Genomic DNA, 144,179 nt, shown 5'->3' on the forward strand with positions numbered 1-144,179 from the left:
AAAATAAAAAATAAAAAAATTTTTTTTTTTATTAAAAAAAAAAAAAGTAAAAATATATCTAGGAATTTCTCTGGAGCTGTTGCGGTCAGTGTCGGTTCGACTCAGTTTCAGATATCTCCTCGTTCCAGCTTACACTTCTCGATATCTACAGGCCTCTTCCAGTGTAATCAGTGTTTTCTACAGGGATTTTAATCTGTTGCACCAGTCCCTTCTGAAGCGGTTCCCTTTGTTTATTTGGCTTCTGTTTGCCGGTTTCTTAAGAGCCTCATTTCCGCCCTGACACAGGCGGGCGGAGGCGGACTCTTATTCAGTTAGCTAGTTCCGTCGCTCTGCGGGGAGGAGCTGGCGTTGCCGGGAGGGGCTGGCGCTGCTTTCTCGGTCTGCGCTGCTCAGAATCCCGGCCGCTCCAGCCCTCGGGTGATCCACAAAAGCGCGGAACAAAAGGCTGCGTCCGCTCTTGTGCCTTCCCCGTCAGAGCGGTCCAGGCAGCCAGGAGCTTGACCGGCGCACTCTCTCCGGGTGCGGTGCACCCTCTCCCACGGTCCCAATCTCCGTTTCCGCCGGCGCCAGTCGGGTGTGTGCGCCTTCTGCCCTCTGCCCCCAGCCCGTCCCCGCCCGCGCCGGTCGGGTGCCTGCGCGCTGTGTCTCGCCGCGACCTGCTCCCGCCTCCGGCGGGTCCGGGCCGGTCCGCAGTCTGCGAGCCCCTCTCCGGACTCTCTCGGTCCCCCCGTTCCGCGAACGGCCGGCAGCGAGTTCGGGCCGGTCAATTTTCTCTCTCTTCCCTGCTCTCCCACAGTTCAAGCCGGCAACTCACAAAAGCTCCCTCCGATTGTCCTCAGGGCACTCAGGCCCGGACCCTGCCCCAGGCAATGCCGCCTGCTCCTCTCCGTGCCGCCCCCACTTGCTGGTGGCGGATGCGGGTGTCTGGGGCACTTTTCTGCTGAGAGTTGCTTTTAGGCACGTAATCTGTGGGTTTTATTTATTGTTTCCCTCCCAGTCAGGTTGCCCTCCTAGATTCAAACACTTCCCCCAGGCCCGCCAGTGCGAGGGTTTCCCGGTGTCTGGAAACGTCCTCCAAAGACTCGCTTCCCAGGACGGATCTCCGTCCTTAGCTCTTTTGTCTCACTTTTTATCTTATATATTTTGTCCTACCTCCTTTCGAAGACAATGGGCTGTTTTTCTGGGCGCCTGATGACCTCAGCTAGCGATCAGAAGTTGTTTTGTGAAGTTTGCTCTGCGTTTAGATATTCTTTTGATGAATTTGTAGGAGAGAAAGTGGTCTCCCCGTCCTACTCCTCCGCCATCTTGGCTCCTCCCCCAAGTTTTTGATTTTTTGAAGGACACCTTTGTGCTAGATCACCTTATGATGATTTCCAGCTCTAAAAAGATCAAAACAAGACAAACAAATGTCACACGCTCCAAGAGAGTGACACCTGATGTTTCTCTTAAATTCTCCATCATTTATATCACTAGGTAGAGGCAACTTATTTTTTCTTAACACACATCCATTGGCCTTTAGATTAATATGACCGCATTGCTTCATTTCTGTCTCAGCTTTTTATTTTATTCTTTTAAGAATTTAAAATAATTATGAAGAGGTCCAGGGTTGGAAAGCAAGGGAACTTCCTCTGAGACTACATACACTGTGTAAGAAACTTATTTATTTATTGTTAATGTATTTTTTTTGCTGCACCAAGAGGCATGTGCATGGCATCTTAGTTCCTCAACCAGGGATCAGACCTGTGGACCATGCAGTGGAAGGGTAGAGTCTTAACCACTGGACCACCAAGGAAGTCCCAAGAAACTTTTTTTTTTTTTGTATTTCATTCAATCCTTTCAGTGAAATAGATCTTATCGTACTATTACCCGCATTTTAGAGATGACGTTACAGAGATGGAGCGAGGTTAGATAGCTTCTTTGAGAGCACACTGCTGGAAAGCTAGAGAGCAGAGAGTAGTTTTCGACTCTGGTCTCTGCTGTATAGAAAATGCTCTTTCTGCAGTATTGTGCTGCTGTACTGAATCATGAGCTTTTGGCCTGAAAGACATGAGTTCCAAAGTTGGTACGAGTACTTCAGAAAGCTGTTTGACATCCCTCTTAAATCCCAGGCTGGCCTTATGTTATGCAGGTAGGTGCTCTTCCGTGAGGGCTCTGTATTTTGTATGCTGAAATACAAGAATTTGGAACACCGGTCACTGAGGTATGCCTCCTCGTCATATGAAAATGCCTATTGCTCTAATTATCACATCTGAGACTTTTCCAAGTGGTAGGCTGTGAGCTTTTGCAAGTCATTGCAGGGAAGATGTTTTCTGAGCGGGCTCCCAGGGAGTGCAGTCATTAGCTCCTGTACCACACAAGGGTCTTTTGAAGCTCTCCTGCAGGAAACCGGAGAGTGGTTCAATGAGCAAATGCAAATAGCATTTGCTGCCAAACTATAGGATTCCTCGGGGGGATCTTGGGTGATAACAAAACAACTTTGAACTTCAGCGAAGTACATTGCGGAAGAAAGGCTGTTTATCACCCCACACTTTGGCTTGCTACAGCAGGGGAGGGTTTTGACTTTCCTCTTTCCTCCCCGTTAAGAAAATAATTGAGGCTAATTTCATTCTTCCACATAAACTACAGGGCTGTTTAGTTCTCTGTTTGAGTTCTGGGATGAAGGTAGTGGGAGGAAGTTCTGAGGCAGTAAACAAGACATTTTCTGGCTCTTCTTGGTGGGGCACATCAACAAAGGGCTTCTGCGATGAAACTGGAGAGCCGAGGAGGAAGATACTAACAAGCTGTACCCTGAAACGGCAGTTCAGATGAGTTTCAGGCCATTATTTCCGGGTTTCATGTGCAAGAGATGGCCTCTGATATAAGCATTCTTCTGTTTTAAAATTTAGTTTATTTGGCTTTGCCAGGTCTAAACTGCGGCACGAAGAATCCTCATCGCACCAGGCAGGAGACCGTTCCCCAGCTAGGGGTGGAACCCGGGCCCCCTTCATAGGGGCCGCAGGGTCTTTGCCACTGAACCACCAGAGAAACCCTGTTTAGGAGCTCTCAACAGTGACGCCCGAACATCAGGGTGTTTTTATGAAGAGGAAGACATCGCAGCCTCGAAAGATAACATAGGCTTGATCAGAAATGCAAGTGATGTGCAACTTTGTCACTTCCAGTTCTCAGTCATGTCACACCTAGGAGGGAGCATGTCTTGAAATTCCAGGAACAGCCGCAGCAGCTCTTTATTTACCTGCTTCTCGGGGGCTGTTGTGCTGGCCCTCAGAACAGACACCCGGTCCACACCTTCAGGGCAGGAACTTCGAGGTGAGAACCAGATATCATCAGAAGCCAGTCCATTCACTGAATGTTCCCTGGAAGGACCGATGAGGAAGCTGAAGCTCCAATACTTTGTGCACCTGATGCAATGAGCCAACTCATTGGAAAAGACCCTCATGCTAGGAAGGATTGAGGGCAGGAGGAGAGGGGATGATAGAGGATGAGATGGCTGGATGGCATCATTGACTCGGTGGGCATGAGTTCGAGCAAACTTCGAGAGATGGTGAAAGCCAGAGGAGCCTGGTGTGCTGCAGTCCATGGGGTCAAAAAGAGTCAGACACAAGTGAGCAACTGAACAACAACAGAAATGCAGAACCTTGGTCCTTACCCCAGACGGAATGCTTCAGAATCTGCTTGTTAACACGAGTCTCTGTATCTGACGAGCACCGAGCTGACTTCCTCTACTTGCTGGGTACCAGCACAGCTACCTTTAGAGTTTCCAGAATATTTTCTAAAATATGTGTTTCCTCTGTGTGTATGTGCTACTGCTCCTTACAACCATTATAAATACGCGGTGAGAAACCGTGAAACCTTCCAGCACAATTCACCGAATCCCTCCGAGGAAGGTCTCCACCTATATATCGTAAGTATCAAGGACAAGTCTCATTAAACATTGGCATCTCTCATAACTGCCCTGAGGAAATTCACTTCTAATAGCCGCGGACGAGGTAACACAGATTGAGTATCTGTCTCTGCAAAGCAAGACTGACAGGAGTTTCTTAGTTCTTCTCACACACTGCTTTAGGGGGGTTGGCAGGGCTCGCAGGAGATGGGGAGACTCAGGAGAACGTCTCCTGACACCGTCTCTAGAGGCGATTGCATTTCTTATTTCTATCTTTTTTATTGCAGTATAATTGCTTTGCAAAGTTGTGTTAGCTTCGACGGTACAGTGAAGTGAATCTGCCATAAATATGCATGCACCCCCTCTTGGACCTGCCTTCCACGTCCCCTATCCCATCCCTCAAGGTCATCACAGCGCCCCGACCTGAGCTCCCTGTGCTGTATGTCAGCACCCCCCTGGTTGTCTCTTTCATACCTGGCAGCGTATATTTGTCAATATCACCCTCTGATTCGTCCCACCCTCTCCTTCCCCTGCCCCCACGTCCACACGCCAGTTCTCTATGTCTCTGTGTCTCTTCCTGCTCTGCAAATAGGTTCATCTGTACCATTTTTCTAGATTTCACATGTAGGCATTAACATATGGTATTTGCGTTCCTTTTTCTGACTTACTTACCTCTGTATTGGAGAAGGAAATGGCAACCCACCCCAGTATCCTTGCCTAGAGAATCCTGTGGATAGAGGAGCCTGGTGGGTCCATAGGGTCGCACAGAGTCGGACACAACTGAAGCGACTTAGCATGCATGCATGCATACCTCTGTATGACAGACTCTAGGACTTAGAGGCGATTTTTAATATCAACAGCAAATACTCTCCAAGTTACACTGATAACTCCCCAGTGAGGCACCCGGGGCTGATGAGCCTGACAGGGTTTTGCACAAGAACAATGTGGGTCATGTTTTCGGACCCTGTAGGAAAGTACCCACACTGTCTTTGCAGAAGGCACTGGAAAGCAGGTGCCTGGGCTCTGCTGAATCTGTGAGCATCCAAAGGTCCTTTAGTCATGTCACCTGAGCCCAGGATCCCTCTCCTGGATCTGTGCCTCCCAGCTGGCAAGACTCAGAGAAGCCAGGAAACCCCTGCCCTGGCTTGATCAGTCTCCTTCCAGAAGACAAACACCACTGCCAACTGGAAGCAAGATTCATTAACCTCAGACCACAACCAACGAGGCCACGGTGACCTTGCGGCCAAGGGAACGGAACGTCCTCTGTTTACCTAATATTCCCCATGGCTTCAAGCTAATAAGCCATTCTTTACGGTCGGTCCTAAACCTTCACCAATGTTATCCTGATTTATACCGTGGTTCCCCAGCTTCCCTTTGAGGTGACTGTACTTTGGTGCTGTGTGAAGTGATCCATATCTCTGCTGTTTCTAATCCATTTGCAAAACCATTTATGAGCTGATTGGGGAGGAAAGGTGGTCTGTAAATGCCTGGCAATTATAATGATTGTGATGTTCGTGAGTGATGAAAAATAAGTAGGCATCCCAGCCAGGCAAATGCTTTTGTTTATTTTCTCAAACACTCTCAGACCAACCGATATTTCAAAAGGAGAGCTCCCCCTAGAAAGCTTGATGTCCTGTTTGCCAGGACTAATCAACATAGGAAACACACATTGGTCTAAAAGGGATGACAGTTATGTATTGATGAGCTTTGTTCGCTCTAAATTAGTAGTTATTTTGGTGTCTTTGGATGTGAGGTTTGGAGTGTACGTCACTGTTTAATTGCTAAGTCCTGTCCGACTCTTTGTGACCCCCTGGACTGTGACCTGCCAGGCTTCCCTGTCCATGGGATTTCCCAGGCAAGAATACTGGAGTGGGTTGTCACTTCCTTCTCCAGGGGATCTTCCCAATGCAGATTCAGGGATCAAACCTGCATCTCCTGCATTGCAGGTGGATTCTTTACCACTAAGCCAGCAGGCATCCCTCCCTGAAGACAACACACTGTTCTATTTAGATGTCCTGGAATCAAAGACCGCTGAACACTTGGCTCTTAAAGTTACAGTATTCGTATAGAGAACAATTATAGTATTATAGGTGTCTGAAAGGATTTTTGCTTCATTTCTGAAATATCACTCTTCTGCTATTCACTTTGCAGCCATGGGTCAAGACAGGCTGGAGCAGAAGCCTTGAAAGCAGATAGGAAACCAGTGCAGTGGCCTTTTGTGATTGCCGGTAATTTCGCTAATTGTTAACTGCTTCTGAGGCCGAAGTCTTCCTCTCTGTCTGTCTTTCCTTCTTCCCTGTGCATCTCCAGAGTCCATTTACTCTATTGTTTCCCTTCAAACGCAGTCTCACTCTCTTTGTGGGGGCGGGGGCATCTCAGTGGAGATGGAGGGAGGAGAAATGCCCTGGAGTCCTGGGGTCGCGCTGCTGAAGTCTCATCGGAGTAATTCAGAGAGGGGTCTGAAAACAGCGAGCAACTTTTCAAAGCCACAAGAGTGTGGGAGGACAGTTTAGTTTTCTCTGCCTGCAGCCTGTAACATATGACTTTTATTCCTACAACCACTTAGCCAAAAATATGCCTTGTTCAAAGGAATGAGTTTTTTAAGTTATATTTTTACCAGAGAATTTTATATTTGTGTGTGAATATTTCTCAAAATTTATAACCTGCCATAAATATATATATATATATATATATTTTTTTTTTTTTTTTTGCCTGTATACATTAAACCAGATTGCATATCCTCCTCACTGTGGCTTCTGGGGAAACTCTTTTTATTTTTATTTTAAAAGATGTATTCCTAAGGCTCTAGAGTACACACACACACACACACACACATAACATATACACATACACTACATACTGATATTTCTTAAATATTTTAGCTATAAGGCAAAATTCAACATTTGAGATTTTCGTTGTTATAGTATTTCAAATTTCCACAGAGTGTGTCAAACTTCCTCTTTTCAAGGAAACTGAAGTAAAATACAGAAAGCTGACAGCCAGAGGGAATATTTCTCCCCAGCCTGCAGCCTGGTTGCACTTAAGGAGGTCCTCTCTTTCTTCCCGTCTTCAACAATAAGGTATTGCATATCTCTTTCCTTTCTGTTTCAACAATTAAACTTATGCACAGCAATGTCCGTATCTTTCGCTGGTCCATTGCCCCCCAGATTGACTAGCATAAACGCACACCTGCTCATGTTCTGATCTATCCTGTTCATTGCGTCTGCAGCACTGCTCAGAGCAGCCTCTCATTTCAGCAAGGAAAGACACACGGGTGAATCTCCATAGACTGTGAGGTGAGAGACACGCTCTATAAGCAGTGCAGGGAGGTCAGTGTTTACAGAACACCTCTCAGGCTCAGGAGAGTCATGCCATGAGATGTCAGTGAGCTATTGCAATTTTTCAATGTTATTTTTATTATTTAAAAAATTAGCGCAAGTTCACGGGGGAAAAAAATCAAATGGTACAAAAGATATACAGCAAAATCTTACCCTCCCTGTCACCGTCAGTTCTTTTCCCCAGAAGAGAGTTCTTATATTTTTTTAATGTGTCTTTCCAGTGCTAGTCCATGATTGGCAGGCATATGTAGGTATTACTGTTGAGTATGAGCGTATTTTCCCTTTTCTTAAAAAAAACATTTTGACCCTACTGCCCAGCATGTGGGATCTCAGTCCCCTGACCAGAGACCTAAGGACTTCCCAGGTGGCTTAGTGGGTAAAGAATCCGCCTGCAATGCAAGAAATGCAGGCAGCCGCTAGTTCGATCCCTGGGTCAGGAAGATCCCCTGGAGGAGGGCATGGCAACCCACTCCAGTATTCTTGCCTGGAGGATCCCATGAGCAGAGGAGCTTGGTGAGCTACAGTGCATAGTGTCTCAAAGAGTCGGACACGACTGAAGCGACTTAGCACAAACACACAGAAATGTGGACTGTACCTCCGGCATGTGAAGCACGGAGTCTTAACCACTGGACTGCCAGGGAAGTTCCCTCCCGTGTTTTAAACCTAAGGGTAGCACACAGTATACATTTTTCTGAGCATCACTTTGCTTACTCAATGATGTCTTGGGTGTTGCTTTATGTTCAAATATAGAACCACCTCGTCATTTCTGATGTCTATACCATCCTCGTGGTTTCCTTAACCAACTGCATCAGGTAGGGTTTGAAGAGAGGAGCAGGGCCATCGTAAGTGATCTAGAAGAATTGGACCTGGAGGTCAGTTAGGCAGCCTGTGAAGTCTGTGGACTCCACCAGTGGTACTGGATCTGAAGTCAGGGGGGTTGGCAAGACCAAGGTTCAAGAGTGCACCAAGAACAATCTGGAAGCCGTGAAGATAAAGTGAAGCCATGTCTTTCTCTCACCACCTCCGTTGCTCACCATTCAGGGGAACTGGAGCTAAGCTGGCGCCCCTTACCACAGAGCCAAGCTTGCCCTTGGCTGGGGTGCGCTGAACCTGCGGAGGGTAAAGCGGCGGATCTGCAGGGGCTGCGCTGGGCCTGCTGTGACTCCTGTGAGTGGCCCGCACCCGCACGTGGCATGCAGGCCACCCGCACGCAGCCGCCTGCACACGCCCAGAGCCGCTCTTCCGCTCTGCTCGCCCCGCACGTCTCTCTTGGTGAGCCCTGATCCAGAAGCTTTGCGAGGAAGGGACTGGGAAAATTCATTCCAGCTTATCCGGGCTCTGGTGTCAAAGGTCGACAGTAGCCCCACCCTGATGGAAACTGAGGTTGTTTTTCACCTGTGAGTTTGTAAGTGATGTTGTCATGAATAGCTCTACATGCTAAGTCACTTCAGTCATGCTGAATCTTTGCGACCCTATACACGGTAGCCCGCCAGGCTCCTCTGCCCATGGGATTCTCCAGGCAAGAATACTGGAGTGGGTTGCCATTCCCTTCTAAAGGGGATCTTGTATCTTTGTTCAGTCGCATAAGTACACCTAGAAAATTAATTTCTGAAAGTGGAATGGCTGGCCCAGAGGATGTGAGCACTTTTTAATTTTATTGCATACTGTTAAATTTCACTCCAAAGAGGTTGTACCAATTTATATTCCTGTCAATGAAGTATTCGAGTTCTGATTTCCCAATACCCTAGTCAGAGGAATGTATTATCCTACTTTTTGATCTTTTTCATTTCGATGGATTAAAAAAAAATTTCATTGTGATTTTATTTTTTTTTTTTTTTTTTCATTGTGATTTTAATTTGTACTTCTTTTTACTTGGTGTATAGTTGAGCATCTTTAAATAATACTAAATACATTTGTTTTTTCTCTCCTATTGACTACAGTTAGCCATTTTTCTATTGGGTTCATTTTCTCTTTTATAACACTGATTTATGAGAGCTCATTTTAGATATTTAAAAATGTCTTTATTGTTTATATGGCAAGCATGTTCTCCAATTTGCCTTTTGTATTTCCCATTTTGTTTATGCAAACATGTACTTTTATGATACTACACTTATCTGGCTGTAATTATGTGGAGTTTTGAGTTTCCTGCTCTTAGAATGCATTGTTATCTTTGTTTGTTTTTCACAAAAATTCTGAAAGATAGGTCTGAAAAAATATGACTCCTACTCTACCAATAATGAACCTGAGGCCGATAGAAGTTAAGTAAATGACATAAAGCCATATATTAATAGCAAGTCAGTGAATCCATCTGGGTCCCCAGGGGAAGCATGTACTGTGTTCAGTCGCTCAGTCATGTCTAACTCTTTTGTGTCGGGACTGTAGCCCCCTGGACTGTGTCCACCAGGCTCCTCTATCCATGGGCTTCTCCAGGCAAGAATACTAGAGTGGGTTGCTGTTTCCTTCTCCAGGGGATCTTCCTGACCCAGGGATCAAATGCGTGTCTCCTTGACAGGTGGATTCTTTACGGCTGAGTCACGTGGGAAGACTAAAGAAAGCATACAGCAGAGTCACATTTGGTATTTGAGGGATACTTAATAAAGGGATTATTTTCAAAGGTATAAAGAAAGTTTTGTGCCAACAAGATCACAAGGAGTAGTGTAGTTCAGCAAGACCATAACAGTGGATAGAACCACGATTGCTTTAGGACAGAAAAACGAAGAGAGGAAGTGGGTGCTGGAACCTGGGGGGATGGAGATGTTGAGGGGACGTGGGCCATCAAGAGGAGATGCCCTCTTCAGTAAAAGGATGCAGCTAGACCACGGGCAGCCTCACCACTCTGTGAGGATCTGGAGGGATGAATAATACCTTTACCGTTTTTTCATGCCTCCCACAGACCCCCTAGCTGATAACACTCAACGAAAGCTAAGGGCACAGATGCTATTAATATCTGGGATTCAGTTAAAAAGATAATATTTTAACTTATCCTTATGACTTCTAAGGAAATAAAGATGACCTGACCCTTCAGGGTTGTGATGGAGGAAGAGGTGATCAATGAAATTCATTGGGCAAACATAAATATCTCTATTAGGTGCCATCATATGTAAAGAAGAAACCAAGAGCTCAACTAAAGGTAAAATCAATTGCCTGTTGGATCACTAGATGCAAAGGCATTCATATATTCAAGTCAGTGAGATGTACAATTTTTAATGACAGTCACTAGAATTGTGACATATTCACTAGAATTGTGATATATTCTTCCTACCCAAATCATTTCATTGGAGAGAAAGTTGCTTATTATTAACTTCCATTATATAAGAGGGACATAGAAAACTGGTTATTCAAAAGTAAGTTCTGAAGCTTATTCCAAGTTAACAAAAATGAAGATGCAAAAATCAGGTGCTAGGGTATGAGCATGACCTAGGCGGAAAAGGAGGCTGAATGAGATAATCCAGCCATACCAAATGAACTTCAGTTTCTGAAAATGTCACTTCTCTCTAGCTCTGGGACTTGGTTCTTGGATAAATCTGTGCAAGGAGAATCAAAAAGCAGGAAGACATTTTAGGATACTGTTGAATTTGTCCAATGAAAGATGAAATCCTGAACCAGAAGCAAAAGAAACAAAATGAGGTAGATTTCAGGGTCATTAGAAAGAAATAGTGTCCAGGACTTCAAAACTAAGGGGAGATTTAAAAGGAAGAGTGATTTTATCTGAAATTTTAGACTTTCATGTTGGTGAAAAACAGCCCAATGAACTGTTTTCAGGCATCCTGAGAGTGTCCGAAGGAGCTGAAGGGAAGAAAGATGAGTTTAGCTTATAGACTCTTAAGCTGAGATAGCGGTGGACTGCTCTGGTAGAAGTAGCCTTCAGGCAGATGGAAATCTAAAGCTGGGACTTTGGTTATGAAAGATATAGATATATGAAGACACGTTCTCTCCATAGAACTGACAGTTATAATTCTGATAGTGAGATAAGTGAGACCTGATATTACAGAGGGAAGGGAAGGGCTGAGGATGGAAACTCAAGGAAAGTCACTCACTGGAAAAACCTGTCAATATACCTCCCTAAGTGGTTGGTACTAAGCCAAACTTTAGAAAAATTTACATTTGTAAATGGAGCATAAAGAAGAGGATCCAGCAGACACATTAGAGAAAAAATAGAGATACAATGTGATATCACTGAAACAGGGGGACTGTTGTATCTGAAGATGTTCATCAATTTCATATAAGTTATCAAATCTGTGAACATAGAGATGTTCTTAATATCCCTTTATTATCCTGTTTAATAAAAAGCAGAGACATCATTTTGCCAACAAAGGTCTGTATAATAAAAGCTATGGTATTTTCAGTAGTCATGTGTGGATGTGAGAGTTAGACCTTAAAGAAGGCTGAGCACTGAAGAACTGATGCTTTTGAGCTATGGTGCTGTAGAAGACTTTTGAGAGTCCCTTGGAGTGCAAGGAGATCTAATCAGTCTATCCTAAAGGAAATCAGTCTTGAAATATTCATTGGAAGGACTGATGCTAAAGCTGAAGTTCCAGTACTTTGGCATCTGATGTGAAGAGCCAACTTATTGGAAAAGACCCTGGTGCTGGGAAAGATTGAGGGCAGGAGGAGAAGGGACGAAGAGGATGGGATGGTTGGATGGCATCACCGACTCGGTGGACATGAGTTTCTCAAAGCACTGTCCCACTAGCACCATGGCAAGATCTAGGGTGCTCCCTGGGTGCCAGGCACTTCACGCTTGCCCCATTCAGATCTCATCTCATCTCGTTACAGTAAGTATAGTCATCTTTACCCTAAATAAAGGAGCTTGCCCAAGGACTAGGAATTGAATCCATGTTCTACTTTCTCTGGAGCATCAGATTCTTTTGTCTGTTTGCTTTCCTGTAGAGTAGGTGTAATAACTACGCTCCCATTTTGCAAAGTGCATGGCCAGACATTTTACCTCTGAACCCCATCTCTTGCTTCTTTTCAAAGTATCTCAATCCCTTATATTCCTTGATCTTCATAACAAACAGCATTGAACCTCCCTTGGTCATCACATCCCCTCAAGCATCTGTTCTTTCTCTCCACAACCAAAAGTGTCAAAAGAGCTGTTATGCTTTCTGTTTCCACTTCTTTCCTAATCTCTATCTTAGCCAGAGACTTCGCTTTGCTTTCACCAAATTATTTGCCACCAATGACCTTTTCTTTTTTATTTTTTTAATTTCAATGGTCGATCTTCAGCTCAATGGTCGATCTTCACTGTTCTTCTTGTTCGACTTCCCAGAAACCTTAAACACAATGGAGCTTTCTTTCCTAATCAATACCCTCCTTTTCCTTGATGCCGTGGCACAGCTGTTGCCTTTGGCTCTCCTATCTGGTTTCTCCCCTCTGACCATCTCAGGAGGGTAGTCAGGTCCTCATGTCTTTCCTGTTTATACCTGTTGGCTGGGTGACCTCATCAGCTCTTATGGTGCCAGTCACCATCAATGCCCAGTAATCAGGAGCCCACACACCTAACCTGCAATGCTTTTCTGAGCTTCCAGAAAAGAAGAGACCAGCAGACTGCAAGCTGCCAATGTCTTCTTGAATGCCTCCTCTGGACAAAGTGGAATCCATCGCTTCTCCCTAAGATCATTTCTCCCTTGATGTCTTTTGTATACATTTATAATGAGCATGGGAGAGAGTGACTTACATCTCTGTTTTATTGTGTTTTTTTTTTTTCTGAAGGATAATATCAACTTTAAGATTTTAATCTGGCAATCATAATTTATTAATCAGCAAGTTGATGAAGTAACAAAAATATTTATTGAGCTGGAACCTCATTCTTCTGGTGACTACTTCATGGTTAATAATAATAATAATTAACATGCTACTTGACATTCTAAAAACTTTCTAGGATCTGAACTTTCCTTATAATCACATCTGATCAGAAAACCCAGGGCAAACTTGTTCTGAAGACATCTCAGGATTACTTTAGATTTGGAAAACACAAGCTGCCTAGAGTTGCTGGCAATGGCTTTCTATCATATTCATAAAGGAATTTCTACTTGATGGTGTGTGTGTGCTAAGTCGCTTCAGGCGTGTCCGACTCTGTGCAACCCTATAGGCTGCCAGGTTTCTCTGTCCATGGGATTCTCCAAGCAAGAGTATGGAATGGATTGGCATGCCCTCCTCCAGGGAATCTTCCTGACCCAGGGATCGAATCTGTCTCTTATGTATACCTGCACTGGCATATGTATACTTGAGGGCAACACCCTTAAAACACGTTCTGTAATTTAGAGAGTTGAGTGTGAGAAGGGATAAATGTTGAAATGAATCTCTCAGAACTTCATCTTTCTTTTCTACATGAGTAGATTTTTAATATAATTGTTCTTTTTTGTAGAGAGATTGATCATTTCCAAATTTTTATGTATTCAAACCTCTTAGGCTCTGATATCTGATGGTAACTGTGTTGGTAAGTGGGCATAACTTATCAACTTTAATTTAAAGTTAATAAGATGCTTTGCATTGTTATGCCCGATGTCCGAATCCCTGAGCGGGAAGAGAGAAGGCCTCCAAGACAATGCAACTCGCAGGAAGGGAAGTTTATTACTGACTCGAGCCAGGACTCTCCGCCCGCAACCAACGCAGTGGTGCAGGTCAGAGAGCCCCGAGCCCAAGCTGTTACACAAATTTATAGGGTGAGAAGCGGATTGGTTACACGTTTGCAAAGCAATTTCATTGGTCAATACTTTCACATGGGCGGGACTTTCCTGGGGGTTTCCGCCCTGTTCCTAATTTCCTAATTGGCAAACAGGGGTCAGTGTTAAGTGAAAGCTAATTGGTCCTAATTGGAAAACAGTGGTACCAAGTAGGAAGGTCTACTCCTAATCTAAGCTGTGTTACTTCTGCTCGCCTCACAGCATGACAATGGCTCTGGATATAATTGGAGGGGGCAGATTCTCTAGGCTGAGTATACTTAGAAATATCCCGTGTTAGAAAATACATCTGAAATGTTTTCAGTGAAAGCTTGTTTTCTTTTCTCATTTAAAAAATGAACACTGTAGGACAACGTACATTTACTCAATGCATCTACCTACTAGAGTGGTTGATTATATTGATTTTTTTTCCCTACAAATTTCAATCAAAATCATATGTATTTTAAAAGTAGTGCTTCATAGTTCTGGCAGTGTTCTTAGAATCCAAAATCTTCCTTTTATCTCCTTGACATGTGTCAGCTACAGCTATATTAAAACTCTACATTTTAATCTTTCCAAATTCAATTCTCTTGACGAATTCCTTCTTCCTTCATGCCTGGAGTTCTGACTTCAAAAGAAGCTTTTCATACCCAAGAGAGATAAATGCCAGGAGAATTGGAGTGAGGACTGGGTCAAATAACATTGGAACCCCTTTCTTCTTGTGTTTTGAGATGTGAAATGTGAACCCAAACTAAATGGTAAAGGAAACCTACCTCTTATTCTGTGCTCTGTATGTTCCCCGGGAAGAAATTGTGTCTCTCAAAAAAGAAGAGTTCATAAACTGTCTGACTTTGCTGTGATATCCAGTTCCTCCCAATATCCATCCTGTAGATGGGAAACTCTGTAGATTAAATACTGTCATCTATAACAGACTGCTGGCTACGTGCCGGGATGCTGTGTGAAGAATATAATCCGGAACTCTCGGTGTTTAGGTTGGGTATATACCTTCTGTGTCTGGGGCTACTGACTCTTAGAGGGACGTGACAAGGAAACCCATTAGTGCAAGCAGATGAGAAACCTTGGGGTCAGTCTATGTTCTTGGAAAGTGTGTGGATTCTACTGGTTAAAACCCGCTTTTTAGATGTGGGACACGGACAGCGCACCAACATGTGCCTAGACAAAAATGGACTTACACACATGGGAAAAATCCAAATTAAGAAAAAAAAAAGTCTGGTGATACATTTTTTTCTAACATCCTATAGTGGTTGAAATCTCAGTTTGCATCTTCAGAGGGAGACTTCAGGCGTCTCTGCATTGGAGGTGATCAGCTTTAAGGAAAAGGAATGTCACCCTCCTTAAGGGTTTAGAGAGTGAAAAATATTTCTTCAGATTCCTGTAATTATAGAAGCCTGCTGAGCAGCTGTTACCTAACCACAAGAAGGGCAAAATACAACAGGGTGAAGTGCAGTTGAAGTCAGCGAGAAGGGAGTACTCCAAGGAGAGTTTATAGATGGAATATCCTCTGATGCCTTGGATAGTCATGGAAATTTAAGTCTTGCTTTCATTGATCCTACCAATGAGGATGTCTTAGGGCAAAAATACAGAGCAGCTGTCCTGAAGTATTTAGCAAGGGGGATTTTACCTGGTTAGCCAGATGGGGGAACCAAACCCTTCTTGACCCCCCACCCCCCCGCCCCCTCCATGTAATGGAACTTCGAGAGCTTATACCAGCAGCCCAGGCTTAAGGGGCAACTGTCTCTGCAGTAGAATGAGATGCAACACATAAAATAGAACTTTCTGAGTTTAATTCCAGTAAAATGACAGTAAAATAGTGAATCATTATACTTATTGCCACAAATGAAGTGTGAGTAAACCTTCCATGCACAATTGAATTGCCTTTTTTTTTTTTTTTTTTGTGAGGGGAGTCAAGTACAAAATTCATGTAAAGCAGGCATCGTAATTCACCTCTATTATCCATAAGATAAAATTAAAGGTATTCAACTTGCCGAGCCCCTGCCTGTAGGTAGACAGGGTAGGTAAGGCAGGCTCTGAAGTCAGACAGGCCTCAACTCAAATTCTGCTCTTGAAATTAAGAAGCATTTGTAACCTTGAGTTTATTCACTAATAAAAAGGATAAACTACCAACCTCACCTTTTTTTACCCTTTGGCCCCCTCTAAGGATTACAAGTGCTGAACACGTGGCCAGGACAGTATTAAACACTCAAATAAATACGAGCTAGTATCACTGTTGTTTTTATCATCATTGGGATAACGTGGTCAGCAGTGAAGCGGAGTCTCACTGAAGCTGGGGTAGGCGCCCACCCATGTCCTGCAGGTTGAGGCAGCCGTGCAGGCTGAAGGTCAGGTCTCAGAGTGTTTCCTTGAGAGAGGAGACGAGAGGTCGATTGATTGTTCCCCAACACCCCACACATGTCCTGGGTCCACTGGCCGTGGCAGGCCTTTCTTTGTCGGCTTTCGTTTGTTTACTTGTTTCAGAGTTCTTCTGACCTTGAATGATTCCTAACAAGCTGGTGCTTCTCCGCCATCATGCTGGCTCTTGTATACAACTTCCTTGGCAGCCTTGGGATAGAGGTGATGGAGGTGATTATTGGGAGAACTTGAGAATTCCTTGGTTCTCGAACGCTGGCTAGGTTCACTAACACTGTACTCTAAACCCTATTAGCAACTATGGCTTCATGGGGAGATTACAATGAAAAAGAATTGACACCTTCTGTGTGGTGTGTATTTTAGAGTTTGCAAAGCACTTCCAGAGGCACATGAGTACAAGGAAATTTATGAGTGTTTGCTGTAAAGAGGATTGTTTTTCAAATGTTGTAAATGTGGTGATTATTTATACAATCACAATTATTTATCATCAGTTTAGGGGTATTTGCTGCAACTATAAAAAACAAAAGTTAGAAAACAGCTAACAGTTTTGAAGGTGTCTGCAATTGGACCCCCCATTTTTTTTTTTAATAACAAACTTGGACATTTTCCTAAAAGTAAAGCACTGGATTGCTTTTATCCAAATTTGTGTTCTTCAAGCATGCCAGTGCCTCTGACAATTAAATGTGACAGTTGTGGGTCACAGTGAAGGGTCTGGACTGTTTTCCCCTTTGTTTATTCCCAATGTAGGTTGTTCATAAACTTGCCTATGGTGTCAGTTTAGGGGCCAAAAGCGGCAGAAGTGTCATCTTCCCCATGACATGAGCTGCCCGGCCCTGGGGAGGGAGCTCTGGTTAACGAATGAAGATGTCAAGCTGTGTTCCACGACTGTCAACAGCTGCATATTTATCACGGCGCCATAGGCCCTCTCAGACTGAAAGATTTCACTGTTTATTCACAGCGAAGACACTTAATTAATGACTGGGCCTAATCGGGCTGTCTTATTATTTACAGGGATACCAGTGTGGCTTAGCTCAACTGATGTGCAAACAAAACAGCCTTGAGGAAGCTTTAATTAATAATTCTGAGCCAGGCCTTCCGAGAGGCCCCGTCATGGGCTCCCGGGTGATTTACAACATCTCCTTTGCCGTGTTCTCGTGTCCCCTGCATGCAGATGAGTGGCCACCCGGCAGATCTTCCTGTTTCCACTGCACTGGGCCTTGTTTATTACAGAAACGCTCTTATCTTTGCAGAGGACCTAATGGAGATGGATGCCTCCATGGGAAGACGATTCCTGTGTCTCTCGTGAATGTGTTGCCATTCGGAAGCATTTCCGTGAGGTTATTGACACTGGCTCTGCTAAAAGATTCATATAGTAAATAAAAAAATTAGGTTTAATTTTGTTCATTTGGAAAATCAGAGCAAAACCGGATATGACAAGACAAGGTCACCTGTGCTCAGCGTTGACCAGGCGAGGCTGGATGCAAGAAAATCAGTTAGAAGCCTTCAAAACCCATCGGTCAGAGGATTCCTTACCTGGGTATAAGATAGGGTCTGAGCATTGGAAATAGAACAGGGAGATTACCTTTGAGATATTTCTGGAAGTAGAATCGAGAGATTCGACATGGGACTGGATGTGGGGGTGAAGGAGAGAGTAAGACCTTGACGGAGAGGACGTGTTCTCATGGCTGCGTGTGCATACCAAGTTGCCTCAGTCATGTCCGACTCTTTGTGACCCCATGGACTGTTGTCTGCCAGACTCCTGTGTCCATGGGATTCTCCGGGCAAGAACATTGGAGTGGTTTGCCATGCCCTCCTCCAGGGGATCTTCCCAACCCAGGGACTGAACCGATTTTCATGGTTACTCAAAAATCATTTCCAACTTTTTTCTCCTGTAATTTTAAAAAATACTGCTTGATTGTCTTTTTGCATCTGGTGTGGCCAACGGCAGTTTGGTATCAAACAGGCTTCTGTTCTTTTAGAAGTATGTGTACGTACAAACATACGTATATATGAATCCGTTTATATGTATCTATTTATCTATATGTATCTCAAGTCAGTTCAGTTCAGTCACTCAGTTGTGTCCGACTCTCTGTGACCCCATGGACTGCAGCACGCCAGACTTTCCTATCCATCATCAACTCCTGGAGCTTGCTCAAACTCATGTGCATCAGTATCTATCATCTATTTATCACTTTTCCTCTGGATAGACTTAGAGTTTTTAAATCATTGTTGCTCTCAAATTTTACTGTGACATCCAAATGTGAGCTTTCCTTATTTATCCTGTTTGGAACTTGAGAAGTCTTAAAATCTGAAATTTTAATTTTGATTCTTGATCTGCTTCTTTCCTCTATTGCCGCTCCTTCTCAAGCCCCTCTTATCTTGATTCAGCAAGTCTATCTCATCCCCCGTGTGTCTTCGCTTCCCCTGTGGTGTCTATCTGTGCTGTCCCACTGCTCGGGGGCAGTTCTCCTCCTGAATTTCCAGCCCTCTGTCTCACTCCTGGTTCTGTCCATCTACTGTTTCCCCCATCCACGTGCTCTCTATCTGAATTATTACACTTTCTCATGCCAAGTATTTTCCCATGTGGTCTCTTATTTCTGCTTTATAGTATCCTCGTCTTCCCTAATGCCTTTGGGTATATTAATGATCTTATTTTAAATTCTTGGTGTGATGCCTGGCGTCCTCTCTGCTGTCTTTTACAGTGATTGCAAGAAGTCAGGTTTCATCTTCCAAATTCCACTCTTCTAGATGGAATTCCATCCAAGGAATTCCAAATTCACTTGTGCAAGGAGACTCTACTTCAGAACTGGAGAATTCATTTGCCTCAAATTCTGCTTTTATTTCTCCCGGCCTCAGAGACACACCCTCCCCATGACTGAGATAACTTTCTTTGCAGAGTTGTTTTTGACTGTTGTGTCGAAAACTATTGAGATCAACTAGTCTCTTTATATCAGAAGGGAGGGTATACAAGGGGTTGGAGTTTCTTCACAAAGTCCTGAAAGACCCCCAACTTTCTGACCCATTATTGACACCTTACAATAGCTCAATTGGTGAAGAATCCGCCATCAATGCAGGAGACCCTGGACTGATTCCTGGGTTGGGAAAGTTCCCTGGAGAAGGGATAGGCTACCTGCTCCAATATTCTGGGGGCTTCCCTTGTGACTCAGCTGGTAAAGAATTTGCCTGCAATGTGGGAGTCCTGGGTTCAGTCCCTGGTTTGGGAAGATCCCCTGGAGAAGGGAAAGGCTGCCCCCTCCAGTACTCTGGCCTGGAGAATTCTGTACAGTCCACAGGGTCCCAAAGAGTCGGACACAACTGAGCCACTTTCACTTTCAGTTTCTTTACCTATTTGAAGCATTTAAATATTTCCCTTTAAAAAAAAAATCTGTGAATATTCTATCAGGAAGACATGAAAAAGAGAGACAAATAAGTGCCATTTTTAACTGAAATCCCCAAATTCCACTTCAAATGAATTTTTCAAGTGTTTGGATGGACTTCTGGTTTTGAGCCCAGTTAATATACCTGCTTGCATTAAATGACAAATACACAGTTTTAAAATATAAATATATGAAAAATTATATAAAGCATGTGAACATTTTTGAGCTGATGTTTGCTTTCTCTGTGGGATACATGCGAATATATGCTGTGCTGGGCTTAGTCGTTCAATCCTGTCCGACTCTTGTGTGACCGTGTGGTCTGTAGCCTGCCAGGCTCCTCTGTCCATGGGGGTTCTCCAGGCAAGAATACTGGAGTGGGTTGTCATGCCCTCCTCCAGGGGAACTTCCTAACCCAGGGATCAAACCTAGGTCTCCTGCATTGCAGGCAGATTCTTTCACTGTCTGAGCCCCCAGGGAAGCCCAAGAATACTGGGGTGGTAGCCCATCCCTTCTCCAGCAGATCTTCCCAACCCAGGAATCAAACTGGGGTCTCCTGCATTGCAGATGGAGTCTTTACTAGCTGAGCTACCAGCAAAGCCCACGTGCAAATATACTTCTGGCTAAAGTTTGAAAATCGTCAGTGTTAGTTGCTAATTAGGTTGTGAGGCAACTCTCTGAAGATCTGCTAAGCCTTTATATTTGTTATTATTTGTTGAACACAGCTCATTGTGAGGAGCTGTGGCTCAGAATTGTTGTGATTTTGGCACTTAATCTCATCGTCTACTCTCAAAAAGTAATCATTAAGTGTTTAATATCATGTCCAAATGTATACAAAGAATTAAGCTTTTGGTTCACACTTTCTAGTAGCTTATGATTTTCAGGAAATTTTGACAGTGATACAGAAGCTGTAGTAAGGAAGTTGCAGCTCTTATTTAAGTGATGCAGTCTAGATTCTGGAATACTCACATATTAATATGCAAGATGTAAGCATTTGCAGTCATTAACACAAATATCCAGGGTACATTTCAGACCATTGGACAGTTTCTAAGTGTCTTAAACAGTTTTAGAATCTACGGTTCTATTACACAGTTATTCTATCTTATTTTCTAAAAAAAAAAGTTTCCTAGAATTATTGCACCCAAGTGTTTCTGAAATTTAGGATAATTGGCATTAAGGTGGGCAGAATGATGCCACTTCAACCTGGCAAAGCTTTGATTGCGAATTGCTAAAAAATCCTGCCATCTTCAGCTTTGGAGGCTCTATCCTTTCATTCTTTGTAGATTACAGGAAATTTGAAAACTTACTTTTTCCACTAGTCTTTGAGAAATTCTCTAGAGTGATACATTTTTCTCCTTTTAAGATGTGGTTCACAAACTTTTCCCTTTGAAATCTGAAACTCAAGGTAGTTTTTAAAAGTATAAGGTAAATGCACCTGAGTCATTTGCATCTAAACCAGATTTCTCTGTGCACAGCTGAGCCACTTAGAATCCCCCTGTGTCTCCCTACTCTCTGGGCTCCGGCAGTCTGGTGGCTAAACATGCCATGTTCTTTTCCTGAGCTTTCATATGTCTAGTTCCTGCTGATGAAAATAATTTCTCATTCCCCTTTAACATCCAGACACTTTTCCTCCAGGTTTCAACCTAGTTGTCCCTTCCTCTAGAACTCACCTCAAGGGACTCCCTTCCCAGCAGGTGGGACCACATGGGATTCTTACTCTTGAATTTCCATCTTTCCTGATAAGCTCTCTGCTCTGTAAGAAAACCCACTGAGTCTTATCTTCCTTGCCACCTATAACCCAATCCAGTGCCTGACACATAGAAGGAATTTAACAAATATACGTATTAGATGTGAAATGCCATTTGCTCAATCTAAAACTCCAGGGAAATAGTATGCCATGACTTCAATATTTAAGTTCACTGTGAGAAACTGAGGCTTTTCTTTCTTCATCCCCCTTTTCTTTGCTTTCCTCTCCTTTCAAGATAGTCATATTTGGTTCGCTATTAATAGGCAGTGAATTTACCTAGTCCTGAAACTATGTGCCTAATGGGTTAGGCCAGAAGCTTTGTAGGGAGTGAATTCTAGAATTTGGTTATCCTATGAAGTCTGTTCTCTTCAAAACTATTTCCCTGGAGTTTCAGATTTAGCAAATCCCATTTCATATTCAACAAGTATATTTGATAAATTTTATTCAAACTCACTGTGGATCTCCTCTGCATAGGTGATGCTGGCTACTGAGCAAGTGAATATGTGCTAAAAAAAAAAAAAGTATGAAAAAAATCTGCTTCTGCCTAAAACTGGCAAGTGATCCTTCTCTTCACATCCTACTAGACCAAGGACATCTCATAGTGACCCCTGATTTCAAAGAAATGGTTAAGTTTAACTGTTCCACATATCCAAGGAAGCAAGAAAAGCTGGGAAGAGTGGTGAGCACCAATGAAGTCTCACCAGTAGAAACAGATATGTCCAGGCAGTGGAAACCAGTACAGCCCAGTTCAAGTGGCCTGCTATGGATCAATGCCATCCATTGTGAGACCTACCCGGGGGGAAAAAGTCTTCAAATTTCAAAGAGAAAAGTGTATCTCAGAGTGATGAAATACAGTATCTAAAAACTGTTTGCATTCCTTAATTGAAAAGTGTTCAAATTGGAGAGAGCCAAAGGCCAAATTCTTTAACCACCTAAAGCATACCTGGTGTTGGGCAAAAAGTCTGTTTGGGTAGAAAATAGCCTACAAAGTATTTTACAACATTTGAGGCATGTAGCAATCTTGTTTTTAAAATCACAGGTGCCTGTGTTTCAATATTCATTGAAAGTTGAAATCATTCACATCTATTTTATTGGTTCTGCAACTTATGTTTTAGTTTCATACCAACACTTGAGCTGAATTTCCAAGTGTATTAATAATTTAATAAATGGAATGCATGCAATTTAGTTTGGGCTTTCCTGGTAGCTCAGATGGTAGAGAATCTGCCTGTAATGTGGGAGACCTGAGTTTGATCCCTGGGTTGGGAAGATCCCCTGGAGGAGGGCATGGCAACCCACTCCATTGTTCTTGCCTGAAGGATCCCATGGACAGAAGAGCCTGATGGGCTACAGTCCACGGGGTCACAGAGTCAGACATGACTGAGCAACTAACATACATACACACATGCTATTCAGTTTATTGAAACTCATATTTGAAACATGCACATTTATTCTAAGTTCTAAAATTTTGAGCATGACACATGTATTGTATATGCTCATTTTACACAATTTGTTGCTGCGTCTTGGTGAGTGTGGACTGGAGCCCACTGTCCAGTTGTCCTGGCACCCGCAGGAGAGAGACTGCATGTCCCTGCATTTGTTTGAAGACTGAAATACAAAGATGGAATGTAAGGATGAGTTTGGGGCTATAGGCTTTCTAACAGTTACATGATGACAAGAACTTCAAATATATCCCCAGATAAATATCTGGGAAAACTGTAAACCGATCCTTATAAAAATTGAGCTTATTGGCCAGTACAAGTTGATGTATTAGTGGTCTTCAGGGTGTTAAATTATAACATATAGCATTTTCTTGGTATATATTGCTTTTATTTTTTCCATTTTTGAAAACAATCACTTTGTAAGACTGTCACCTTTGTAAAACTCTTTAAGTACTTGTATGAAAATGCTGGGTTTGAAGATCACTGACCATTTTCCTACTTGCAGTTTACACATAAGGAAACTGAGGCTGTGAATATTCAGAAACACGCCTTTGAATAGAGAATTTAGAGTTCTGTTGTCCTGGTTTCTGGGCCAGTTTTTTTTCTGGACCACACATATGCCTGCAGATGTGTATGAATGTAAATTTCCCTGTATGTGTGCATGCATATAGTCTGTACACGTGCATGTGTGCAAATATGTCTGTGCATGCACACATGTGCACATAGATTTGCAGGCATGACTCTGGGCATACCTCTCTGCCTGTGTGTGTGTGCATGCATGCACACACGTATAAAGGCAGATATGAATTCAGATCCGTGCATTTACGGATTTACAGCTCCTTTACAGAAAACCATGTGCAGGCAGAAATACGTTACATATTTTGGTTTGTTGTAAGTAGTTTGACATTCTCTTAATAACCAAAATAATCTGACATTAAGCACATATGTTGGGTACATTTCTTGGGAAAGCCCGTATGCTATAATAGTTTGAAGACTTTCGCATATTCATACTAAAATGTGGATCTTTTGGGCTATAGAATGATTTCTAAAAATTCTTACATATTCGATAATATAATACGTTTATAAAGATGTCCACTCAGCAGAATTTTGCTCAGAATATTTTGTATATTAATTATTTTTATCACTGTGAAATAAATTTGTCTTTTTAATACATAATGTATACTCATTTAAAAAATATAGAAAGGCATAAAAAGAAAGGAGCATCCTTTGAGTTTTTGCCACCTTAAAGTAGATACCATTACTGTTTTGGCAAATATGTTCTCATGCCTCTCTCCATGGGTGCTTGCGTACATCTAATTTTACAGAAAGAGTATTGCATCATGGATGCTTCCTGACCCCTGCATCTTGCTTTTCCTTTTGCGGCTCCCTTCTTGGCTCACTCCCCCGCCCCTCCAGGGCCCCCATGTGAGCCCTTTGTCTTAGCTCCCCTTGCTTCTCACTCACATTCTCTTGTGCAAACGTGCAAATGCACATCTAGGGTGACAGTTGTTGCCTCGCCAAATCGGGGTGTGTTACATGACCTTCTCAGCATCTTAATTTTCTCTCTAAAAAATAACATCTTTAAAAAATTCCTCAGGTTAACTGATAGAGATTTGGTTGTATTCGTTTTAGTACCTGCATGATCTTTATGATATTTAGAATTGAGCACTTGTTTTGATTCCATGTATTTATTTAAAACTTATTCACTTGGCTGCCTTGGGTCTCAGCTGCAGCACTTGGGATCTTCCATGCAGGATCTTTTGTTACAGCCTGCAGATTCTCTAGTTGGGGTGTGTGGGCTTTGTTGCCACACAGCATGTGGGATCCCAGTTCCCCCCACTATGGGTGGAACCCACATTCTCTGCATTGCAAAGCAGATTCTAAACCACTGGACCACCAGGAAAGTCTCCCATTTATTTCTGCCAGTTATAGAGGCCTTGACCGGGGACCAATGCATTATTTCTTTTGGTTTTTAGGAGTCCTCTTACCTCATTCTGTACACCACTCTACTGGTGAATTAAAAGGACTGGATTATTAAGGAAAAAGGAGTAGCCCTCACAAGCAGGCCCAGTAGAGCTGCCTAACAGCAGATGTAGCTGGTTTGGAAAGCTATATTAATGTCTAAGTTATTGCATTTGTGACAATTCACCAAAGCTTTTCACATACTTCATATTTATTCTATTTCAGCTATCTGACCATTAATAATTTTTTAAATGAGAAGTTATATTTCCGGGTGAAACGTTAAAAGATGAACAAATTATACTGGTGACAGGTCATAAATGATAAATTAGTGCAAGGGAGCACCCTCAATTTAGCTACTAGGGGGTATACCCCCTATCATAAATCTGGCCGCAGCTCTGAATCTCTGCAGTGCACTGGATCAATGGCAGTAAAATAGTAACTTCTCTTTTTAGTGCCTTTGCAAATTCAAGGCCTGAGGCTAATGCTTTTGTGAGCATATAACTCCATTCCTCCTCGTATTTTAACTATAGCAGAGGAGATGGATCTTTGGTTTCTACCAATTAAGCACTTTCCTCTCGTCAATCCATTCCACCTCTTCCACTTTCAGTGTGAGAAAAGGAAAGTAGAACTCTTTTCCATAAAGAACTCGAGTAGACCCTCTTCCTTCAGGGGGATTGCTGTAGGGTGCCTTCATTTCTAGATGCCATGGAGACCCCACGTCTGGGCACAAGAATAGCAATTGTGACTCATTAGAACATTCCCAAAGAAACAGTTAAGCCTAGGGAATCTGGCAGGAACAAAGAGAAATTATTTCCCTCCTTTTTGTTACTGAACCTATGACAGCAACAGAAGCTATATTTATAGACACAGGTGATTTCCTTCTGTTGTCAGCTGCTTCTAAAACGTATGAGTGTTTCCCAAAATATATATCTTTTGCAAAGACTTGAAATTAACATTTATGAAAGAGACAAATTGCACATTGAGTGTCAAATCTACCAAACTATAAAATGCTTGAAAGGCAATTGCTCTTAGAAAGAAATAAAGCTTTTTTTTTTTTTTCTTTTTTACTGTGGGGGTGGTTTCTCAGGAATTTTAGAAATTGGGAGTAATTTTCCTAAGAAAAGGAATGCCTGAATTAAAATGAATGTGAACTGAACACGTAACAGTATAAAAGCAAGAGGGACCCTTTACCCTTCCCCATGCACACTCTCACTCCTGAAGTCCCCTTCTTCCCTCCCTCTAACCCTCGGGGGCAGATCAGGGTGAATTTAGGATGCCCATCCACATAGGAGTTTTCAAATTTCTTTTTGGAAATCCAAGTGATTCTCTAAAGAAAGGAAAAATAGGGCTCTAACTATAGCCTCTGTATACGCAAAATGGACATAAAAGACAAGTTGAGACAGAGATTGAAGAGTTGTTTTTTCCAAGGAGAGTTAGCTTAGAAGTTTCTTCCAACCTGGGACCTGTTAATTGACTGAGTCTGGGAGCCAGGAAACCTTCAGGTCTGAATTAAGAGGTCAAACAGAACAGGACAAATTGAAAGGAAATCAGGTGATGATGATGGCGACATGGAGTTTCACCTCTTTTTATGTGCTCCCTGCTGCAGTATGCCTTGTCTGACCCAGAGCTGGAGTTCCACATTCAGATGTCTGAAGCACTTAAGACTGTTCTCAGTATATTTCTGTAAGTCTACATTTGGTTGACTTTCTTTTTTTTTTGGCAATATTGTTCAAAAATGGCAAGCTTACCTAAAATTATTTTGTCATCAATAGCAAGTCAAAATGCCAACATGTAAACATTTGCTATGCTCCCTTTCATTCTGTCTTAGGAAAAATATTTTTGTTTGGCTGACTCATTAATCTATTGGGAATTTTAAAAGGAAAGCCTGAAAGATAGAGGATATATCTATTCTTTCTCCTCTTGCAAGTCTGAAAACAACTTTTAAAGGTCTAAGATATGCACTTACTTCCAGCAGTGTGATATGCACTGATTCCTTCACACATTCTTTATTCCCAAGGTGCCACAGGTAACTGTTTACACGTCTTCTCTGATACACTAAAGAAACCATTCTGCCTAAAGGACTCCTGAGGATGCTCCTCCATGGATGCCTCACTTGATCAGTGATGAGCTTGGGGAGAGAAGGAGTCAATATGGCTCCCATCGTGAGCACAGATGGCCTCGTTCAAGGCTGAACGTGCAACCCAACCAGCCAATCAAATCACACTGCTGTCCTGAAAAAGCCCTGGGGATTCTAACATGTTAGTCAAAAAAGTATGAGCAAGACAGTTAAAATGTGTGTCCTGCATTCCACTGTTCAGTTAGCCTTAACTGGGCAAGGGATTTCTTTTTTTTTTTTCTGTGTAATTACTAGTTTTTATTATGCATTTGTACTGCATCAATCATTCTGAAATATAATGGATAAAGCAAATGGATTTCATAGCTGTAGAGCATAAGTCATGTAAGCATATCCCCTTGGCTTAAACAAAATGGTAAAAATAACAGTGGGGTTTGGAAGCAGGAGAAGATGAATGATGAAATTTTAATCCGCTCCAACCCATCGTGTAACGCAGTACAAAAAAGCAATTCATCTACTTACCCATTTCCACACGGTTTATCTGCTAATACCTTGGTATTTAAGGAAGAGTATTAGATGAGATCAAAAGAGAGAGGGCAGAGATTACATTTTCTCCTCTTAGTATCGAGAAGCTCTTTGGGAGGTTTTCACAGATGTGGTGGTTCAAGCCAGGAGCAATTAGGAAGTTCGATAGAACAAGGCGTAGCCTTATAGTCGGGGAATGGCTGCATTTTCTCAAGCTGCCCATTTACTTGGCCGGGAGGTCTCGGCTTCTGTCCCTTCACTCACGCAGTGGAGTGATAGCGCCACTGCGTCCATGACGCCCCTCTGTCCAGCCCCAGTTATGCTGGGATGTGCAAACACACACACCAACATGTAGCACAAGTGTGTCCACATCACAATATTTTAAAACTGCAAAGCCTCCTATAAATGTAAGTGGCAACTGCATCCTGCCAAGAAAACTCCTTGGAAGCCATTTGTTTACTGTTTTGCTTTTTGTTTTTGAAATTTGTTTTCGTCCTGATGCGCCCACTCAGGAAGTAAGACACAGCGACAGCGCGTCATCTCCCGCATCAGGAGAGCCTCGGGCGCAGGCCCCGCCGACCCCAAACCCGGGAGGCTGCAGAGGAGAGGGGAGACGGCGTGTACAGTTTCATGGGCCGCAATTCGTTACATTGCTTACATGGCTTAGCATGGACCTGGAACATAAGCACTTAAAGGTAGCGGCTTGTAAACATTTCTACTACGGCTTTGATATAATACTTATAAGGGCAACAAGAAAAACCACTTAATTGAGCTTTCATTTTGATTTAATCCAGGATTTTAAACATCTTTTCTAAAGCTCATATAATTTATAGTCATAGCATTTCGATGAGGTAAATATTACCTCCTCTGTGTTTGAGAAACTGGGGCTTGGAGCAATAGTCCATCCACGGCCTGAATTCCAGAGTCAGGCAAGAGGCATGTTGGCTGGTCACTGTGACTGAGTGTGGGCACCTCCGAACAGGGTTCTCAGTGCTGAAGAATTGATGCTTCTGAACTGTGGTGTTGGAGAAGACTCTTGAGAGTCCCTTGGACTGCAAGGAGATCCAACCAGTCCATCCTAAAGGAAATCAGCCCTGACTATTCATTGGAAGGACTGATGCTGAAGCTGAAACTCCAGTACTTTGGCCACCTGATGTGAAGAACTGACTCACTGGAAAAGACCCTGATGCTGGGAAAGATTGAAGGCTAGAGGAGAAGGGGATGACAGAGGATGAGATGGTTGGATGATATCACCCACGTGATGGACATGAGTTTGAGCAAGCTATGGGATTTGGCGATGGACAGGGAAGCCTGGTGTGCTTCAGTCCATGGGGTCGCAGAGAGTCGGACACAACTGAGTGATTGAATTAACTGAACTGAATACTGTTCTCACCTGAATGATTCTACACATAATGTTCTTTAACCTGCTTGCCGTGGTCCCTGAGAAGTAGCCCCACCCACATTCCCCTCCCAGAGCATGCCAGATTCATGCCCCTGTTAAAATCTGCCAGCTTCAGTCTCAATAGGTAGAGACAGAAGACAGCCTTCATTCGCTCCTTTCACTGAACTTGTCACACATGGGGGATTTGGAAGGAACTTGGGAGAAGAGGCTGGGAAGGCTGACTGGGTTTTGGGGAAAGTATTTTGCTAGCAATTTGCAAAAGCCAGTCTTCCCAGATAGTTCAGTGGTCAAGAATCCACTTGCCAATACAGGAGACATGGATTCGATCCCTGGGTCGGGAAGATCTCCTGGAGGAGGTAATGGCAACCCACTCCAGTATTCTTGTCTGGAAAATGCCATGGACAGAGGAGCCTGGTGGGCTATAGCTCCTAGGCTCTCAAAGAATCAGACACGATTGAGTGACTCAGCACACATGCATTCACAGACAAATGTGCCCCTTTGACATCCTGTGCAATTAGGTCCTTATTTTACATGTTGAAGCGCATGTACATATGAAAATAATGACTAGAAAGGCTTATAGAAGGCGTAAGCTACCCTATCGGCTGTCAAGTTGGTAACTCTGACTTGAAGTACAAGTGAGTGAGCAGATATCGGCTAACTTTCCACTCTTTTTTCTGCATCTTTCTGCACAGGTGGGAAGTGATAAGCTCCTGTGTTGTTAGCAATGATGAACAGTGTAAATTTATGTGCATAATTAAGGCTAAATCTTGTATTAAGAAAGATTCCAATTATTTTTACAAGCACATATTTCGAATCTTCTACCCAAGTCCTGAAAACAAATCCAATTATCTGAATATAATTGTTAGACATTATTTGATAAACATGAGAGTATTGTCTATGACTGTGTGATTAAAAAAAAAGCAACCTTTATTTTCACTTGCTAAATTACAGATTTTCAGCCAAATGAATTCTTCTCCAGATCTTTCTGAAAAGACTTTAGAGAAACTGTCATATATTTATGTTAAAGGACCCCTGGAGATATGTCATTAGTATGGTCATGCATATATTCAAATTATATATTATGGAATCAAATCTGCTTGCACTGAGTTAATTTAAATGAATATGACAAGAACTTCTGGGAAAGATGTCAGCTAAATTATATGTTTACAGACTCCTCTGGCTCTCCTCCTCAACCCACAAAAATAATGTCCTCAGAAAGTAATACCAATAGCTAAGAATAGAGCAAGATTCCTCACTCAAACTGAAAATTTCAGAGCATACAATTTGGATGCAGTGGAAACTATTCTGGACACACAAGTGGTGACCGACCACAGCATGTTCTAAAGAGCCCCGCAGACCCCTGGCTAATTGGGGTGGTGGAGGGGGTCACTTGTGTGAAGGAATTCCCTTGTACATGTTGGCAGCATGTACTAGATGGGAGGAAAAAAAAATGAATGCAGTCAAATAGCATTTAGGACAAAAAAGGAAATTTAAGGACAGCCCCAAAGCAAAATTAGAGAGTTTTTCCTTCTAACTTATCTTCCCTGAGAAGATGGGAAAGGTCAGCAGTCAGTTGCCTTTTATTTCAAAGATGGCTGGAGAAAGACCCACCCAAACTTGTTTCACTATCATGAGCTTCCCATCATTTAAAAGGGGAACCCTTTGAAATGTGGGGGAGTTTCTGGAAGAAGCTGTCCCCCAACCTGGGAGCTGACCCATGGGGCAGAGCTTCTGATAATTCTGAGAAAAACCCCAAACCAAACCTCCCCCTGCCCCCAGATGTCTCCAGGCTCACAATATTTTCACAACCACTTTAGGCAACCACATAACTGGACAGAAAACACACAACGTCAATGTCTGGTCCCCCAGCAAGAGCTCAGAGGGAAACCCAAATGGTGTTTCATGAAAGGAGGAGGAGCTTTGTGAAGCTTATACTTACATTATATTTCATCAAATAGCACTAGAACTCCCCCATCAGAAGTGGGTGAATGCAATATAAAGCAAAACTAAATGGTATGGGGTAGGTTAGAACATCCTACACAGAAGAGAAATAAATCAAGAAAATCTACTAATGAAAGCTGAAGAAACACCTTTCCAAGGACACAGTAAAAACATTTATTTACAGTTCAGCTCAGTTCAGTCTGTCAGTCGTGTCTGACTCTTTGTGACCCCATGGACCGCAGCACACCAGGCCTCCCTGTCCATCACCAACTCCCAGAGTTTACTCAAACTCATGTCCCTGAGTCGGTGATGCCATCCAGCCATCTCGTCCTCTGTCGTCCACTTCTCCTCCCACCTTCAATGTTTCCCAGCATCAGGGTCTTTCCAATGAGATAGTTCTTCGCATCAGGTGGCCAAAGTATCGGAGTTTATTTACAACAGAGTCTTAAGGAAATCAGATGCCAGCAGAATAATATTTTTGAAAAGTCTGGTATAATTGAGTCAACATTGTACAGAAAATAGCATTATTATGGAACTAAAAATGAATTAGAAATGGTAAAACCATTTAGTGAAATAGTGAAACCAACAGAAAATTAGATTGGTAGAGGGGAGTTCTCATCACAAAAATCACACAAGGTACAAATAAATCAAGATGATTAGAAGCATATAAACAATAGAGATTTGAATACTGATGCTTCCAGTGATCAATAAGCAATTATCAAATCCAGTGATAAAGACACAAAGCTATTCCAACATATATTAGGGGAAAAAAAAAAACTCTTCCAAAATAAAGGGATATGAACATTTGGCAAAGGAAATTATCATGTTCCCCAGTAGTGTGATAAAATTCTTCAGTACCATGAAGACATGACCTGGTGAAGCTTTTGAACTTGAGGATTACAGAAAGAACCCCACAGACCATGAGAAAAAAAAAAAGTTACTTAAAAATGTAAAAAAAAAAAAAAGTCTGATCATAAACTTTTCAACCAATTTAAATATTAGAAAAGATGAGTAATATCTAAAAAATTTAAATGGAAAAAAGATGTAACCTTATTTCCTCCCATGAATAAACTGAGTCACAGTGATATTTTGAAAATTAAAAATGAATAGGTAATGATAGACCAGGCGGAAATAAACAAGCCGTTTTTGTGGAGTATCGCGTTTAAAAGCCCAGTCAGATGGGTGAGGCGAGAATGGGAGTGAGAACATGCGTGGAGCACAGAAAATGTTTCCTGGAAGGAGCTGATCACTCCTGCTGAGAGGACAGAGCCAGAGCAGCTCTTGCGGAGGGGATGGGGTTGGAGGCTCAGGACAGACCCTTCAGGTTCACAGCCAGGGGTGGAAGCAGTTCCCACTCTCCTTCTTGACTCACCTCTCAATTTCAGGCCCAGCCCAGACGGTCAGCTGGTCTGACTTGGATGGTCCCCTCCTTGGAAGGAAAGCTATGACAAACCTAGGTTGTGTATTAAAAAGCAGAGACATCACTGCCAGCAAAGGTCTGTCTGGTCAAGGCTATGGTTTTTCCAGTGGTCCTGTGTGGATGTGAGAGCTGGACCATAAAGAAAGCTGAGGGCCAGAGAACTGGTGCTTTTGAACTGTGGTGTTGGAGAAGACTCTTGAGAGTCCCTTGGACTGCAAGGAGATCCAACCAGTCCATCCTAGAGGAAATCAGTACTGAATAGTCATTGGAAGGACAGATGCTGAAGCTGAAACTCCAATACTTTGGCCACCTCATGCGAAGAGCTGACTCATTGGAGAAGACCCTGATGCTGGGAAAGACTGAAGGCAAAAGGAGAAGAGGGCGGCAAAGGATGAGATGGTTAGATAGCATCACCGACTCAACAGACATGAATTTGAGCAAACCCTGGGAGATAATGGAGGACAGAGGAGCCTGGAGTGCCGCAGTTCATGGGGTCACAAAGAGTTGGACACAACCTAGCATCTGAACAACAACAACAGCAACTCCTTGGCTAGGGACCTCTGATTGACATATTGGAGGGAGGTCAAGTGACCTGGAGGAAGTGAGAAAAAGGGAATTCAGGCTATCAAGGGACACCTGGTCCTGACCAGGTGTCTAGCACAGACTGCAGAGAGGTAAATCCCTAAATAATTATCAAACAAAGAAGCAAAGTGCCCTCAATTCCTGAGCACAATGAAATTCTGTCTCAGGATAAAAGGAACGTGCACCCCAATGTTCATCGCAGCACTGTTTATAATAGCCAGGACATGGAAGCAACCTAGATGCCCGTCAGCAGATGAATGGATAAGGAAGCTGTGGTACATATACACCATGGAATATTACTCAGCTGTTAAAAAGAATTCATTTGAATCAGTTCTAATGAGATGGATGAAACTGGAGCCCATTATACAGAGTGAAGTAAGCCAGAAAGATAAAGAACATTACAGCATACTAACACATATATATGGAATTTAGGAAGATGGTAACAATATGCAAAACAGAAAAAGAGACACAGAAGTACAGAACAGACTTTTGAACTCTGTGGGAGAAGGTGAGGGTGGGATGTTTCGAAAGAACAGCATGTATATTATCTATGGTGAAACAGATCACCATCCCAGGTGGGATGCATGAGACAAGTGCTCGGGCCTGGTGCACTGGGAAGACCCAGAGGAATCGGGTGGAGAGGGAGGTGGGAGCGGGGATCGGGATGGGGAATGCGTGTAACTCTATGGCTGATTCATGTCAATGTATGACAAAACCCACTGAAATGTTGTGAAGTAATTAGCCTCCAACTAATTAAAAAAAAAAAAAAGAAAAAAGAAAGAACAAAGAAAACAAGAACAAAAAGTAAACAGTACAAAATAAAGGAAATGCAACTGCAATAATAGATTATGTACAGAATAATTACAATATAAAATTATAAAGTGTCTGCATACCTGTACTTAGGGAAATGTAAGCAGGAAAGCAAGGTACTTTCTGGGATATTTTTTACTTTTAGTGATTTATCACTTTTAATGATGAAAGGAAAAAAGTGACCTAAAGGTAAAAATACAGTAAAATGAATATACTCATGCAAAATTTGATTCTTTAGGAGAAACAAAAGAAGAAAACAATAAGAAGTGATAAATGATAAAGTACTAGAGAAAACTGCTAATGTTGGAAGAGGGGCAATACAAGAATTTAAGCTAAAATTGGGGTAAAATGTAAAAGTTTTTCAGGAAATACATTATCCCCGTTGATTTTAGAAGCAAGAAAATCCAGGCTGCATCCAAGAAGTTAAAAACATTGTCAAGGAGCCTACATGTCAGAAAGATGAGCCAGGCTGAGATGCTTTCATAAGTGAATTTTGTTTCAAATCTCCAAATAATAAATATCTTCTATATAAGCTTTTGCAGAGAGAAAAATATATCTCTGTTATTTTTCAAATTTTATAAAATGCCTCATTCCAAACCTTTTGCAAGAAAGTATCCAAAAGAAAACTACAGATAATTTCATATATAATTTGAAATAAACCCCCTAATTTAATATATTTTTAAAATGTTCTGTAATGACCTAAATGGAAAGACATCTAAAAACAGCCGGGATATGTGTATACATGTAACTGATTCACTTTGCCATACAGCAGAAATGAATACAACATTGTAAAGCAACTATACTCCAATAAAAATTAATTTAAGAGAAACAAAAGGAGCTAATTGATTACATATAAATAATTTTAAAATTTGAACAGTTATAAAACTATGTGTCAAAGATAATATTTGCTTTTTAAAAAGTTGATAGGAAATTTAAAATCAAATATTAGTTACTCTAAGAAAGAATGGCTCTTTCCTGTTTATAATTGTATTAATAAAATTAACTTTAAAGGTCATGTTCACTCCAGTAAGTACTAAAGTAACAGTCACTAAAATTCTGTATTGACTCCATGTTTAAAAAATATGTGATACTTTTTAAAGTGATAGAAAGATAAATCAATGGTAACACATAATGAAAACTGTATAGCTTAATTGAAAGGCAGCGGGCAATTTTAAAGCACTAACAGCATTCCCATTAAAAGCAGGAATAAGGAAAGTAAACAAGGAAATTTGACAAAAGTATAGATTAAGAAGTGGCAATACAGGAAAATCGTAGGCTTCTTTTTCCTCTATAGGTTATGTGATTTTTTGATGCTGGAAAATAAGAAATCAACTGGCAAACTACCAGAGAGAGTAAGAGATTTCATTAAGATAAGGAGTTAGAATATTAACATAAAAACCAAGAAAATAGATGACTTTGCTCATCTGGTTGCTGAAAATTTAAAGCACTGGTAGAACCAAATATATCTGAAGGTTTAGAAGAATATGTATGAACACACATTATTGGAGAGAGTGGATGTTGGTACACTGTTCTGGAAAGACATTTAGCATCGTGGGTCAAAATTTAAAAGCGACTCATCACTTGACCTAGAAGTCAAATTTCCCCAAGAACAGTGCATGGGTATGCAGAAGTATCTGGGAATAGTTGTAACAATGTTGTTTACAGTAGCAAAAACATAAAAATATAGTAAAGAAAAGATGACATACATAGAAAATGGAACACACTATAACATCAAATCAGGGCATATAAAGCAAAAAGAACACCATGCAACATTAAAAATGGTGATGTAGCTATATGGTTATTAACTTGAAAAAGTATCTGACATGTATTGAAAAGCAAAGTGTGTTTAAGAACAGCATGAGTAGGACGACTCCTATTTTTGTACACTTGCTGTGTTACTCACGCACCAATTTATTCATCAGGCCTCTGTCTGGAAGATGTGAACAGCAAGAAGCAGTGCTTTCCTCTGAATTATGGGAATTCGGATGAATTTTCACTTCTTTTTATGTTGTATTTTTTAGACGATTTCCTTCTGAGCTTTCTCTCCTCCCTGATTCTCTTCCTTCTCTCCCATATGTTATTCCTCTTCTTCTACTAGTTTGTGTCAAATTTAGTAAGGGAAAAAAACTATATTCATGTTGGAAGACAATTATTAATGAATCAGACCATGGATTTCAAGGATATTCAAGATTTTTGCATGTGTGCTATGTCGCTTCAGTCATGTCTGACTCTTTGCAACCCCACGGACTGTAGCCCCCAAGCTCTTCTGCCCATCAAATTCTCCCGGCAAGAATACTGGAGGAGGTTGCCATGCCCCCCTCCAGGGGATCTTCCTGGCCCAGGGATCGAACCCTCATCTCTTATGTCTCCTGCATTGGTAGATGGGTTCTTTACCACCAGCGCCATCTGGTTTCAAATCCCTTTAAAATGTGTGTGTGGAGTTACACATGCCTATGTATCTGGAGTAGTATTTGAGTAAGTCAGCTACTAGCCAAGAGTTTCAAATCGATAAGAGACACACATTTGGAAGCCACATGATGTTTGAGGATTTAATTTCCAAAGATAATTACACTTCTGTCGTCCTCTATCCTACAACTTGTCTCTTTAATGATATTTTCAAATTGCACCATCAAGCCTGGATGACATATGATCACTGAGGGCAGTGAACTACATCCTATTATTCCCACAGCAGCAAGCTTTCTTATCATAACATTAAGAGTGAGAATTTAAAGTTTGGCAACCGGCCATGAGGTCTCTAACTCTTCATGTCAGCCCCATCCTTGAGAAAGTCCTGGGTGGTTGTGCGTTTCACACTCCTGCCTTTGGGCAAAAGGTCGGTCCAGACTCTTCACGTGAAAAGCCTTTTTGCTCTTTCCTGGTGGCCCAAGGAGTGGTTCTCACGCTTGAGAGTGCATCAGAATCTCAGGAGTGTCCTTAGAGCTCACACTGCCGGCTCCACCTTCAGTTTCTGCTGCAGGAAGTCTGGGGTGGGGTTCCGAGATTCTACATTTCTCATGAGTTCCCTAGAGGCTGGTCTGCTGGTCCAAGGACCACACTAGGAGAACCGGCAGTTGGTAACCAGACTTATTTACAAACTTCTGTTTCCCTTTTCATTGCAAACCTATAGATGATGCCCTTGAGGATATTTTTAAGAAGGGTGAGACAGCAAGTCTGAAATGTTTTCAAAAGGAGGCAACAAGAGTCCGTTTTGATTGTACTTTCACAGAGCTCTCAAAATGAGTGTGGTCATAAAGAGATTGATACTTAACTCATATCTAGGCAGGACTGGAACAAATCAGACAGATAGAGTAAAAGAAATTTGCTAGTCTAGATCTCTTGTCTTTATTCCCTTCCCAACTAGCTTTTGTGGGAATAGGTTTTTGTGGTGGGGTCCTTGGGTGCACCTTTGTAGGTACTTATTTTCCCTTTGAAGTGGGAGTAGTGATGTACACACTACTATACATAAAAACAGATAATCAACAAGGGCCTAATATACAGTGCAGTGAACTCTACTCAACATTTCTGTAATAATCTATATGGGAAAATAATCTGAAAAGAAATGGATATATGTATATGTGCAACTCGATCATTTTGCTGTATGATTTAAATTAACACAACGTTGTAAATCAACTATCCTCTAATATAAACTAAAAATTAAATTTAATTTAATAAAGGAATTCCTGATAGCCAGAAGGAGAGAAAAGACAGATATTTTTAAAGGAGTTGAGCTGAAGACCAATTTTTCTGGTGGGCTTCGAGGTTTGAAACAATATTATTTTAATATGTAAATGAAGAGAAGTCATTTCTGCAGGGGCTACTAATAAGCTCTATGTGGGAGACAGCCAAAATTATCTGACCTTTTATTCATGAAACTGTGGGTTTGCTAAATGAGCCTGGGCATTTGCAAAGCATGCTTGTTATGAGATGTTTCCTTCCCCAGGCTTCGTTTCTGATAGCAGTCCATTAAAAGGATTATACATTCTCATTAGCAGATATTAATGTTCCTTGTGAATGATGCTCCCAGTTAAAACAGCCAGCTTCCGAGTCCTGTTTACTTTGGCCACTTATTCTTATTTTCTTATCACGAAATTTCATTTTCATGTTTTCAAGGCCGTTAAGATTGTATTCCCATCTTCTGGAGATGTGAAAGTTGAAGAGGGGAAGATTTTGTTTCAAAACAAAAGAATATTTTTAGAAGACAGAGCGTGGTCTTATGTGTGAATGAGCTGGGGGAGGGAGGTGGTGAGTTCTGTATTTCTGGAGTTTTCCCAGCTGAGGTTCAAGAAGAACAGGGACACTGCTGCCGCAGAAAGAACTCCGTCGGCGGTGGTTTCTAGTGACGATTTCACGATTCACTGATCTTGTAGTTTCTGTCTCTGGGCATGTTCTTTTGATTGTTAATTAATCCCTGACATGAAAAAATAACAAACATTTAAAGCAGAAAATATTCATACTATTTTTCCACAAGGCTGAGCCCACGGCCACCCTCCTCTCCCTGGCCCCCTCGCTCACACTGTTTGCTGTTCTGGAAATATTGGCAGTGGCATATGGCCTGAAATAACTCCAGAGTCAAGAGAACAAGATTGAACTTTCAGTGCCCAAGATTTATGCATCAAAAATGTCTAGGTCCCAAAACATGTTTTATGAGAGTTAAAATGGAAGATATAGTCCCTCTGCCTCAGGTGGCAAACAGGCCATATGTCTGGGAGATTTACCTCCACCCAGGCGTCCCTGGTCCTCCACCAGCCTCTGAACTCAGAGGATCTCACCAGGAGGGCAGCTCACTCCAGCCCAGTCACAGTTACAACCATGCTTGTAATTACAGAGGGATTCCAGCCTAACCAAGTGCAAAAAAAAAAAAAAAATAGATGCAAGAAAAAGGAGCAAAGTGACACATGTTCATCACATAATTATTCAACAGTCGTACATCTTCTCAAGCAACAAAGATGGGAATTTATCTTAAAAGGACTGGCAGCTGAATACACGGGATCAATGTCAAGTAAGGTCCCAAGACCACCCTTCCGCCCCCAGACCAGCCTGCCTCATCCAATATTCATGGATTATGGTAGCTTTCAGATTCAGAAATTTCAGGGACTTCAATCTGGCTGCCACGTCCCAGTCCACTCCTGCTTTCTCTCTTCTCTTCAAAGCCTTTGCTTTTAGTCACTTTTGCTTTATGGTTCCCCAGCCCAGGCGTAGCTGTAATGATTAATCCATACGAGGCAGGGAGGCCTGGCGTCCATGGGGTTGCAGAGAGTCGGGCAACTGAACAACAACAGAGGCTGTTTGATGTTGACGGTGTAACGTAACTCGTTTTGTTAAACTGACCAAACCACGTGTATCTACAGGATGTGGGAAGGAAGCAGTTCACGTTCATGTCTAGGTTGTGAAGGTTTACTTTAGGGTCTCTGGGAGAGAAAGGGCCGAAGTAATAACCTAGTGCAAGAATTTCTGTAGGAAAGTCTTTCACAGGATACTATGTCTTTCATTTGAGCTGATTAATGACTGTGTGTGTGTGTGTGTGTGTGTGTGTGTGTGTGTGTGTGTGAGTGTGTCTGGACATCAACTGCTCTAGTACACAAGAACATTACCATTTGTCAGGCAAGCCACCTCTATATACTATTTTCAAATAAAGATGACCATTTTCAAAGGGTTCATTCTTTAGAAATTGCCATCTACTCTGGAAGTGAGTTTAAATCAATATCTTTGTTACCCGTTGCCAAAAGCAGATCCATATGGGGGTATCTCAAAGGGAGAATCTGGGCTATTTCTAAACACATTTGTTTTTCTATTATGACTATAAAGAAGTCCCTGATTCCAGCACACTCATTTAACTATTGGCTTCAAAAAACCACAAGTGATAGCTTCTCCGTTTCATTCTTCTGTCCTGCCTCCATTACTCAGTCTGAGGAAATATTTCCATTTCTGTTATAATTGCAAATCAATTAAGATGTTCTTGTGGTTGATTCAATCAATCAAAGTAGCAACTGTTTAAATAGAGTCCCTTCTGGGTGAATCTTTATTATGTTACTGGTTCAACAGATCTCGACCCTCTTAGGGGTATTAGAAAACTGATAACCACCTTTTCTTTCGAGAGTTATCCTCTAGCTGGGGAGACCAAATATAAACACACAGAAGCTAATTAAACACACTAGATTTAAAATAGAAATCTTCAATAAAACATGAGGCGTCACGTGGTGAATGATTAATATTTAACTGAATAGTGAGGCTGACTCTAAGCTTCAGCACCGGTGATCTGTCAGAGATAAATGTCACCTAGAGTCAATCGGAGGAGTCACAGTGGCCAGGCTGTGCCTACTTCCTTCAGCTACCTCACTTATCTTACCCCACATCAGGTACCTACTCAAAATATCAGGTTTAGTCATTGAATTCCACTGCTGGGGATGGAGCAAGGCCAGTCTCCGTATAAAGAGCTGATGTGTTCCGGTGTTCAGAAAGGAGTGCCTGAGTCATGATGGACCAGAGAGGAGGTAGGAAGGATGGATACCATGGATCTTCAACTCAATTTTTTTATTTTTATTTTTTATTTTTGGCCATGCTGGCCAAAATACTGTGTGAGGGCTTTCTCTAGTTGCAACGCATGGGCTTCTCTTCTCGTGGTTCACAGGCTTAGTTGCCCTGCCGCACGTAGGATCTCAGATCCTCAACCACAGATTAAACCCACGTCCCCTGTACTGGAAGGGGGATTCTCCACTGTTGGACTACCAGGGTTTTCCCTCAATTTTTCAAGGGTAGTTACCCTTGAAGGAGTGGAGTGGAGGCTGCAAGTTGAATATTAAGTTAGAGAAAAGAAAGTGCAAGTAGCCTTCAGGAAGCAGATGAGTTGTAAAGGACAGGCTACGTGGACAAGGAGTGGAAAAGGAAGGTATCAGCTTACTAAGTCAATGGCTTGGGCGGCATCTATCTGTACGTGACAGCTGATGTTTTAGAAATGAGTTAGATCAACATAGAAGAGAATCTGAAGAGAGAAGCTACGAGGTCTAACATTAGCTTGAGAGGAGGAGGAGAGAGAGAGGGATTTATATATTCAAGGATGAAGCCCTCATTGCTAAAAGAGGTCTCAGAGAGACTGAAAATTGGCAATGGTTTGGTCCAAATGCTACAAAGATCAATACTTTTCATTAGCAAAGTGCCTTGAAATTTGATTTGATCTTGTTTGCAGACAGTATTACGTATAAAGAGATATTTATGCTTCTAAGTTCAGGCACGGAACCTCGCATTAATCAAAGGTATTAGCTCATTTTAATTTTTCTTTGCTACATTTTTGCTTGAGCCAGTGAGACCATTTTGGGATATCTATCTATATAGAAATCTATATATTGAGAGAAGGTGAGAGAGATGTTGTTGGTCTTTTTTTTTAAAGGGTCCTTTTTGGCAATTAAGTGAAGGATGATTCCCTTAATATTCTGAGAGCAAACACAGCCATCATTATGAATCACTGTAGTTGATGAGTCTAATCCTTTTTCGTGCCATTAGAGCAGATGCTCACATCTGAATCCCCGCAGACAGATCGGTCTTCGTCATCTCCTCATACATATTCCAGCATCTGTACTGGATTTTTGATGGGCTGTACTGCGTGAGGTCACAGCACCACTTTTCTGAACTGGCAAAGCAGCTGCCCAGGAAATCAGAATAAAACAGTGAAGAAATTGCTGTTCTTTGCAAAATTGACAGTGACCTGTGAGTCTGAGGATTTGGGTGTGAACCGTGTCTACTTGTCTAATCTTGGCTTTCTGGAGAAGCTCCCTCCATAGAAGAGCTAGTTGAAATCTAAGACTGGTCTAAACTTTGCATACGGCACAGGTCTGTATGGGTGAAGCCCTGGTTTTTCCAGTAGTCATGCTCGGACATGAGTTGGACCATAAAGAAGCCTGAGTGCCCAAGAATTGATGCCTTCAAATTGTGGTGCTGGAGAAGACTCCTGAGAGTCCCTTGGACAACAAAGGGATCAAACCAGTCAATCCTAAAGGAAGACAACCTTGAATATTCATTGGAAGGACTGATGCTGGAAATGAAGCTGCAGTACTTTGGCCACCTGATGTGAAGAGCTGACTCACTGGAAAAGGCCCTGATGCTGGGAAAGATTGAAGGCAGGAGGAGAAGGGGGATGACAGAGGATGAGATGGTTGGGTGGCATTATCAACTCAATAGACATGAGTTTGAGTAAACTCCGGGAGATACTGGAGGACAGAGGGGTCTGGTGTGCAGCAGTTCATGGGGTCATGAAGAGTCAGACATGACTTAGCAACTGAAGAACAAAAACTCTGTCTATAGCCTTAAAGTAAAAGCGCGAGTGGTGCAAAGGGAAAACCCAGTCTTTCCGATGTAGGTCACTGAGAATGTCTGTATTTTGTGATTGGAAATCACAACACACACACATATATGTCACAAACATATATGCCTTGTTCCTGATTATAACATAACATGAGCTTTTGTGCCAAAAGGTGGATGAAACTACATTAGAAATTATTTGAATATTTGTATTTCTATGAAGACCCTGGTACTTCTATGAACCTGAATCGCTGAAGGGAAGGGAATTTCGCTGTTCTTGTTTTACCTGCCAGGCTTGGTGCTCGACAAAGGTCCCAGGGCTACTGGTAAGAGTTTGCCAGGACTCCTTCACAATGCATCGCAGGCCGGCTGGCTTACACAGCAGACATGGGCTCTAGCAGTCTGGACAACTGGTTCCTTCTGAGAGCTTTGAAAGACAGTCTGTCCCAGGTCTCTCCCCTTGATCCTGTGGGTTTGCTCGTGGTCTTTGACATTCTTTGGATTTTGCCCCTTCACTCAGATCTCTGCCTTTCTCTCCTAACACGTTGCTTTCCCCATGCACCCATCTGTGTCCACGTTTCTCTTTTTCATTGGAACACCACTATTGGAACAGGGGGCCCCTCTTAGCTAATTGTATCTGCAGTGACCGTATTTCCAAATAAGGTTTCATTCTGAGGTACTGGGGGTTAGAACTTCAGCATGTAAACCTGGAGAGATGCACAGTTCACTTCCTCTCCTCTAGCCTCCCCCAAATCCATGTTCTTCTCACACACAAAACACATTCCCCCCAATCCCAGCATCGCCCAGAGCTTGCAGAGATGGCTGTGTCATATCTCCCATTCCACAGACGATTTTGCAATCTGACCTCATCCTTTCCGCATTAAGAGGCAGACTCTTTTCACCTTCCTTGAGTCTAGGCTGCTCCTGGAATCTTTTCATGTCAACAGAACATGGTGGGAATGATGCTGTGAAATTCTGAGGCTGGGCCTTGCGAGTTCTGGAACTTCTGCCTTCCACTCTTGGAATGTCTTTCACTGAGGCCCAGCAGCCATGTTATGATGAAGCTCAAGCTGCCATGTGGAGAAACTCTGATGGAAAAGCCCTAGCCCCCAGCCTTTGCTGTACAGAGCCAGTGATCCGTACCCCTGTCAACCATGTGAAGACACTCTGGAAACTTCTGTCACCCCAGCACTTCATATGACACCAGTAAGACAGAATAGCTCTCTGGTCACACAAAGAATTATAACTTATGACAAACTGTTGTTTTAAGGTGCTTTGTTAAACCGCAATAGAAAAACTGAAACAGAGTATGGACTTCCCAGGTGGCGCTAGTGGTAAAGAACCTGCCTGCCAATGCAAGACGTGTAAGAGACCTGTGTCGGGAAGATCCCCTGGAGGAGGGCATGGCAACCCACTCCAGTATTCTCGCCTGGAGAATCCCATGGACAAGGAGCCTGGTGGGCTACAGTCCATAAGGTTGCAAAGAGTCGGATACAACTGAAGCAACCTAGCATGCAAACACAGTATTAGAAGTGGGATCCTTCAGTAGCAAAAACCTAAACCGGGGTAGTGTTGCCTTTGGTGAAGAGTAGGGAGAAGACTGCTACTGCAACTGGAAATGCATGGAGCAAGTTCTCATTCAAGCCTGGAAGAGTGGTGACCTGTGACTTGAAGTAGAATTACATTTGGCAAGCTCGTCCTTGTGGGAACACGAGATAGAATGTGAATCTGGTAAACTGGTGGATCTAGCATAGGAGATTTCCAGGCAGGATGTTGAAAGCACCATTGGGCTTCTTTTAGCTCTCAATCATAAATTGTGGAGAGAGGGATGGATTTGAAAAGAAACTGTTTGTTTTTTTTAAAGCAGAATTCAAAGGAAATATTCCAACTTTGGACTTGCTAAGTTGGAAAATAAAACTATTTCTCACCGCATGCCTCTTTACTGGGCAAACATTTCTCAAGGTAAAAGGTGACTCGGGCAAAGATCAAAGACAGATGTTGCCAGGAACACAAGGCCTGGGGTTAAAGTCAAGTCAGGGGTGTGGGAACACCATGCTTTGTTAAGATCTCAGAGTTTTAAGAGGTGCTTGTTATTCCTTCTACACTGGACAACATTTCTTCTAAGCATCTTTCTTTTTTAATTTTTTCTTTCATATTAAAATATAATTGATTGACAATATTGTGATAGTTTCAGGTGTATAGCAAAGTGATTCAGCTGTACATATACAAATATCTATTCTTTGTCAAATACTTCTCCCATTTAGACTGTTACAAAATATTGAGCAAAGTTTCCTGTGCTATACTTTGACTCTTTGTTGGTTTTTCATTTTAAATATAGCAGTGTATGCATGTCCATTCCAAACTCCCTAACTATCCTATTCTCCTAACCGTGTTTCTGTTTTGCAAATAAGTTCACTTGTATAATGTTTTTTTTTTAGATTCTAAATATAAATTATATCATATGATATTTCTCTTTGTATTACTCAAAATTCACTCAGTATGACAATTATGACAATCTCTAGGAAACTTTAAGGTGTTTTCTCATAACTCCTTAACTCAAAGCCCAAGTAGAGAGAAGCCTGTGTCAAACAAAAATGCGGGCATGGCGTCTGCCCAATGGACTGGATTAAAGGTTTTATATACTGGCATCCCACTGAACTGGGCTTTTCGGGTGGCTAGTGGTAAAGAACCTGCTAGCCAATGGAGCAGATGCAGGAGACGTGGGTTCGATCCCTGGGTCAGGAAGATCCCCTAGAGTAGGAAACGGCAACCGACTCCAGTATTCTTACCTGCGAAATTCCATGGACAGAGGAGCCTGGTGGGCTACAGTTCATGGGGTCTCAAAGTATCGGACATGACTGAGCACACCCCACCTTAATTTAGGAAGCTGCATCATTTTGTCCCCAAAGTACAAAACAGAAAGAAGATTCTTTTCCTTCCCAGGGTTCTGAGAGCAGGCAAAAGCTAATGTGTCATAAACACGGTCCATTTCTTATAGCAAAGGAAGGGAGAGTCAGGCGGATGAGCCCACAGTCCAAAGAGAGAAGCCGCATTCTGAGCAGGCCTCCTCCCCTTGAGAAGCTCTTTGCTGTTGATGTTCAGTCACTCAGTCATGTCTGACTCTTTGTGACCCCATGGACTTTGGCCAGCATGCCAGTCTTCCCCGTCCTTCATCATTTCCCAGAGCTCACTCAAACTCATATCTGTCGACTCGGTGATGCCATCCAACCACCTCCTCCTCTGTCATTCTCCTCTCCTGCTGCCGTCAATCTTTCCCAGCATCAGGGGCTTTTCTAATGAGTCGGTTCTTTGCATCAGGTGGCCAAAGTGAGAAGGTCCAGGTCTTCCTAGATGAGAACAAGACAGTGAGGACCTTCGTGGCTGGGTTTCACAATCGCTCTGTCTGTGCTTCCCATTTTCCCTCTTTGGTTTGGAGTGTTGACTGCAGACATTCTGTGCCTGTCTCTCCATGCATATTCTGTCTTGTCTGTGACTTGATTTTTTATTTTTTTTCAATTGAAGGATCTCTCAACCTGAGGAGCCTCATGGGAGGAGGCTTATCAATACCCGTGTCTGACTCAGAAGATTAGATTCTCACTTAGAAGATTAGATTCATATATGACTACTGTTATGATCTGAGAGTTGGACCATAAAGAAAGCAGAGGGCCAAAGAATTGATGCTTTTGAACTGTGGTGTTGGAGAAGACTCTTGAGAGTCCCTTGGACTGCAAGGAGATCCAACTAGTCCATCCTAAAGGAAATCAATCCTGAATGCTCATTGGAAGGACTGATGCTGAAGCTGAAGCTCCAAAACTTTGGCCACCTGATGTGAAGAACTGACTCACTGGAAAAGACCCTGATACTGGGAAAGATTGAAGGTGGGAGGAAAAGGGGACGACAGAGGATGAGATGGTAGGATGGCATCACTGACTCAATGGACATGAGTTTGAGCAAGCTCTGAGAGTTGGTGATGAACGCGGAAGCCTGGCATGCTGCAGTCCATGGGGTCACAAAGAGTCAGACATGGGACATAACTGAGCGACTGAACTGAACTGAGTTGTGTTACTGCCTGATGCCACAATGGGATGAGAGTTACGGGTTCTTCGGAGGAAAACATGTATTTTGCATCTCAGAGAATACAAGTAATTCTTGGCCAGAGGATGGTTTCAGTAGACTACAGGTGACTTCAAATTCTTACTATGCCTCTAATTGACACACAGGGTCTGTACTCCTCCTTTTGAATCTGACCTGGCCTTTTGCCTAAACTTGGCTAAGGCAGTGCTGTGGAAGGATGTGATATAACATCCGCAGCTGGGCCTGCATCTGAAGCTTCCTGCTTAGCTCCTCTTGAAACCCTCTCTGGGATCTGGCAGCTCTGTCAAGAGGCCCAAGCTGGCTGAGTCGAGACAGGAAGTTCCTGCTCTGAGCCTCCCCTCCAACGCGACACTTGGGGATGAAGCAGCCTGACTGCAACTCCGTGATCCCGGCCTGGGTCTCTCGGGGCAAAAGCAGTGCCAGGCAGAGCCCAGGAGTCTAAATTCTTTATTTACAGGCGCATGGACAGATGGAACGGTTGTCATTTTAAGCCACAAAGTTTTGGGAGTAGCTACCCAGCAGAAATAAATCATCCACCAGGAGCAGGCGGTATCCCGTAGCTTTGTTCATGCCTTGGTCCCTGTTCTTGGCCAGTGATCAAATTTTCTGAAATTTCAGCTACACTAAGCATGATTGAATGAGCATTTTAAATAGAGTTAATTAAAATAGAAGGACCATGTCTTACTGTAATTACACTTGAATTATTTGGCATACATTTATTGAATTATCAAAAGCTAATCGATTACCCCAATATTTCATCTTGGTTCTACTGAATCTATATTCTAAGCAGAATTATTAAGTGACTTCATTTAAGTACAATCGTATTTGATGAAAATAGACAGAATCAGTCTTGGGATGGTGTGTCCAGAGTGAAGAACTGAGCCTCATGTCATAGGAGCCCTCTGACCTTCATTGTCAGCATATCCTTTCATTTTTCGTTGTTTTTATTTATCATCTTCTGTTTTCATTTCCAGAACACAGTGTTACTGTGTACTGAGGATGAAAGTTTTGAAAAGAACTATGAAGTACAAAGAGAAAAAAAGGAACATTTTAAACAAAAACAAATCTAAAACCCCAAACTCTTTGAAATTTCAAATAGTTTTCCCTCATTTAAAATCCATAAGCCATAAATGAGGAGCCACCGGAGACAGTGGGATCTCATTGAGTGTTTTGCTGATCACAGGCTTGCTTTCTTTTTTCAAGTTGCCTGATTTTCATTTAGGGAGCTATGAGCTATACCCACAGTTATTACCAAAATTGATTTTGAGTCTGCACCTGAAGCATTATCCACTGCTTCTCTGAGGAAGATGAAGTATATATTTATCAAAATGTTCTGGCTGAATAAAAGCTAAGTAAAAGCTGGTAATAACAATGCCAGCATATGTATATTTTTAAGCAGAAGAACCATCCTTTCAGTTCAAACTGTCTTCCTTCCCTTCTCATCTGTAAGGAAAAGCCCTTCATAAGGTCCAGTCCTCCCATGGAGGGAACAGGTGCCGTGAGTAATAGATGTCTGAGAAGATTGTCTGAAAAGACAGGGACAGCTGTAAGGGACAATTGGCATGCTGTTGGAATTTCTCCAGATAATGACATTACACAGACTCCTAAAATGTCAGACATAAAATAATAAACAGGACTCTGCATGTGGCTGTTCTTTCTAAGCGAATAGAGCCATCTATGGATCAACTCTTTATTTCTCTGGATTCTGTCAGAACGATGCCCTTTAGTCAGCAGCTCTTTACTTCACAAAATACTGCACAGGTAAGCATTTCTTCCTCTCCACAGTATTAATTAAATTACATAAAACTGGCAGTGTTTAAATTCTGGCATCTGTATTGTCTCACTTAATTACACCCCTGGACTCCTTTCAAAATTCTTTCATTTGCTACAGGGACACCTATTGGCGAAAGGGGAAGAAATCAGATACAAGCAGCAGATGAGACTCGGGATTTCTGCCTGGCCCACTGCCTGCGCCCAGGAAGGCTCTCTGTCGGTCTGTCGGTCGGCAGCATTCCCAATCCCGTGATCTGCAGCAGAGGGAAAAAGTCACGATGATAGAGATTCATTGGAAATTAAGTAAATTTCATAAATAAGACACTTTTGAACATTCTCTCACCTTAAAAAAAATACATAAAGTGGAATGTGGCTTACCATGCCCAATTTCAGCGTTCTGTGTGTGCCAGATAAGAGCTTCCTTGAAGTGTGGGCATGGGAGAGGCATCAAGAAGCTTGCCACAAGCACCCTGCTCAGAAGATTGCTGTAAGCTCAGGTCAGCAGAGGTGACGCAGGCCCGGAAGGATCAGTCCTCTGGGCAGAGCACGTGGACAGAACGTCTTCATGACAGAAGAACCAGCTGCCCGGCTCAAGCTTCCAGATAGAGAGCTATGCGCTGTGTGCTCAGCTGTGTCCGACTCTTTGCGACCCCAGGGACTGTACATAGCCTGCCAGTCTGCTCTGTCCATGGGATTCTCCAGGCAAGAATACTGGAGTGGGTTGCCATTTCCTTCTCCAGGGGCTCTTCCCGACCCAGGGATCAAACCCACGTCCCCTACATCTCCTGCATCAGCAGGCGAGTTCTTTTACCACTGAGGCCTTGGGGAAGCCATGATAAAGAGCTAGTGCTAGTGCTAAGTCGCTTTCGGTTGTGTCCGACTCTTTGAGAGATTCTTTGCAAGCCCTCCAGGCTCCTCTGTCCATGGGATTCTCCAGGCAAGAATACTGGAGTGGGTTGCCATTTCCTTCTCCTGGGGATTTTCCCAATCCAGAGACTGAACCTGTGTCTCTAAAAGTCTCCTGCATTGGCAGGCAGGTTCTTTACCGCTAGCGCCACCTGGGAAGCCCCATGATAAAGAGCTGTTCCCAGTAAAAGGCAAAGGTAAGTGAAGCCCACAAGATTATTTTTAGTAAGTTCTTTCTCTCTCTCTCTCTCTCTCTCTTTTATCGATTTGTCAAAAGCCAAATTAATTTCTATTCTGGGTCTACTTATTTTACTTCTTAAAATATTTTCTTGTATGGCTACCATGTGAGCCAGAAATCTGACATCATCTTTAATCTGTGTCCTCATCCCCTGCGTGCAACCCCTGATTTCAGCATCTGCTGTCTTACATGTCTCTCCTCACTGCCTCCTCTGCAGTTTGGACAGTTACACTCAGTCGGGCTGGGTCTTTTCTAGATCAAAGGATCTTTTGGCTTTTCCCCTGCTCTCTGAACCTGCCCGATGATCTTTCCAACGTGTGACTCCTAGATGGTTACTCCTCAATAGCTCCAAATTGCCAACCACAATAAAATCCAAACTGCTTAGCATAGAAATTGAGACCCTACATGATCCGGACTTTGATTCCCTCATCAACCTCATTTCTCTCTCTATTAAATTGTTCACTGTTGTTGAACCACTGAAATGGGATCTATAGACTGAAGCTTGAAAAATGATACTTCTCTTCCACTGAGAAAACACAGTGCAAAATTGATTGGATTTTATGTTTTGTAGGAAAACATTGAAGGGAGAAAAATCTTAAATTTAATTAAAAAACGCTACTTGTTGTAATGGAAATTTGGTATTTTTTTAACTAAAACACATTTGGCAATTTAGAAAATACTGCTACTAAACAGCTAAAAAGTTTATCCATCTTCATTTCATTTGTTCAGTAAATATTTAATACATGTACGATATGAGTTTGGACAAATGTATGCATCATGTATATATCGTTGAAAGTGAAACTGAAAGTCACTCAGTCATGTCTGACTCTTTGTGATGCCATGGTCTATATAGTCCATGGAATTCTCCAGGCCAGAATAATGAAGTGGGTAGCCGTTCCCTTCTCCAGGGGTTCTTCCCAGCCCAGGGATCAAATCCAGGTATCCTGCATTGCAGGAGATTCTTTACCAGCTGAACCACCAGGGAAGCCCGTATATATCACTGGACATGTATGTATCACTAAGGTATCCTAGGGCTTCCCAGGTGGCTCAGTGGTAAGGAATCCACCTGCCAATGCAGGGGATGCACATTCAATCCCTGGGTCAGGAAGATACTCTGGAGAAGGAAATGGCAACCCTCTCCAGTGTTCTTTCCTTGGAAATCCCATGGACAGAGGAGCCTGGAGGGCTACAGTCCATGGGGTCAAAAGAGTAGGACATGACTTAGCAACTGAACAACAGAAACACAGTATAACATACAAGGCATCAGTCATTGGCTCATGAAGATGAGACACAGTGCCAGCCTTCCATGAGTTAACAGTTTAGTGAAGGACAAAAATAAGGAAAATAAAATGTATGTGATATAGCATAAGTGCTATGAGAGGCACGAGGCTTAAACATCTTGTCTTAGTTAGGTCTCTTTATATGGCAGGTAGTAAAAAACTCATCTGAACCAAAAAAGAAAGAAAGAGAGAAATTTATTGTCATACACAAAGGAAAATTCCGGCAGCAGTACACACTCAGTTACGGTTTGATCTCGGTGCTCCAGTGACATTACCAGACACTTCTTTCCTTCTCTCACCTCCAACGACACTTGCGTTGGTGTTCCCGTGCACTGATTATCCCTCTGTAGCAACGAATGTTGACATTAGAAACTGCAGACTTGAACTTTACCATTTAATCAACTCTACACAAACAAAAATAAAACTTCTTTCCTACAGTGGTCCCAGATGATTGTGAGTTCGTGGGACATATATCCACTATTGATCCAAACACGTGTCTAAGAGAACAACAGGAACTGATGGATCAATATTTCTTCTCAGTTAACATGAAGGCATTGGAAAAACTTCTGAAGTATGATATTGTGAAAATACATGTTAGCTTTGTGTTTTTCAATTAACTGAAACAAAAGAGTGTATCTTAAAAACGAGGGCAGGGGGATGGGAAAGTAATCCAAATACTTCATTTCTTTCCCTTGTATGGAAAATTTTCCTACTGTCATTCTAACAGAAGCCCTTATTTTCAGGTTCCTGACTTGCTAATGGTCAGAAATTTCCATAAACAAGTGCTGCTTTGGGGATCATGGCTGCATATCCAGGACTTTAGTATTCCTGATATTTGGGTTTGCTGCTGAAAGAACAGAGTTCAGCTCAGACATGTCTAAATAGAAACAAATACAGCACCCTAGTCTGAAAACGCCTATAAATGAAGCCTGGGCAAGTCATAACTTCTAAAGCAGGGGTCCCCAACCTCTGGGATCTAATGCTTGATGATCTGAGATGGTGCTGATTTAAAATATTAGAAATAACCTGCACAATAAATGAATCATCCTGAAATCATCCCCTTCAGTGTCCATGGAAAAACTGTCTTCCATAAAACTGGTCCCTCATACTAAAAAAGGTTCGGGACTGCTGTCTAAAGGGTACCCAAATTCCTAGTTGTTTTATAAAATTATCTGCTTCAGAATGTATTTTAGGGCTGGAACTTGTGATAGTTTATTTGCCTATAACTACTGAAAGTTTAACAATTCTGGCATGAAATCAGTGGGTGAGAAAAAATCCTTGAAATTAATTTATATGCATTCACTATTGGCGATGCATTTTACTGAGAGCCATATTAGTTGCAAGTTTAAAACATCACCGCTGTTATTAATCACCCCAAATAATTGCCCTTATAAAAATGCATTTTCAACACACAAACACTGAATATATTTCCTTCGATTGATCTGTGAAAGGGACACCCAGAAATGGCACAGCGGAGACACCAAGGGTGAGTTTCATAAAAGATTCATCTTTGGAGCGCATCTGAATCCCTAATTGTGCAGCTTCACTCCCTGCAGGTGATTATGACTAGGTTGAAACATTTACATTTATATTTGTTATCTGCAAGAGATAATTAGATATTTCCACCGCAAAATAACTTGCATTAATGGGCCATAACTTTCAATATGTAGCTTTAAACTGCACATTTAAATAATATAATATGTTTCCCTTAATTTTACTGTAATTGTCTCCATGTGGAAGCTTTATTTTTTTCTTTCAAAAACACAATTGGCTAAAACAACATATTAAATGTTTTTAGTTTATTACTTTGAAATTTTAGAATAGGTAACCTAGCTAACTTGTACAGAATTTTACTAAAGTACCAGCATGTCAAATGAAAGTGATGTTGAACTGAAACAAAACCTCTACAGCCTTGGCTGAAACAATAAGGTTTACATGTGGAATATACTTGTCTTTGGGGAGAGGTATGTAAGATATGGTGGAATTTTTTTTTTTTTTTGTCATTTCTGTGCATAATCCAAATATCTGTTAGCTTTAATTAGAAGCAAAGTTAGCCTTAATTATATACTTAAGCTTGTTCTCTGTCTAGGGTTTGGTCAACAACGCTTTCTTTGTTGAAAGGTCAGTTTGTAATTGTGTACTGAAAATTTTATCCATTCTTTCCTTCGATGACTCTATCAGCTCCAGTTCAATAGACTGAGATAGGTTCACAGGTCAAAAGAAAGCCCTAACAATCTCAGTTTAGAAGACGTATCTACCTGGAGTCGACTTACAGATGAGCTTGGCTCCATCAGATTAGTATCTCCAGTTTATAAGCACAAAATTGACTGCATGAAACATAAATAAGATGCTGTCAGCTAAGGAGAATCATTCAGTCTGAGTAATTCTTTAATTAGATATGGAAAGTGAGTGTCTCTGCACTCAACTTGCACCCCCTAAGTTGGCCTGATTTAATTACTATTCCTGTGTTTTTAAAATTGTGGGCGTGCTAAGTGGCTTCCCTGGTGGCTCAGAGGGTAAAGCGTCTGCCTGCAATGTGGGAGACCTGGGTTCCATCCCTGGGTCGGGAAGATCCTCTGGAGAAGGAAATGGCAACCCACTCCAGTACCCTTGCCTGGAAAATCCCATGGACGGAGGAGCCTGGTAGGCTACAGTCCCTGGGCTCGCAAAGAGTCGGACACGACTGAGCGACTTCACTTTCCTTTCTTTTAAGTCGCTTTCAGTCGTGTATGACTCTTTGTGACTCTATGGGCCACAGTCCACCAGGCTCCTCTGGCCGTGGAGTTCTCCAGGCAAGAATACTGGAGTGGGTTGCCATTTCCTTCTCCAGGGGATCTTCCTGACCCAGGGATCGAACCCACGTCTCTTATGTGCCCAAATTGACAGGCAGATCCTTTATCACTAGAGCTATCTGGGAAGCTAATTGCTGTTCTTATGCTTTTAAAATAGTAATATCAGAAACATAAAATGATTCCAAATTCTCATGAGTTTAGGTGGACAACAAAATATCCATGCAGGCAAAGGCCTTCAGAAACCTGTATAAAAATTCTTCAGGCTTTGGAGTTAGAAGTTATGACTTCAGTGGTTGCCGGGGGAAGGGATGAGGGGAAGGGGTAGTTGGGGAGTTTGGGATGGACGTGTATACACTGCTCTATTTAACGTGGATAACAAGCATGGTCCTGCTATGAGCACACGGAAGGCTGCTCAGTGTCAAGTGGCAGCCTGGATGGGAGGGGAGCCTGGGGGGGAGATGGATACCTGTGTATGTATGGCTGAGTCCTTTCACTGTCAACTGAAACTATCACAGCATTGCTAATTTGCTATACCTCAACAAAAAATAAAAAAAAGTTTAAAAATATTTAAAAAGAAGTTATGACTTCTAGTTAGTCTAAAAGGAAAAAGAAAAAAAAGCTCAATTTCTTTGCAAAGATTCAGCTTCTTACTGACAATTGTGTGGTGTTACTGGTGATATTAAGCAAATATTATAATTACTATGTATATATAAGAATAATATATGGAAATGTTTATATATTAACACTAAGAATGCAAAAAAAATGGTAATAACAAATGATCCCCACAAAGGGTCTTTAGAAAATGTTCAGAATAAGATGCTAATCACCCAAATCAGTAACTTTTCCGAGAGACATGTTCTGTGTAGCTTCTTTCCTAATTAGGCTTTTTTTCCTAAGTAATATAAACAGTCCCTGAGCAAATTTGTTTATGCTACTAATTAGTCACATCTGGAATAAAATGTTTGCAAAGAATCGACACACAGCTCTCTGAATCACGTGTATGATTTCTTTTTTCTTTTTGAAACTAATAGACCTGAAAAATGTGGTTTCACACTATAGCCTATGACATTCATGTTATTAACGCATAAATGTGTACCATTTAAAACTAGAGGCCATTTGTTTTCATATTCTAAAAAGCACCCAAATAAATATGCAACATCTAATAATACTTTTTGTTTTCTTTATTTTTCACACTCAAAAATACCTGCGAAGACCCAATCCAGGGTTAAGTAGTTTCTTCATCAATGTGAATACGAATCAGCCTTGAAGATGATTTTGTATCTGGAATTTCTGTGTCATCTGCATTTTAGACTGAACTAGAATAATGAATTGAATGTCATTTGTTGAATAATTGTGACTTTGGGCTCTTTCCTGCCGGCAGCACATGAGCAGCTATTGCAGGAGCATCATTATCAGATAAGAAGACCTCTGAAATGACCTGTCAGCTTCATTTTCACACGTTTCCCCCTCCATATACAAAAACCATAGTCAAGTGTTTGTAATTCAAATGTCTTTCAATTAGTCTAGTCCCATAGAATCATTCTTCAACTTAGAAGCCGAGGTCTGACACTTGAAATATAGGAAGTAAATTGAATTGCATTGCATTTGTCACAATGGACACCATGGCAACACTGCCTTTGCCACTAATACACCTTCCTAGCTTTGTGTGGGTTTTAATGTACTGACGTGAGAAGGGTGTGACCTCTAATGTGACCTTGACTAGGTAAGCCCTCAAAGGGCTTTTCCAGCATGTTGGCAGGCCAGGCAGAGTTCCAGGTACTGGTATACACAGGGCCCTCTCTTGGAGCTGTGTTCTTGTCTAATGATACAGATAGTAAAAAGTAAAAAAGGACCACATCTGTTGGTGAAAAAGTATTAATAATATGAAGAAAATAAAAAGAATGTGATAGACATTAGACAGTTTGAGGTTAATTTGGTTGAGAAATCGGGCCCTGGGAGGACCTCAGGAGGGGATTTCAAGAAGAGGGACATCCCTATTTTGTGTCCTGGGGGAGACACAAGCTGGGCAGTTTTCAGGAGGAGGACTGCTCCAAGTGACTGCTTCCCCAGGGAGGAAGGGGAGCTTGGAAGGACGTGAGGTCAGGAGAATGAGACTTGTCAGCCAACTGCACGAGTTTGGATTTCACAGAACACAGAACATGGATCTGCATGTTAACTTGTATTTTTCCACAAGTTCTCATGTGTGTTTAAGTTGTCTAGATTTTCTGTCAAATTATTTTAATGTCCCAAGGCGATAGTTCTCTGTGTATCTCTGAAGAATGCGGCAAAAAAATAAGTATTTCTCAATATTCTTGCTTTAACAAGAAGCTGTAACATATTAAATCATTCTAAATAGAGAAAACACAGAGATATATGAAATATAATGGTAAATATCTGTATGAATAATTGTTCAGTCTCTCAGTCAAGTTCGACTCTTTGTGACCCCATGGACTGCATCATACTAGGCTTCCCTGTCATTCACTATCTCCTGGAATTTGCTCAAACTCATGTCCATTGTGTCAATGATGCCATCCAATCGTCTCATCCTCTGTCATCACCTTCTTCTCTTGCCCTCAATATTTCTTTTATATTTCCCAGCATCAGAGTCAAAGTACTGGAGCTTCAGCTTCAGCATCAGTCCTTCCAATGAATATTCAGGGTTCATTTCCTTTAAGATTGACTGGTTTGATCTTCTTGTCGTCCATGGGACTCTTAAGAGTTTTCTTCAGCATCATAGTTCAAAAGCATCAGTTCTTTGCTGCTCAGCCTTCTTTATGGTCCAACTCTCACATCCATACATGACTACTGGAAAAACCATAGCTTTGACCAGATGGACCTTTGTTGGGAAAGTAATGTCTCTGCTTTTTAGTATGCTGTCTAGATTTGTCATATCTTTTCTTCCAAGGAGCAAGCATCTTTTAATTTTGTGGCTACATAACTAATATCTTCCTGGCTAATTAACATAATTAATTTCAATAAATTATTCTATTTTTAAGTGTTACTGGCTTGATAAGCAGAACACTCATCAAATAAATAAATGTCAGCTTCTACAGTTACAATATCAAGAGCTTAATGGTAGGGGATGTGGGGAAGCAGCAGTGAGATTTAGAGATCAAAGTCTTAAAACCTGAATTCAAAAAACCTATGAAAAGATGTTCAATCTCACTGGTAATCAGAGAAATCAATTATAACCACAGTGATAAAACATTTTGCACACATATTTGAAAAAGTTTAAAAGGAACTTTGGGAACTTTGACTCATTGCTCATGAGAATATATTTCTAAATAAGCATGCTGAAGAACAATGGGGCATGTCTAGCAAAGTTTAAGAAATGTACATCCTCTCATTGAGTTGCTCTACTCACAGCTACAAGAGTTGAACCTAGGGAGACAGTGGTAGCAAATGGGAAACAACATAAATATTCACCCACGGGAAGATGCAAAAAAGGATGCATTCCTGCCATGGAACATGATAGAGCATTGAGAATAACTGAACCAAGACCATGTATATCAATGTTAATAACTCATAAATGCAACATTAAGGGGATAAACAGGTTTAGAAGGATGTATTTGGTATGATACAAGTTATAGGAAGCTTTAAAATATGCAAAACAATATTGGATATTGCTCAGGAATATACAGAAGTGGGGGTAATGCAGGAAATAGTAACCATATTTGTTTGTCACAGAAAAGAATTATAAAATGACAATTTCTATTTTTTAACATTAACTTGTCAATTTGTCAATGACTATCAAATTGGTATTCTTTGTAAGTTCATGTTCAACAGAGACTAAAACCAGATTTGTTAATTTATCTTCATTAAGAGCTGATCAAATAATACTGTTAAACTTTAATTTCAAAAAGTTTCATTCATATAAATTGAGATGCAACAAAAGTTATTTAACATAATAAAGTTTGAAATTCACAAAACCTCCATTATATAATGAATCCCAGAAGTTAAAATACTGTCCGTGTCTTTATTTCTTCAGGTTTGATTCTTGCAGCTTTTCAATGTAGGAAAAAAAAATCACACTAAAAAACTTTACCACACTGTGAAAAACAGTATGAAGAGTCTTAAAAAACTTAAAAATAGAGCTACCATATGATCCAGCAATTCTTCTTCTGGAATTACTCAAAAGTATAATGATGTGTGAGTTTGCTGGTGAATTATACAAAGGTGTAAGAAAGAAATTATTAAATTGTCTATAATCTTTTTCAGATGATAGAAGGAAGGGAAATACTTCCAAACTCATCTCTGAGGCTGGTACTATCCTAATTTAAAAACCAGGGAATGACATTATAAGAAAACAAAATTACAGACCAATGTCTCTCACAAACATAGATACAGCATCCTTAACAAAATATTAGCATACTGATTCCAAAAATGCATACAATTAATTATATACCGTGACCAAAGGGGGTTTATCCCAATTTTGTAAAACTGGTTCAACAGCTACAAGTCAACCACTGCACTCCATCATATCTACAAACTAAAAAATAAAACTCATATGATCATGTTAATAGATTGAGAAAAAAGTATTGAAAAAATCCAACATCCATTAATGATAAAAAGTTAGTAAGCTAGGAATAGAGGGGAGCTTCTGTGACTTGATAAAGATTACCTATAAAATACCTAGTGGTGAGAAACCCATCTACATGAACATGGGGTACAAATCAAGGATGTCCTTCGTAATCACTCCTTCAGTATTATACTGGAAGTCTTTTCTGATGCAACAACATAAGAAAAGAAGATCTGTTAGACTGGTAAGGAAGACACAAAACTGCCTTTGCTGATGATATGGTTTGTTTTTGTTCAGTTGCTCAGTTCAGGCTGACTCTTTGCGACCCCATGGACTGCAGCACGCCAGGCTTCCCTGGCTTTTGCCACCTCCAGAGTTTGCTCAAACTCACGTCCAGTGACTCGGTGATGCCATCCAACCATCTCGTCCTCTATCGCCCCCTTCTCCTCCTGCCTGCAATCTTCCCCAGCATCAGGGTCTTTTCTAATGATATCCGTGCATGAGACAAGTGCTCGGGGCTGGTGCACTGGGAAGACCCAGAGGGATGGGGTGGGGAGGGAGGGGATCGGGATGGGGAACACATGTAAATCCATGGCTGATTCATGTCAATGTATGGCAAAAACCACTACAATATTGTAAAGTAATTAGCCTCCAACTAATAAAAATAAATGGAAAAAAGTAAATAAAAGTAAAACAATCCAACTAATGCAACTAATTAAAGATTATAGCAAGGTTGCAGGTATGAAGTTAATATACACACTTGTTAGAATATCCAAAATCCAGAACAATAATGACACAAAATCCTGGCAAGGGCACGAAGCAGTGTGAATTGTATTTCATTGCTAGTGGGAATGCACAAAGGTCCAGCTGCGTTGGAAGGCAACGTGGTGGTTTCTCGCAGAACTAAGCATTCTGACCATACAATCCAGCAATCACACTCCTTGGTATTGATACTTACCCAAAGGAGTTAAAGACTTATGCCTATACAAAATCCTGTAAATGCATGTTTATAGCTGCTTTATTCATAATTTCAAAATCTGGGGTCAACCAAGATGTCCTTCAGTGGGTGAATGGATAAACCGTGGTACAACCAGAAAATAGAATGCTTTTTGGTACTAAAGGAAATGAGGGCTTCCAGGGGGCAGTAGTTGTAAAGAATCCACCTGCCAAGGCAGGAGACATAAGAGATGTAGGTTCCATCCCTGGGTCAGGAAGATCTCCTGGAGAGGGAAATGGCAACCCACTCCCGTATTCTTGCTTGGAGAATCCCATGGACAGAGGAGCCTGGTGGGCTACAGTATATAGGGTTGCAAAGAAACAGACATGACTGAAGGGACTTGGCATGCACACAAAAGGAAATGAACAATTAAGCCACAAAGTGACATGGAGGAAATTTAAATACATGTTATTAAGTGAAACATTGCAATCTGAAAAGTCTATATATTGTATGATTCCAAATATACATTTTGGAAAAGGCAAAAGTATGGAGACAGTAAAATAATCTGTACTTGCAAGGAATTAGGGGAAGATATAAATGATTAGGAGAAAGGAGAATGGTTAGGAAAAGGAGGAAAGGAAAGATACACCCATCTGAATGCAGAATTCCAAAGAATAGCAAGGAGTGATAAGAAAGCCTTCCTAAGTGAACAATGCAGAGAAACAGAGAAAAACAATAGAATGGAAAAGACTAGAGATCTCAAGAAAATTAGAAATACCTAGGGAACATTTCATGCAAAGATGGACACAATAAAGGACAAAATGGTATGGAATTAATAGAAAAAGACAATATTAAGAAGAGGTGGCAAGAGTACATAGAAGAATATACAAAAAAGATCTTCATGACCTGGATAACCACAATGGTGTGATCACTCACCTAGAGTCAGACATTCTGGGGTATGAAGTCAAGTGGGTCTTAGGGAGCATCGGTACAAACAAAATTGGTGGAGGCGATGGAATTCCAGTGAGCTATTTCAAATCCTAAAAGATGATGCTGTGAAAGTGCTGCACTCAATATGCCAGAAAATTTTGAAAACTCAGCCGTGGCCACAGGACTGGAAAAGGTCAGCTTTCATTCCAGTTTCAAAGAAAAGCAATGCCAAAGAATGCTCAAACTACCACACAATTGCACTCATCTCACATGCTAGCAAGATCATGCTCAAAATTCTTCCATCTAGGCTTCCACAGTATGTGAGTTGAGAACTTCCAGATGTTCAAGCTTGACTTAGGAATGGCAGAGGAACCAGAAATCAAATTGCCAACATTGTTGGATCATAGAAAAAGCAAGGGAATTCCAGAAAGACATCTACTCCTGCTTTATTGACTGTGCCAAAGCCTTTGGCAGTGTGGATCACAACAAATTGTGGAAAATTCTTAAAGAGATGGAATATGAGACTACCCTACCTGCCTCCTGAGAAATCTGTATGCAGGTCAAGAAGCAATAGTTAGAACTGGACATGGAACAACAGACTGGTTCCAAATAGGAAAAGGAGTATGTCAAGGTTGTATATTGTCCCCCTGCTTATTTAACTTATATGCAGAGTACATCATGAGAAACGCTGGGATGGATGAAGCACAAGCTGGAATCAAGATTGATGGGAGAAATATCAATAACCTCAGATATGCAGATGAAACCACCCTTATGGCAGAAAGTGAAGAGACACTAAAGAACCTCTTGATGAAGGTGAAATAGAGGGAAAAGCTGGCTTAAAACTCAACATTCAAAAGACTAAGATCATGGCATCCAGTCCCATCACTTCATGGCAAATAGATGGGGAAACAGTGGAAACAGTGAGACTATCTTCTTATGCTCCAAAATCACTGTAGACAGTGACTGCACCATGAAATTAAAGATGGGTGCTCATTGGAAGAAAAGCTACAACCAACCTAGACAGAGTATTAAAAAGCAGAGACATTACTTTGCCAACAAAGATCCATATAGTCAATGGTATGATTGTTTTTAATTGTCATGTATGGATGTGAGAGACAGACCATAATGAAGACTGAGGTCTGAAGAACTGATGCTTTTGAACTGTGGCTCTGGAGAAGAGTTTTGAGAGTCCCCTGGTTAACAAGGAGATCAAACTAGTCAATGCTAAAGGCAATCATCCCTGAATTTCACTGGAAGGACTGAAGCTAGAGCTAAAGCTCCAACGCTTTGGCCTCCTGATGGGAAGAGACCACTCACTGGAAGAGACCCTGATGCTGGGAGGGATTGGGGGCAGCAGGAGAAGGGGGCGACAGAGGATGAGGTGGCTGGGTGGCATCACCGACTCAATGGACATGAGTTTGAGCAAGCTCCAGGAGAAGGTGTAGGACAGGGAAGCTTGGTGTGTTGCAGTCCATGGGTTCGCAAAGAGTCGGACAAGACTGAGCAACTGAACAACATGAATGATTAGACAAAGCACAGAGGACTTTAGGGCAATGAAAATATTCTGTATGATGTTACAGTGTTGGCTATATACCATTATAATTTTGTACAAGCCCACTGACTCATTGGAAAAGCCCTGATGCTGGGAAGGATTGAGGGCAGGAGGAGACGGGGACGACAGAGGATGAGATGGTTGGATGGCATCATCGGCTCAATGGACACGGATCTGAGCAAACTCTGGGACTTGGTGATGGACAGGGAAGCCTGGCGTGCTGCAACCCATGGAGCTGCAAAAAGTCAGACAAGACTGAGTGACTGAACTGAACTGATAGAATGAGTAACACCTAAGTGACTCCTGAGATAAGCTCTGGATATTGGGTGGTTAAGATATGTTAATCATTCCTGATATAAATGTACCTTTCTGATGAGTGATATTGATAACTGGGGAGGCTATGCACACAGAGGGTGGGAATAGTCTCTGCACCTTCCTTTCACACTTGTTGTAAACCTTAGAGTATTCTAAAAATAAAGTCTTTAAAAAAAGAAAGAGAAAATGTTTCATAAACCCCATCAAGCATCATGCAAAGAAAAGACTACTGTTTTCATGTTGAGGGTGGTGTTAGACAAAATATTATTTTGTAGGTTTCAGACTGAAGAGTAAGGGTGATGGTTGGGGGCAGCCGATTTGATTCTCTGGTGAGATTCTTAAAGGAATGACTTCAAGAAGTGTGTTTGTACAAATTTGATAACGGTGGGAAGCAATCCTGGGCCCAATCCCGGCATTTGAGACAGAGGTGGATGGTTTCTCGAGGTCCCCAAACAAGTGTTTAAAACCTGCAAAAACGGCCTCAGAAAGTGGGAAGGAGAAATTAAATTTAGTTCTGCTTGTAAATAAGAAATATCCTGAATCCAAACACATATGCTCTATGCTAAACTCTCCTCAGATTAGCATAATCAGAAAGTCGAATTTGCTAATTCCAGATCAAGGAATGAGTTCTAGCCCATCTGTTTCTTTGTAAGATGTGAGGACCTATTACAGTCTCAGTGAGAACAGAACTTGGTGTTTATTGCCGTGTTAATGTTCTGTCCTTTATGCGGCACCACTCACCCCAAAGTCTCCTCACTTCGCTGCAGACGGTGAGCGTCTCCATAACCCACTTGGTGGGCAAGGGGAGCGACGAGGCAGCTGTTCCCCGTGCAATATTAAACAGCGATTCGGGATCCAAAATACAGAAGGATATTGCATTCACATAACAGTGTCGAGGAAATAAAGCACACAGTTGCCACGAATGAAACGGAACGAAAACGGATGACTTACTTGTGTACAGAGTAGCTGGGGACCTTTCAGTTCAGTTCAGTCGCTCAGTCGTGTCCGACTCTTTGTGACCCCACGAACCACAGCACACCAGGCCTCCCTGTCCATCACCAACTCCCAGAGCTTACCCAAACTCATGTCCGTTGAGTTGGTGATGCCATCCAACCATCTCATCCTCTGTCATCCCCTTCTCTTCCTGCCCCCCAATCCCTCCCAGCATCAGGGTCTTTTCAAATGAGTCAGCCCTTCACATCAGGTGGCCAAAATATTGGAGTTTCAGCTTCAGCATCAGTCCTTCCAATGAACGCCCAGGACTGGTCTCCTTTAGGATGGACTGGTTGGATCTCCTTGCAGTCCAAGGGACTCTCAAGAGTCTTCTCCAACACCACAGTTCAAAAGCATCGATTCTTCAGTGCTCAGCTTTCTTTATAGTCTAACTCCCATATCCATACATGACTACTGGAAAAACCATAGCCTTGACATAGATGGACCTTTGTTGACAAAGTAATGTCTCTGCTTTTTAATATGCTGTTTAGGTTGGTCATCACTTTCCTTCCAAGGACCAAGTGTCTTTTAATCTCATGGCTGTAATCACCATCTGCAGTGATTTTGGAGCTGACCTTTACTGCGTCTTAAATCCAGACAGCTTTTCTCCGGGAGCCCTCGCAGGCTGCCAATCTGGATGCCCCTCGGCAGTGACTCTGAAGAGTGAGCACCCACCCCTGATTATCAGCAGCGCTGGTGGATTTTCCTTCAAGGTCTCCCCTCTGAGAAGTGAAGGTGCTTAGTCTGTGCTTAATACAGGAGCTGGGAGGCTGGGGGAGCAGGAAAAGAACTGGCAAATCAAGGACCATAGCACCCTATGGATGAGCCCACAGCTCTGAGCCTGAATTTCTAACCTGCGATGGCTGTAATGAGCCTCCTCTGCTGGACCTATTTTTCTGGCTAAATAACTATTCTTAAGGAATGAGCCAGGATAGTTCCATACAGGGGACATCATTTATTTCAGGTGGAAATCAGGAGGGCATATATTTAAGGATATTACACAGGTCACACACAACAAGGCACATGGAAGAACACAAACGTCAGAAAGTCATTTGCTTTTTACCAGAAACCTCATACTCTGTTGAACTGTGGTGTTAGAGAAGACTCTTGAGAGTCCCTTGGACTGCAAGGAGATTCAACCAGTCCATCCTAAAGGAAATCAATCCTGAATATTCATTGGAAGGACTGATGATGAAACTCCCAATACTTTGGCCACCTGATGTGAAGAACTGACTCATTAGAAAAGACCCTGATGCTAGGAAATATTGAAGGTGGGAGGAGAAGGGGATGACAGAGGATGGCAGTTGGATGGCATCACCGACTCAATGAAACTGAGTTTGGGTAAGCTCCGGGAGTTGGTGATGGACAGGGAGGCCTTGCGTGCTGCGGTCCATGGGGTTGCAAAGAGTCAGACACGACTGAGCAACTGAACTGAACTGAAATCATACTCTTTTTTCCATTAAAAGTGAACTTTCTCAAACATCTTTTCCTGATAAGTTTAGTAGTTCACCTCTTGCCATACATGTTAGAGTTCTGAATTACTAGGACCTGAAATATTCTGGTCCACTTTATCATGTATCATTACATGTATGTATTGAAAATAAACACAAAATAATCTACTGAAATAAGATTTCTGATTCTAGAATGAAATATTTCTATAAAAGGTATTTCCCATGTGAGATGATCCGTGTATACCTCTACCCACAGGAGCACAATTTTTAATAGCAAAAAAGTAGAAACAATTAAAATAGGAGAAAGTCTAAAGTAATAGAACAGTGAAAGGCTGTAAAAACAAAAAGAAGGAAAGTTCTTTGTGTATCAACATGGTATGATTTCTGTGCTGTAAAAGGTAGTCTAGCTGTTTGTTGTTGTTTAGTTGCTAAATCGTGTCCAACCCTTTTGTGACCCCCTGGACTGTAACCCACCAGGCTCCTCTGCCATGGGATTCTCCAGGCAAGAAAACTGGAGTGGGGTTCCATTTCCTTCTCCCGGGGATCTTCCTGACTCAAGGATTGAACCTGTGTCTCTTGTATCTCCTGCATTGCAGGTGGATTCTTTACCACGGAGCCACCAGGAAAGTCCCCAAAGGTGGTCTAAGTGAAAGTGAAGTCACTCAGTCACATCCGACTCTGAGACCCCATAGACTGTAGCCTACCATGTTCCTCCGTCCATGGGATTTTCCAGGCAAGAATGTGGGAGTAGGTTGCCATTTCCTTCTCCAGGGGATCTTCCCAACCCAGGGATCGAATCCAGATCTCCTGCGTTTCAGGCAGACGCTTTAACCTCTAAGCCACCAGGGAAGCCCCAAATGTAGTCTAGAGAGCTGTAAAAAAAACAAGCCCACTTGCATCAGTACAATTGGAGTTTATTTCTCTCTCTCCTTTTTGGCAAGCAGTTCTCCTCCATGAGGTGATTCTGGGACCTTAACTCCAAAGGATCATTTTATTTTCTTTAACTGAGATTGCATGAAGACCATCACATTTTTCCTTTCCTTGTCTGGTCCCACTTCCCTCTAAAGCCTCATCATGGTCTGCATCCAGCCAGTGGAATGGTGAACACATCTCTGCTTCTTAACTCTTGATCAGCAAGTGAGTGTGACTTCTCACATTGTATCTGAAAGAGCTGGACCCACAGCCATAGCTCAATCAAACAAAGGTTGTAAAATGCCTGTTCCTGCCTGAGCAGTTGCTCTGAGCTATAACTACTTATCCTGAATTGGGAGAATGTACTTTGTGGATTCATAAGTTTCTCTGCCATCACCTCATTTACATATCCTTACTAGAAAAAAGCAAGGTGCACAGTATCTGTGTCACTAGGTATCTAAAGAGAAGGGGGAATGTATATTTATATTGCTTATTGCATGCCTTGAAAAAAAAAAACTAGTTACCATGGTTACCTATGGAAGGAGTTTGGGGAATTAGCAAATAGGAGAGGAGACAGAAAGGAAACTTCATTATATACCTTTATATACTTTTGATATGCTAACACGATGAATGGAATTACTTATACAGAAAAAAAATTAAGAACTAGGAAAATGATGGACTGCTGCAGCAATCTAGACAGAAGGAAGGTAAGAAGCATGACTTCCAGACATGCTGTCGACCCATCTGGCTCAGGGCCTGCACATCCCACCAGCAGTGTGGGGGTGTGCAAGGCCATCTGGGAGCCCCGTCAGGAACTGCGGTCTTGAAGGCTGTGAGCGAAGTGTAGGCGAAGATGTACCAGAACTGATGTCATTATAGGAAACCTACTTTTCTTTTCTGAGAGAGGAGACAGAAGCTCATACGGGGACCATCTCACTTCATACAGGCTGTGAAATATACTTAAGTAAGGCAGGTGTATTTTCATAGTTCTTTTCAATAAATGTATGTTTCTTATTGACCTCGGTGGATTGGAGAGGTTTTCACCACGGAGAATGGAACACTGATGTCTCTGGACAAGTAAATGCTCCTTGCAGCATCCAGTTATGGAGTCAGACAATGAAGGGTATCTGCAGAGAAAGTAGGGGATGAAAGTTAGGTCCATGTAGTCAAAGCTATGGTTTTTCCAGTAGTCATGTATGGATGTAAGAGTTGGACCATGAAGAAGGCTGAGCACCGAAGAACTGATGTCTTCAAACTGTGGCGCTCGAGAAGGCTCTTGAGAGTCCCTTGGACAACAAGGAGATCAAACCAGTCAATCCTAAAGAAATCAACCCTGAATATTCATTGGAAGGACTGTTGCTAAAACTGAAGCTCCAATATTTTGGCCACCTGATGCGAAGAGTCAACTCACTGGAAAAGACCCTGATGCTGGGAAAGATTGAGGGCAAGAGGAAAAGGGGGTGACAGAGGATGAGATGGTTCGATGGCATCATTGACTCAGTGGACAAGAACTTGAGCAAACTCCAGGAGGCAGTGAAGGACAGGGAAGTCTGGTTCAAGCATCACAAAGAGTCGGACACAACTTATCAACTGAATAACAACCGTGAGGATGTGGAGGGGTGGCAGAGGAGGAGGCGGCTGCCTAGGACCTACGTGGGATGATGTCCAAGGGAGGCTTCATCTTTATCTTCAAAAATGTTGCCTGTAAAGACTGAGAAGCACCAGGAATCCACTGTGAGGGAGGTTGCCAATGTTTTTATAGGATGACCGTGACAGGAGCACAGACCCCAAGAGATGTCAGTGTACTCTCTCCCTGGTGTCATCAGCTGATGCAACACTGCCTGCTTTCCTGGGAGAAAGCTGGAAGGATGATCTGGAGAAGCAGCGGCAGGGGTGTCCCAGGAGGTTTACTTGGGACAACCTTGGGAGACGCGCTCTCAAACAAGACAGGATGGATGTGCTTCACTCTTTGGCTAAGGCTTGATTCTGCGGTGGAGTCTGAAGTGCAGTGCCAGCCATTCATCAGTGTTTCACTTATCCGAGCTGATGCAAAACTCTTGACTGCAATTATTTATAACATGTCCTTTTCCTAATCACCCAGTGTTCCTCATTAGATGGATCAAAATTTACTGAAAGAGCCAACAAAAGAAAATATGTGGTATCACCCCTTAGAAAAGGATGTTATTTTGCATTTCCAGTGTGCAAGCATCCACTCAGATCTTGCATAAACAGGTCACTGTTTGCATCTTCAAGGGGCTCTATAACTCTCGGGGGAGACAAAGAGTTAAATAAATAGGGTTGTGCTAAGAGTTATGATTAACAGTACATATTTTTGGTTCCCAAATTTTTCAGTTTCAGGGACCCATAAAATTACAAGTATAATATAACACAAAACTGCCATGATTCATTTTGTTAAGAAAGTCCTTACATAAAACCCACCACTTACTAAAATCACCATTTCATTATATAAAGTTTATCACAATATCTAAAAACATGGTGGTATATAATTGCATACAAGAAAAAAAAGAACTTTTGGAAACAATTGATATACATAATCTTAAATAGGAATCTTAGGGGTAAAAGTTGATTTCAAGGGAATTTCTTTATAACTGGCAGTTTTTTCAGGGTCTACAGACCAGGCAGCCCGCCGTGAGTTGCTGTTGTCAACAGCCCTCCAACAATGACTGTGATGAGATAAGCCCCCAGCCTGAGCTCTCTTAGGAAACTTGAGAATAATTACCTTCTTCATGCCTCATTTTCTGGTGATTCTCTAAAATGGAAAAAAAACCAAACAAAAACAAAACAGAGAAAACCACACTCTCCCATACCTAATTCTCATAGAGCTCTGACCTCTTTGCCCCAACTCAATAATTTTTAAACTTGAGGAAATCCTTTTCTTTTTTTTTTAATTATCATTTGCAATTTATTCCCAGAAATACTCTTCCTCTGTTTTTTCTTTTATTATAAAAAGGCTTATATTAGGATATTTTCCAAATACTGAAACAAGGTTGCATTGTGGATTAAATGAAGTGTGGTAATGGTATGTTAGATTATACATCAGAAATTTGGATATTATTTTGTTTAATATTTTTCTTGTAAGTAAGAATAGCCTATAATTTTCTTCATTGTCATCCTTCAGTTGTCCTTTTTCTAAAAAGAAAAAAAGCTGAAGGCTACAGTGACCCTTAAAACTGAATTAGGGAGGCAACACTTATTTTTCTATTCTCTGAAAGAACTTGGTAAGGTTTGGAAATAATTGTTTCTTAAACATTTGTTAAAACTTACTGGTAAAAACTCTCTGGGTCTGAAAATGATTTCTGGAGGAGATTTTTATATGCTGATTCAGTTTCTTTAATGGTAAGATTTTCTTTCTCCTCTCAAGTTATATTATATATATTTCATAGAAATATTCTATAATTTACCCATTTTACATAAATTATCAAATGCATTAGTCTGAATTTTTATAGTTTTGCTTACAACTGTTTTATCTCAACTGTAGCTGCAGATATGTTTCTCTTTAATATTCTTAATACTATTAATTTTGTATCTTCTTTGTTATTCTTGATTAATATTTTCAGAGATTTGTCATTCCTAGTTGCTGTTTTAAACAATCAGTCTTTGACTTCTGCTGATTCTAATGTTATGTTTGCCTTCTATTTCTTTCATTTCTGCTCTTATTGCCTATTTCTATTTTCTATGTATTATTTTTTAACAAGTTAAATTAGATTCTTAGTTCATTTGTTTCAGTCTTTCTACCTTCATAATAAGAGCATTAAAGACTATGAGAATTTAAGTATCTTTTTAGCTGCAACTCTTGAGTTTTAATTTGGAGAAGGCAATGGCACCCCCCTCTTGCTTGGAAAATCCCATGGCTGGAGGAGCCTGGTAGGCTGCAGTCCATGGGGTCACTAAGAGTTGGGCATGACTGAGCGACTTCACTATCACTTTTCATGCATTGGAGAAGGAAATGGCAACCCACTCCAGTGTTCTTGCCTGGAGAATCCCAGGGACGGGGGAGCCTGGTGGGCTGCTGTCTGTGGGGTCGCACAGAGTCGGACACGACTGAAGCAGCAGCAGCAGCAGCATGAGTTTTAATTCGCATTGTTATTACCATTTAGTTTTAAATATTTTTAGCTTTTAATTATGTCCTTCAGCCTTCTGTAATCTATAAGAGCTCCTCAGTCCTTCTTTGTCTTTCATAACCTTCATACTTTTGAAGAACAAGCCTAGATATTTTGTAAATTGCCCCTCAATTTTAGTTTGTTACACTTTTTTCTCTCTTTTGGTGTTCTATATTTTAACTGTGTGTGTCTAGATCTAACATTGTTCTGCTTCTTATTTGTTGGGATTCACAGTCATTCTGAACTGGATGTTAATTGAAGATTGAGGTTTTGCAACAATTTTGGAAAACTTTCAGGCATTATACCTTCAAAATGTGGTACATTGGAGAAGGGAATGGCAAACCGCTTCAATATTCTTGCCTTGAGAACCCCAAGAACATTATGAAAACACAAAAAGATAGGACATTGAAAGATGAACTCCCCAGGTCAGTAGGTGCCCAATATGCTACTGGAGATCAGTGGAGAACTAACTCCAGAAAGAATGAAGAGATGGAGCCAAAGCAAAAACAACACACAGTTGGGATGTGACTGGTGATGAAAGTAAAGTCTGATGCTGTAAAGAGCAATATTGCATAGGAACCAGGAATGCTATGTCCAAGAAGCAAGGCAAATTAGAAGTGGTCAAATGGGAGATGGAAAGAGTGAACATCAACATTTTAAGAATCAGCGAACTAAAATGGACTTGGAATGGGTGAATTTAACTCAGGTGACCATTATATCTACTACTGTGGGCAAGAATCCCTTAGAAGAAATGGAGTAGCCCTCATAGTCAACAAAAGAGTCTGAAATGCAGTACTTGGATGCAATCTCAAAAACGACAGAATGATCTCTATTCATTTCCAAGGCAAATCATTCAATATTAGAGTAATTCAAGTCTATGCCCCGACCAGTAATGCTGAAGAAGTTGAAGTTGAATGGTTCTATGAAGACCTACAAGACCTTCTAGAACTAATACCCCCAAAAGATATCCTTTTCATTATAGCGGACTGGAATGCAAAAGTAGGAAGTTAAGAGATACTTGGAGTAACAGCCAAATTTGCCCTTGGAACAAAAAATAAAACAGGTCAAAGGCTAGCAGAGTTTTGCCAAGAGGATGGACTGGTCATAGCAAACATCCTCTTTGAACAACACAAGAGAAGACTCTAAACATGGACTTCACCAGATGGTCAATACTGAAATCAGATTGATTATATTCTTTGCAGTCAAAGATGGAGTTCTATATAGTCAGCAAAAACAAGACCGGGAGCTGACTGTGGCTTGAATCATGAAGTCCTTATTGCCAAAATCAAACTGAAATGGAAGAAAGTAGGGAAAACCACTAGACCATTCAGGTATGACCTAAATCAAATTCCTTATGATTATACAGTGGAAGTGACAAATAGATTCAATGGATTAGATCTGATAGACAGAGTGCCTGAAGAACTATGTTTGTGACATTGTACAGGAGGCAGGGATCAAGACCATCCCCAAGAAAAAGAAATGCAAAAAGGCAAAATGGTTGTCTGAAGAAGCCTTACAAATAGCAGATAAAAGAACAGAAGTGAAAGGCAAAGGAGAAAAGGAAAGATATACCCATTTGAATGCAGAGTTCCAAAGGATAGCAAGGAGAGATAAGGAAGTCTTCCTCAGTGATCAATGCAAAGAAATAGAGGAAAACAATAGAATGGGAAAGACCAGAGATCTCTTCAAGAAAATTAGAGATACCAAGGGAACATCTCATGCAAAGATGGGCACAATAAATGACAGAATAGTATGGACCTAACAGAAGCAGAATACATTAAGAGGAGGTGGCAAGAATACACAGAAGAACTGTACAAAAAAGATCATGACCCAGATAACCATGATGGTGTGAACACTCACCTAGAGCCAGACATCCCAGAGTCTGAAATCAAGTGGGCATTAGGAAGCATCACTATAAACAAAGCTAGTGGAGGTGATGAAATTCCACTTGAGCTATTTCAAATCCTAAAAGATGATGCTATTAAAGTGCTGCATTCAATATGCCAGCAAATTTGGAAAACTCAGCAGTGGCCACAGGACTGGAAAAGGTCAGTTTTCATTCCAATCCCAAAGAAATGCAACGCCAAAGAATGCTCAAACTACCACACAATTGCACTCATCTCACGTGCTTGCAGTGTAATGCTCAAAATTCTCGAAGTCAGGCTTAAACAGCACATGAACTGTGATCTTCCAGATGTTCAATCTGGATTTAGAAAAGGCATAGGAACCAGAGATTAAATTGCCAACATTCATTGGATCATCAAAAAAGTGAGAGAGTTCCAGAAAAACATCTACTTCTGCTTTATTGACTATGCCAAATCTTTTGACCGTATGGATCACAACAAACTATGGAAATTTCTTCAAGGGATGGGAATACCAGAACACCTGACCTGCCTCCGGAGAAACCTGTATGCAGGTCAAGAAGCAACAGTTAGAACTGGACATGGAACAAGGACTGGTTCCAAATCAGGAAAGGAGTACATCAAGGCTGTATATTGTCACCCTGCTTATTTAACTTATACGCAGAGTACATCATGAGAAGTGCTGGGCTGGATGAAGCACAAGCTGGAATCAAGATTGCCGGAAGAAATATCAATAACCTCAGATATGCAGGTGACACCACACTTATGCCAGAAAGCAAAGAAGAACTTAAGAGCCTCTTGATGAAAGTGAAAGAGGAGAGTTAAAAAGTTGGCTTAAAACTCAACTTTCAGAAAACTAAGATCAAGGCATTCAGTCCCATCACTTCATGGCAAACAGAAGGGGAAAAAAATGGAAAGAGTGAGAGACTATTTGGGGGGGGCTCCAAAATCACTGCAGATGGTGACTGTAGCCATGAAATTAAAAGACGCTTGCTCCTTGGAAGAAAAGCTGTGACCAACCTAGATAGCATATTAAAAAGCAGAGACTTTTGCCTACAAAAGTCAGTCTATTCAAAGCTATGGTTTTTCCAGTAGTCACATATGGATGTGAGAAATGGACTATAAAGAAAGATGAGTGCTGACAAATTGATGCTTTTGAACTGTGGTGTTGGAGAAGACTCTTGAGAGTCCCTTGGACTGAAAGGTGATACAACCAGTCCATCCTAAAGGAAATCAGTTCTGAATATTCATGGGAAGAACTGATGCTGAAACTGAAACTCCAATACTTTGGCCACCTGATGGGAAGAACTGACTCATTGGAAAAGACCCTGATGCTGGGAAAGATTGAGGGCAGGAGGAGAAGGGGACGACAGAGGATGAGATGGTTAGATGGCATCACTGACTGATGGACATGAGTTTGAGTAATCTCCTGGAGTTGATGACGAACAGGGAAGGCTGGTGTGCTGCAGTCCATGGGGTTTCAAATAGTCAGACATAACTGAGCGACTGAACTGAACTTCAAAATATTTCCTCTTACCAGCATTTCTATTATCTCCTGCTGAAACTCTGCTAGACACATATGGGACTTTTTCAATCTATCCTGGAGATATCATTCTTTCATCTTTTCCATCTCTTAGTCTCTATTTGATACATTTTGGAGATTTCAGATCTTCTAGGTCCGAATTTTCTCTTTAACTGTCTAATCTTCTGTTTGTGCCACACATTGTTATATCAGGTATGTTTTTAATGCAAAATCAGTGGGTTAAAACTAGAATCATTTACATATCTGACACTTTTGTGATTAAGATGAGTTGTTCTTCTGGTCTGGGATCACTTGACTGATTTCTGTTGTGAACCAGTACATCACTCTAGTCTGGAGGTTGGCTCAATGTAAGCTAGGGTGTCAGAAAACACTTAGATGTTAGTTGCAGTGTCAGGCATCTCTTAGATGCAAGTTGGCTGTGTTTCCCTCAGGAGGGTGATGGTAGGGGGTTTCCAGAACATGAAGAGTTCTGTCCTTATATGTAATTATGAAAGCACTTTTCAAATCTGTTTACATCATCTCTGTGAATGTTCTATTTTTCAAGCTTAGAGTCAAAATGAAAAGGGGCCATCGAAGAACTTGGATTCAAGGAGATCAGTTAGAACAGTTTTACAGATAATCTATCAGAGCACTCACCCAATATTTGTTTGTTTTTTTGTAGAAGTTTTACAGCTTCAGGTCTTATGTTTAAGTCTTTAATACACTTTTTAGTTTATTTCTATGAGCAATATAAGATGGGTTTCAACTTTATTCCTCTGCGTTGGGGTATCCAGTAGTCCCAGCATCATTTATTGAAGAGACTGTCCTTTCCTCACTGAGTATTCTTGGCTCTCTTGCCAACTACCAGTTGACCTAGGTTTATTATTTATATCCTAGGTTTATTTCTGGGCTCTTGATTCTGTCCCATTGGTCTGTTTGTCTGTTTTTATGCCAAAACCATACTGGTTTGATTATGATAGCTTTATAGTATAGTTTTAAATCAGGGAATATCATGCATCCAATTTTGCTTTTAATCAGACTTTCTTTGGCTATTTGGGGTTATCTGTGATTCCATACAAATATTAAGATTATTTTTAAAATTTCTGTGAAATATCTCATTGGAAATTTTAATAGAGATTGCATAGAATCTATAAACATCTTTATCTTTGGGTAGTTTGGGCCTTTTAACAGTATTAATTCTTCTGACCAATGAACATGGAATATTCTGCTGGTTGTTTCTTTGTTAATTTCTTTGAGTGTCCTATAGTCTTCAGTCTTCAGATTTTCCAACTTCTTCCAACTCCTTAAATTTATTCCTAAGCATTTCTTCTTCATTATGCTATTGTTAACATAATTGTTCCCTTTATATATTTTTCAGATATTTCCTTTTTAGTGTATAGAAACATGACTAATTCCTGCATGTTGATTTTGGGTTCTGCAGCTTTCCAAATCTGTTGATTGTTTTTAACAGTTCTTTAATGGAGTCTTTAGAATTTTCTACATATAAGATCATATTATTGATATAAGCAAAGACAGTTTTACTTATTTTCTGATCTGAATGTCTTTTGCTTCTTTCTCTTGCCTGATTGCTATGGGCTGGGACTCCTAGTATCATGTTAGACGAGAGTGGTGAGAGTTGACACTCCATCTTGTTCCTGACCTTAAATAAAAAGCTCTCAATCTTATATCATCTAGTATAACTGGTGGGCGTGCAGGAGACGTTCCAAATCTACAAGGTGGCATAATTAAAAGTAGCCTAGGCTCTGAAGTCAGGGAGAGGTGGGTTCTAATTGTGCCTCTGCTACTACTTAATTACAGTCTTACAAAAGTGCTGTGTCTCAGTCTCTTTATCTCTCAAATTAAAATAATCTTAGCACATATTGCTTTCCTGAGAATAAAATAATGACTACAAAGTACTTAGCAGACACTCAAAACATATTAGCCTGCTTCCCCTTCGGCCAGTGTTTTTCATAGCGATTCAAGGAATATGAACCATGCCCCAAGAGCAGGGGAAAGAGAGCACATGCACTTCTCAGTCCAAGTGGGGATCTTGCAGAATTCTCCACCTATAAGTGACAAATTTCTTTGATGCCACTTATGTTTGTCTTGAAAAGACATGAGCGTCGGCAGCTCCCTGCAGAACACCAGTGCTGTCCCAGGGGCGTAGCTTTTCTTGCCACCTGGTTCAGGGCCAGCCGCTTCTGCCCCCACGCTGTGCACCACTGCGCCTGGCGTGGAGGAAGACGTTCTGCTTAGTCATTACTGCCAGCTCTGGGTCATGTTCCCTCCTCCACCCGCATCTCCACGATATGGAACCTTTTCTTGGCATAGTCAGCCAGGACCCTGGGTCACTCTCCGTCATTCCTGGAAGGCTGCGAGTTCCAATCACTGACGCTTTTCTCAGCACTGCTCCTACTGTTACTATGATTATTTCGATAACCAGAGAGAAATAGCTCTCAAATATCACTGCAGTATGCAATCAGTATCACCCCAGTGAGCAATCAGTAAGTAATATTATATCATGACTAAGATACAAACACACATGCACTTCAGAAAAAAAATCTTATTCATATTAGGTGCAATGAACTCCTGTATTTCCTATTCTCTTCTATTCTTACTCTGCTCTCTCTTCTACTTCAAAGAATATTTTTAGGACTCATTTAATTTACATCAAAACTTCTGCCTCCAAGTTCCCTGTGCCATTTAGACTATCACCCCTCCCACTATAACCAAGCATAAATTCTTCCTTCTCCTATCTAGAATCACCTCTCCTTTTGTGCAGTGCTTCCTCTCCTCTATGACTCATCCATGACCATCTCGTTTGCAAATCATTACTTCTCTTTTGTAAATCATCATTTCTTTTTTGTATCATCAAATTTCCTCCTTTTCTGGATCATTCCCATCACCAGTGAAACTACACCCCCCTCAATGATTGCATCCAGCCCAATGGCTTTAATGCAGTAAATGTAATGTATCTATATTCTAATGACAGCCAGATTTATTTCTTTTACCTTGATTTTTTTCCCCTATAATTCAGACTTATATCTAATTACTGACCCAGCACATCCTCTGGATTGTTTAATGAGCATCTTAAACTTAATATGTGGCAATAGCCCTCCAGGTTCTGTGCTCCTTCCTTCACCATTTCTGTAACCCTCTGTTGTCTATTTGTGGTCCATGGCACACCCATCCTCATATTGGCCCAGATCCTTAGAGTCACCTTTGACTCCTCCATGCCTCCCATACCTAGTATGAAAAACCTGTCCTGGTTGGCTGGGACTCTCCAGTTTTAGCTTTGACAGTCCCAAGTCCTGGAAACTCCCCAGCACCAGGAAAAGCACATGGCTGGTCACCTTACTCACATCCTACATCTTGCTCTATCGTGTCCCACGATTCTCAGCTTCCGAAGTGCTGTATGCTCCCTTACTTATTCATTCATTGTCCCTCCTATTTCCCTGTAAGTGATACTCGATGAGAACAGGGCCACTGCTGATTGAGTTCAATGCTCAGTGCCTGCAAAACTACATGGAACCCTGCAAGCACCCTGGTCTTGGTCTCTATGCAAGACTGTTTAAAATACCTATCAGGTAAAGTTAATACCCATCAGGTAAAGTTAATACCCATCAGGTAAAGTTCTGTGTCTTATCTATCCTGTGGCTTTTTTATACCTCTGGACCTAACCGATACCTCAGGTGAAAGGGGCAGAATAGAACTGTCTGTCTGAAGTTTCCTATTAATCTATGACCCATTTAAGACCCTGAATAAAAATTAAAGGACCCTTGCCATGACCTCAGAGCTACAATTTGGAGTTGAAGGCTTAGCCAGTTAGAGTGTGTCCCTGTTTTGTCTCCTACCCTTCATCAGAAGCTCTTTTTAATTTTGTGTCTCTGTCTGTTTCTCCTCCCTAGATGGTGAGGCAAATGCTCTTAGTCACCCCAGGAGCCATCATATTTAGTTTCTCAGTCGTGTCTGACTCTCTGCGACCCCATGGACTGTAGCCAGCCAGTCTCCTCTGTCCATGGGGGTTCTCCAGGCAAGGGTATTGGAGTGGATTGCTACACCCTCTTCCAGGGAATCTTCCCAACCCAGGGATTGAACCCAGGTCTCCCACATTCTTTCCCAGCTGAGCTACCAGGGAAGCCCGGGAACCATCATGGTGCCTCACAAACAGGATTTCTCGAAAGAAACACTGTTAACTAATATTTTTGAAAAGGAAATTCCAACACTAGAGCAGCAGAACTTACCAGGAAATTGCTTCAGGGAATTAAGGGGGCATACAATCCAGGCACACTATTTTGAAGCTGGCGAGTTGAGCCTGGTGGTTGCAGGGAGAGGAGAGCAGTGGTTCTTGGGTTTGCCCATTAGAGCTTAATTGACTGCATATCTCCCGCCTTCGGGCTTGAGCCAAGGGATGTTTTCAGCCCAATTAGCCTCCAGGTTCCTTGGATTTGGTTTTGTAGTTATTTAGACCCATAATCTTCAGTAGGAATAATGCGTAATTAGTGAAGCAGTGCTGACTCACTCTCCACAGAGGTGGAGCTTGGCCTCCCACAAAGGTTTCTAAGAATAGCTGCTGCAGAAATGTTCTCAAAGAACAGAAACCAAATGCTGTGTCTATAAAGATTCCTCTTGGTGCCTAACAAGAAAGCCACGATAGAAATCAAGAAAAATAATTCCCAGCATGCAACCTGTGTACCAGAGATCCTGAAAAGACAAAAGAGTCTATTCCCACAGTTAACACTATATATATATTTTTATGGTAAAAGAACAGGGTAGTTTGCTGTTCATTCTGTAGGCAGAAAAAAAAAAAGTAAGTTCTATTTTTTTTTTTTTTGCAAAATGTTCCAGAGATTTTTCCAAGAGATAAAGGAATGCTGCTACTTACTTATCAGCTGAATGTAGATAAACACTGCATTTTTCTAATATATAACACTTCAATCATTTGTCTCTTATTTAATGTGTCAATAAGTCACTTAGCAAATATTTAACTAAGGAAGAAATTGTGAAGGATATTGAGTTGTATGAAAACTTAGTTGCTGTTTCCTGGGAATTTGCAAACAAGTAAGAAGAGAAGAAATAAATGCAACTAATGCCAAAAAATGGCAGAAAATTGAACAATTCAAATACTTACTCTAAGTCTTGGGAGTGTGATTTTTGCTGAGCCTTACCTCAAAATGACCCTGATGCTGGAAAGATTGAGAGCAGGAGGAGAAGAGGGCAACAGAGGATGAAATGGTTGGATGGCATCAGTGACTCAATGGACATGAGTTTGAGCAAGCTCCGGGAGATGGTGAAGGACGGGGAAGCCTGGCGTGCTGCAGTCCATGGGTTTGCAGAGTCAGACACAGCTGAGTGATTGAACAGCAACAACTTGAAAAATGTAACACGAGGGCAAAAATACTTGACGGAAAGGTATGCCCTTTTAGAAATGTATTTAAAATAATATGTTAAAAATTGTGGCGTACTTCACTCTGTATGATAGTCTCTAGTTCCATCCATTGGCTTCCCTGGTAGCTCAGACATTAAAGAATCTGCCTGCAATGCGGCAAACTTGGTTCGATCCCTGGGTCAGGAAGATCCCCTGGAGAAGGGAGAGGTTCCATCCACATCTCTACAAATAATGGGTGGGATGGGGAGTGGTGGGAGGGAGGTGTAAGAGGGAGGGGACATATGTATACACACAGCTGATTGACTTTGTTGTACTAACAGCATTGTAAAACAACTGTAATACAATAAAAAGAAGAATAAAATTTTAAATTATATTTCAAAGAAAAAAAATATGTGACAATATATTTCATCAGTGTGGGAATGCACATTGCAAAAGGTATAAACAGAAACATCAATAAAGGACAGTCAGGGGGCTAAGGAAGTGGGGAGGGCTCTCAGGCCCTATGATGACAGTGGTTCAGTTCAGTTCAGTTCAGTAGCCCGACTCTTTGTGACCCCACGGACTGCAGCACGCCAGGCCTCCCTGTCCATCACCAACTCCTGGAACTTGCTCAAACTCATGCCCATCGAGTCAGTGATGCCATCCAACCTTATCCTCTGTCGTTCTGTTCTCCTGCTGCCCTTAATCTTTCCCAGCATCAGGGTCTTTTCCAGTGAGTCAGTTCTTCACTTCAGATGGCCAGAGTATTGGAGTTTCAGCCTCAGCATCAGTCTTTCCAATGAATATTCAGGACTACTTTCCTGTAGGATGGATTGGTTGGATCTCCTTGCAGTTCAAGGGACTCTCAAGAGTCTTCTCCAACACCACAGTTCAAAAGCATCAATTCTTCAGCACTCAGCTTTCTTTATAGTCCAACTCTCACATCCATACATGACTACTGGCAAAACCATAGCTTTGATTAGACAGACCTTTGTTTGCAAAGTAATGTCTCTGCTTTTTAATATGCTGTCTAGGCTGGTCATAGCTTTTCTTCCAAGGAGCAAGTGTCTTTTAATTTCTTGGCTGCAATCACCATCTGCAGTGATTTTGGAGCCCCCAGTATAAAGTTTGTCATTGTTTTCATTGTTTCTCCATTTATTTGCCATGAAGCGATGGGACCGGATGCCAGGATCTTAGTTTTTAGAAAGAAGAAATGTTTCCTTTTCTTGCCTGGAAAGAGCTCAGACAGTAAGACTCTGCCACAGCTCAGTCAATGAAGAGCCTCTGTACTTGGACGAGCTCTTAATTCCTCCCATGGAATGGCAGGCTAGGGCTTGAGGAGAGATTTAAAGACATTCAGAGGACTCTTTCTGGAGGAGGAATAGCTCTAGTTGGGTCTAAACTAATGATAATAACTATACCATCTAATATGGCTGCTTCCCAGGTGGCTCAGTGGTAAAAAACCCACCTGCCAATATAGGAGATGCAAGAGATATGGGTTCAGTCTCTGGGTCTGGAAGATCCCCGGGAGAAGGAAATGGCAACCCACTCCAGTATTCTTGCCTGGAGAATTCCATGGACCGAGGAGCCTGGCTACAGTTCATAGGGTTGCAAAAAGGTTGGACAGGACTGAAGTGACTTAGCATGCACACATGCATTCACAATTTAAGGGGGCTAAAGCTTAGAAAGAGTCATTGACATGCAGAGTCTATAAGTGGTAAAGTTGGAAATTTAGACAAGGTCTCACAGATTCCGAACACTGTTCTCTTAGCAGAGTTAAAACTGCTCCAGAAGAGAGGTTCTTAGCTTCTGGTCACAGGAGGATATGATCGCAGACCCAGACATCAGCACAGGCTCTGCCTTGGAGATTTGTGGAACTGCACTGAGAAGTGGAAATACCAGCTGGCGATCATGTCCAGCCTACGGAGGTGTGGAGGGGGGACAGGTGAGAGATGAGGCTGAGGACCAGGAACCAGATTTAAAGGATGCTTATTACAATAAGCTGAGGGGCTTGGTCTTCTTTATCTTGACAATAAGTGTGTTAGTTGCTCAGTCGTGTCCAACTCTTTGCAACCCCACAGACTATAGCCCACCAGGCTCCTCTGTCAATGGAATTCTCCAGGTAAGAGTACTGGAGTGGGTTGCCGTTTCCTTCATCAGGGGATCTTCCTAACCCAGGGATCGAACTAGAGTCTCCTGCATTGCAGGCAAATTCTTTACCATCTGAACTACCAGGGAAGCCCCTGTCTTGACAATATGAGTAGATAACAGAAGATTAAAAATGATAGCATGATTAGACTTGCATCATGCAAAAATTGAAGACAAAAGGAGAAGACGGCAGCAGAGGATGAGATGGTTTGATAGCGTTACTGACTCAGTGGACATGAACTTGAGCCAGCTCTGGGAGATAGCGAAGGACAGGGAAGCCTGGTGCGCTGCAGTCCATGGCGTCACAAAGAGTTGACCATGACTTAGCGACTGGAAAATATGCAAAGAAAGATCTCACTGTTGGCTTTGTGTCATGGGGGCTGCATTTCTCTTTTGGGCCTTGGATCCCTGAGCAGAAGAGTTCCGGCCACCAGGAGGGGTGGGGGGTGGGGGTGGAGCTAAGACTTCAGAGTTTGCAGAACTGCAGTTCTTGTGTGTAAAACGACTTTTCAGAATCTACAGGGATTTACAAAGTCTGTTCATTTTACAAATGAAAAAGGGTCAAACTCAAAATGGTTGCATGGAGCCTGGAAGCTGTTGAAGATCTTAGTGAATGTGCAGGTCTCCTGACTTCATGACTTTGGATTATTTAATGGTTCTTATAACTCCAACGTGGAAGGGCTCTGATCCTGGGAGCCTGAGATGAGGAGGCTGAGATGGTGTCATTCATTCTGCCTATTGCTGTTTTCCCGGTTGGAGGACATAGAGTCTCAGTAGGTAAACATGTTTTGCCACAAGCCTACTGAGCTATGAATAATAAGTGTAAATTTTTCATTTTTACCCCATTAAACTTTTATAATAAAGTGCTTCATTTGTCTTTGTCATTGACAGGTGTTATCCACTTTCACATTTCACACTTTATCAGATATTCAGGGCACAGAGTTGCTTTATTTTGTTTTGTTTAGTGGCTAAGTCATGTCCTACTCTTCTGTGACCCCATGGATTGTAGCCCACCAGACTCCTCTGTCCATGGGATTTTCCAGGAAGAATACTGGAAAAGACTGCCATTTCCTACTTCAGGGGATCTTCCTGACCCAGGGATCCAACCTGCATCTCCTGTATTAGCAGGTGGATTCCTTACCATGGAGCCACCAGGAAAACCCATTGCTTTATTTGGTCTACCACTAAACACGGTTTCAAGGGATGCCTGCCCAGGAGACAATCTTGGGAGGCCACTGTGTTGTCATGGGAAGATCTCAGGGTCAAAAAACCCGACCTGCAGATTCAGACCTGGGGCAAACAGCTGCACAGACCAGGGAAGCACACCTCATTTCTCTAACACTCTGTTTATCTGGAAAAAACAAACACACAAAACTGCACAAGAATATTTTTCTCAATTTTTAAGCATTAAATGAAATAATGTATAATCAAATCAGTTTACTTTTTTTTAAGACAACTTTTGGTGAATAATATGTCTGGTTACACAGCAAACTATCTTTGGGTATAATGAACTTGTAAAGTAGTTATATCTATTTTTTTTCTCCATATCTGGAGATATTTTTATTTTTTGGAGATATTTTTAACAGCTAGCAAAATTCAACTTTAAAATTTTAAAGTCATTAATGTTGACTAGAAATTTTTCACAAGTGTGGACATTTTTTATGACCTTGATTAAACTAGGTGGACCCAGAGCCGTCTCTGGCTTCTACCTCGTAAAGTCCCACAGATTTTCCCTTTTCATAGTGGAAAGTACACACTAATGGAAAGAGGCTTGGAAGTCAAATCTGACCCCTGTACCCCATCACATTAATTAAACCTCAGACAGTTTTGTGTAAAGTAGAAAAGATAAGCTTTACTGCTTTGCCAAGCAAAGGGGGCCATAGAGGGCTAATGCCCTCAAGACTGTGTGTCTCCATCTGGTGAGAAGTTTTATAGGCATGATTTAAAGAGGGGTATGATCTGCTTGTAGACATTCTTCTGGTTGGGGTGAGTGGGCATCAGCACCATCAACCTTCTGGTTCCAACTGGTCTGGGGTCTGCAAGCTTGTGGGTAGCATATCTTTAAATTCTCCCACCTGGAGAGGATTTCAGTATCTGCAAAACAGCTCAAAGATACTGTCATGAGTATCCCTGGAGGAAGACTCAGGACCCTGCCCCAAGAGTGCACAGTTATTTCTGTTCCTCTGTATCAGATCTCCTCCTTTCCATAATTAGCAACTGTTTGAACCTACCTGTTGGAATTTAGGGAAGATCTTGGAGGCTGAATGAAGCCTATTTCCCATAATCAAGAAATGGAGGGCACAGAAAGTGTTTTGCACCCAGGAGGCCCACGGGATTCTGCTTGCTATCAGCTTTTCTTCTTGAAGTATTTCATAGATGCCAACAATTTTATGTGCACTACACTAAGGGATGATCATGCATATGCAAGTTAAATGTCCAACACCATTTGCAGATAATAAATATGGGTAAATAAGTTCAGGCTTCCCAGGTAGCTCAGTGGTAAAGAATCTGCCTGCCAAGTAGACACAGGAAACATGAGTCCCATCCCTGGGTTGGGAAGATCCCCTGGAAGAAAAAAATGGCACCTACTTCAGTGTTCTTGCTTGGAAAACCCCATGGAAGGAGGAGCCTGGCGGGCTACCTTTCAGGGAGTCACAAAAAAACCTAACAAGACTGAGCATGGACCCACAAATCAGTTCAATGTTTCTTTTCCCTAAGACTCTCACAAATTAATTTTTAGACATTATATGCATGAGGTCCTGTGCTATGAATACACTATAAGCAAACTCCATCACAAGTACTGTTTGTTTCAGTTCAGTTCAGTCCCTCAGTCATGTCTGACTTTTTGTGACTCCATGGACTGCAGCACGCCAGCCCTCCCTGTCCATCACCAACTCCTGGAACTTTCTCAAACTTATGCCCATCGAGTCAGTGATGCCATCCAGCCATCTCATCCTCTGTCATCCCCTTCTTCTCCTGCTTTCAATCTTTCCCAGCACCAGGGTCTTCTCAAATGAGTCAGTTCTTCACATCAGGTGGCCAAAGTGTTGGAGTTTCAGCTTCAGCATCAGTCCTTCAAATGAATATTTAGGACTGATTTCCTGTAGGATGGACTGGTTGGATCTCCTTGGTGTCCAAGGGACCCTCAAGAGTCTTCTCCATCACCACAGTTGAAAAGCATCAATTCCTCAGTACTCAGCTTTCTTTATAGTACAACTCTCACATCCATACATAACTACTGGAAAAACCATAGCTTTGACTAGACAGACCTTTGTTGGCAAAGTAATGTCTCTGCTTTTTAAAATGCTGTCCAGGTTGGTCATAACTTTCCTTCCAAGGAGAAAGCATCTTTTAATTTCAGGACTGCAGTCACCATCTGCAGTGATTTTGGAGCCCCCCAAAATAAAGTCTCTCACTGTTTCCCCATATATTTGCCAAGAAGTGATGGGACCAGATGCCATGATCTTAGTTTTCTGAAAGTTGAGTTTTTATACAGCCTTGATGTACTCCTTTTCCTATTTGGAACCAGTCTGTTGTTCCATGTCCAGTTCTAACTATTGCTTCTTGACCTGCATACAGATTTCTCAGGAGGCAGGTAAGGTAGTCTCGTATTCCATCTCTTTAAGAATTTTCCACAGTTTGTTGTGATCCACACTGCCAAAGGCTTTGGCACAGTCAATAAAGCAAGAGTAGATGTCTTTCTTGAATTCCCTTGCTTTTTCTATTCAACAATGTTGGCAATTTGATTTTTGGTTCCTCTGCCATTCCTAAATCAAGCTTGAACATCTGGAAGTTCTCAACTCACATACTGTGGAAGCCTAGATGGAAAAATTTTGAGCATGATCTTGTTAGTGTGTGAGATGAGTGCAATTGTGTGGTAGTTTGAGCATTCTTTGGCATTGCCTTTCTTTGAAACTGGAATGAAAGCTGACCTTTTCCAGTCCTGTGGCCACTGCTGAGTTTTCCAGGTTTGCTGGTATACTGAGTGCAGTACTTTCACAGCCTCATCTTTCAGGATTTGAAATAGCTCAACTGGGATTCCATCACCTCCAGTAGCTTTGTTCATAGTGATGCTTCCCAAGGCCTGCCTGACTTTGCATTCCAGGATGTCTGACTCTAGGTTAGTGATCACGCCATTGTGGTTATCTGGGTCATGAAGATCTTTTTTGTATACTTCTTCTGTGTATTCTTGCCACCTCTTCTTAATATCTTCTGCTTTGGTTAGGTCCATAACATTTCTGTCCTTTATTGTGCCCATCTCTGCATGAGATTTTTCCCTTGGTATCTCTAATTTTCTTGAAGAAATCTCGAGTCTTTCCCATTCTATTGTTTTCTCTATTCCTTTCCACTGATGACTGAGGAAGGCTTTCTTATCTCTCCTTGCTATTCTTTGGAACTCTGCATTCAAATGGGTATATCTTTCCTTTTCTTCTTTGCTTTTGGCTTCCCTTTTTTCACAGCAATTTGTGAGGCCTCCTCAGATAACCATTTTGCTTTTTTGCATTTCTTTTTCTTGGGGATGATATTGATCACTGCCTCCTGTACAATGTCACAAACCTCCATCTACAGTTTGTCAGGCAATGTATATCAGATCTAATCCCTTGTATATATTTCTCATTTCCACTGTATAATCGTAAGGGATTTGCTTTAGTTCATGCCTGAATGGTCTAGTGGTTTTCCGTACTTTCTTCCATTTCAGTCTGATTTTGGCAATAAGGAGTTCATGATTCAAGCCACAGTCAGCTCCCGGTCTTGTTTTTGCTGACTGTATAGAGCCTCTCCATCTTTGGCTGCAAAGAATATAATCAGTCTGATTTCCATATTGACCATCTGGTTATGTCCTGTGTAGAGTCTTCTCTTGTGTTGTTGGAAGAGGGTGTTTTCTATGACCAGAGCGTTCTCTTGGCAAACCTCTCTTAGTCTTTGCCCTGCTTCATTCTGTACTCCACGGCCAAATTTCCCTGTTACTCCAGGTATTTCTTGAGTTCCTACTTTTGCATTCCAGTCCGCTATAATGAAAAGGACATCTTTTTTGGGTGTTGGTTCTAGAAGGTCTTGTAGGTCTTCAAAGAACTGTTCAACTTCAGATTCTTCAGCATTACTGGTTGGGGCATAGACTTGGATTACTGTGATATTGAATTGTTTGCCTTGGAAACGAACAGAGATTATTTTGTTGTTTTTGAGATTGCATCCAAGTACTGCATTTCAGACTCTTTTGTTGACTATGAGGGCTACTCCATTTCTTCTAAGGGATTCTTGCCCACAGCAGTAGATACAATGGTCACCCGAGTTAAATTCACCCATTCCAAGCCCATTTTAGTTCTCTGATTCCTAAAATGTTGATGTTCACACTTGCCATCTCCTCTTTGAGCATTTCCAATTTGCCTTGATTCATGGACTTAACATTCCAGTTTCCTATGCAATATTGCTCTTTACAGCATCAGACTTTACTTCCATCACCAGTCACATCCCCTACTGGGTGTTGTTTTGGTTTTGGCTCCATCTCTTCATTCTTTCTGGAGTTATTTCTCCACTGATCCTCGGTAGCATATTGGGCACCTACCGACCTGGGGAGTACATGTTTCAGTGTCCTATCTTTTTGCCTTTTCATACTGTTCATGGGGTTCTCAAGGCAAGAATACTGAAGTGGTTTGCTATCCCCTTCTCCAGTGGACCACATGTTATCAGAACTCTCCACCATAACCCGTCCATCTTGAGTGGTCCTGCAAGTACTGTAAATGTGGATTAAGTTTTGTTGTTGTTCCCACACTAATACGAGACTAAGAGTAATTCCCAGTAGTAAGTTCTACACACACACAAACACACACCCCACACACCTTTCAATTGACACCACAGCAGCGTTATCTTAATGGGTCTCACTTCTGGGTCTTCCCTCAGGAATGCTGTTCGTCTCCATTATTATGCTACAGGGCATCATTGTTATCCCCATTAGCTGTACTATCCACATCCCTTTTCCTACCGGGGAGGGTCCCCTGCTTACCTAAATGGTGATGCTACTCTCAACCTCACAGCACAGCTCCAGACTTTGGGAAAGGCACTGGGCAGCTGGTAGACCAGATGGATGATCTTTAGTTGTAGGGTTTATACATTAACAGGACAAGAAAACATCTGGATAGTGGCAATAAAGTGCGACCCTGCTTTCTCTGATCTGGTGACCCAAAAACATCTGCTTTTAAACTTAGGGGATTTGAGATAAATTCCAAAAACCTAGAATTTTGGTCAAATTAAATTCTATTGATAATGGTCTATTTGCAAATTAGAAACCCAAGTTATTACTCTGTTATGTTTTTCAAATTAAGACAGAAGATGAATACGGCCTTGGGCTCTTAACTGCATGTATGTGCGTGCTGTCTTGTGCATACTCTTTATGACCCTATCACCCGCTGTAGCAGCCCAGGCTGCTCTGTCCACGGCATTCTCTCGACAAGAACACCAGAGAGGGTTGCTGTTTCCTCCTCCAGGGACCTTCCTAACCCAGGGGTGGAAGCTGCTGTCTCCTTCACTGGCAGGCGGATTCTTTTATAACTGAGCCACCAGGGAAGCCCTAACTACATATGCAGAAAGGAGCAAAATCACCTTTGTCAGTGGCTTCTGCTTCAAAGGAAAGAGTTTGATTGTAAAGGCCCAGAGTCCTTCCCCACCTGACGCGGTCCTTCCTGATGGGAGTGCGTTTCCCAGCTCTGCAGCTGGAAGGCGGAGGCCCCATCACCCCTAGAGCAGCCCGGCCGGCCAGTAGCAAAGTGTCCTGATCTGGGTCACAAGGTCTCGGTTTCATTAAAGCGAACCCAGGATGCTCAGAAACCAGGAGAGAAGGGAACTCCACCGTTAACCTTCCGTGCTCTCCAGGCCCAGTAGAGCCCTGATCCCTTTTACAAACCCTAAACCCTGACATACCTCGGCTAAGTTAGAAGGTGATGTGCATGGGTAAGTGCTAAGTCACTTCAGTCATGTCCGACCCTTTGCGACCCTATGGACTGTAGCCCACCAGGCTCCTTTATCTGTGGAATTCTCCAGGCAAGAATACTGGAGTGGGTCGCCATTTGCTTTTCCAGGGGGAGCTTCTAGACGCGGAGATGGAACCCACGTCTCCTGCGGTTCCTACATTGCAGGCGCATTCTTTACCACTGAGCCACTGCAGATATGGGAGATGTGTCAAATCCCAGGATCTGCAAACTGGAGAGGATCTGAGAGGGTTCTTATTCCAGTCTAGTGTTAGGGACCTTGATTCGGTATGTAACATCTTCTATAGATAATTATAATGTGTTGACTTGTAAACACTGGCAGTAAGGGATGTGATATTTTTTTCCAAGCAATGAATTCAGATTTTAGAACAAACCAGATCATTTCTTTAGAAAGTTTTAAAATAAGTGTTCTTGGTTATTTACATATTTATTTTATGTTACTGGTTTGTCTCTTAAAAAAAAAAAGCTTGAAGATATATCTTTATTTATATCTGTATCTATGTTTATTGATTAGACAGTCTATGGCTAGATCTATGCTTTCCTCATGACTCGGAAGGTGAAGAATCTGCCTGCAATGTGGGAGACCTGGGTTCGATCCCTGGGTTGGGAAGATGCCTTGGAGGAGGTCATGGCAACACACTCCACTATTCTTGCCTGGAGAACCCCACGGGCAGAAGAACTTGGTGGGCTACAGTGCAAAGGGTCACAAAGGGTTGGACACGACTGTGACTAAGCACACATATCTATCTATCTAGGGATTTTTTAAACACCGTTTGCTTTGGACAACAAATTTTCATTTTAAGTTTCTCTGTAAAATTATTGAGAAAATAGCGTTAATATTTGTGTGGTTTTCTGGGAGGATGGTTCTCAGTAGCACAAAAAGGAAGCGAATGTCTGCATCTTCACTCTGCAGAGTCTTGGAAGCCATGATGCTATCCCGGCAGGAAGATGCTGAGCTTCAGGGGTTGCTGGATTCTGTAGCTGTTCCTTCATCTACTTCATCCATTTTCTCTACCCGTCTTTGTTCTCCTTAAATACTAAATGTCAGCAGAATCAATTCATCAGAACAGAGGTCATTCTCATTGCAACTCAGTAAATTGTCTAAGCAGCACGGCATCAGCAAATTGTCACAACATCAGCTACTCAAACTCCCCGAGCTGGGTGTATCATGACAGTGAAGAAATAAAAGAGGAGAGAGTGAAGACGGTGAATGTGTTGACCTCTGACACTCTTTCTCCGTGATACTTCAAATCTGGTTGCCCGGGAAGCACGTTATGAAGACCTGGGTTTCCTGAGGGCCTTGGAAAGCAGGGGTCAAGATGCTGTTTGAAGAGACTGACTCCAGTGCTGCCCCTGGGGTCCCCTCCCACCCCCCAGATAGAATGTGGCTCTGAGCTTTCCATGTTTGGTTCTTAGGGAAGAGTCCAGGGTGTGCGGGCATCTCCACAGGCGAAACCACAGGGATGGATCCAGAAATTTCTTACACACCAGTGTCCAAGTGCATCACGTGGGAAGCTTTTCTCTCAAGCCTGGCAGAACCCCAGGGGCACAGAGAGTGTTACAGGCACCTCTCAGAGGGGCGCAGGGCAAGGAGCCAAGTCATCTAGAGTTCTGCCCCATCTGTTTCACCTCTGTCTTCACCTCACTGCTGTGGGCACATTTTGGAGGAGTAACTATATGGGAACACGTAGCAGGTGGGCGTTACTAGTTCTTCCTGCTCACCCGCTTCCCACTTGCAGTGCGGCAGGGTCTTAGTACACTAAGGACATTAAGATCTTACTACTTCCCCATGCAAGCAGCAAGAAGTGTTTCTGCCAGGTTGTTGATATTCTGCAAAGTAATATAAATCCCTGCAGCTACCTCAGAGCACTTAAATTATTATCCAGGTATGTCTCAGAGGAAGTGAGAAATATTTTTAATGATAACAGAGATGTGTAGCAAACAATTTAGAAATATATAATACTCTCCTGTAAATTTCACATAGCAAATTCAATCTCATGGAATGCTTTCACTGATTTTAGAAAAACTATTTTCATGGTCAACTTATGGTTGCAATTGCTTACCAAGTGTACCCATGAAATGAATATTCATTAAGAACTTTGTTTACATTAATGAGCAAGGTGAATGTGAAACAACAAAAATGTATGAAGAACTTTACTAGTTCATCAATAATAAAAGAGACTCTTTTGAATTGGAAAATTCTTTTGAGCACTGGAACAACATTCCCTCCATTTTGGTGCCATTTATAATGTGATAGTTAACAGACACAAAGTATTCTTTAGTATAATTTGTTTCTTAATTGAAGTGTAATACTGTTTTTGTGTTTCTCTGATTTTTTTTGCTTAGCATAAGTCTATCCATGTTGTTGCAAATGACAAAATGTCATTCTTTTTTATGGTTGAGTTATTCCTCTGTGTATGTGTATACTTTTTCTACATCTTTATCCATTCGTCTTTTGAGGTGCCCTTAGGTTGCTTCCATATTTTGGCAATTTTAAATAATGTTGCTATGAACACTGGAGTGCATGTATCTTTTTAAATTAGTGTTTTCATTTTTTTCAAATATATACTCAGGAATGAAATTGCTGGGTCATGTATTAATAACAGCTCTATTTTTAGTTTTTGAGAAACCTCCATACTCCATACTGTTTTTCCACAGTGGCTACACAGATTTACATTCCCACTTGAGAGTAACAAACGTTCCCTTTTCTCTACATCTTTGCCAGCGTTTGTTATTTGTGTCCTTTATGATGACCCCATTCTGGTAGATGTAAGGTGACGTCTTATTGTGTAGGGGGGGGCGGGGGGTTCCTTTTGTGTGTGTGTGGTTTTAATTTGCATTGCTCTAATAATTTCTTATATTGAGTATCTTTTCATATGCCTGTTGGCTATCTGAATGTCCTCTTTGAAAAGATGTCTGTTTAGGTCTTCTGCCCGTTTTTTAATTGGGTTGTTTGTTTTTTTTGATGTTGAGTTGCATAAGCTATTTATATACGTTGTATATTAGACTCTGAACTGCAGCCCACCAGACTCCTCTGTCCAAGGGATTCTCCGGGCTAGAATACTGGAGTGGGGTGCCTTTCACTTCCTCCAGGGGATCTTCCCGATCCAGGGACTGAACCTGGGTCTCCTTCATTCCAGGCAGTTTCTTTACTGACTGAGCTACAGGGAAGTTTTCATCAGCTATATAATTTGCAAATATTTTCTCCCATTTATTCAGCTTTTTTCTAATTTATTCTATGATGCCCTTTGCTGTTCAAAGGTGTTTTTAACCACTTTCTATATCTAAACAGTCAACAAAACAACAAGTCAAACCTTGAAGTATAGTATTTGCGGGTTTCTGTGGTGTGAGTTCTTCCACTATAGCTGATGTCAAACTGTCCACATGACTTTCCTGAAGACAGAATAGAAAGAACTGTGTGGCAGCATGGTTAGTTTGTACTCCCTCCACAGGAGACAATAAAATCAACAACCTCAAGAATGTAGGGAACAGAGCAATGTAGGAGAATAAATGATAAATGAGAAATTTTGAGTATTTATTGCCTTTGCATTTAGTATAATTTATTTGATTGTAAGTTTATATAGTTTAGTTACTAATAAATTTCTGTTGAACAATGGGCTTGTAAACTTTTTGAACATCTGATCATCAGCTCTTGAACTTTTGATCAGGTGGTTCACCCCTAAACACTGAAGGTTCTTGGTTTCCTGTCCCGAAGGATCATGGGAAGGGCTGACCTCATTTCCTTATGTCTTAACCCAATAACCAATGGAGATCTGATGCTTACAACTCATATTCTACCACTCAAATCTACAATAATTAAGAGATACTTCTGCAGTTTATGTTAAGGGTGAGTGGACAGAAGTTATCAATGTAGCATTCAAAGGAGAACCTGTTTATATGCCTTTCAAGTTATTTAGATTCTTCAAAAGAGTGCAAATAAAGAATAGTGAAAGACATTTGTAAAAGTATATGAAGCTTATGAAGATCTACAACCAAATAATCAATCATTATATTTGAAATATCACTGTGCATGCTCACAATTTTGTCGGCTTAGTCTCAAAACCCCAAAGAGGTGATTCATTGCACGGTGCTCTCACGTATTGGCTTCCCAGGTGGCGATAGTGGTAAAGAACCCACCTGCCAATGTTGAAAAGGTAAGCAATGTGGTTTGATCCCTGGGTCAGGAAGATCCCCTGGAGGCAGCATGGCAACCCACTCCAGTATTCTTGGCTGGAGAATCCTGTGGACAGAGGAGCCTGGTGGGCTACAGCCCATAAGGTTGCAGAGTTGGAGGCGAATGAAGTGACTTAGCACGCACGCACCGTCTCACGTACGCCTCTTCCCATAATAAGTAAGCATTCCATGTAAGTGAAAGAAAGTTAAAAGATTCTAGACAACACATACAAGATTATCAGTGATCATGGTGGATAGGCTACTTTTTCATTCCACTCCAAACTAAATGTTCTGATTTGGTTTAAATCTCAGCAAGATATCTGAGACTATTTGCTCCTCATAAGACTATAGAAGGTTACTGGTAGAGCAGGCTGGGACCTTAGAAGGCATCTCTCTCATTATAAATACACTTGGGTTTGAAGAAGTAGATTTGCATCAAAATAATTGAGCAGCACTCAATCTACATTTGATTTTTTTGGTGGGCCACCAAAAAATCACAGAGAGTTTCTAAAAAGTATTAACTCAGAAAGTTCCATTCTGCATTCCACATTTACGTTCTACTCCCTCCTCCTAGACTAGCCACAGCAATTATATCAGATTTCTTTCAGCAAAATTTACATAAAAAAAAAACAGATGGAGATAGAGAAGGAATGGCAAAGCAAACAGAATAATTTTAGTCTTGCAAATAGAGGTATCAGCATATTTTCACTTCTTGACTAAGTCTCAGAATCTAAGACATAAAAGTGATATGGAAAGGTTTGTTTCATTCCATCTCTTGACTTTGGGGTCCAACTAAATCTCAGGATTGCCACTGTACTTTGTCCCATGTTGTATGTAGACATAGCAATGGGTTAATAGATGGGTCACATAATTCAAATAATTCAAGCAAAAAGTCTATAATAGAGAAAGACAATCGGGGAGTAGAGATAAAGAGAGATCCCTTGGTCTTCAATTAGGTTTCTCCTTTAAAATGCACTATGTTAACAGAAAATTTGACTTATAGTATCCAACAGGGGCTTACCAGATGGCTGCCGTGGCAAAGCACTCATCTGCCAAAGCAGGAGACCTGGGCTCTGTCCCTGGGTCGGGAAGATCCCCTGGAGGAGGCGTGGCAGCTCACTCCAGCACTCTTGCCTGGAGAATGCCATGGACAGAGGAACCTGGCAGGCTACAGTCCATAAGGTCGCAAAGAGTAGGACATGACTGAGCGACTTAGCACGCAGGGACAGGGAAGGAACAGGTGAAGAAAGGGAAGCAGGCTTAGGGCTGACTCTTCTGAGCCGGTTCCGCAGGCTCTGGGGCACAGGGGCTCTTGCTAGTTGTCTGATGGTCAAGGCAGGGCTGAAGTGTGAGAAAAGGGAGATCTGAGGTGACTGGGGTGTGAACTCTGGGCTAATTGGCTTGTATTTGCAACTACCTCCAGAAGAGGACTCCTAAGGGGGTGATGAGGGAGGGAGAAGGTCAAGGGGAGGACACTTGGGCAAAACTAGCAGATGCATGTCTGCCATAAGATATCAGAGATCATCAGGCCTGTTTTAGAAGCTAGAGACATTGGTACAGCTACCTGTGTTCAGAAGGTTTCCAGCAGCTTCTAGCTTGTCTATCAGTACATTTGGATGAGGGCTTGACATTTACCTTATGTGAGATAAAAAGAATTCCTGGAGTAGCAGTTTATATAACACCCTCAGAGCCTTATGGTAAAAAGTGCAGAACAGATTCAGTGTTTAAAATAGCAACAGCAAGCAAACAGCATAGATGCATGGCAGAGGTTAATTCCATAAGCCAAAAAGCTAATGTTTTGAGTGAAAAGGGGAAAAATCATACATTTGTACTTGCAGTTGTAAAAAGAAGGCATGCTGGGTACTTAGCCTGAAGCCAGTGGAATTAGAAGACCTTTTCTGAGGTTTTCCTTTCCATTATTTATAGGCTAGAGAAGAGCCACTGTTTGCAAAACAATAGGGCAGCTCTTTCTTATTCATCGACACAGGAAAATCTCATGGAGGATTTATTTGAAGTGCAGTAGTGATTTTTTCCCCCGTATAGCTGGACATTTTGAATATAAAAAAGCCAAATGACATAAAATATTATATTTGTTACTAAATCAACATCTCAAGCAGCCACTATTTGGAATGGGAGAGGTGAAGTTATTAATAGAAAAGGGAAAGAATGCATCTTCGATAATACATAGAAGTCCTGAATTGTGGACATTTTTAAAGCAGCTTTTTTTTAAACTAAAATCAAATGGTTTAAGTATCACCAAGAAAGTGTTTATTCATTTTTAAGCTATAATATTTTGAGAAGAATCTTGATTTACTTTACACAGCACTAAAAATTATATATTATACACTGGATATGTGTGTGCTCAGTCACTCAGTTGTGTTCGACTCTTTGTGACCCCATGGACTGTAGCCCGCCAGGCTCCTCTGTCCATGGGATTCTCCAGGCAAAATACTAGAGTGAGTTGCCATTCTCTTCTCCCTGCTTATTCATTTTTGACATGAACTGTGTTTTGAGCTAAAGCCAATTTAGGAGGAGCATGTAGGATGTCATGGGGCTTCGCCAGTGGCTCAGCAGTAAAGAATCTGCCTGCAATGCAGGAGCTGCCGGAGATGCGGGTTTGATCCCTGGGTCAGGAAGATCCCCTGGAGGAGGAACTGGCAACCCACTCCAGTACTCTTGCTTGGAAAAAATCCATGGACAGAGGAGCCTGGTGGGCTGCAGTCCATGGAGTCCAAAGTCGGACACAACTCAGTGACTAAACCACCACCCAGTTGATATGCCAAGATGCACCTGTTGCTAATGTGTGTGTGCTCAGGCATGTCCAAGTCTGTGACCCCACGGGCTGTAGCCCACCAGGCTCCTTTATCTAAGAGATTCTCCAGCCAAGAATACTGTGGGGCATTGCTGTTTCCTTCTCCAGGTGATCTTCCCGACCCAGGGATCAAACCCGCATCTCCTGTGTCTCCTGCATTAGTAGGCAGATTCTTTACCACTGAGCCACCTGGGAAAGCCACCTGTTGCTATTGGTCACTCACAATCTGTAATTTATCCAGAAACTTCTAGATCTAGGGAAAACAGTAAGCACATTGGGTTTGTCTCAGGAGGAATGTTTATTAGTGGGTTGATGCTGATTTGCTGATGAAACAGTTCTCACTTCCAGGGAAAACCCACTAATTACTCTTAAAGATGACCACATTCCAAACAATGAAATTACTTCTCTGAGCCACACAAAACTAGTCTCGTTGCTTTAGAAAGATCATAGGATGATTTCCAACTATTCACTCAAGTTGTGATCACTTTTCCCCCACATATGATAAGCTCTATGGTTTGAGAAGAAACAATAGTTTCTTGTTCTTCACCAAGGTAGAAACTAGACTGAGTTTGATTCCAATAGAAAATAAAAAAGTCAATGCCAGATTACCTGTAATGAACACAGAAATCAACAAAGGCACGGCCATGAGCTTCTTTTTAAAGGTGTGGACTTTCATAAAGGTGCTACGAATTTATCAGTTGCTTTGAGTTCCTTTTCTAGAGGCAAAATCGAATTCTTACTGATTCATCTATCCTGCCCTCCCTGAATCACCAAGGTGGTGTGGTTTTCAGGTAGTTGACTGGAGTTTCTGTGCAGTTTAGTGGCTATAACATAAAGCAAGGTTAATTGTAAACAGGAGGAGCAAATTCATGACCCTGGGGCCCAGCAGGATGGCTCACAGATTCACAGAGCTAATGGCCTGGTCAGTACGAAACCAGTATCTTAACTATAAATCCCGTCAAAACATTGAAATTTACATGCCTGGAAGAGCAAGGATTTTGTTGTACATGCCGCTTAATCATTGCTGGAGCACCATAAATATTAAACAGCAAGCACACAGCTCGGCTATGTTGCTTTCTGCAACTTATTTTGCATGCATAATTAGAATAAATGACAAATTCACGTCAGTCTGCTCAGAGACGGTACGCATGAGCAAAATTAATTGTTTGGTTTAAAATATGAAGTGAAACTTGGGTAGTTTAATAGTAAAATGGCATTATGAATCATTCCACCCATCAATTTATATAAATCTGGGTATTAAAAGCAAGTCAAAATAGTTTTTAACTAATAAAACATGACACATTGTCATGATGCTATTAATTATTGTTCTGTAGAATATCTTACTGTGTGTATATGAATATTAAATTTTTTTATTACTGAAGAATTCTGAGCCTTTCATTCTCCCTATTAAAGTAGCATTCTACAAATTGCTTTACCATAATTTAAATCATTATTGATTCCTTTCGTGAAAGTACAGAGCAACCTCTGAAAAGAAGAGTATTTGGAAACTCTGCTAAATGATTTTACTGGAGCTGAGGATAAATATCTAAATAGCAGCATTTTTCATTCAAAACCCTTAACAATTTTATGTTTGTTTGAAGCAGGGGAACATGGTGGAAAAAATACACACAGGCTAGAGATTTTGTCCTAAGACTTATCACCTGTGTGTCCTCAGTCAAGCCCGTTAGCGCCCATTGTGTTTGTTTTCTATTTTTAAAAGTGGGAAAACATTTGCTTTTTCTGCTTTAAATATAAGGAGAAGTGAGATAATTTACATGAAAGTGCTTTACAAAAAGGCTCTGGAAATAAAAGGTATTTGTTCTTTGTACAGTAAAATATTCTGGAGTGAAATACCAGGGCCGTGTTGATTTCTGCTAGTGCCCTGTGTCTTGTCTGAATATGTCTGGTCTATAAGTGGTCCTCAAGTTTGCTGTGGGAGAGGTGCTTGAAACATAAGTAGATTTGTGGTCAAAAACGCTTAGGTAGGTATGTGCTGACGGATAGAACATTAAAACATATTATGATTTGATCTTTCTAATGCAGCTAAAGTTCACTAGTAATCATGACCTAACAATTTTACTGGTAGTTAAAATTACATGTTATTGAAAATCATGTTTCCAAGAAAATTGCACTAAGATGTATCTAAAATAAATGCTTTTTTTATTCTGTTACTGAAGGTCTGTTCTATGGGATCAATTTTTTAAAAATAAATGGATTCAAGAAGCAGACATATATCAAACAATTATTTTGTAACTGTCCTATCCGATACAATGAGGAATAATACACAATATTGGACCTCCAGGATTTTGTTATGCCCCCATTCCATACTCAAGTTTCTAATTCACTAAAATAAAGAAAATCATTTTAGGAAAACTTCACAAGAATCCTTTTTTTGTAACAGTAAGTGAAAGAAAGAGAAGGTCCATTTGCTATTCCAACTTAAATGTCAAAGTCTCCTTGTCCTTTGAGATTCAAATTTAATTGGTTCAAATGTCCATTCCTCATGTAAGGGGTGAGCTTAAGGAGATCCCAGAATTTCTGGCCTGTTTGTCTGGGAGCCTGCTTAGTGTAAGAGCAAATTAGAAGCTAAAACTGACCTCTGCCAGGATGAGGACTTGGCCCAGCTTCTTTGGTCTCACGTGAGTTGCTGAGGCCAGCTTCTTCTTGGCAGCCATTGCACCTCCATCTTGGTCAAAAGAAAATAGGGTGATGCCAATTGGATTCCATCTAAGACACTGGGGGCCCCTTGATCAGGAATCAGCAAACTATTGCCCATGGGGCTGCTACCAGTTTCTGTCCAGACAGTTTGTAGAAACACAGCCACAGTCACTCACTTGCACATTGTCTGTGGCTACTTCAGCACTTCGATCATAGAGCTGATGCAGACCACACAGCTGGCAAATTCCAAGCTATTTATTTTCTTCTTCGTTTAAGAAAAGTTTTGTTGTTCTTTTTTAGTTGCTAAGTCATGTCCAACTCCTGGAGACCCCATGGACTGCAGCACACCAGGCTTCCCTGTCCTTCACTCTCTCCTGGAGTTTGCTCAAATTCATGTCCATGGAGTCGGTGATGCCATCCAACCATCTCATCCTCTGTCCTTTAAAGAACAGTTTACTGACCCCTAATGATGGCTCTTAATTATTCTGTCATATCTGATCACATTCGGTAGTAAAAATTCATATAATATTGGCTGCTGTTTTCTTTTTTTGGCAGCTGCTTCTGCCTTCCATGCTCAGCAGAGGAGAGGTGCTTTGCATGTCCCATTTCTTATGAGGGGGCTGATGCTGGTGGTACTCGTAGTTTCGAGAACTCAGTCCATTCTCTTCTCTTGTGGCCGAAGCTTTCTGATGGACTCAAGAGAAGTAAGATTTTGTAGAGTATTGATTTTTGGTAATTATTAGGGTAAGAATAATATATTTTTGTGACTTTTTATGGCCTAATTAGAAGTGAAGTACCCTAACTTAGGATCTAGATAATTAACATTGATACCTATTAGTAACATAAAGAAAGAAGTGAAAGTTTAGTTGCTCTGTCTTGTCCAACTCTTTGTGACCCCTTTGACTGTAGCCTACCAGGATCCTCAGTCCATGGGATTTTCCAGGCAAGAATACTAGAGTGGGTTGCCATTTCCTTCTCTAGAGGATCTTCCTGACCCAGGGATCGAACCTGGGTCTCCCACATTGTAGGCAGACGCTTTACCATCTGAACCACCAGGGAAGTCCAGTAACATAAAGATGAGTCCCTTAATTTGGCATGTCTTCCTTTCTGCATATCTTCTAGCTTTGATAGTACAGAGAGGAGTAAGACTGGGACTTCTCTCTGACCCTATAAATCTCGTAAAGTGTGCACATTCACAGAGTCCAGCTTCACGTTACTTCCCCTCTGAGCTGTACCCCCACTTAGAGGACTGATAGTAGAATATAGTGAAAAAAGGAAACTTTCAATGATCCGGGATGCAAACCTTGGATGATAAAACCAACAATTCTTCTGTCCCCTTCAGTGAATAAACAATTGCAAATTTATATTATTTCTGTGCCACTAGTTTATTCATAAAACTTTTTTTTTTTAAATTACCAAGTGCAGTTAAATCCCATTTCTCTTGGATTTAATGATGCCAAGGGCAGGTTCACTTCATAATGCTGGTAGAGAAAAATACCCCAAAGGGAGAGTGACTCTTTCAAATGTCATTAACTGCCCAAAGAGAACTTACCACCTCCTGAGTAAAATTTAGCATTAAGTGGCTCAGATTGATGGTTGCAAAAGCAATATGCAATACTGTACAGGGGGACCCTCTGAGGAACAGAAGGCTAAGATCAATCAGCCCTCAGTAAGCACCCAGGCTAGGACCGAGGAGTCATCGTCCCCTCATGTGCCACTTTTAAGAGGATTACAACCCTGAGGGACGGGGACTTTCAGCATAGCAAGAGGGTGCAGCCCATATATAAATTTTCAGACAGGTCAATAGGCACATTTTTTTGTTTCTCAAGATTTGGTGCTTTTTAAAGTAATTCTCCTAACTTCCTGCACTAGGATACTGACAATTATCCTTTGTTTCCATCATTTTCCTGTCTTCAAGTTCCATTTTATGTGAAAGACTATTGAAAACATCACCAAAGCAGCTTATTGGTATTTATTAAGAATTATCATTGGAACAGCTCTGTAAATCCGCCTACTTTTCCTGAAAACCAAGGTTCAAAGGAAACAGTTTCTGATTAGACAGGTGAGGAGATAGTGGCTGAAGAATCTTGACACTTAAATTTCAAGTCCATGGACCTGGCGGGAAAAAGTGTAGAAAGGACACCAGGTATCCTTACTTTTTGCAACTTCCTCAACTCGGTGTTTTTCTCCAATGCAAAATGTTTATTCTTAGTTTTTGCAGTTTTATTCTTAGAAAATGAATACATAGGATATTTTACACAAAGAAATACTTTGAGTACATCTAAGGATAGAGAATAATATGAACAGTCACTTTTATTATCCATATTTCAAGAAAGGGAATTTTCCCATGTTTACTTCAGGTCATTTTAAATTTTAATGGAACGAAAGATTTCTGATACAGTAGCCGATGTTTATCTTTCCTCAAAGATAAGCCCTGGGATAGAATTCATGGCACTCCTATTTCCATGTTCCTGTTTTCATGATTGACACCTTCAGCTCTCTTCTCCCATACGCCTTCATTCCCGTCTCTGATTTCTGGGTTTCCTTCCTGTCTCCTACTGAGCTCTCGGGACCTCTTGCTCACCATCTTCAAGCACACTCACATCCGTGGGCATCCCTTCCACTTCTGTGTCTCCTGGAAACCCCGTGTTCCTTCTCTGCATCCTCAGGAAGTGGTCCAGGGCTGTCCCTGTTTGCTAAGTCTATTTGCCACAAGCTCTTTCTTTTTAAAATTTTATATTGGAATATAGTAGATGTCTGAGTTGGGAAGATACCCTGGAGTAGGAAACAGCAACCCACTCCAGAATTCTTGCCTGGAAAACTCCATGGACAGAGGAACTTGGAGGGCTGCAGCCCATGGGGTCACAAGAAGTCAGACATGACTGAACAACTAAGCGTGAGTGCATCTATTCTTTTTCAGATTCTTTCCCCATTTGAGTTATTAAAGTTACATATAAAATTGAGCAGAGTTCTCTGTTACTCACACCATTTGTCTGCATCACAGTCAGCCTGTCCTCCCAGAATTGTCTACTTTGTTCTCAATATGGCCATGCCTACACTGTGCTTGGAGTTATCCGCCTTTAAAAAAAAAACAAACAAAAAAAAACTTCCCTAGATCCTCGTATTATTGAATAGCGCCTCTCTCTTCTATATCTTAAAACTCATTATTGAATCCTTATCATCAATAATGAGACAGCCTTAGTGTTTCTCGAGATAACCGTAAAGCAAAGAAAATAAAAACCTCCCATTGCTTCAGTATTTTCTACATCTGCATTCTGAAACGTATTTTCCTCTTCACAACCAAAATGCCTCACTTTCTCCTCATTTCACTAGTTAGTCACTTTTTCAAAAATATTGACCAAATAGTGTAAAGATGCATAGTAACAGCATATATGTAAGTTGAAAAGGATAGCAGTTTTATGGACATTGGCATGCTCTCTCATCCATGTAAGAAATAGAGAATGAGTGGTGATATTGGGCCATGCTGAATGGCCCTTCCGGATCCCTTTTTTTTTCTTGCTCTGTGTCTTGGTTTTGCTTACTCTGAATGTATATAAATGGATATACATACTCTGCAATTTTTCTTCCATGCTATGCTATATTTTGGACACACATCTGTATTTTTATGTTTTACTGATATGCATTAATTATTACTGCTGTGTAATATTCCACTGTATAAATACCACATACTTGTGTTAATAGATGCTACATGTTTTGATGTCATAACCTATGCTGCTGTGGAATATTGTAGACACCTCCTGCTGTTCATGTGCAAGTTTTCGGAGAAATGGAATCACAGTGTAGGAGATACATGCCTATAACCTCTAGCTGATATTGATGAAATCATTTCCAGAGTAGTTGTACCAGTTTATACTTCTACCAATAGTGACCAGTAGTGACGTCTCCCAACTCTTGATATTGACAGAGCCTATAATTTTATTTTTTTTAATTTTTAATTTTTGACAGAGCCTATAATTTTATTTACATGGTATGTAAACTTTTACTGACATTTCCAGTTTCCTATTTTGTAAAGTTTCTGTTTTAGCCTTTTGGTTATTTTTCAATTAGCTGTTTTGTTACTTTTAATGATTTATATTATGCTTATATATATATAACCATATATACATATGTCACCAATGTGTATCTATTTGTACACACACACACTCACGTATATATAATGCATATATATTTATATGTGTATATATGTGTTTTATTCTGGATTGTATTCCTTTATTGGTTTTATGTATCATAAATATCTCCTCTGAGTTTATGGCTTTCTTTTATACTAGCTTTTGATAGAGTGAAGTTGCACATTTTAACAGTCAGACTTACCAACCATTTTTCTTCATGTTTTGTGCCTTTTGAAATATGTTTAAGAAATATTTTGGAGCTCAAGAATATTTAAAAAAAAATTTATATTGTTGTCCTAAATTTCAAATTTGGTATTAACTTTTATTTCCAATTTAGCTTAGAATTGGTTCTAGTATCTTGTGCTATCTAGGGCAATAACTCTCTTGTTTCCCATATGAATAACCAGCAGTTCCTTAACAAATTCTGGACAGTCCATTCTCATCCCCATGCTCTGGAATGACCCTAAGTCCAGCATTCATCAGTGTGGATCTCTCTTGGTTCCTTTTACTTTGATTGCTTGTTTAACTCTGCAGAACTTGAGAGTCTTAATCACCTTAGTTTTATAAGTTTCAGTAGGCGATGGAACAGTCTCTATTTTCTCTTTTACTCCTTTGACTATTTTGGCCCTTCATTCTCTCATGTAAATGTTTAGAATCAGCACACCAAATTCAATAAAATTCTTGTTGTACTTTTCACCCAGATATCTGCATGACTCACTTTCTCACTATACTTATTCCTTTACCCCAGTTTCACAGATTTTGTGACAGTTGCCATGGCCACCCTACATAAAGCTTCACATTACCTAACAATTTCTACCCCCCAATACCAACTTGCTTTATCACTTAGCACTATTTGCAGTCTACCATGCATTTATGAATACATTGTTTATTTGCCCATCTTTCCCATCAGAATTGAAGCCCTTTGAGGGCAGACAATTTTGCCTATTTTATTAGCCATATTATTCTGAATTGTTAGAATGATCCAAATGAGAAGACAATGCCCTACAAGTGTTTGTTAAATTAATAAAATAAATAACTGTAGGTTGTTTTGATTCCCACAACAACCCTAACGGTAAATATTATTCTCAACTATTACACGTGAGAATCTAAGTTCAAGGACAGTGCCATTACCTTCTTACTCCAGTAAAAGCTCAGTTGGAATTCAATCTCAGGTTTTCATGATTCTGGAAGCTTTAGCCTCCCCTCACATTTTTTTTTTTTTCTCTCGTAGAGACATAGCATGGTGTCTTAAACTTATGGGATATTCAGTAAATTCTCGTAGATGGCAAGATTTTAGTTATCTGCACTCCATGTTACTTTTCGTGATTTTAAAGCTTTATTTATATATATCCTGTTTACTTCGCTTAAATGTCTTTGTATTCCCTGTGAAGGACATGATAGCTTAATTGCTATTTGGCTTCCACTCCTAATTATATGTATTCCTTTTCAAGTAAAAAAGACGTGTACTTAACATCTTCCCCCTGCTTCATTCTCTGAAGTGAGCACCAAGAAGTTAATAACATTTGCTTTTTAATTCTTTGACATTGGTTTAGCCATCAGACACTGATTTTGTGCTTCTGATTACCACCCCACCCCCAATCTGGGCCATCCACTTTTGCAAAAAGTGCCAAGTCCCCATGACTTCTTTTGTGTCACGAGAGTTGGATAGCTTTATCAAACATGTGTATTCCCACACTGCATCTTTCTTCCCTTCTGCTTACCAACTGTCATTGTCTCCCGGCCGTCCAGACTCCTGTGAATGGATTTCCAGGCACCTATCACACAATAAGCAGCCAAGGAGCCAAGGCCCATGACTGATGGGGACTGTCTTCATTTCTAAGCCTGGAAATTTGTTCCTGAGACAAGATAAGCACAGACAAGAGACTCTATCAAATTCAGCAACTGCCAGATGGTAAAACATGCATTTCGGTCACAATTCTAAGGCAGGCTAACTGGCTGTAGCACAAAAGATGTCTGGTGTGTGCTCCCGAGGCAGGTGAGACACTGTTGATGGAAGCTCAGTGACTTTTTAGATAAGAGTGATTTGTCTGATGCTATTAAAACGTCACCCTTGGGAACGGCATCCCAGGACTCTTCCATCAAAGTGAGGTGTCGGCGCTGCCACCCACACACCCAGTTGGAGTCCAGACATCTATTGATGAGAGCGTTCTGTCTGCTGAGGGCTTGAGGCTTCAAGACAGATTGCCCGGGAACCAAAGCACCTCTCATCCTTTTCGGCTATAGGAGTAAAGGCCACAGAAAGCCATTCTGTTGTTTGACTCATGAGTCCTGGGGATAAAACAAAGCTTTAGTTGCACTGACAGGCATTAATCCCTACCATGCTTGCAAAATTAGAAGTTATTGTTCTAAAAGTCTGAGAGGTACTAAACTGTCAACTATTTCAACAGAAAGAACTTGCCTTGGAAATTAGATCCCTGTGGTCACATGAATAACAAGGATTTCTATTAAATGTTAAACACTAGAACAAAACAAAAAGATTTGGAACAAATATTTCCATAACTAACGAAAATGTTAATTCATCGTTGCCTAGATCAGAAAAAAATTCTCCATTCTTCTTTATCTTTCATCTGTCTCCTCTTTTTCTTGTATCCAAGAGAGGGTTAAAAAAACACCCAGAAAGTCATTTAAAGGTGAACCTTATTTTCCTTTACAAAGAAATGCATCTTAAAAAAAAATTGTTCCCAGTACCACGAAGTTCTTTGAGAGCACAAATTATTCTCCTTCATCAGTTGAGTGGAGAGAGAGACAATACTGGCCCATGTGCATGAAGTGTCTTCTTTTGATAGAACTGGATGTACTTTTCCGCTGGGCATTGTGCCCAGCTCATTGTAAGTATTTACTCATTTTTAAAAATAAATTGCAGCTTTTATGCCAGTCCCTTGAGAGATAATAGGACCACACACACTATTATCAGAATGATTCTGCCCTTTGACTAACTTAGGGAGGGTTTCTGTAGTCTAGCCAAAGCATGCTCCCCTCCTGTGGCATGCAGAGTGGGGCTCCTTTGGACACCCAGGGCTTCCAGGTCTCTCTGTCTTTTATAAATACCTGCACTGTTTCTCCACATCAACTCTAATGTCATAACAAAACGAAAGGAACTTCAGATTCACTTCTTCCATGCCCTCTGGAAAATACAGCTAAATGCCTTTTTTTTTTTCCTTTTTGCAGGGAATCTTTAGAAACGTGGTAAATAACAAGTGATGGGAGCTGATGAATCAATGCAACGAAAAAATGAGAAATTTAAAAATAAACTTTTAGATTTTTAGGAAAATAAATCAAGAGATATACTACAATATGTGAGTTGTTCCAGTTGCTTAACGTCTTTGGATCTTGGAGTTGTTCTCTGTGAGTGCAAATTAATAATAATTACCCATTTCTATAGCAAACAGTTATTAATAACAATGACTACCATTTAATGGACATGAGTTTGAGGCTCTGGGGGATAGTGAAGGACAGGGAAGTCTGGCATGCTGCAATCCATGGGGTCACAAAATGTCTGACTAAGGGACTGAACAACGACAACCATTTAATAGTAATGGTTGTATGTTGGGAAATCTAGAAAAATGAAAATTAGTGACCAAAATTGACAGACAGGAAATTGATTCTTGGACTGGATGGTCAGTATTAAGCTTATATCCACTTTTGTTTTTCTTTCATAGCCCAGCTGGAGAATATTCCTTTACTAGGATGCTCTATTTATTTTTTTAATTAAAAAAAATGCTTTCAGTGGTGAGACTAGCATTCCACCCATGGTCCATGACTGTTGCAGTTTGTTTTGCCTACTTTGGGAAACAAATCATGAACTAGTTAGTTACTTGGCAGTGACAAATGAACCGGGAGGTTAATCAGGTGGTAAACCATAGCGCCTGACAAATATACTTAGAGAAATGCATGACTGGGCGTCGGCAAGATATCATTCTCCCAGGTAGGTTCTACCCGGAAAGAAACTGACATTTGAGACACCTATTAAAAATCTGTGACGTACAGTCACTCCTGGGCAACCTGCAGTGTGAGCTGTGTCCCGATCCTGGCTGACTCTGTCTAAACACAGACTGAACCAGGAGGTGAGGAACGGCCTGTGAGCAGAGGCGTTGGTGCGCAGGTTGGAGGCCAGGCAGGCAGGTGATGAGGGTTCCCCAGGAAGGCGTGCACATCTTTCCCTCTGGAAATCCTTATGATGCTAATTACCTTGGTCCTCATAAAATTAGGGACCAAAGTGGCAATTAGAAAGAACATTTCAGAGCTTTTTGGCTGTTAGGTTACACGTTGAGAAGAGAGAGAAGGGAAGTCCTTGCTGGTGTAGCAGAGAGGCGGACAGCTCTCTTCTCCCTCCCGTCTCCTCCCCCTCGCTCCATCTCTTGTCAGTTGTTGACTCCTCTACGTTTCCTTCTAGAACAGCTCTCACTTCTGTCCTCCTCTCATCATCAGTCCAACTGCCACTGAAGCATTCCACACCAGCATTAACAGCCCTAGGAATTACTACAGCCTTGCCTGCGGTCCCTCTCACCTCTGACTTATCTGCATGCACTCTTGCTAGGTTAATTAATTAATTAATTTTTTTTTTTTTTGCAGAAGAAACACTGATTTTTGTCCCAAACCTGCTCAAAGACCCTCAGTAGCCCTTTCCTTGTGAAAAGAGTAGGCAGTTTAAACTTTGTAACTTGGTACTTAAAGTCTTCCATGAGCTGGTCCAATCTACCCATCTAAACCTCCTTTCTCACCCCCTCTTGGACACTGGGTTCCACAGAAGCGGAAACATTCTTGTTTTGGTTCGTAATTTCGCACACTTGGATTGGCAGCCCTTTCATGTACTGAGAGCTTCTGTTACAGCTTGTTTTGCCTTATTGGAAACTAAGAGAAAAAAAGTTCCCTATACTTGTATTAATGCTGCTCACTCTGACTTACAGTTTCCCTCAAACATCATCCTCAACATGAACTTCAAATCATCACACCAATTGTGCAAGACTTGGCTTCAAAGCTACCTCTTCCTCCCTCTCTTAACGACTGTGCCCTCTTCTGCTAGGGATGGAAGTTGCACCCCTTCCTTCGGATACCCAGGACACTTGATAACTTCTAAAGGCAGAGCAAGAGGCTTACTGGGGCCTCAGATGGTAAAGAATCTGGCCGCGGTGTGGGAGACCAGGGTTTGACCCCTGGGTTGGGCAGATCCTCTGGAGAAGGAAATGGAAACCCATTTCAGCATTCTTGCCTGAGAAATGATTGAAAAACAGTCATTGGTAACAAACAGAAGAACACAAAATGAATCAGATATGGACCCTGACCACACAGACTTTATTCACTAAGAGAGGAATAACTGATGCAGGTTAAATATTTGTTGAATGTAAGCATTTCTGTCTTTTGTTTTTCCATTTTCTGACTTGGGAATACTGGAATGCATGAGTTTGTGTATTTATTTTTCAAAGCACTCTGTACTTTAAAATTCTGACCTAAACAGACGTTGCAGTGATATTACAGACTATTCATCCCCTGGTGTTATCATATCTCATCTCCCAAGCTCTTCCTTAAATGGCTTAGCTGCCTAATGGATTGCCTTTGTTTGAAGGATTATCTGAATATAATCTTCCTCCCCTCAAATTGTTTCAATCACTGTGAGCTTTTGCTGACCTACTTTCCAGCCAGTGGAGAAAACCATCCCAGAGCCAACCTTTGTGATTGCAGACAAGATAATAGTGTTACAGTAGTTAAAGGCCATTTTCCTTACAAAATCTAAACTAAGTAAGAGAATTCAGATTATTTCACACATCATCACTTCAGGTTGAAGAGGGTCCCCCAAAATAACACCCCTCTTTTTTTGCGTGAACTCTCAACTAAGGAGTGAAGTAGCTTGGAGAACAGCATAACCTGGTTACTACCAAATCTGATCATGAAGAAAGGGATTCATGGCTGGAGACGAGTTGTATGTATTCTTACATTAGAATCACTGTTCAGACAGATTGATTTAGATTGATTTACCTTGTCACAGGACATGGTGGACTTTGGCAGGACCCGCCCACATGGTTAGAACTTGAGCTCAAAGACTCATGTACTCAATGCCTGGTGGCCAAGGAGAAGACCTTCTCTGTGGGCAGCAGTTATGATCAGAGAAGGAGAGAGAGGTGAGTGGCCTAGCCAAGCTAGGCAAAATCAGATGACATCACTCGTCCTCTATTGGCTGAGGTCAGAGTGAGAGCCTGGGGGTGACCAGTGACCACACATGTGAAGGGAAAAGGCCATCCACAGTGGAAAGTCAGGATTGGGACCAGGTAGGTATGCCTCTGGCCCAGCACTTGCCCCTGATTATGGTAGAGAGGGAAGAATGAAAGTATTCTGGCTTTTCTTTTCTAAAAAATAAGAAAAGCATTTGATAAATTCTCTTTTCTTTTTTATTCTATGACCAATATGTTCTAATTTTCCTTGTTGTGGCTTTTTAAATACACCCATCATTGAAAAGTAGACATTTAATTTCCAAATACATGGGATTTTTAAAAGTATCTTTGATATGAATTTCTCATTTTGATATTAATACTCAATTAAATGCTTTCTTTTTTGCAGTCACACTCTGTGGGTTTTTTTTTTTTTTTTTCAGTTTTCTAACTTTACTGAGGCTAAGACAAAGATCTCTGTTGGTAAATGTCACATTACACTTGAAAATATGTGATTTATTTTCAAATATCTTTTGATATCGATTTCTAACATAATTCCACCTGGTAAGAGAACAGGCTCTGTAGGATTTCATACCTTTAGAACATGAACTTTTGCGCCTTGCTTTAAGTCTCTGGATATGCACCAGTGTCTCCTAGTTCATAGTCTGTGGGAACTTGGGTAGAATTTGTGTCTTACTGCTGTGTGCAAATTGTATAAATCTTAGTTATGTTGAATTGGCTCATAGTGCTTTTCAGTTATACTTTATCCTTCTACTTCTCTGTATATTCATTCTACTAATTTTTGAGAGTTTGATACTGAAACTCTGACTAAAAATCTTAATTTATATACATTAAAAATAATTGTAATATACAGTAGAACTATAAAAAAAGAAAGTAAAATCTGTGGTTCTCTACTCCATAATTATTGACTGTGTGACTTTAACTAGTCAATAAACCTCTTGAAATCTTGGATTCATCAAGAGTAAAATGGAGATAAAACAATAATATGAAGAATGAAAAGAGGTAATATTTATGACAGTCATTTTTAAACTATAAAAACTTCATAAATATCAGAGATTTGTATGAAATTCATGCCAGTTCTCATGTCAGTTTTGTGTAGTAAATTATAAAATATTAAAAAGTTGATTTGGACTATTTCTAGTCCTTTTGAGGTTACTTGAAATAAAGGAAAGGGTAGGCATTGTTCAACTATTTGATGAAACAGAAGAAAACAGAACCAAATGTACTAATCAGAACAAATGAAAATAAGTAAATTATCCTGTAAAAAGATAAAAGCTGTCAAATTACAAGAAAATGTCCAACAATATGAAAGATAAAAGCTGTCAAATTACAAGAAAATGTCCAACAATATGTTACTTTTGAGAGATAATCTCTTGGGAAAGGGATGGAGAGAAGATAGACTAGAAAAAGGCAGTTTAATAAAATATAAATTTTAGTAAGGAGATAAGTATATTTATAATAAGAAAAAGTTATAATTTATAAATAAGATATTACAACAGGAAATTTATATCTATTAACAACTCAAAACATTCTTAGGATAATATGTGCTCAGTTGCTCAGTTGTGGCCACCTCTTTGTGACTCCCTGGAGTCCTGCCAGACTTCTCTATTTATGGGATTCTCCAGGCAAGAATACTGGAGTGGGTTGCCATCTCATCCTCCAGGGGATCTTCCTGACCCATGAATCGAACCCCTATCTCTTGTGTCTCCTAAACTGGCAGGCAGATTCTTTACACTTGTGCCATCTGGGAAGCCCCTAGGGTAATACAGAGTTTTTAAAAAAAAAGCATGTCAAAACTGAGTGTAAAAAGTATTTGAAAACAAAATAATCTAGATCCATGTAGATATGTCCAAACATTTTGATTTCATGGAAACCAATTTTAAAATAAAGGTAATCTAAAAGTTTTATGAAAACACAAAGAATCTAGAATTGCTAAAAGACATTAAAGGAAACCTTAAGTTGTAGGGCTTGGATTAGCTCATTTTAAGACTACAAAGCTGCAATAATTCAGACAGTGTGCTATTGGTATACTAAGAAAAATATGGATCCACAGAACAGCGTGGAGTCCAGAAATAGACCCTCACATACATGGACAATTGATTTTTTCCAATGGTACCAAGGTAATTCAATGGAGAAAAGATACACCTCTCAACAATGGAGCTGGAACAATTGTAAATCTGTAAACTTTCATATTTTAAACAGAACTTGCTTGAAATGGATCATAGACCTAAATGTACAAAATAAAAATATGTAACTTCTAGAAGAAATAATAGGAGAAAAAAATAAGTATAATTTAGAACTCAAACATATGACCATAAAAGAAAAAGTTGAGGCACTGAGCTTAGTGACAATTTAAAACTTCTTTTCTTCAAAAGACAGATTTAAGACAACGGAAAGGCAAGTCAAGGACTGTTGTTGCTGTTCAGTGGCTCGGTCACGTCCAGCTCTTTGGAGCCTCATGGACGGCAGCCCGCCAGGCCTCCCTGTGCTTCACCAGCTCCCGGAACTTGCTCAAACTCATGTCCATTGAGTCGGTGATGCCATCCAACCATCTCATCCTCTGTCACCCCCTTCTCCTCCTGCCTTCAACCTTCCCCAGCATCAAGGTCTTTTCAAATGAGTTAGCTCTTCACATCAGGTGGCCAAAGTATTGAAGCTTTAGCTTTAACATCAGTCCTTTCAATGAATATTCAGGATTGATTTCCTTTAGGATGGACTGGTTTGATCTCCTATCCAAGGGACTCTCAAAAGTCTTCTCCAACACCACAGCTCAAAAGCATCAGTTCTTTGGCACTCAGCTTTCTTTATGGTCCAATTCTCACATCCATACATGACTACTGGGAAAACCGTAGCTTTGACTAGACAGAACTTTGTCAACAAAGTAATGTTTCTGCTTTGAAATATCTGTCTAGGTTGGCCATAGCTTTTCTTCCAAGGAGCAAGCATCTTTTAATTTCATGGCTGCAATCACCATCTGCAGTGATTTAGGAGCCTGAAAAAATAAAAGTCTGTCACTGTTTCCGCTATTTCCCCGTCTATTTGCCATGAAGCGATGCGACCGGATGCCATGATCTTAGCTTTTTGAATGTTGAGTTTTAAGCCAGTTTTTTTCTACTCTCCTCTTTCACTTTCATCAAGAGGTGCATTAGCTCCTCTGTACTTTCAGCCATTAGGGTGGTGTCATCAGCATATCTGAGGTTATTGATATTTCTCCTGACAATCTTGATTCCAGCTTGTGCTTCATCCAGCCTGGCGTTTTGCATGATGTACTCTGCATATAATTTAAGTAAGCAGGGTGACAATATACAGCCTTGATGTACTCCCTTCCCAATTTTGAACCAGTCCACTGTTCACTGTCCAGTTCTAACTGTTGTTACTTGACCTGCATGCATGTTTCTCAGGAGACAGGTAACAGGAACTCGTATTCTCATATCTTTAAGAATTAGAAAAAAATTTTCACAGAATGTACTTCTTACAAGTGTTCCAGTCATGCAAATAAATATTACAATCCCAAAATAAGACAAACAACAGAAGGAAAAACAGGCAAAATGTTTTGGTAAACACTTCACAAAAGAAGAGTTTCTTTCTACCAGGGATGAGAAGATGGATCTCAAAGAGGCATGGGGGACTTTTGGGTGATGGAAATATTCTATATCTTGATTGTGGTGGTAGTTATGCTAATATACAATTTACTCAAAGGTCATAGAACTATACATTTTTTTAAACTTTTTTTTCTATTTATTTTTATTAGTTGGAGGCTAATTACAATATTGTAGTGGTTTTTGCCACTATATATTTTGAATGGGTAAATTTTACTGTAAGTAAATTATACTTAAATATTCTTTGTTTAAAAATACAAAAATGAAAAAAAGAATAAAGCAATAGAACATTCTTCTCTTGGGAGCTTCCCATGTAGCTCAGTGGTAAAGAATTTGTCTACCAATGCAGGAGATGTGGGTTTGATCCATGGGTAGGGAATATTCTTTGGAGAAGGAAATGGGAACCCACTCCAGTATTCTTGCCTGGGAATTTCTTGGACAGAGGAGCTAGGAAGGCTACAGTCTACGAGGTGGCAAAAGAGTCAGACACAATCTAGTGTCTAAACAACAACAACACATTCTTCCCTACCAAGTCTAGTTAAGTCCTTGCAAGGTTTATTATCTCTTGCCTTATGTAAAAAATAAGGTTCATTTTATTCTGCTTTGCGGAACAAATAATGCATGTTTAAACTACCTGAGTCTTAAAAAGTAAAACCACTGGCAGTTTCACATTGTGGAGTTATAGACCCTTTCATTCTTTTTAGCATTTTTTGCTGTGCATTTTGCATTTACTCTTTGCCCTTTGCCCCTCAAAAGTCATACGTTAAGATTCTACCCTCAGAATCTCAGGATGTGACTGTTTTGGAGATGGAGTCTTTAAAGAAGTAACAATTTCAATTGAAGTCACTAGGATGGATTCTAATAACATCTAGTGTCTTCATAACAAAGGGACATTTGAACACAGATGCTTGTGGTTGATAAATGAGGTGAGGAGTCAGGTAGAAACAGGACAGAGACCCTAGAAAGAATAAACCCTCTGACCGCTTTATCTTGAACCACTAGTCTCCAGAACTATGAGAAAATAAATACCTGTTGCTTAAATTCTGTATTTGGTGGTGCTTTGTTATGGCAACCTTTAGAAATGAACATGTCCTATCACTACAGTTAAATTCAATAAAAATAGAAACATCATTAAATAAGCAGACTGTATTGTGTTTTCTATTAGTTTGACTCCTGAGCTTATTCCCAATGCCTCCGAAGGGAGAGGGAGGTACACTGAGAAACACATACATTCTCAATTTACTAATCAATGAGCCTAGCTTCATCTTTAGTTACCGTTTTCAGTATCCCTGTTCATGTCAAGTTATGACAGTAATTTGAAGTGTATCTCCAAGAATATCCAAGCCTTTCGAGTGAAGAAATCTGCAGCCTCTCTATTCAACATTTTCAGGACTTCTTTGTCTTTAGTGATTGATATGCTGGGATCAATAACAGAACATCACTTACTGACCCTTTGAAATCGAGACCGTTCTTGGCCCATATCTAGTTGTCTTGATCTGTCACTGCTTGTGGAAAGTCAGGGCTTGTCAGTAGGTTCAGCCTACTATGGAGGGTGAACTCAGTTTCTCTGACTTTTCCAGCCTGAGAACAAACAGATCATCAGCTTTTGTTGGAAAATTAGCCATCTTAAAGCTTAGGGCTTGAAGGGGATAAGCCGTTATTTAGCTCCCTGTTCTGGTTTGAACTCAGATGAGTGGTTCTTCCAGTCTGGGCTGAAATCTTCCAAGTATCTTAAGTCAACTGACAAGTTGGCTGGTAGAGGTCATCATCAGCCAGGACACTGGCCTCTCAGCCTTCATAGTCAATGAGGGCTGCTCAAAAGGCAGAAGAGTTTCTGAGAGAGGAAGTGAAATGTACAAGACTCTTAAGAATGAACCTCAGAAATGGTACAACCAGACCAGACTGATGGAGTGGGGAGAGAAACTCTGCTTCTTGGTGGGGGAGGGAGAGGGATGATGTGAGTTACAGAGTGTGGACATAAGAAGGTGACTTATCCTGGTCATCTTTGCAATCCATGGGGTTGCAAAAGAGTGGGACACATCTCGGCAATTGAACAACAACAACAGAGAATATAAGGTACTCATAATCTGAACTGCAAGGTTATTTTATTGATATTTGTATGATCCAAAAAGTAAGATTTCTTTTATTTTTTTAAAAAATGTATCTTTAATTATTTCCTTAAATTTTATGCTTAAGGTTTCATCTATTGTTCCATATGGCAGAAATAATATATAATGGTGTGCTATTATTTATCTCTTCCCAATTTTTTTCTTTAATTTCTTTCTTTATTTAAAAATTTATTTATTTTAATTGGAAGATAATTACAATATGGTGATGGTTTCTGCCATACATCAACATGAATTGGCCACAGATATACATGTGCCCCCCCATCCTGAACCCCCCTCCCACCTCCCTCCCCACCCTTTCCCTCTGGGTTGTCCCAGAGCACCAGCTTTGATTGCCCTGCTTCATGCAAAGAACTCGTACTGGTCATCTATTAAATAAAGTAATTGTTCGCATTCCACAAAGAGTCACAATGCCTCTTCCTGACAATCACTTAGCTCAAAAGCTGGCCTAATGACTAAAGGATGTTATTCTTGTTTTCCCGATGGCCCAGCCTATGTTTCTGGCTTCTTGAGTTAACAACAACCACAGCCATTGGTAAGTGCATGCTACACTCCAGACACTGAACTAAGTGGTTTTGCAACATTAGCTTATCTGAAAGGTCATTCTTTGGGAAGCTGGTGGGCAGGTGACGAGGACAACTCTGTGACAACTGGCTCCCGGCTGTGGGCTTCCTCCCACTGTGCCCGGCCATCGGGGTGAGCTAGCTTGGGTGTCAACACTGTAGATAACCATTTAGGTATCTTGTCAGCCTAGCTGTCTCACAAAACTTGACTCTATTTAAATTGTCAGTTTCCTCTGGCTGAGACATCAGAAGCTCATTAAAAAATATTCTCAGCCTTTCCTTGTGTTTGCTTTATAATTGATACAGATGAGTTTGAGCACATTGCACAGAGCTAGAACTTCAGTTGTCTATTTTTTTTTTTCTCTTCCTCCTCAGTCCTGGCAAAATATTATCCTCAGAAAGCAGTTAAGAATAATCACATCTTTAGCTACTTCTATTGATTAGTAATTCAGTTTTCTCTTTAAAGCAAATCAGCATGGTTAGACCTGTAATATGGTGTAGCAGGAATAATTACTAGCAGACCTGCAGGCTGACAACTTGTGAAGGGTGACTCTGCCATATTCAGTAGGACATTGCCTCAAGCTCCTGAGGCTAATGGGTGGCATCCTGGCGCTTCTTCAGTCATCGGTAACTCAAATAGTTGGTAGTGCCAGGGAATGGAGACTCACTAAGCAAAGAATATTGAACAGCCTGATTATGCTTTTTATGTCACTGCATTAGGCAATTGATTGCATTCAATTCCCTGTATATTTGGCATCTATTTAAAACATTTAGTAGTCTAAAGATGCCAGTGAGGGCTCCCCAGGTGGTGCCAGTGATAAACAATCCATCTGCCAATGCAAGATACCTGGGTTGAATCCCTGGGTTGCGAAGATGCCCCACAGAAGGAAATGGCAACCCACTCCAGTATTCTTGCTTGGAAAACCCCATGGACAGAGGAGCCTGGTAGGCTAGAGTCCATGGGATTGCAAAGAGTCAGACACAACTGAGCAACTGGGGGCAATCATACAAGTATACCAGTGGAGAAAGAAGATCAAATCAGGCATTGATGGACCATTCACCACCTTGTTATACAGTGTTTGGCTGCAGAATTACAAAGATAATATAGCTGTTTTAATCAAGCATTATGACATAGCTTTTGGTTTTGCCAATGCTAATAACTCTATACTATACCAAATTGTCTGTGACAATTTTTGTTTAAATAATGTGTGGTAGTATATAAGAATCTCATTTATATTATCTACTTTTTTTTTTTTATTAGTTGGAGGCTAATTACTTCACAACATTTCAGTGGGTTTTGTCATACATTGACATGAATCAGCCATGGAGTTACATGTATTCCCCATCCCGATCCCCCCTCCCACCTCCCTCTCCACCCGATTCCTCTGGGTCTTCCCAGTGTACCAGGCCCGAGTACCTGTCTCATGCATCCCACCTGGGCTGGTTTTATCCACACAACTGGGGGTAGTCAGTTATAAACTCCTATTTTAAATAAGAAAACTCAGATCTGATAGGCTGAGAGAATTTCTGCCATCCCAGGATTAACACACGCCAGGATATACAGAGGCTAGAGCACAGAAACTGGACTTATGCTACTGGCAATCAACTTAGGGATTTGCCACTTTAAAGCTGGGTAGGTTATATAATCTCACTATGCTTCAACTTCATCTAAGAGTCGCCTATCAGTAAGGCTGTTCTGAGGATTAAACATGCTACTATATCTAGGTTCTTGAAACACATAGTTCAAAAAAAGTATGGCGTTTCCCTGGTGGCTCAGGTGTAAAGAATCTGCCTGCAGTGCAAGAGATCCACATTTGATCCCTGGGTTGGGCAGATCCCCTAGAAAAAGGAATAGCTACCCACTGCAGTATTCTTGCCTGGAGAATTCCAGGGACAGAGCAGCCTGGTGGGCTACAGTCCATGAGGTCACAAAGAGTTGGACACAACTGAGATATTAAAAGTATTAGCTATCATAATAAATCTCAATGTTCAATAAAAGTATTAGCTTCACTTTTATTGAATAAAAATAGCACCATAATAATTCTCTTTTCTTTAATGTACCATGATAATTTTTGTCCTCCCCTGAATCAAGCCCTATGAAAATTTTATAAACACATTTGCTTGAAACAATAGCTAATAGTGATCAGTTCATCAAGGACTGATTCACTGAACAATTCATCAAGGATTTCTCACAAGAAAATGATTCAAAATAAGAGACAGCAAACTGAGGACCACTGAAAATTTTTGGACCCAGCACATTGAGATATTAATTAATTAATGATATTTAAACATTCATAGATTTCAGACAAAACATGCATTTGTCTTGCCTTGCATAAAAACTGCAAGAACCAGGGACGTAAAGCCACATTCTGCTTGAACAGAACCACAGTTTCATCCCTTAGTCTGTCACATGGACATGTGTTTTTCACTCTGACCTCTTCAACCATTTTGTTATTTTTGGCCTACTTTGCCCACAATGATGTTATCTGTTTGGCCCCTGTAGCAATGTGAATTTATAACTTCTCTCTAGAAAATAGAATATTCAGGACAACATTTTGATGATGAAAATCTCGAAAAAGGAGCAAACCATTGTGATTCTGCTGGAAGAATCAAGGGCATTGAATCTTGATTCCCTTCTTAGATTTCTAAGTTATCCTTTGTTTGATTTCTATAGGACCGAATTCATTCTTTAATTTCTGACCTAATTTCATTGTGTTTCTCATCAGTGTTTCTTCTTGCAATTGTGATGACAGAGAACAATGCTTTAGAAATAGAATCATAAATAAAACTGCAACCGCATGTACTTTTTGTCCCCTGAGGGCTCCTTCTTGGACACGAGGCACTTATCGGTGACATTTGTCATTAGCCTCTGTGCTGGTGATTCATATGCTAGAGAGTGTAAAACTTTATTTTTGGTCCAGCTTGTGACCTCAAATGTCAAAGCATGTCCTGCTCCATAAATGTAGACTTCATGAAAACTTGAGTCAATTGCTATTTTTATCACTTCCTTAAAAAAAAAAGGCGCTTAAATAAAGTAGGTATCTGATAGGTAACTGGGCATGATGACAAACAAGGTGTGCAAGACAGAAATGATTTCAATAGGGGTCCCTGCCTCTCACTGTGTCTCTGTTTGGGGCTGTGTTACCTAAATAGAAGTTTGGGAGCCACCTTCTAAATGCCTTACAAGGGAGTCTCCTGTGGGTAGAGGAAGTCAATGATAATCATATGAGAACATCTGTTACATTTCATTCTTACTCAAAAGAAGAATGTTCTAATGAACTAACTTTATGATAACCTACAACTCATGGCATTTATAGGTGGATATATCAACTTTCACCTATATTTGACCACTTTTGTTTTTCCTTCTCCTTAGAAGTGTTCTGGCTTCCGTGAATTACAGAATGAACTAGCTATGCTCCTCCTAGTCACCAATAATAATTTTGAAATCTTTCCTCTAACTTCAGCACATGGCTGCATTTTAGGGGTTAAGTCTCTAAAGCTTGTATTTTACTTATGCCTGACACCCCACAACCTAGTTCAGAATCTCTTCTCTCTTATATGGATTGTGATATGTCAGCCTATCTTTCTGCTTCAAATATCTTTGCTTTTCCATCCATCAAACTTATCTGCCAAATGACATTCTGGAAAGCAAAGAGTAATTACACTATAGAAAACCTTTAGTGGTGTCTTGTTATCGGTGCTATAAAACTATATCACAGTCAATGGTTCTCAGATATGGTCCTATTTCATTTGCTCAGGTTCATGTTATTTTTTTTTTTTGCATTTATTTATCATTTAACCAGTGTTAGCTAGACTTATCTTGGTAATAATTTCATAGTATATACAAATATCTAATCATTGTGTTGTATTCCTGAAACTAGCATAATGCTATATGTCAATTGTATCTCAACAAAAAGCAAAGTTTATTGACCATGCTCCATGAGTTGGGCACTGTCTAGGTATTTGGAATAAATCAGTGAACAAAACAGACAAAAATTCCTGTCCTCATGGAGTTTGTAGGTAGTAAACTGTAACTATGTGACATCTGTTTTATAACAACTTTTTGGAACACAGTCATGTTCAGTCTTTTTTTTTTTTTTTTAATGCTCACTGTTTTTAGATTGTTTAGGTTGCTTTCCCATTACCATTGCAGAGTTATATAGCTGCAACAGAGACCACTTCTGGACTTATAGAAGACAAAGCAAGCCCCAGAGAAGTGGGCTTCAAAGCCTAAAATATTTATTATGTGGCCATTTACAGGAAAAATTTACTGACTCTGATTTCAATGCATGCAAACAAATGGACCGATATCCACACTGCCTTGCCTGTTCATAAAATTCCTTCAACCCCAGAATTCCCATTTTCCTCTGTACATATTGAAATCTTATTCTTCTTTCAGGGCCCATTTCAAAATTTCTCTTCATTGTAAAGCCATCCTGGACTTTCTCAGTTCAAAATAGCCTTCTGCTCTTCGTTCTAATACTTAGCCTTTCTTTTATGTTTTGATACCTGAAACATTTACCTGTTGGTTTCCCTTCTAGATGTGAGGCATTGGGACCACAGATTATAAATTATTCATTTTGCCTTTACCTACCTTTCTAGGTTCACCTAGTCTGAACCACTAGAAATCAAGTACCCCAAATTTCCCAGTGGGAGTCTGAAATTTTTCTATCACATAGAAGCCAATCTAATTTATTAGTGTTAGTATTTGCATACTTTATTTCTTTGGACAGAAAACTGTACCCAAATGGGGCTGTGATGTTCAAGCCAGAGGTACTAATTGCAGATCTCTTCCCAGTTGGATCCCATACCAGCTTTGGTGTCTGCAAAACTCCCAGTATCCTTCCCCTGGGTGTTGGATTCACCCTGCAAGTGATGAAGAGGTCCCTCCTGCTCCCCACACTGGTGCAAACACTCTATCATTTTAAGTGAGTTCATTCATTCACTTTGTTTATTTCATTTTTTAATTGATTGACTCAACAACGTGCCCATTCATTCTTTACTGCCCTGTCTGATTGTTGTCTAAAAGCAGACCTAGACCTTGGATTCCTGAAGATAAAAATACCCATCAATTTAGTGCATCAGATGTGTGTTCTAGCTAGAGCTGATTTCTGTTTCTAAGAAATTCAAGCTTTTTGCTTCTTAAAAGAATGGGTCCCTATTTGCTTAATAACTCTGCAAGCTTGGAAAAGCTTCTGTGAAAGCAAAACTTGTAGGATTTATAGAAGGCAAAGCAAACCCCAAAGATGTCATTAAATTATTTTTCCCTTCCTAGAAAAATATTGGAGATTCTAAGGCTATTAACTCAGCTTCGCAAATGGTTTTAGAGTAGTGTTTGATTCACAAAGGTCCTGTGAGGTATTGAAATGTGCGTCGGCTTTATTAATGCTTAGGGCTCTGCTGTGCTGCAGCTAGCTACAATGCTTTCCATAGCTTAATGTTGTGAAAACACGAACATCTGGCTGCAGCAGACACACTCAAGAGTTCCCACACAGGCAGTGGTCCGCAGCAACCTTCAGATAATCTCGTCGCAGAATGTTTTTGTGTTTTCTGAGATGCTTCTAAGGTTCTTACAAGTGATTATCCTGACTCCACAGTGGTCCAAATTGCCTCTTAAAACAGCTGTAACAACCAAATCAAGAGCTGTGTCTGATCGCTTTGGCTACAGAGACAAAGATATCCATGAAAATGAATCCAGCAAGCGACAGAATTGAGAAGCTAAATGATACAGTTTCCAAATCAATAACTTGCAGAAGTGGAACAGAGTGGCATGGGCTAGCTCACACCAACCCAAATAGTGATAACGTCTTTAAATTATTTTCCAAGCTTGTCATTTTTTGTGCTTAGGTATAATCACATAAGTGTGAAAGCAAAAGCACATATTGCATAGAATTTTAACTTCTGGTTTTTATAATTGAACAGCTTTTGTTGCAAATATGACAAAATAAAATAGATATTCAATTTATTACCTATTAGGTTATATGGATCTCAACTTTGCTGGCTACAGAATACAGTTTAGTGTCTTACTTACAGTGTGAATATTACAAACAATCCCATGTGCAATCCCAGCATCACTCTGGGATGGTTTTAATCACTGCCAACTGGTTTTCCAATTTCATTCTTTTCTACATATTTACCTTGTAATTTAACTGAATCTGCTGATATTATTATTTTATTTTTGTATCTTAATCTGACTGAATTTTTGTATCAGATGCCTTTTTCTTCCCCATTGGCCTTGTTATGAGTTGAATCATGCTCATCCAAGATATGTTAATATTGGAATGTGACTTTATTTGGAAGTAGGATCATTGCAAATATAACTAGTTAAATGAAGCCATACCAGAGTAGGGTGAACATTTAATGTGACATGACTAGTGTCCTTACTAAAATAAGACCATGTGAAGATGGAGTGATGTGGCTACAAGCCAAGGAACACCAGAGATCATCAGCAAACCACCAGATCCGGAAGAGATGAAGGGAGATTTCCCCAGAGGACTGGAGGGACCGTGGCCCTTCCAGAACCTGTATTTGAGATTCCTAATCTCCAGAACTTTGGCAAAACAGCTTATGCTGGTTTAAGTCACCTTGTTTGTGGTGCATCGTTGCAGGCTCCTAGGCATGGACCCATTGTTCTGTTCAGTCCTGTCTTCCCCTGGCCTCCAGGTCCACGCTGTGCTCTGCCCAGGAAGTTGACTCCAACAGTCGAAGCAAACTCAGCTGCTCTCTGACTTCCAGCTGGGTGTGACTGGTGGGGACCAGGCATGTTTATTGAGGTCAAGTTATGTATTTACGTGAGCTCCCTGCTTGTGAGGTTTCCTGGGCTCACTGTGTCTTTTGATCCAGAAACTTGGATAAAATACATCATTATTTAATGTTACTCAAGACTGATGAAAGACTGAGTGACTGAACTGAACTGAACTGAAGACTGATGAAAGGATGCAGAAGCTTAATTGTCTTAATACTCAGCCTGTTTTCAAAGTGGCTTCTCTGCACTGGTCTCCTCTTCCAGGCTTTTTTCTGGGTTCTAGTTCCTGCCTGTTTCCTAGGCTCAAGGATCTGTTCCTCCACTCATGTTAGCCCTGTGGGATCGCATCAACCATTGTGATTCCGTGCAGCCCGCGCTCACATCCTTGTCAATAGGCCCTTCTGTGAATATTACTTAATCTATACCAGCTTGAGTTAGGACAGCTGCATTTCCTTTTGAGACCCTACCATCACACTGACCTTGTGTCAGAGAGAGAGCTGAAACAAGTCTACTATCAAACGTCTCTTCAGTTCCCTCTCATAAACTTCCCTTCTCCTTTATAATTCTCTGCCCAATTTGGCAAGTCCTGCTCAAGACGATTCCAGGCGAATTTCTCCTTAGTCTGGGAAAGGATTTGAGTGACAAAGATCTGAACTCTTTGGGTAACACGGAAGGGAGAGGTCCTACCAAAGCTATGACCTGTAAGAGCAGGTGCCCACCAGGAACTGATGGCTGACCCTTGGTAAGAACAATTAAACTTGGAGCATTTGAACTTTCCTAGTCCCATTTTCTGTTCTCCATTTCCATGATGTCCTTGAAAAATAACAGTGTGTGTTAGTAGTGAAAATCAGTAGACTGATAGTCACCAGAAGAAGGAGAACGGTGCTGGAACTTGTTAAAAATCTAATTTTCAGGAAAATGCCCTTATCCGTCCTAACTCACAGTGCCCCGGAAAATGACACTTGTAAGGCTGTCTGCATGTGACTTGCCTCATGGCTCTTCCAGTGAAATGATCATTGCCTCTGAAGGCAAATGTCAGAAACAATCAAAACACACAAAACAAAAGCAGGCAGTTGATTAACTTCATGCCTGCTTGAGGTGGCGCAGAGTTGGGGCAAACAAGTGAAGCACCAGAGCTTAAAAGGGGAAGTTGGGAAGTGAGATGTCTGCAGGAACTTCGATAAGCTTTCAAATTATGCTGAAAATCTGGAAGGTTGTGTGCACACCCAGGGCTGTGATCAGGCACAGAGCAGGGCGCATACTAAGGAGAGTCCTGAGTGGGATCTAAGCTCCCGCCTCGGGTCGATCCTGAGGTTGCACAGGCAGGAGGCTAAGCCTAAGGCAGAGGTGTAGACTCCAGGTTGCACCTGGAAGACCTGCCCCAGCACCCACTCAGAGCTGCCCAGGAGAGAAAGGAAGACTTACTGGTTAGACGCCTTTAAGGGAATCTCGGTCTCACCATTAACTGACCACTAAGGCAACTGAGTAGAGACTTTAAGGGCCACACATGACAAACGATACCGATTTCTTTATTTCTTTAAAACCTTGTACTTATTTTTTGGGCTGGGGCAGGTCTCAGCTGTGACATGCGGGATCTTCAGTCTTTGATGCAGCATGCCGGATCTTTAGTTGTGGCACTCGGGATCTGGATCACTGATCAAGGAATGAACTCGGGCTCCTGACATCAAGAGCTTGGAGTCTTAGCCCCTGGACCACCAGGGAAGTCCCAAGAATACAGATTTAGACATTAGTTCACCAAGTCCCCTAGGACTATAACAACTACAACAAACAGCTAAAACAAAAAACTGGGGAGATGTGAAATTTGATTTCCAGAGTTTTCACATTATGTTATTTAAGCTACCCAGTTTTGAATAAAAAGTATGAGGCATACAAGGACACAGGAATGTGTGAACCACACATGCGTCTTGCACTGTCACGTCAGTCCTGTCCTACTCTTCGCAACTCCACAGACTGTAGCCTCCAGGCTCCTCTGTCCATGGGATTCTCCAGGCAAGAATACTGGAGTGGGTTGTCATGCCCTCCTCCAGGGGATCTTCCTGACCCAGGGATTGAACCTGCATCCTTTATGTCTTCTACAAGAAAAGCAACAATCAATAGAAAGTTTTCTTGAGGAAACGTATAAGGTGGACTTTATCAACTATTTTAAATGTGCTCAAAATGCTACAGTAAAATAAGCCATGTCTAAAAATAATAAAGATAGTAGGAGATGATATGTCAACAAATGGAGAATATAAATAATGACATAGCAATTATTTTTTTTTAAAAACTAAATAGAATTTCTGGAGTTAAAATGTATAATCACTGAAAGGAAACATTCACTACAGGGGCTCAAAAATTGATTGCTTCAGAGAGAAGAGAGAACCAACAAACTTAGTGATAGCTCAAAGGAGATTATCCAGTCTGATGAGCAGAAAGAAAAACAATGAAGCAGAATGAACCAAGCTAAGGGACCTACATAAAGGGAGCCCCAGAAGGAAAGGAAAGAGAGATACAGTCAAAAAGCATATTTGAGAAGTAATGGCATAATCTTCCCAAATTTAATGACAATATTAAACTTTACATTCAAGAAGCTCAATAAACTCCAAATAGAATGAATTAAAGAAATCTACATTTGGGAATTTCATAATTCAGCCTTTGAAAGTCAAAAATAGAATCTTGAAAGTGGTAAGAGAGAAGTGACTCATTACGGACAAAGAAATGAGTATTTTACTCCACTTCTTAAAACTTAAAACTTCTGATGTGATTTATAATTTTACATTTGCCAAAGTCTACCTATGATGCTTTCACTTAAGTGTGGAATTTCTTCCTCACATAGATTTTCAGCAAGTAAGAGCCCCTGTTCCTACCTATGCAGCACAGAGAAGGTGGTCCTCACGTTTCTACTCAGATAATATAGTTCAGAAAGGAAACAAACTGATGTCGGGGTCCTCTGTGAAATACCATCCTATTTTGCATACACAGGGGTATGCAACGGCATTTTATATAAATGCTATTTCACCAATACCAATTACTTGTCAGATATCCCATTTCTTTATGGGCCTTATAAGATCATAGTGATTAAAATAGCAATTGGCTGGAGTTTTCATGATGCTGCCAAAAGTATAAATCTTGATAACCTAATGAATGCATTTGCAGAAAAAGGAGCCAGAAGAAGCTTATTATCATTTTAAGGAATCCATTAATAAGTCTTTTTATATTACAAAAATTAAGACAGTTTATATTCATGTATTGCTGTTACTCTCTTCTATTTTATAAATGATAACATATTTTCAAGGAAAAATTCTTACATTTTAACACCTCTAATTGCACTCTGCCCCCCCTGCTTTTTAAACAAGGAGCCTCAGATTTTATTTTCCTTGAGCCTTGCCCAACACATAGTTGACATTGTACATGAAGCCATGGTTTAGAACCTGGTTTTAAAATAGCTATTGTTGTTGGTTAGTTGCTAACTCATGTCCAACTCTTTTGTGAACCCATGGACTGTAGCCTGCCAGGCTCCACTTCATGGGATTTCCCAAGCAAGAATACTGGAGTGGGTTGCCATTTCCTTCTCTAGGGGATCTTCCCAACCCAAGGATTGAACCTGGGTTTCCTGCATATCAGGTAGATAATAGGGCACCTCTTTTAACTTAATCTTACCTCTAAAGAAATAAATAAATGAAAATGCTACACGTGTCTAAATAGATTGGATCCTTGTAGACTTGATACGATCTGACTTTTGGAAGAAAAGTCCTATTTGTGTTGTCTAGGTTGTAGCTGCAAATGCTGTAGGGAATGGCTCCTGGTGCTGGGCGGTCTCATCAGTCAAGGCCCTTAGGTTCTCAACCAGCTAGGATGCTGGCACTGCCCACAGGGAAAAGTTGGGAACGATGAACCTGGGGGCACTCCAGGCATGTAGTGATGGAGACCAGTGAAGCTATCATTTCTAAACGTTCAGAACAGTGTTCAGCACTTCCCAATAAAAATGCATCTTATTGGCACAAAATGCCAATAATGCGGATGAGAAAAGTTATTTTCTGTTTTGTTTTTTCTTGGCCCAGCACTACCTCCGCTCTCCCTGCCATTCAGTACCTCCACATGGTGCAAACCACACCCCAAAAGATCCATTACACGGATTACGGATTTCTGTCTTTCAATCAAATATGAGGAATGAACTGAGATAACTTTGATAGGACATGTAATGTCACAAGGGCATTTCAGTGTGAACTGGTTAAGAGAACCAAATTTTCCTCATGCCCAACAGGGTCTTCACTGTTTCTGAAGCTTGTGCAAGGTGGAAGAACAGATCAAAGGCTTTTAATGCTATGCAATTTGCTATGTGTGAAAGTGAAAACGTTAGTCGCTCAACCATGTCGGACTCTTTGCAACCCCACCAGGCTCCTCCGTCCATGGGATTCTCTAGGCAAGAATACTTGAGTGAGTAGCCATTCCCATCTCCGGGGGATCTTCCGGACCTAGGGATCAAACCTGGGTCTCCTGCATTGCAGGCAGATTCTTTAACCTCTGAGTCACCAGAGAAGCCCTATCTAAAGACACTTTTCATTAACTATGACCTGATACAGCAAGGGTACACTAGAAACATATGCTTCCGAAGTGCTGGTGCCATCTGGTACACCAACTTTTCATGTAGTCAGCTGTTTCGTTTTTCTTCTTGAATATAGCTGTTTGCTATTCTACTATTGTTATCCCAATAGACAAAGCTGTACATACTTATACACCATTATCTATAAAGCTAGGAATGGCCAGATATGGCGGCATAATCTTACAAAACTATCTAATGCTACCAGGATGGCATAGATGTCTACAATTATGACATTTACTACTTGTAAACATTTCCTTCAGAATCATACAGATTGTTCCAATCTTCAAACAGATGAGCAAAACAAATTGGAAGGGCAAACATGAAAAAATCAGTTATTTTCTCTGTGTGCGCAATTACTCTAGATTGTTAAAATTTAACATCCATTTGCAATTTATTATAAAGACTCTTTCCTCTTCTTTCCAATAAGATGCATCTTATGGGTTTCTTTTTTTTTTTCCAATAAATTCAATGCATTTGGAAAAATACCCAGATGGTTTAATTTCTTTAGGGAAGTGTATGTCTCTAGAATAGCATTCACAGCTGCTAGAGAATATATTTCTCCATTGTGGCTACCACCTGATGTTCGTAACATAAAACTGGAACAAAAAGTAGAGAAGCAAAGAATTTTAAAAAATGAAATGGATTACAGAAAACCTAAGATGATCACTATGTTCTCTTAGAGAAAAGTAGAATAATCTAACTCTAAGATTGAAGCACATCATTAGCGCCAAATCAATGCAACTGAGAAAGTGCCCAATAAACCTCGAATTCAATGGACTGAAGAGAGGGTGATTATGCATTTGCATTTAAAGAAGTGGTTTTTGAAGCTCTATTTTTTGGCCTTAAATAGCACTAGGCACTCTCCTACCAGCCAATGGAGTTGGAAAAATCTTCAAAAAATCAATGCACATAGAAGCCATTCATATTTTAACTTAAAGATTCACCAGGCACAGTAATTATGTAAAGATCTTAATTTTCTAGGTAGTCAACATTATTTAACACCTACTTTGTGTTTTATGTTGAACTTGATATGAAAGACGTGCAAAACAGGCATGGTAGCTGTTACCTACTATTGTCCCTTCTTTCTCCAATTTTTTGTGTGTCTGTGATAGAGAATTTTTCTGGACTGCACAGTCTTTCACTCCTTTATATATGGAGAGAAATATATATTATATAATATAGAGAAAAATATATTCTCTAGCAGCTGTGAATGCTATGCTATATATATATGAATGCTGCTTATCATTCATTGGGCAATTCAAACACCCAGTATCCTACACAAGCATCTGTGGCCAGAAGTTATCTTTTTACTTTCTGAACCAACATTTTCTATCTTACTTCTCTGGTGGCTCAACTGATAAAGTATCTGCCTGCAATCGAGGAGACCTGGGTTTGATCCCTGGGTTGGGAAGATCCCCTGGAGAAGGGAAAGGCTACCCACTCCAGTATTCTGGCCTGGCAAGGTCCATGAACTATACAGTCCATGGGGTCACAAAAAGCCAGACATGATTGAGCGACTTTCTCAGCACTTCACTTCAAGCAAGTATGTATCTATGCATCTATGTATGTATGTATGCATATGCCTACTTTCTGTTTGTCTGTCTGTCTTTAATATCATTCATTGCAAACCAGTTCGGTGAAAATTTCTTTCTCAGAGCCTTATAGAAAACACAGATATAGTACATAAGAAATAGTCTTAGAGCTTTTAACACTCGGAACACTATGAGGTTGGTAATATTATTACCCAGCCACATTTTACTTATGACTAACTTGAAGCACGGAGACATAAAGTGTCTTGCCCAAAGTCGTTTAGTTGGTAAATGGTAAGCTGGAATTTAAATCTAGGCTATTAGACTCTGGGGTCCAAGTTCTCAATTTTAGTATGTTGTATTTTTTGGCAGGATCTTCTTTCATTTCTACAACAATCCTGTAAAGAACAAAGCACAATCATACAATCTTTATTTAAAAGGTGAGGAAAATCAGGCTTATGGTCATGCATGCTAAAAAATTATACTGCCATATTTCACAGATACTGAGAGAAGACATGAGACTCCTAGGTTAGAAACAAAGGACTTTATTACTCTCAGGAATAGTATTAGCCAGAATATTGGTATTTTTATTTATATGCCAGGTTTCTGAGCCCCAATTCTAACAGAATGAAATGAAAAAAAAAAGGAGTGACTATTTCACATGCATTTTAAGAGGGGAACCCTGAGCTTAGGAATCCAAATCTTCTATAACAGGAAGTAAGCTTGTCTGTCCTTTGCCTCAGAGGAAGACATCATTTCTGTCTATAAACATCTGTGGAAGGAAAGTACAGACCACAGAAAGCAGTGCCTCTGCTCATAAGACATGAGAACATGTGAGACCCATAGAGAATTTATTCTCAACAAAGGTCACACAGCTAGTGAGTAGAGGAATTCAAATTTGAACACAGGTTATAGAATTCCTTTATTTTCCCCAATGATTTAAAAGCCATTGACCTGTTTTCTCCAGAACATAGTCCTTTCATAAAAAGGTGGAATCTGAAATATACTATAACAATTTTAAAATTCATAGTTATAAATAATAAATGAATAAATCTAGTTTTCCTTGTTTATAAAGGAATTAATAACAGTTTATGTGCTCTTATTCCACATTATAGTTGAAGAATTTAATATGATAATCAGCGTGGCTTAACCATTTCCACTTTTAAAGCTGGTTCTTTTGGGTAAATGATCAGATTCAGAATTCCACTCTTCCCACTGTTCTTCACTCCTCTCTGGAGGATATGTTTTCAGTTGATTTATCTATTGTCCTTACATCTGGGAAGGGATGCTCTATCCATGAGTCATCCTTTTCCCTTGCTGACCTTCTCGCAGTGAATCTCAGCCCAACTATCCTTGTAGACATAAGCTAACAGTCACTGAAGTCTTGCTTGCCATTCCTGGAGAGACCAAGACTCTGCTGTTGCTGTCCTTGGTTCTGACCTGACTTCCATCAGGACCTCTTTGAGTCTTCCAGCACTGACATTCTAGCCTTCTTTCATGGCTGAAGTGGCATGTGGGACTTGGGATTCCTTTTCAAGACTTGTAGTCTCCCCCAAATACATACTGCCAAATGTGAGAAATCCCTGCTCTGCTCAGATTTTCCATTAGTCTATCTGGATTTCTATTGGTGTATTCTGACACTCCTTCAACTCTGCTTTGTAGCCAGAACCTGGCAATCCCAGGAATTAAGGAACTGAAACCTTTCTCTAGAATCCAGACTGGGTCCTATCTCCCTCTTCTAGTTTATTGTGAAACTCTTATTTCTCTTTTAATCAGAAGATGGTTGTTACTTTTTTAAAAACTCTGTGGCTCATGATGTAAATGATCAGTGCAATTTTGTAAGAATTTTATTCTTGAAACCCACAGTTGTTTTTTATCTATCTCAGCAAAAGGTTGGCTTTTCCAAATAAAAAACATGCTTTTAATATTATTCATTTGTCATTTATCATTTATTCACCTATTCATGTATCCAATTATTTGGTATAGATTTGCCAAAACTGTGTTCGGTACTTCAATTATCTTCCTTGCTCAGTGTTTTATCTGTCTTCCCTCTGAGTCATTATTTTAGAAAATATTCAACAATGCATCAGTAATAGGTGCTGAGAAAGGAGTAAACAGGGTAAAACAAATAAAAAAATGTTAATTATTAACCTAATACAGTATTTTAAAATGCAAATTAAGGACCAAAAGTTTTAAATAAACATTCTAAAAAGAGACATTAAATAAGGTATTCAATATACTTAGCCATGAATGAATAGCAACAAAATTTTCTCTGGTCTTTTTCTCTTTTCTTTGAAAACATGCTGTTTTCCGTTTAGCCTGAACATATATGCACCAGAGGTTTTCTCCCCTTTCTATGCTATTTAAAAAGCTAAGCACCAAGAACTGCTTCAAGGACATTTAAATCCTCCTTCCATGACTACTCAAGGTGAAAGGGATTGATTCTCCTGGGGTCTCCTTCACCACAGCTTTCCAGCCAGTATTGGGAAATACAGTGTGTGCCAGGAATGCACACAATTTGGACTCCTTCAACACTTTGGATGTTCAGATGTGAAGCAGATTGCTGAACCCACAGCCTGGTCACCTCTGGACGTGCAGGATTCTCTGCTTACACCAAGGTATTCTATAAATACTTCTTCCATGTGTACCATGGTGTCAAAAGGTTGGGAAGGATTCTTTTGTTCCAGGTCTTATTCATAACACACAGTGTAATTGTGTAGTTACATTTTTCATAGCAACATTTATTAGTATCCCAACTGCATTAAACATAGTAATGGCTCTGTCAGTATCTTTTGTGTGAGAAGTTTCCAACAATATTTTTAATGGGAATGAGGTCTATTTGTGGATAAAAATAGGCCTCAAAAATTAAAAGGAAGACAGTCTATTTTCCAGACAAGTAACTATCTATCTATCTATATCTATATCTGGGATGCAACTATATTTCAATGTAGTCTGCTAGGCTAGATCTACTAGAAAATATCTTGGTTGAAGTACAGAATCTCTGTTAAAAATGTTACTGAAATTTGGAAGCCTATTTACGAAAAGCCTTAGATACTAGACTAAAGGGCTTATTTTATTTGTTAATAAAGTCTAATTAACTGAGAGTCTTTTTCATAATTGTAGAACTATCTTCATAGATGACTGTAAAGTATATAGGAAGGAGAGGTCAGTCACAATTTGGAGATCTATATGATATATTCTGAGTGTTTGATGAAAGAAACCATGTCATATTCAACTTTCTATGCTACAGATATATAAATATAGCTAGTGGCTATAGAGGTGAAAACATGAAAATGCAATGGAGGAATACTTGGCAACAGTCCATGATGAATAAACAAAAAAAAAAAAAAAAGAGTAGACAGTAGTGTAAGTTTAAGAGACTGGAAAAGGGAAAATTATAATATAATTGAATGGCAAATAACTCAGCTTCAGCCTTGAGAGATGAATGTCTTTGGTGGGTGAGCAGGAAGAAAGCAAGGAACAGAGACAAGTAGGGTAAATAAGAAAACTTGAGTAATCTCTGGTATGTGTGTTAAAGAACCCACACTAGTAGTCATTTTGGAGAGAAAGCCCATAGAATAAAGTAAGAAAATTGCATTAAACTTCCTCTTTAAGAGCCCATTAATTATCTAACAGAGAGCAGTGAAAGAATAGAAGCACTTATTATTCTCTTTGACATTTCAAGGATGAATGACATTATATGGTGTAGCTGAAGAAGCGTCAAGGCCAAGCAAAAGTTTTTCTCAAGAGATGTTACCTCCATTAGTAAAATGGTTGAAAGGAAATAGTGATTCAGTTTTAAGAGAAGGAGAGAATCAGAGAAACATCAGTGGACCTTCTGAGTAGAAAGTTTATTAAAATGACCCTTCTGATTAGTTGGATGAATATGGAAAATAAGTAATATCTTGTTTTCAGGCTGGTTCTCATTGTAGAGTTTAAGTTTTTTGTCTTCTTCCCATTTGACGTGGTAGAAGGTTATAAGGATTAAGTGATTTTTTTTGTGAGTCTAGGTTATATATTCAATAATGATGAATATTTCTCTTTTATCATCGCTTATTCAATAGTGTTAAAATGCTTAGTAACTCACCCACATCCACTGGGAAAAAAAAGTAAAACTCAAGATATATCAATAAAACCATCTAGGACTTAAATAGAAGACTATATTAAAACTACAAACTTTGTATGCAAAAGTTATCTTGGCGTATCACAATAAGACAAATATCTACATAGTACCTCAGGAATTGTACACAAACGCTAACAAATGTCTTCCAGGAGAGAAAAACCAAAGAATAAATTTGTCAGTGACACACAGAATACCCTTTATTTATAGCTCTTTTTTTAAAAAATTCTAGATCATGCTGGTTGTGCATCTCCTCTGGTGTATGGATTTTTTTGTATTTCATCAGTACCAGTGTGTCCTATGTCGATGTTCATTCAGCTATGTCAGTTTTCAAGTCGTTCACAAGGAAAAAACTATGAGCAAAGAATTCCTACATTTTTAAAAATGTAAGTTAAATAGTCTTGTTTTGAAACTAACATGAAGCTAGAGGCTATGTAGTTATCTCCAAATCATAGGGCAACAGAGACTATTTATTCCTAAAAAGAAATAGCCTCATTTTTGTAGTTTGTGTTATGCCGTGATTCATCTGTTTTTCAAGTTAATAATGGTACAAAGCTATTCAAAAGAATTCCAGATCAACATGAATAGTATTATAAATCCAGGCAGGAGTTCAGAGGTCCCTACAAGAGATATCTATAATTATTGCTTAGACTGCCAAGAGCACAATAAAAGAAACTACCAGTGAACAGCAGACATAAAACTCATATTAGCCTCATGGAACATACACAGATTAAATTCTGAAACTCAATTAATTCGAGGTTAAAGCTACATCCACATTTGAGAAAATTGTGAAGTGAGGCTCTTTCTTATTTTGTACATCACTGAACACTATACTGGACTGTTAAAATATTACACTTAGTATAACACACCATAGCCTGTGAAAGGTATGAAAGCATGATTTTTGTTAATGCTTTATTATTTTTAAAAAGAGGAATCCTAAATATGAAATAGTCAATCTCTTAAAAATGTGCCGAGTGGAAAGCAAAAAAAAAAAATCACTGCAAGTCCCACCACCAGCAATAAACCTACTTCCACTTCAGCATCTCAATGGCTGCATACTATTCCATTTTTATATTTGTACTGTTTTTCACTTAAACCAATTCCTGTTGATGGCATAGCTATATATAAATTTTTTGCTATTATGAAAATAGTCAAGGATAGCCTCTGCCTATATCCCATTTGTGGTATTTTTTTCCTGAGATATCTCAAAATAGTGATGACTGAACTTTTTGTATCTTGGTGAATCTTTCAAAGTTTCTCACTGGAAAGATTTTACCCACTTAAAGTCTCTTCACTATACATGAGCATGTTCATTTCCATGAGAACTTTGACAAGGTGTGGCAAATTTTTAATCCTTTTTTCACACAGAGTCTTTCTACTGTTTTGTTTTTTTTTAATATTTTATTTTCCTGTTTGGATTTATTTTCAAACGCTTGCTGGTAGTTGTGTCTCTTAACAAGTTATCTTTAGCGTCAGCTCTCGGCGGAAGTCAATACCTACTGATGTTTAGTACAGGCAGCTTATTTATTGGAATCCAGATGTCTATGGCACTGATTCACTCATCAACAAGCTTTCATCAAGCAACTAGCACATGCCAAATACTGAATAGATACGAAGAATTCATCATAAAGTAGAAGAGAGCCCTGGTTGTTGTCTTCAGAGAACAAGAAGGGGGACAGAAGCAATAAAAGTAATAGCAAACAATAGGGATTGAAACATATATACTATTGGTACTGTGTACAAAATGGATAACTAGGAAGAACCTATGGTACCGAGAAGGGAACTCTACTCCAGGTTCCCTGGTGACCTTACTGGAAGGAAATGCAACACGGAGCAGATATAAGTGCATGGATAGTGATTCACTTTACTGTACAGAAGAAAGTAACACAACATTATAAAGCAACTGGACTCCAGTATAACTTGATTAAAAATTAAAATAAGAAACATTAAAATACCAGTTAACAAATTCTAGGTACTGGCGTGATTTGGAAGAGGCTAGGGCAATAGAGAAGGGGCGGTGTGTCAACAATGGATCGAGTTGTCATAAAATTAAAAGACTGAGGACGTGGAGCTCAAACATAACTCATGAGGAGGAATCAGTCCCTGAAGGTCTGGGAGAAGGTCACGACAGGCAGCAGGAATTCAGAGCTCTGTGGTCCTGGAGAAAAGCACAAGTCTTATTCTTGTTGTGATGGGAAGACACTGAAGGCTTTTTGTCATTTCTTTCTTTAATTTTTTTGAAGTAGTAGATATCTGTCTATTTTATGTTGTCAGTTGACACAGACATCCGTGTCCATGGGATATCACTGGATGGTAATGTTCTTGGCTATGTCTGAACAGTGTTGTTTTAGCAATAGAACAGAAATTAAATCTTACATGGGCTTGTTTACATGTTTTTGAAGACTTCTTTGAGTGGCCTTTTATTGTCAAATGAGGGAATGATGTGTGTAATAGAATGTTAAAATTGAAAGACATTTGACTTAGTTTCAGCAAACAAAAGAAAAATAAATGGATATCAGGTATGACTGCATTGCAGCATAATTAAACATAAGGAATTAGGTCATTTGTGGAGAATTTGGAAAAGAGGAGCCCCAACTAGTCTCTTCTTTGTTTAAACTTTGGACTTTAACTTATCATAAATGAGTATTTACAGAGTTGGAGAAACCAGAAAAGAAAGCTCTTATTGCACAGAATTTCTTTTCTTCTTTCCTTCTTTCATAAATTGTTGTATTTATGTTATTGCTATATTCAAATATAGTATTGAAAGTTAGATAATAAGACAAGCAAGAATGGCAAAGGGAATATTATATTTCTACCATGAAAAGATCACCACTATCTGTACCTTGATATATATATTGTATTACATATATTCTTCCCCATATGTATGCAATTTTTAGTTTATGTAAGATCATATTGCGTATTGTATTTTGTACCTCTCTTCAGTCACGCTCCAACTTTCCATTTTGATACACGTATTTCATCTAAAGTCTACACCATGCTCAAATGTCTTCATTTACCACAGAAATGTCTTTTATATCTGGCTTGTTCAAACACTGTTGAACTAGAGCACCCATTTTTTCTAGGTGTTAAATCTGTGTCAGTAGTTCCATCCTGTGTATGCTATTGTTTTTCAGTTGCTCAGTCACGTCTAACTCTTTGTGACCCCATGGACTGCAGCATGCCAGACTTTTCTGCCCTTCACTATCTCCCAGAACTTGCTGAGGCTCATGTCCATGGAGTTGATAATGCCATCCAACCATCTCATCCTCTGTCACCCCCTTCACCTCCTGCCCTCAATCTTTCCCAGCATCAGGGTCTTTTCCAATGAATTGGCTCTTCCCATCAGGTGGCCAAAGTATTGAAGCTTCAGTTTCAATATTTTATATATATATATATATATATACACACACACACATATATATTTATATCATATACACACACATATATGTATGTAACATATATAATATATACAATAGTATATATTATATAATATATAAACATAATATATACATAAAATATACATATATATAATGGGATTATTTATACAATTTACATTGTAATAATAGGATTACAATGTAAAATACATGTATATATCACTAACTTGTCGAGGAGTATAGGCCTTTGCATAACGTGGTGAAAGAATCTCTTTTGATGGAGCTGTTTAAGTGTTGCGTCACAGTCTCTCTCCTTACGTCACAGTCTCTCTCCTTACGACACAGGGAGAAACGTGATTTCCTCATTCCTTTGCCCCGAGCCTGGAGAGGGCCAGTCCAGAGTCAATATGCATTTCTTGGAGTTTGTGGGCGCAGTGAAATGGCATCTGAATTATGCTTGGGAATATTCCAAAGTATGAGATTAACCAACTAGCCGCCTTGTAACTGCAGAGGCAAGATGGCAGAAGTGAGTGTAGTCTGAGTTGTTTGCGGCGGTGGGTCCAAGGGGTAACTTGTCTCCATAGCAACTGTAGAACCTACGATGAGATTGAGGGGTGTCATGGGCCAAGGGGAGGGTCAGTCATAGGAGACGCAGTGTCCACACCGCGGGAAGCACAGTGCATGTTTCCAGTAGATTTCCGAGGAGTCAACATCAAGTGTTCACTTGTAGCACATCATAACATTATAGTCAGGTAATATTTTTCTGTACTTTACATTTCCTTTCCACCCCAATCCCGGTGGGAATGGCCAAGGTTTGAAAGAGGGAGGGAGCTGGCATTTCACGTTCATCTCTGCAGAGTGTCTGTCTGAATGAAACCAGCCTGACTGGGCAAGAAGGAAGCTTTGCTGATAATGAAATTCAGAGTTTTCATTATTATAGATTAATTACAGGAATCATACAGCCTGTGTGACTTCAATTCTGAGAATGATTTGTTATCTAGCGGGTGACCAGAATTGCAAATGGACCTACTTGAGATTACTTCATCACGAAGGTTTAAACGGCTGGTGAGAGGAATTAAAAATTTTCTTGTGGTTGTCCCCAACTATATACATCCCACTTGTTCAAAGCCTTACTTATGGACAATAGTTGCTTCATTCTTAGAAAAATAATGAGAAAATTGGATGTGTTCCGTTAGATCTCTTGGCATTTTATATGGGTGTATCCCCTTGTGGTAAATGTCTCCTTGGAGAGTGAGCTTCTTAACTGAAACTATTAATTTTTATTGTCATCATGCAAGTTGATATTTATACAGCACTCAACAGTTTATAAGGCAGTCTCATATTCGTTACATTTATTACCACACTTTTACTGACTATGTGCTCTCCCACTTTCCTGAGTTACGACTCTATTAAACAGAATTCTCTGTGTTTTCAATGAACCTCGTTATGTTGCCTTCAAAGTCACATGATTGTATGTTTCTGTCACCATAAAGTGACAACACTTTTGTGACCCCATGGACTGTAGCCCGCCAGGTTCCTCTGTCCATGGGATTTCCCAGGCAAGAGTACTGGAGCGGCTTGCTATTTCCTATTCCGGGGGATCATCCTTATCCCGGATAGAACCTGTGTCTCTTCCGTCTCCTACACTGAGCCACCTGGGAAGCCCTATGATTGTATAGCGTTTCCAAAATTAAAGCCACATCATCACATATTTTTAGAAGCAAAAAAGAGGCCATCAGATCCTAGAATATTTCACCTGTGTATTTGGAAATCAGACTCTTCCATGAGATGGAGGTCTTTTGGTCATTAACAAAGAGGGAAAAATCACTAGAATAAAAGAAAAAAAATGAAACAGACAAATGGCAAAAGCTTTCATAAACCATAAGACATTTTCTTAGGGAAACCTTCAGCTTCTTCTAGTCTGTTCAGCAGATCACACAAGCAGCACTCTGAAAATGAAGATCAATGAAATGAAGAAAGAAGGGAAATTGATAAGTAGCAGATTTCAGTAAGAAATATAGGAAGGAGGAGAAGGGGACGACAGGGGGCAGGAGGGGGCAGGAGGAGAGGAGAAGAGGATGAGATGGTTGAATGGCATCACCGAAGCGATCGACCTGAGTTTGAGTAGGCTCTGGGACTTGGTGATGGACAGGGAAGCCTTGCGTGCTGCAGTCCATGGGGTCGCAAAGACTCAGACATGACTGAGTGACTGAACTGAGCGGAATATTCATAGAATAGCAGTTCACATTAGACATGTAAAAATTATGACATGATAAGAATTCTATAAGAAGTAAAGCAACACTCAAAAATTCTATCTTTAAAAAAATGACAAAGGATATGCTATTGTCAGTGTTAGTGACAGCTTACCTCTATTTCTTTGCACTGATCACTGAGGAAGGCTTTCTTAACTCTCTGCTATTCTTTGAACTCTGCATTCAGATAAATATATCTTTCCTTTTCTCCTTTGCCTTTCACTTCTCTTTTTTTCTCAGCTATTTGTAAGACCTCCTCAGACAAACATTTTGGCTGTTTGCATTTCTTTTTCTTGGTAATGGTTTTGATCACAGCCTCCTGTACAATGTTACAAGCCTCCATTCATAGTTCTTCAGGGACTCTGAAAAGATGTATCCATCTGAATGCAGAGATCCAAAGAATTTCGATGGGAGACAAGAAAGACTTTCTAAGCAATCAATTCAAAGAAATAGAGGAAAACAATAGAGTGGGAAAGACTAGAGATCTCTTCAGGAAAATTAAAGATACCAAAGAATGTTTCATGCAAAGATGGGTACAATAAAGGGCAGAAATGAAGAACCTAACAGAAGCAGAAGATATTAAGAAGAGGTGGCAAGAATACCCAGAAGAACTGTACAAAAAATATCTTCATGACCCAGATAACCACGAGGGTGTGATCACTCCCATAGAGTCAGACATCCTGGAATGTGAAGTCAAGTGGGCTTGAGGAAGCATCACAATGAACAAAGCTAATGGAAGTGATGGAATTCCAATGAGTTATTTCAAATCCTAAAATAAGATGCTGTTGAAATGCTGCACTCAATACGCCAGCAAATTTGGAAAACACAGCAGTGGCCACAGGATTGGAAAAGGTCAGTTTTCATTTCAGTCCCAAAGAAAAGCAATGCCAAAGAATGTTCAAACTACTGTACAGTTAGCACACACTAGCAAAGTAATGCTCAAAATTCTCTAAGCTAGGCTTCAACAGTCCACGTACTAAGAACTTCCAGATGTTCAATCTGGATTTAGAAAAAGGAGAGGGACCAGAGATCAAATTGTCAACATCCATTGGATCATAGAAAAAACAAGATAATTCGAGGAAATCATATACTTCTGCTTTGTTGATGATGCCAAAGCCTTTGACTGTGTGAATCACAACAAATTGTGCAAAATTCTTCAAGAGATGGAAATACCAGGCCACCTTACCTGCCTCCTGAGAAATCTATATGTGGGTCAAGAAGCAACAGTTAGAATAGGACATGGAAAAACAGACTGGTTCAAAATTGGGAAAGGGGTATATCAAGGCTATATATTGTCACCGTTTATTTAACTTATATGCAGAGTACATCATGATAAATGCTGGACTGGATGAAGCACAAGCTGGACTCAAGATTGCTGGGAGAAATATCTATAATCTCAGATAGGCAGATGACACCACCCTTATGGCAGAAAGCAAAGAAGAACTAAAGAGCCTCTTGATGAAAGTGAAAGAGAAGAGTGAAAAAGTTGGCTTGAAACTCAACATTCAGAAAACTAAGATCGTGGCATCTGGTCCCATCACTTCATGGCAAATAGATGGGGAAACAATGGAAAGACTGAAAGACTTTATTTTTCTGGGCTCCAAAATCACTGCAGATGGTGATTTCAGCCATGAAATTAAAAGGCACTTACTCCTTGGAAGAAAAGTTATGACCAACTTAGACAGCATATTATAAAGCAAAGTATTGCCAACAAAGGTCCGTCTAATCAAAGCTGTGGTCTTTCCAGTAGTCATGCATGGATGTGAGAGTTGGACTATAAAGAAAGTTGAGCACCAAAGAATTGATGTTTTTGAACTGTGGTGTTGGAGAAGACTCTTGAGAGTCCCTTGGACTGCAAGGAGATCCAACCAGTCCTTCCTAAAGGAGGTCAGTCCTGGGTGTTCACTGGAAGGACTGATTTTGAAGCTGAAACTCCAATACTTTGGCCACCTGATGCAAAGAGCTGACTCATTGGAAAAGACCCTGACGCTGGGAAATATTGAGGGCAGGAGGAGAAGGGGACGACAGAGGATGAGATGGTGGGATGGCATCACTGACTCAGTGGACATGAGTTTGAGTAAACTCTGGGAGTTGGTGATGGACAGGGAAGCCTGGCGTGCTGCGATTCATGGGGTCGCAAGAGTCGGACACGACTGAGCGACTGAACTGACTGAACCTAGTTTAAGAAAACTACATTCTTTCTCTTGACAAAGATACTGAATAGAAAGTGGAGAGTGTGCAGTGGTAGTTTCGGGTCAGAATGTTAGATATTTCAAGAGAGGAAGTATGACTTTTTTTCATTGCAACAGAAAAAATCACTCCAGACAAGTGGTCTTTAGCAACTCAATTGGGAGAGGCATAAGGCAAGAGCTATTGTGAAATACCATGTTTTTATTTAAAGACAGTCTGTGTCTATTAGGAGCTAATAGATACAACAAAGTTAGCTCTATAGAGGATGTGAAAAACCTCTCTATTCCATGTCTGTTGGGAGAGTGGCAGGTGCTTCAACCAACAATGGCTGGTTTGAAGGGGTCAGGAGTAGAAAGCCCTTCCAGAGGCTTGGTGCTTATTGAAGCTAAGAGAGCACATTAAGTGTTCAGATTCCTCTTCAAGCATTTATTTAAAAAAAAAATGCCTATGATTGAACAGAGTTTCTTGGACTCATATCTCAGTCCTTTAGTCTCAGGTGTCAAAATCACGTAAAGCTCACCTATAAATACCTCTTCAAGAAGTCAAGGCTATTTTCCATGTAAGTAATTGACAGTTTTCGGGAATACACAGACAGTTCCCATCACTGCTGCTCATACACTATAACTGAACGCTGGGTTGATGGTAGTAGGAATCCGGATACCTAAAAGAGTGCATTTGTACCTATCAGTGTCTGACTAAAGTAGGCACTGAGCAGAAGATGGGGGACGGGATACTTAGAAAGTTTGGGATGGACATGTACACGCTGTCATATTTAAAATGGGTAACCAGCAAGGGCCTCCTGGACAGTGCAGGGGACTCTGCTCAATGCTATGTGTCAACCTTGACGGGAGGGGATTTGAGTGAGGACGGATACCTGCGAATGTGTGGGTGGGTCCCTTTGTTGTCCACATGAAGCTATCACAGCCTTGTTTGTTAATTGCCTATATACCCTGATACAAAATAAGAAAAAAATTAAAAATGCCTCCTCTCTTTAGATCTTTACAAATCTATGCCAATCCAATAGCTACCAAAATGTTAAAAATCTAGATTACCTTTAAATTTTGTAACTAAGCTTCAGGTAATGATTTCATTATTTCACAATGCCAGTGCTCTTCTAAACAAAAAGATGTTAAAAATATATTTAGGAAATAATGGACCTCTTGTTTCTGTCACTCATGCAACAGAGAAACTATGACAAACTATGAAGATATTCTCTGTTTTCCAGACTTTTGTGAAATATCTGTTCACTGAGACGATGTGTATGACAGGTTGTGTTTTCCAAAAATCTTTGTAAAAATACGCTGCATGTGTATCTAGAATTTTGCACTTCCTGAACAAAAGATGAAGTGTATTTCCTTCCCCTTAAAAGTAGGTTGAGCATCGTGACTGCCTTGAACATTAGAGGACACCAGAATCGACGCCAAGTGACTTTTGAGGCTAGGTCGTGAAAGTACCATGCCCCTGACTCTCTTAGGATGTTGACCTTGGAAATCCAGCAGCCATGCTGTGAGGAAGCCTGAAGAATCCACGGGGGAGATCAGGTGAAAATATGAAAACAAATTAAATGTCCCCCAAAGTTTTAGAGCATGTATCGATGGGGTTAAAATAAAATAAAATGCAGAGCAGGCTTGACAGTCTCCCAAGGAGACAAATCCATTTGAACCACATGAGCAAAAATAAATCTACATATTTCATGAACATAAACTAACTTAACTTACGTCATTTCTTGTAAATGCCTCTGGTAATCATACAGAAAAGTCAATTCGTCTTTCTCAAATGGTATAAGATAATTATTTTTAAACAGTTCCCTGCTGTCTGGAAACTGCGCTGTGATAACCAATCCCTGCTAATGTTGAATAACACCCTCCTTTTACTTTACAAGCCACCTTGTAATGTCATGCCCTTCGTATCAGGAGTTTCCTATCAGTTTTGGATTTGAAAGCTCCCAGGTTGCAAACTTTCCTTTGTACACAGTAAACTCTTGCTAATTACTGTTTTATCCACCAGGTGGTTTAATTTGGGATTTTGACAATAGAAATAGAGACAGGTTATGCAGAAATCTCCACACATGGACCTTCAGATTCCACAAGGAAAAAATTTGGTCCGAGAAACAAAAGTTGCTTTTCTCTTCTGGTTCTTTACCATCTTAAATTCAGTGTAAAATTCTTGCTCTATAAATTAAAACACTTATACAGACATGACTTTTTAATAATAATCTAATTTTATACACACCCAATAATTTTTTCTTAAATTGTTTCTTCCACTCTCCTACTGCCTAACCTTAACAACATTTGCATCTGAACTCTCCAAACCCTACATCTGTGTCTATGAGAATACAAATTACTGTTAAATAGAAAAATGTATTTATATAACATAGCTCTAATCTATACATCTCTGTTTCTATTTTTATGTGAAAAAGTGAACGTTTTAGTTACTCAGTGGTGTCTGACTCCATACTACTACTTGGACGGTAGCTCACCAGGCTTCTCTGACCACGGAATTCTCCAGGCAAGAATACTGGAGTGGGTTGCCATCCCCTTCTCCAGGGGATCTTCTTGACCCAAGAATGGAACAGGTTTCCTGCATTGCAGGTGGATTCTATAGGTATAGATAGATAGATAGACAGACAGACAGATAGACACCATAAAATGGAAAAATATGTAATGATTTAAAATGTTGAGAAAATTCTGCATTTGTTTCCCAGAAAATGGTGGCTGTGTGCTACATATTTTCAAGTTAAAATAAAAGGCAGGCTATAAAACAGGATATCTAATATGGCTTTCTTTTTATGAGAGATAGGCAGATGGGGGTATATGTAGATATTTAAATATCTTAATAAAAAAATAAATAAATATCTTAATAGATGCATATGAAAATCTGGAATAAGAGACATCAAACTATCAACAATAGTTCTAAGTGGTATTGTAATAAATAATTTTGATTTATTTGTATTTCTCTTATCTTTGTATTCTAATTTCTCTTCCAAGTAGCAAGTCTTATTAAAAATGTTCTAAAATTGCACAACCCAAGATTTATTTCAAATGCTGCAAACATCTCCTTTGCTCATCCTTTTGCCCAATTCTGTGTCCCTGACGCCACAAAGCGAGAAGTGCAGCCCTCTTACCGTAACCAGAATCCGGTAATACGCTTTAAAAATATGCTTCTCTCAAATGTCTATAAAAACTTTCCGCAGGAGGCAGAGAAGGGAAAGCGGAAACCTCTTCTTGGCTAAACTGGAAAAGGACTGTAGATTCCTTCCTGCCTGGAAAATGTGCCCCTCTGGCCCTGACTCAGGAGGTCTTTCTGTGTATTTCCCATGTGACGAAATCAGTGATGTCGCAACAGCGGTGGCTGTCGTTCAGTCCGTACACCTTAAACTTTATGGGGATTTAAAAAGCAATCTGATGCTCCCTTGAAGGTTTGCTGTGTAACTACTATGTTCATTGGTTTTGATGTGTAAATATGTGTGATTTACTTATCTCCTGAAATCGTTACTTTCTAATATTTTCTAAAGAACACTGCAGAAGGAGACAAAAAATGAACAGTGAAGTCTTCCTCTGCTTTTAGGGAGACCATCATTTAGTATCAAAGACTTCCCATGGATATTTCTCAACCCCAAGTGGGATAATCAATGGAAAATACAACTTCTGTTCTGCCCTTTACCCTGGAGTCCTCTCCTCCGTTACCCAGAAGTTGCACACATAGGAAAAATGTGCGTTTCTCCCTAGATTTGTGATGTATATCTCCAAGGTTGGTGCCATTTTAAGGAACAGATTTCTAAAGGGCAGGAATTTAATTAAATGTGTTCTGGAACAAAACGGGGCACCTTTTTTCTGTTTCATTGGATTTATGGGGTCTGTAGAAAGTCAACCAGTTGCCATCTCAAAAAGCCAGTGGATGTTGTGATCTCACTGGATGTAACTTTTTAGAATTTCTTTATGAATAAGATTACAATATCCAATAGCTACTAGAGAGCATTTGTTATGTCAGCACGGAGAAGATGTATTAAAACTGACACAGAATGAAGAATTTAAATGGAAAAACAGTAACTTTTAAATTTCCTTTTTCATAGAAAGATCTATGGGATTAAAACTTAATGAAAAGCATACTTAATTTACATTTTGCTTACATCTATTTGTGTCATTTAGCAAAACCATAACACAGGCATTTTATCTAAAACGTATAAACACATTTTTTCCTATATGATGAGTGAACAAAATCATAAAGAGAGCTCATGCTATTTAAAATTACTGGTTCAATATTTAAATTTTGAAATGGGAGTTCAAGAAGAGCCAGGGCTTCTGGTCAAGAAATACTAATTTAAAGAGGAAAATAAATACCTCACATTCCAAGAAATGTTTACTTTGCAGGCTTGACACTTTTTATTTCTTTAAACGTATTTATTTATTTTTTGGCCACACAGGGCAACTTGCAGGATCCTAGTTCCCTGTTGTTATGGCTCAGTCACACAGCCGTGTCTGAGTCTCTGAGACCCCATGGATTGCAGCATGCCAGGCTCCCCTGTCCTTCACCGTCTCTCAGAACTTGTTCAAACTCATGTCCATTGAGTCAGTGATGCCATCCAACCATCTCACCCTCTGTCATCCCCTTCTCCTCCTGCCTTCAACCTTTCCTAGCATCAGGGTCTTTTCTAATGAGTTGGCTCTTCACATCAGGTGGCCAAAGTATTCAGCCTCAGCATCAGATGTTCCAATGATTGTTCAGAATTGGTTTCCTTTGGGATGGACTGGTTGGATCTCCTTGCAGTCCAAGGGACTCTCAAGAGTCTTCTCCAACACCACAGTTCAAAAGCATCAGTTCTTTGGCATTCAGCCTTCTTTATGGTCCAACTCTCACATCCATACATGACTACTGGAAAAATCATAGCTTTGACTATATGAACCTTTGTCTTTGCTTTTTAATACCCTGTCTAGGTTTGTCATAGCTTTTCTTCTACGGAGCAAGTGACTTTTAATTTCATGGCTGCAGTCACCATCTGCAGTGATTTTGGAGCTCAAGAAAATAAAGTCCATCACTGCTTTCATTGTTTCTCCATCTATTTGCCATAATGTGATGGGGCTGGATGCCATGATCTTAGTTTCTGAATGCTGAGTTTTAAGCCAACTTTTTAATCCCTGGGTCGGGAAGATTTCCTTGAGGAGCAAATGCAACTCACTCTAGTATTCTTGCCTGGGAAATTCTATAGCCAGAGGAATGTGGTGGGTTATAGTCCTTGGGGTCACAAAGAGTCAGACACAAGTGAGTGACTGAGTACACATGACCAAGCCTAAGTATTTTATTAAAATAAAGTTTTTTCTAAAAGTAATTGAGGAAACTTTTATTTCTGGAAATATGATGAAGAAAACATATTGGTTCATAACAGCTAAACATACAAAATTTAAAAAAAAATTAAAATACAGATCTGAACTGATACAAATCCCCAGAGAAGACTTGTTGTACATACTGGAATTGTCCAATAGAAAATATATAATAAATATTTAAATATTCAGAAGGGAATGAAAAAGGAATAAAAATAGAATAAAAAAATAAAATGCTGTCCTAGGTGAGCAGGTGTATTTGATAAAGAAATAAATACAGCTCTTCAGAATAAACTGCAGGTGCATGAACACTACCTTAAATCAGAAACTCAGTGGATGGAGTAAATAGCATTTTAGACAAATCAGAAAAAAGATGATGTACTAGGCTGAAGATGTACTAGGCTCCAATACTTTGGCCATCTGATGAGAAGAGCTGACTCATTTGAAAAGACCCTGAATGAGTCTGGGAAAAGATTGAAGGCAGGAGGAGAAGGGGACGACAGAGGATGAGATGGCTGGATGGCATCACTGATTCAGTGGACATGAGTTTGAGTAAACTCTCGGAGTTTGAGTGAACTCTGGTGATGGAAAGGGAGGCCTGGCATGCTGCAGTCCGTAGGGTCTCAAAGTGTTGGACACGACTGAGCGACTGAACTGAACTGAACTAGGCTGAAGTAGTGAGTCCGAATAAGTCCTTTATAAAAAAGTAAGATGAAGCATAAAAAGATTTTAGTGACATAGAAGAATATGATTAAATATGTCTTATTCCAGATATAGGAAAAAAGAGATAATAAGAGAAGGGCTGAACAAAACGATGAGACACAGGCTGATCATTTTTAATATGATAAAAGACAAAAGGTTCAAGTTGTGCACCTAAAACTATCATAATCAAACAGCTGAACTCCAAACAGAAAGAAAAGGAACTTAAAAATAGAGAAAAAAATGAATTGTCTGCCAAAAACCGGCCAGAAGACTGATAATGAAATACCGACAGTAGCAACAGAAGCCAAAAAGAATAGTGCTCTCTTTAGTATGATAACGGTGAAGAGATCTCAACTCAGAATTCTAAATTTAGCAAGTCTAACTTTCAAGACACAACTGAGCGACTGAACTGAACTGAACTTTCAAGAGTAAAAAGTAATTTTAATTTCAAGCAAAAATTTTAAAAGTTATACTTACCGCTTTCTGATAAAATTCTAAAGGACATGTTTTAAGAGGAGGAAAATTATCCCAGCGGAAGGTCTGAGGCATAATAAAGAATTTTGGTCA

The 144,179-nt window shown here is 40.5% G+C and overlaps 1 long non-coding RNA gene across 1 annotated transcript; it reads left to right on the forward strand.

Annotated features, from left to right (window-relative positions):
* The first annotated feature begins 3,571 nt into the window (after positions 1 to 3,571).
* Positions 3,572 to 45,505, forward strand: LOC122684445. The gene is made up of 4 exons (XR_006338041.1): positions 3,572 to 3,901; positions 6,032 to 6,108; positions 6,849 to 6,960; positions 45,359 to 45,505. It is a non-coding gene; the product is annotated as an uncharacterized LOC122684445 (long non-coding RNA).
* Positions 45,506 to 144,179: the final 98,674 nt, after the last annotated feature.

This window comes from Cervus elaphus, chromosome 26, assembly GCF_910594005.1.
Source record: "Cervus elaphus chromosome 26, mCerEla1.1, whole genome shotgun sequence".
NCBI lineage: Eukaryota > Metazoa > Chordata > Mammalia > Artiodactyla > Cervidae > Cervus > Cervus elaphus.